Source organism: Pteronotus mesoamericanus, unplaced genomic scaffold (genome assembly GCF_021234165.1).
Source record: "Pteronotus mesoamericanus isolate MK-2021 breed Mesoamerican mustached bat unplaced genomic scaffold, CSHL_Meso_final contig_73, whole genome shotgun sequence".
Taxonomy (NCBI): Eukaryota; Metazoa; Chordata; class Mammalia; order Chiroptera; family Mormoopidae; genus Pteronotus; species Pteronotus mesoamericanus.
The window spans coordinates 484,428-622,628 of NW_026555245.1; the positions used below are offsets into that span (position 1 = coordinate 484,428).

The following is a 138,201-nucleotide window of genomic DNA, read 5'->3' on the forward strand; positions in this document are numbered from 1 at the left end:
TCAGTTCACAGCCTGGCAACTCAGTCCACTGAGCCACACCAGCCAGAGCTGAAACTTCTCCAACTTTTTTTCCATACCACTAATCTCTCCAAAAGTTCCTCTCAATAATCCTGATCCCTCCAGGAATATATGTGACCCCATAGTCTTCTTATTCTACATACTCCTCCCTTGGGGAGTGTGTAAAATATTCCCACCCATAGCTTCATCTTCTACTTTATGATGAAGGTCAACTTTATTTCTGTAGCTTAGACTTCCCAGAACCTCACATTTAAATTGATGACAGAGTACTCAAAATCAACATCTTAAAAACTGATCTCATTATGTTCTTTTTCCACCCCAATCATTATATTTTTTTCCAACCCAAACTTCCACTTTTTTCTAGTATTTCCTATCTCACTTAGTGTACCACCATCTGTTCAGTCACCCAAGTAGGAAATTGAGAGCTATCAAAGACACCTGCTTTTTCCTCACACTCCCATTAGTCCTATTTCAAAGCCTAACAATTCTCTTTGATATCCTTCCTAACTATCCTCTCCAGTTATATCCCCTCTTAATTCAGGTCCTTATTATCTCTTGCCTAAGTACATTTCATTTCCCTGAATACTATTTCTCTCTACTCTAATAATTATATTATCATCATTTTCAGCTATCAAGTACTTATTCTTGATCAGTCATTTACTAAATAATTTATCTTTTTAAATTATCTCATTTAATCTTCATAAACATCCTATAGGGTAGGAGCTATCTTTATTCACATTTTACAGATGAGGAAACTGAGGCATAGAGAGATCAGGTAACTGACCCAACAATAACCAGGATTGGACCCCAAATTCATCACTCTCTATAAGTGATCTTTCTAAAACAAATCTGATCATGTCACCCTTCCGATTTAAAGCCTCCAAAGGCTCCCTATCAGCCACGAGATGAATCCCAAGTTACCTAACACAACATCCACCTCATCTCCGAGTCTTTTCCTCCCACAGTTGTTGGGAGGGTGCTATGAAAATAAAAATTCTGGTCAGTGTAACAGGTGATCATTATTGCTACCAATTGGACATTTACCTGTACTTAGAGCTGTTTCGGTATATGACCCATAGAATAGTGTAAGAAACTCGTTTGTCCCTGAGCATATTTTAGGGATAAGGAGATCAAAAATTCTTAAGCTGTTCCTAATCATAAAGATATAATACATATATATTTTTTAAAGTATGTGATCAGAGGTACTCATGAAGCCCAAATGTGGACTTTGAAGTCAACCATACCTGGGTTTGAGGTCCCACTGTGTTAGTTCTATGACTCAAGGCAAGTTACTTGTCTTCTCTGAATCTCAGTATTTTTACCTTTAAAATGGGCATCATAACAACATCCTCTCAGACAACCATGGACTTGTTAGCAGGATTTAAATGAGTCGATGCACATAAAGTTCATAGACTGGTGACTGGCCAGAGTTTATGCCCAAATACATGATAGTTGGCAGCATTATATCCCCATCTATAGAGCCTGTTCTGCCCTTAGCCACACAGGATCTATGTGGCCCTTTGCCTACTAGGAAGCACCCACCATAGGGATGACTAGACCTTTCATCAGATCACATCTCCACTGAGGAGTTCAATGCTGAAACATGATTGTTCCTGGAAAGAGGGGCTCTTCGAAGCATGCAAACCCACAGACGCTGCATCCTTCTGCTTGCGGCCCAGGGGACTTTGTTTACCATTTCAGTTGTCCTGGTCCTTATTTTAAAACTCACTAACAGTTTTCCATTAAGCTAAAGTGAAACTAAATACCTCACCAGCTTGCAGTTTCCTGTTTCTAAAAGGGTAAAAGCTCTTAGTCCCAAAGGAGCGATAATTCACCAACAAATCTTCCTCTAACTACACAGACTGCATTTCAAATTCCCGAGCCAAGTGCAGTGCCTAAAGCACACAGAAGGTACAGAAGTATAGTTGAAATAGATCTCTAAATTTTGAAACACTTGACGAAGGGCAACAGACAACATCATACACTATTTTGGAAGTGCCAACTGATGCAAACTTTTTATAGGGTTATTTGAATACCTACCAAACTTCTAAATGTAGATACCCCTCAACTCAATAATTCTACCTTCTTTTTTCTACCTAATTTTTTCTATGGAAATAATTATACACATGCATAGGATGTATGGACATAATTGCAATTACAAATAAAAACATTATTTGTAATGTTTTTAAATGTAAAGACTCAAATATTCATTGATATAACTCTAGTTAAATAAATTATGGCATAGAATGGGATATTATGCATATTATTAAAAGGGTGACATAAGCTTGCATGTATTGTTATGGAAAGCTCTGTAAGGTGTATTATTAAATTTTTAAAAAAGTGACAGGCATAGATGACCCATCTGCTTACTTTAAAACTATGTGGGTATGCCTGACAGAATGGCTATCATCAATAAATCAACAAACAGCAAGTGCTGGTGAGGGTGTGGACAAAAAGGAACCCTTGTGCATTGTTGGTGGGAATGCAGATTGGTGCAGACACTGTGAAAAACAGTAAAGAGTTTCTTCAATTAATTATAAATGAAACTGCCTTATGACCCAGCAATTCCACTTCTGAGTATATATCCAAAAGAATCAAAAGCACTAATTTGAAAGAATATATGCATCCCTATGTCATTGCAGTGTTATTTTGATAGCCAAGCTATGGAAGCAGCCCAAATGCCTATCAATAGATGTGGAAAAGCTGTGGTACCTGTATACAATGGAATATTACTGACCCACTAAAAAGAACAAAGTTTTACTATGTGCAACAGCACGGGTGGACCTAGAGGTATTATGTTAAGTGAAATAAGTCAGTCAGAGAAAGACAAATGCCACATGATTTCGCTTACATGTGAAATCTAAAGAACAATGTAAGTGAACAAAAAACAGAAACAGACTTAGAGCTACAGAGAACAGACTGATGGTTGCCAGAGGGGTTGGGGTGGACGGTTGGCGGACTAGATAAAAAAGATGAAGGGATTGAGAAGTACATATTTGTAGTTACAAAATAGTCATGGGGATGTAAAGTACAGCACAGGAAATACAGTCAATAATACTGTAATAACTATGTATATTGGCAGTTTGGTACTGGAAATGTCGGGGGAACACTTTGTAAAGTACCTGATTGGCTAACCACTATGCTGTACATGTGAAACTAATACAAAATAATAATGAATATAAACTGTAATTTAAAAAATTAAAATAAAAAAGAATATGTGTATATGAATAACTTTGTACAGTATCAGATGGGCACCAGACTTACTGGGGGGATCACTTCATATATAAGTGTCTAATTACTGTGTTGTACACCTGAAACTAATATGATATTGTGTGTCAATTGTAATTAAAATTTTTAAAAATAAGTAAATTAAAAGAAAAATATGGGTGTATGTGTATTTGTATATACATACAAAATTTCTGGGAGAATATAAAAAATCTGTTGATTTTTGGACAGTGATTTGGTCCAAAAAATGTGATTGGGGAATTGTGGGGAAGGGGAACAATACTGTTCACTTTACACTCATTCTCATGGTTTTAATATTTTTAATGTGAATGCACATTACTTTTATAATTTGAAATGCTAGCTGAGAATTTAAAAAATAACAAAGTACATTTAAGGAGGCTTTTTTCACCTATTAATGTAATGTTAGCACAGTACTCAGAATGCAGAAAAAGGGAGTAGGAGACCAGGCTCATGCCTCCTTGTAAGCACAGGAGGGCAGAAGCCAATGGTACCTGGAACCTTTCCCAGATACAACTACAGAAGGCACGGCAGGGTAGGGTTTAAAAGCTGAAGCTCGAGTAAGCCTTGGTTGGATTCTTGACTCTGCCATGAGCTATATGTCAGACTTTGAGCAAGGTATTTATTCTCTAATCCTAATTCCCTCATCTATAAGGTAGAGAAAATACTAGTGCCCTCCTCAGTGTTGCTTTGAAGATAAAATAAAATAGTGCATGAAGTGGACCTAGCTCAAGGCCCAGCATTCAGTAAGCCCTCAAGTAACAGCGCCAGTGTAGACTGTGTGGTTGTCATTATTTTATTATTCTATCATTATCTGTTATGTATGGCAATTCAGTCTTGTTCTGAGGGTATTTATTGAATAGTTGAAAAGTGTGTGTTCCAAAATGGACTTTAGAACAAAGTCTGTGTTAAGAGACAAAGAAGGACACCACATAATGGTAAAGAGAGCAATCTAACAAGAGGATATAGCCCTTGTAAATATTTATGCACTCAACAGAGGAGCACCTTAATTTATAAAGCAAATCTTGATGAACATAAAGAGAGAGAATGACAGTAATACAATGAGGTTTTAATACCTCATTGACATCAATGGATAGATCTTCCAGACAGAAAATCAACAAGGAAAGAGTGGCCTTAAATGACACACTAGATCAGATGGATTTAATTGATATCTTCAAAGCATTTCATCCAAAAGCAGCAGAATATACATCCTATTTAAGTTCACATGGAAAATTTTCTACGATAGATCACAAGTTAGGCCACAAACCAAGTCTCAATAAATTTAAGAAGATTGAAATTATATCAAGCATCTTCTCTGACCACAATGGTATGAAACTAGAAATTAATCACAAGGAAAAAAACTGAAAACACACAAAGACATGAAAGCTAAATAACATCTTACTGAACAATGAATGAGTTAATAATGAGATCAAAAAAGAAATCAAAAGATACTTTGAAACAAATGAAAATGAGAACATGACAACCCAAAATCTATGGGATGCAGTGAAAGCAATCCTAAGAGGGAAATTCATTGTATTACAGGCCTACCATAAGAAACAAGAAAAATATCAAATAAACAATTTAACTTTACACTTAAAGGAACTAGAAAAAAAACACAAAGTGAGAAAAAAATCAGATAATAATAAAAATCAGAACATAAACAAACAAAATAGTTCTAAAAAAAATGCAAAAGATCAATGAAACCAAAGCTTGTTCTTTGAAAAGATAAAGAAGATTGACAAATCTTTAACTAGACTCATCAAGAAGATAAGAGAGAGACCCAAATAAATAAAAAATCAGAAATGAAAGAGGAGAAGTAACAACTGACACCAAGGAAATACAAAAAATTGTAAGAAAATATTAGGAACAAACTGGATAATCTGGAGAAAATGGATAAATTCCTAGAAACATACAATCTTCCAAAACTGAATCAGAAAGACTCAGAAAATCTGAAAAGACATATTACAACTAATAAAATTGAAACACTAAGCAAAATATTCCCAAGAAACAAATGTCCTAGACCAGATGGCTTCATAAGTAAATTTTACTAAACATTCAAAGAGGGACACCTACCCTTTTCAAACTATTTCAAAAATTCAAGAGGAGGGAAGACTCCCAAGCTCATTTTACAAGGCCAGCATTACCCTAATTCCAAAACCAGATAAAGACACTACAAAGAAAGAAAATTATAGGCCAATATCCCTAATAAACATAGACGCTAAAATCCTCAACAAAATATTAGCAAACCAAATCTAGCAATACATTAAAAAAGTCATACACCATGATCAAGTGGGACTTATTCTGGGGATGCAAGGTTGGTACAATATCAATAAATGTAATACATCACGTAAACAAAATGAAGAATAGTCCTGGCTAGTGTGGCTCAGTGGATTGAGTGCCTGCCTGTGAACCAAAGGGCCTCCAGTTTGATTCCCCATTGGGGTACATGGTACATGCCTGAGTTGCAAGCCAAGTGGGGGGCACACAAGAAGCAACTACACATTGATGTTTCTCTCACTCTGTTTCTCCTTCCCTTCCCCTCTCTCTAAAAGTAAAATTTTTTAAAAAAATTCTTTCTTTAAAAAAACAAAGAATATGATCAGTCATATGATCATGTCAATAGATGCAGAAAAAGCATCTGATAAAATCCATCACTGATTTACTATAAAAACTCTCAGCAAAGTGGTAGTAAAGGGAACATACCTCAATATAATAAAGGCCATATATATATGTGACAAACCCACAGCCAACATCATACTTGATGGGCAAAAACTAAAAGCTTTTCCCTTAAAATTGGCAACAAGACAGGTATGTCCACTTTCACCACTGTCATTCAACATAGTACTAGAAGTCCTAGCCACAGAAATCAAAGAAGAAGAAATAAAAGGCACCCAGCCCTGGCTTTGAGCACCGACCTGCAAACCAAAGGGTTGACAATTCAATTCCCAGTCAGGGCACATGCCTGCATTGCAGGCCAGGGCCCTGGTTGGGGGGTATGTGAGAGGCAACCACACACTGATGTTTCTCTCCCTCTCTTTCTCCCTCCCTCCCTTCCCCTCTGTCTAAAAATAAATAAATAAAATATTTTTTAAAAAAAGGCATCCAAATTGGAAAGGAAGAAGTAAAATTGTCATTATTTGCAAATGAAATGATAATATATAGAGAGAACCCCAAAGATTCCACCAAAACACTACTAGAACTGATCAATGATTTTTATAAATAGCAGGATACAAAATAAATATCTAGAAATCAGTTGCACTTTTATACAACAACAATAATGACTGTTACAAAAGGTAACTAAGAAAACAACCCTATTTACAAATGTATTAAAAAAAGTAAAATACCTAGGAATAAATTTAACCAACAATGTAAAAGATCAGTGCTCAGAAAATTGTAAGACACTGAAGAAAGAAATTAAAGAAGGTACAAATAAGTGGAAGATATGTTATGTTATGGATAGGAAGAATTAACGTCATTAAAATGTCCATACTACCCAAAGCAATCTATTGATTCAATGCAATTCCTATCAAGATATCAATGGCATTTCGCAGAACTAGAACAAACATTCCAAAAATTTATATGGAACCACAAAATACCCCAAATAGCCACAGCAATACTGAGAAAGAAAAACAAAGTTGGAGGAATCATGCTATCTAATATCAAACTATACTATCAGGCCATAGTAATCAAAACAGCATGGTACTGGCATAAAAAAACATATAGATCAATGGAACATAACAGAGAGTCCAGAAATAAACCCATGCCTTTATGGTCAATTAATATTTGACAAAGGAGGCAAAAACATACAATGGGGTAAAGATAGCCTATTCAATCAATGCTGTTGGGAAAATTGGACAGATATGTGCAAAACAATAAAACTAGCCCACCTTCTTACACCATACACAAAGATAAACTCAAAATGGATTAAAGACATAAATATTAGACTCAAAACCATAAAACTCCTGGGAGAAAACATAGGCAGTAAATTCCCAGACATTTCTGGTAGCAATATTTTTTTTTTCTGATACAACTCCTCAGGCAAGGGAAACAAAATAAAAATAAACAAATAAGACTATATCAAACCAAAAAAGTTTTTGCACAGCAAAGGAAATCATCAACGAAGTGAAAGGACAACCCACAGAATTGGAGAATATATTAGCCAATGATACATCTTATAAGAGATTAATATCAAAAATTCATAAAGAACTTATAAAACTCAACAGCAAAAACCAAACAATCCAATTAAAAAATGGGCAAAGAACGTGAATAGACACTTCTCCAAAGAGAACATACAGATGGCCAACAGACACATGAAAAGATGCTCAACATCACTGATCATCAGAAAAATGCAAATTAAAACCACAATGAGATATCACCTCACACCTGTCAGAATGGCCGTCATCAATAAATAAAAAAACTACATGTGTTGGTGAGGATGTGGAGAAAAGGGAACCAGGTTGGTGGGAATGCAGGCCGGTGCAGCTACTGTAGAAAGAAGTATGGAATAACCTCAAAAAATTAAAAAATGGAACTGCTTATGAAACCCATTCCATTTCTGGAAGCAATTCCATTTCTGGAAATATATCTGAAGAAACCCAAAACTCTGATTCAAAAGAATATATGATCCCTTTGTTCACTGCAGTGTTATTCACAATAGCCAAGATTTGGAATCAACCCAAATGCCCGTCAGTAGATGAGTGGATAAAAAAGCTATGGTACATTTACACAATGGAATAATACTCAGCAGTAAAAAAAAAAAAAAAAAAAAAAAAGGGAATCTTACCTTTTGCTACAGTATGGATGGACCTCAAGAGTATTATGATAAGTGAAATAGGTCAGTCAGAGGAAGCAAGTACTATATAATTCCAATTATATGTGGAATTTAGTGAACAAAATATGCTAACAAACAAATTAGATACAGATTCATACATATAGAGAACAGACAGACAGCTGACAGAGAGGAGGGGGATTAGGGGATAGGTGAAAAAAGTGAAGGGATTGAGCAAAGAAAAAAAACAACTAATAGACAGAGACAACAGTACAGTGATTACCAGAGGGAAAAGAGAGTAGGGAGGAGGTAGAAGAGGGTAAAGGAGATAAACAGTGATGGAAGGAGACTTGACTTGGGGTGTGAACACACAATACAATATATAGGAGGTGTATTATAGAACTGTACACCTGAAACCCATATAATTTTATTAATCAATGTCACCCCCCAATAAATTCATTAAAAAAATTTTTAAAAAGCACCCAGCCCTAGCCATTCTGGCTCAGTTGGTTGGAGCATTGTCTATTAAACCAGAAGATCATGGGTTCGATTCTGGTCAGGTAACATGCCTAGGTTGTAGGTTTGGTCCCCAGCTGGGGTGCTTAGGACAGGCAACTGATCAGTGTTTTTCTGTTACATTGATGTTTCTCTCCCTCCTTTCACTTCTCTCTAAAAATCAATATACATGTCCTTGACTGAATATTAAAAAATAAAACAAAACAATGTAAATTGGTTCTAAAATCAGCCCACGTAAAAACTAAAATGCACGTTTCTTATTGGCAGACAGTTGTCCAAGAGGTAATTCTGGGACCTGGTCTTTTTTCTGTCTGACTCTATTTAGCCCTAACTTCAAAAGCTACGATCCTGACCTGCACCAAGGTGAAAGATGGAGAGGGAGCATGGATGACTGCTTGTTGGAGATTTATATGGGCCAGGCCTGAAAGTTGTAGGCATCATTTTTTCTAACATGACGTTAGGAAGAATTCACTCATAGGACCACATCTCAGTGCAATGGAGGTTGGAAAATGTAGAACTATTGAGTGAGCTTAGCCACAAATAGCTTTGATGGCCCAAAGTGGGAAGACATCAGATGAGGGCGAAGTAATTCTTGGACAAATACTTATATATCCAGGAATACAGAAGCTATTAATCATTATTTCTACTATTAATTATATATCTTTATTAATTTTAATAAAGGTATTTCTGCGGACTCGAAAAGAAAAGAAGTGTTGTCCAGGTCACAAGAAGCCCTTATCAGAAAGAGGCCTGTAAATCTCAGGGTGTCACAGCACAGGGATAACAATAAAAATACTTTCCATTTATATAGCATCTTTCAGTTTACTAAACACTTTCAAGCATATCATCTTATTTGACTCTCATTCTAATCTTTTGTGGATTAATGTTGAATTTTGTCAAGTTTTTTTCTGAATCTATAGAGATGACATCATGATTTTTCTGTTAATGTGAAGAAGTACCTTGACTGGTTTTTTTAATGTTGAGCTAATTTTGCACTATTTGGATAAATCCCACTTGAACTAATTTTTTTTATATATTGTTGTAAGAGATTAGCTAATATTTTGTTGGATTTTTTACATCTATGTATGTGAGGAATATTGGCCTATCATTTTCTTTTCTTGTAATAGTTTTGATTTTGATTTTGATATAATAGCTTTTGAGTTTAGCATCATCAAATGGGTTAGGTCTTTTTTAGTTCTCCATTTTTCTGTAAGACTGTGTAAGATTGGTGTTATTTATTTCTTACATATTTGAAAGAATGAAACCATGTGGGCCTGGAGTTTCTTTGTGGGAAGGTTTCAATTCAATTTCTTTAAATATATATGGAGTCTTCATAATTCCCATTTATTCTTTTTAATATATTTTATTGATTATGCTACTACAGTTGTCCCAATTTTCCCTCCTTTGTCCCCCTCTGCCCAATATCGCACTTCACTCCAGTAATCCCTCCTTAGTTCATGTCCATGGGTCATGCACATAAATTGTTTGGATTCTCCATTTCCTATACTATTCTTGACATCCCCTTATCTATTTTGTACATACCAATTATGCTTCTTATTCCCTAAACCTTCTTCCCCATTCTCCCCTTTCCCCCTCCTAGCTGTTAACCCTCCAAATGATCTCCGTATCTATGATTCTGTCCCTGTTCTGGCTGTTTGCTTGGCCTGTTGTTTTAGATTCAGTTGTTGACAGTGGTGAATTTGTTGCCATTTTAATGTTCAAAGATCTGATCTTCTTCTTTTTCTAAAATAAGTCCCTTTAACATTTCCTGTAATAATGGCTTGATGATGATGAACTCCTTTAGCTTTACCTTGTCTGGGAAGCACTTTACCTGTCCTTCCATTCTAAACGATAGCTTTGCTAGATAGAGTAATCTTGGATGTAGGTCCTTGCTTTTCATGGCTTTGAAAATTTGCCAGCCCCTGTTGCCTGCAAGGTTTCTTTTGAGGAATCAGCTGATAGTCTTAAGGGAACTCCTCTGTAGATAACTCTCTGCTTTTCTCTTGCTGCTTTTCAGTCTCTCTCTTTACCTTTAACCTTTGGCATTTTAATTATGATGTGTCTTGGTGTGGTCTTCTGTGTGTCCAACTTGTGTGGGACTCTATGTGCTTCCTGGACTTCTATGTCTATTTCCTTCACCAAATTAGGGAAGTCTCCTTTCACTATTTTTTCAAAAAAATTTTTCAATTCCTTCCTCTTCCCATTCTTCTTCTGGCACCCCTATGATTTGGATGTTGGTACACTTAAAGTTGTCCCAGAGGCTTCTTATACTATCCTCATATTTTTGAATTCTTGTTTCTTCCTGCTATTCTGATTGAATGCTTTTTCCTTCATCGTGTTCCAAATTGTTGGTTTGATTCTTGGCTTTCTCCCCTTCATTGTTGGTTCCCTATAGATTTTTCTTTATTTAATTTAGTGTAGCCTTCATTTCTTCCTTTATGTTGTTGCTGTACTCAGTGAGTTCTTTGAGCATCCTGATCACCAATGTTTTGAACTCTGCAACTGATAGGTTAATTATCTCTGTTTTGTTTAGTTCTTTTTCTGATGTTTTGTCCTATTCTTTCATTTGGGCCATATTTCTTTGTCTCCTCACTTTGGCAGCCTCCCTATATTTGTTTCTGTGTATTAGGTAGAGCTGCTTTGACTTCTTGTCTTAATACCATGGTTTATAGTAGAAAAGGCACCTATAAATTATGTGGGGTGGAGCCTTAGGTAATCACGGGGGCGGTGGTAACCTGCTTCACAGCTTTGTGGCTCTGTGTGGGGCGTGGGTTCGAAGAGGGGACAGTGCCTCTGCCTCACTTCCGGAGGTTTTCCTGGCACTTGCCCCATTTCCAGTCCCTTCACCAACTTCCTGTATGCCACTGGCACCCTTCCAGCTGTTGCCCTGGTGCTGAATCCCAGAGTGGGTGGATTTGTATATGTTCTTAGTCCATGTGGGTGTTTTAAATGAACTCTCCTGAAAATCTGGCAGTTTCTTCCATCTCCCCTACTCCCATTGATTTTTATAGCCAGACGGTATTGGGATTTATCTTCCCAGTGCTGGAACCCTGGGCTGTGCAGTCTGGCTTGGGGCTGGGATCTCTGGCTTCCAAGGTATCCCTCCTGATTTTTATCTACTGTCTGTGAATGTGGGACCACCCATTCTGCCACCACTACTGCCTCTCCATGCCACACTGCATCTCTGTGCCTCTCCACCCATCTCCAGGTCTCCACCTCTGCTACCCACCTGGATGAACGTGGCTTCTTTAAATCCTTGATTGTTGGACTTCAATACAGATCATTTTTCTGATGGTTTTCATTGTTATTTGTTTTGAGAAATAATTGTAATTTTCTCTGTGGTTGCACAAGGAGGCGAAGCATGTCTACCTATGCCTCCATCTTGACCAGAAGACCCCATTTATTCTTTTGTCACAATGTAGATTGTGTTTTTTAAGAAATTTGTTCATTCTAAGTTTTTTAAATTTTTTTCCATGAAATTGTTAATATTATTCCCTTAATATCCTTTTTAATGTCTGGGGACCTGTAATGGTATCTTATTTTTCATCCCTAAAATGGCTGTTGTGCTTTCTTTCTTTTTTGTCTTGATAAACCCTGCAAGGTTTTATCAGTTTTATTAATCTTCTCAAAGAATGATCTTCTCGCTTTATTAATTTTCTCTATTGTTTTTCACATTGTTTCTATGAAACAATAAAATAAATGAGTAAATCAATAAAATAAATGGAGTTGATTAAATAAATCTTGCTTTTATTATTTTGAATTTAATTTGCTCATCTTTTTTTATTTTCTTAAGGTAGAAACTAAGAACATTGATTTTAAACATGTCTTCTTTTCTAAAATAGGCATTTAAAGTTATACATTTCCATTAAGCACAATGTTTGTAGTTCCTACAATTTGTAATGTTATATTTTCATTACCATTCAATTAAAAATGTTTTCTAATTTCCCTTGGGCTTTTTTGACATGTGTTATTTAGAAGTATGTACTTTAATTTCTAAATATTTGGGGATTTAAAGCATTGCTATTTACTTTTAATTTAATCCTATTTTGGTCAAACTATTCTTATTATGATGAAGTTCTTTCGGGGAGAGATGTTTGAATTGAGTCTGTCATATTTTAATCTTTTCAAATGTATCGAGACTCATTTTATGTCCTAGTATATGGTCTATTTTTATGACTATTCTGACGTTCTTGGGTGTAATTTTCATTCTACAGTTCTTGGGTGTAGAGTTCTATAAATGTTAAGTAGGTCAAGATGGTTAACAGATCTACTGTATCTTTCAACTACTAAAAAAAGGAGTGTTAAAGTCCCCAACCATCACTTACTTATTTTCTATTTCCCCCTTTTGTTCTGTCAGTTTTTGATTCAGATATTTTGAAGTTCTATTAATAGGTACATACACATTTGTGATTATGTTTCCTCTTGAATTGACTCTTTATCATTATAAAATGTTCTTATTTATCTTTGGGAATATTTCTTGTCATGAAGCCTACTTAGTTCTGATAATTCTATAACCACACAGCTTTCTTAAGCTTGCCATTTGCATGGTGTATTTTTTTCCACTTCTCCTTTCAACCTTTCTATGTTTTTACATCTAAACTCTATCTCCTATAGGCAGCATGTAGTTGAGTCTTGCTTTTTTTTCTTTCCTTGCCTGTTAAATTCTGCCTTTTAACTACAAGTATTGGTCTTTACTATGTTGCTCTGTTTTCTGCTTTTCCATGCACATTTGTTCCTCTGTTTATCTTCTGCCTTCTTTTGTGTTAACTGAAAATTTTTTTAGTATTTTATTTTATTTTATCTGTTGGCTTTCTAGCTGTGCCTTTAGTGCTTGCTCTAAGGATTACAATAAACTTACCATAAACTTACCTAAATTTACCATAAACTTACCTAAACTTACTGTAGTCTACCAAGAATAAATAAATATCATACAACTTTCTATTTCACAATGTAATAACCTTACAACATCTTAATTCCATTCACTACCACCACCTCACCCCTTGTCCTATTTTTGCTATGTATTTTATCTCTATGTAGAGGATAAGCCCCACCTTCCAAGGTATTATTTTTGCTTTAAGCAGTCATGTCTTTTAAGAAAAATAACAGAAGAAAAAAAGCTTGTCTTTTGTCTTTGGCCATATGTTTACCATTTCCAGTACTTTTTTGGTCCTTACTATAGAGCTTCCATCAGGTATTATTTTCCTTCAGTCTAAAGAACTTTCTTTAGTGCTTCTTATAATAAAGGTCTACTGATGAAAAAATTCAGCTTTAGTTTGTCTAAACATATATTTATTTGATCCTTTTTTTAGGGGTATTTTTGCTGGATATAAAATTCTGGGTTGACAATAATTTTTTTCAGTACCTTCAATATGCCATTCCATTGTCCTTGGACCTCTGTTGTTTATGGTGAGAAGTCAGCCATAATCGTATCATTATTCTCCTGCATGCAACGTGTCATTTTTCTCTAGCTATTTTCAAGGTTTTATTTTTATCTTTGGTTTTCAATATTTTGACTATGAGTGTCCTAGGTGTGGGGTTTTGTTTTGTTTTGTTTTTTTATTTCTCCTTCTTGGGGCTTACTGAGCTTCTGATAATACCGTATGTTTTCCATCAAATTTAGGAAATTTTTTATCATCACGTCTTCATATATTTTTCCCCCTTCTATCTTTCCTTCTGGGATTCCAACTAAATACATGTCCCAAATACATATATAACATATTCCTACAGGTCACTAAGGTTCTTTTTTGTTTTCTAATCTTGTTTCTCTCTGTTCTTCAGACCAGATAATTTCAATGGATCCACCTTCACATTTAGCTGTTAGGCCCATCCAATACACTTCTCATTTCTGATATATATTTTTTCATTGTTTCCATTTTTCTGCTTAGATTCCCCATCCATTAACTCAGTATTTATATCTGTAAATATATTTATAACAGCTGCTTTAAAGTCACTATCTGCTCGTTCTAACATCTGGGTTATCTCATTGGTGTCATCATACTCTCCTTTGGATCTATTTCCCTGAACCACAATTGTCCCAAGCAGAAAGTGAAGATAAACGTGTAACTCATGTTGGGTGTTTTCCTTCCTTCAGGAGTCACTGTTGGGAAGGAATATCTAAAACAGTTGTCTCATACATTGTGTCCAGGATTAGAGTTGTTTACAGTGGGATGTCAAGTTCAGTAGGATTGCTCTAGCATGGCCAGAATATAAGTCCCATATGTCAAGTTCTTTAAAAGTTATATATAAAGTGTGCTGCATTTTAAAATTCATTGCAGGAATGTGCTATTTTAAAAAAATACCCTAAAGTATTTTATCCTAAAGTAAAGTCTTATGTAAAAGGACAGAACCTTTTGTAATGTAAATATCAGCCCTGAAAGAATACACTGGGCTGGAAAAAATCTGAGGCCCTTCCCACACAATGTATTAAGAAGAGATTTATCAGAAATAGTGTAGAAATTACTTTGAAATAAAGCAGGTTATACCTTGAACTGAAGGAGCCAAGGAAAAAAATCACACCTCTCTCTAAGGAAAATTGCCTTGCTCACAGCTTCAGCTAAGAGAGCCATATGATCTTGTTCTTTCTGGATGCAGCCTAGCATAAACAGATGAGCTGGGATCAATCACATTTCTTCTCCAGGACTATGAACTAGGACTACAGAGAGTACTGGTGGTTGGATGGAGATATTGATGGAGATCCTTGTGAGTTACAGAGAGGCCAGAGTAGCCATGATAAGCTAGAAACACACTAAAGGATGTTTAGTAGAAATCATAGAAAACTTGGCTGGTTGGAAAATAAAAATAGGGAATGAAACATGCTTGCTAAGAGAAGTAGAGAGTCAATGAGAGATATGGAGAAAGTAATTGCCACTTATATCTGTTTCAGAAACCAGCCATTGGATTCTGGTTTGCATGGTGGGTTTATGCACTCCACTTATCTTATCTCATTCCAATTCCAATTCTAGACTATCTATGTATTTACAATACCCACCTATAACCCCTGACGTATAAATCTTCCCTCTTCATCCACCTCCTCTCTTTATTTGAGGTAACTTGAGTGAGCCTCTATTCTTTGCAGTGTAGACTGTTTATCTAATAGATATGTGTCTTAGAGTTTTCCAGGACCATAAAGGACAGAGGAAGTAGGAAAAACCTGGGCATTTTAGGCAGAAGGAACAAAATCATTAACAAAGATATAGAGGCTTGGAACCACGTGTCTGTCTAGGGATCTGCAGATTTTTTTACCCATTTGTTTTCCAACTTGTCCCAGACAAAGGTCTGTGGTTGAATATGTGACACATGGAAATAAAGAAATGAGAAAATGAATGTAAGGTAAAAATAAAAGTAGGAAAATAAGCTTAGCATCAGGAGTAGGGTCCTCACATAATTAAGAGAATAAGGCTACTTCGATAGGATAAAAGAAGCTTGAACTTCTCCTGAAGGCCTAGAAAAAGTCAATATTCAGAATATTGCAGTATGTATCTTTTATTATTCATTTATACATCAATGAATTCATTCAGTCATTATTCATTCATCCCCTATTTATTAAGCATTTACTATGTGCCAGATCCTAGGATAATAACTAAAGAAGAATCAAGGTTGAGTTGGTCCAACTCAAGGGTTCTCAACCTAGGAGGGAAGATAAGTGGAGTGCATAAACCCACCATACAAACCAGAATCCAATGATTCCATTAGTAGGACAAAGTGTTGTGAGACACAGAGCAAGGAAACCAACATTTGATCAATAACTGTGTCCTATGCTTACTTCTTCGATACACCTCTGTTTCAGCAGTTGGGAAGACTGAATACTTTCTACAAATTCCTAACCGACAGAAAACAATTTCATGTGGCCTGCTCACAGCTGGAGCCAGAGAATGAAAATTACTCTTCAGCATCAGCTTGCAGGCTGCAAAGCCGAGGGATAAGCACAAGAGATCTCTGCCTTTATTATTTGAGTACCTGGCATGTACTGAGTACTAACAGTGAGCTAGGCTCCACAGCAAACAGGGGAGGAGACCAAGTTCTGGCCTCAAATACTCACAGCTGTTTTGTAATCTGATAATTGTGCATGACAAACCTCAGACCGTAACTCTGAAAATAGCATGACTGTAATCATAACAAAATGGAACAGCCATTGGCAAAATTTGTTTTCTAGTTATCACTTCCATAAGGAATTCCATAACACTACTAGGGAAAGAGAACAGAAAACTCTCTCAACTTCCTGCCACCAAACCTCTGAATTATCATCATCTTGCATTCATCCATTCTTCCTTTCTCCTCCCCTGTTACAAAGTGTTCCACCTTCTGTCCATAATTGATCCGTTCTCACCTTCTCAGAGACTTGGCTCTACTCATTATTTTATCTGCCTCCTTCATCTTCAACTTCTTCTATCTATGTCAGGGTCCCTCCCCTTGGCATTTAACATTCAAGTTTTACTTTCATCTAAAAAAATCCTGTCTACATGGTCTTTACTGTCTTCTCAGCCCAACTCAGTCTGGCTTTTACATTTGAAATTGTTCTTTCCAAGGTCTCCAATGACTTATTAATTATTCTATGTCTAGTTCTTCTCTTCAGTGACCTCTTAGCAGCATGCAACGTGACTGACCACATACTCTATAAACACTATAAACTTATTGTAAACATGCTCTTTCTTAGGCTTCTAAGACACTATGTTTCCTTGCTGTCTTCTAACTTCTCTGCCTCCCTCTTTATTCTACATTTTAGACTCCTTCCTATTTTCAAACCTTCAATCATGGTGTTCCTCCTCCAAGTGTTCCTTAATTAAATCAGCGTTAGGACATCCTACCACATGCTTCCATAGTACCCCGTACTACTTCCCAACCACAGTCCATTATTCATTCAATAACAATTCACTGAGACCTCCTGATATGATGGCCATTGTGTTAGGAACAGAGAATACAGTTGGGAGCAAAAACATGCACAGGCCCCACTCTCAAGGAACTCCAGTTTAATAGGAGAGACATACAATAATTGAATAATTACACAAACAAATAATTACAGACTGTGATGCATGCTATCGAAGAAAGAATCAAGAGTAATGAGGCTATATAATAGAGGAAACTTAACACTATCTTCATTAACAAGGCAGGAGGCATTGGAGAGGATTGTAGGGATTGATGTTTGGACTGAAATCTTAGAAGCGAGTACCTGCATGAAGGAAGGTATGAAGAGTTCCAGAAAGAGAAGGAAGCACATTTAACTGAAGTACAGCAATAATAGGGGGAAAGTAGTACAAATTAAGGCTTAAAGACCCAAGTAGGCCTGAGCATATACAGGTACCTGAAGGGTTATCTGAAAATTTGGTCCCTATCCTAAGAGCAATGGAAAAATACTCAAGGGTTCCAAGTGGAGGATGATATAATCAGATTGAAAGTTTGAAAATATCACTTGATGCAGTGTAGAGAATGGATTGTAAGGGACAGGAATGAGTGAGGGAAATATCAGTTACAAGGCTTTTACAGCAAGTCTGTAGGTTGCGTTAGGGGGGTGGCAGTGAATATGAAAAAAATGGTTTAATTTGAGAGAGATTTAGGAGGTATAGGAGCAAGGGATTATATTTAGGACTTAGGGAAGGTGAGAGGTGTAAGGATAACACCAAAGAGAAGGTTCACAAGAGTGAGGATATCCTACTTTGGACATATAGAAACATATCAACTGCCCTTACATTCTGCTCATCCTCTCCTGTCCTTTCTTCTATGTATCCCAAGCCCAGTCACCAGACTCAAAATCTCTGAACTATCTAAGACTCTATTTTGGCCTTGTATCCAATCTTGCCCACTCACCCCTACCCTAGTCACCCTCATCAAAATCAGTATCACTATAATATTGCCTCAGAGGGGCCTCTGGAGAGACCACAAAATGATCCAAAAATGCAAGTCTTTTCTTTGGCTCTTATAGGCAAGTGATGTTAAATTCCAGATTTTCATATTTTTTATGGTAACCAACTGAGTTATAAAGGAGTACTAAAATTTGTTAGTCATGAACTAAAATTAGCTTTTAACTGGAGTTCACAGAAGACTTTAATTCAGTTCTCTACTAAGAAGTCTGGCTGCCAGGCAGTATTTGGCAATGTTGCAAAGCTCCTCCTGCACATTTACGCATGTAGCCAGTTAGAATTCTCGCAATTTTCAGGAAGAACACTTTGTTATTGGGGCATTACCAGTGAGGTTTTGAGCTGGTCATGGTTTATGGTGCCTGACATTCATTTTAATGACACATTATGATTCATGGAGCTTCATTATGATCAATTTAATATGCAATGAGTTATTTGATTAACCCTCTGGGGTAGAGGGATGCACCTCTCTGATCTTATTTCCTGCCACTTCTCCCCTCCCCTTTCCTTGCTGATCCAGAACACCAAGCTCCTATCCTACCTTACACTTGCTATGCCCTTTGTCTGTAATGCTTTTCCCCCAGATATCACATAGCTAACTCTTTCATTTCCTTCAGTCTTTCTCAAATGTCACCTGTGTGAGGCCTTCCCTGACCACTATATTTAAATCATATTCTTTTGATTCCCTGAACTTCCTGGCCTATTTCCCTGTTTTATTTTTTTCCCTGATACCTACTGCACCATTTGATAAACTATATATTTTACTTATTTGTTTATTGACAATTTACCTTCCACTAAAAGTCAAGCTCCAGCCCTGGCTGATGTGGCTCAGTGGATTGAGTGCCGGCCTGTGAACTAAAGTGTTGCTGGTTTGATTCCCAGTCAGGGCACATGCCTGGGTTGCAGGCCAGGTCCCCAGTAGGGGGCACTTGAGAGGCAACCATACACTGATGTTTCTCTCCCTCTCTTTCTCTCTTCCTTCCCCTCTCTCTAAAAATAAGTAAATAAAATCTTTAAAAAAAAAAAAGTCAAGCTCCATAAGTGCAGGTGTTTTTTATTCTTTTGTTTGTTGCTCTATTATTAATATCTAAAACAGTACCTGGCACATAGTAGGTGCTCAACAAATAATTGTTAAATGAGAATGGCTATTTATCATCAGAATTTTTGATCTCTTAATCTCCAACACCCAGCTTTTAAGCATGGGTACATGTGGTTCAAATTTGTATCATTCACAGCCCTATTACCAAAGCAGATATTAACATGAACCCAGAAAAACATACTTCTACTGTGACATTTCTTTGTTATCCTTTCCCACTTTTCTCCCTGTCCTTTCCTATCCTTCAAATACACTCAAAATTTCCAAATAGCTTGAGGCATTCAGAATTCATATTCAACTCACTTTCAGAAGTTAATATATTCTAGGCATTGTGTTAGGTCAGGGGAATCAACCATGAACAAGACAGACATAATCCTTGCCATCACAATTTACATTCTAGTGGGAATATCACCTGATCCTGCCTCCTGAAAGAGTACTTAATCCCTTGTAGGAGAATATGGTGGCAAACCTGAGACCTGATATATGAAGAGCAGCTAAAGGAGAGATTTGGGGCAGGGTGGCACGGAGCAGGTAGAAACAGAAGAGGTTGCATCAGGCATGCAGGCAGGCAGAGAACACAGCATTTTCAAAGGCCTAGCGGAGAGAGTGTGGATGTCATTCTCCAGGAAGTGAGGACAGTTCAGTGTGCTGTGGCTGTGGAATTTTCACAGAACAATGATGAGATCTGAAGTAGGGTGGGTAGCAAAGGCTAAACCTTGCAAGGCCTCACAGGCCATACCAAACAAGTTGGGCATTTGGTACTTTATCCTAAGCGCAGGAGGGAGCAACTGAAAGTCTGAGCAGTGGAACAACATGAACAGCACAGTTAAAACTCTTTTCTATCCCTTAACAATCCCAACCCTGATCTTTCCTCTCCATTGCAGACATCTAAGTAGTAGCTGCCTCCTTCCTGAAGCTTTTCTGCTGCTCCAAACCGTATGTCTCCCTCTTCAGCTCCAGAGAGCCCATTCTTCCTTATCTTTGTATGCCTGGGTTCTGTCTCCCCCCACTGGACTGATTTCCTAGATGACCAGGACAACTTCTCAAACCTCTCTATATTGTCCCACAATCAGCCCATCACTGACTCAGACTGGGCTTTACTGAGATTAGAGGATGATGAATACAGCCTAGCACAACCCAACATTTTCTTACACCCTGCACACCAATATTCACATTATGCTAAAACAACCTTTCCCTGTGGGAGGACAATGTGTGCAGGGCCAGGTGATCCAGGTTTCTCTGCTTCCTGTCTGCTGCCACCTCTCTCTCCACTCAGTGTAATTAGTCTCTAATGTCTCCCCTAATGGGCTGGAAATACTTGTCTCTAAGCTTGTTCAAACTGCAAATGCTAGAAAAGAAAAATTAATCTGTAGTGACGGAAAGCAGATCAGTGGTTACTTGGGGTTGGGGAATTCAGGAGAATGGACTGAGATGAGGCACAAGGGAACATTTTAGGGAAGAGGAAGTGTCTTATATCTTGATTGTAGTGGTAGTTCACAAATGTGCAAAAAATTTTTAAAGTTTTGTTTTGTTTTGTTTTAGAGAGAGGAGAAAGGAGGAAGAAAGAGAGGAAGAGAAACATCAAGGTGGGAGAGAAACATGGATCAGTTGCTTCTTGTACATACCCGACCAGGAACTGATCCCACCACCCAGGCATTTGCCCTGACTTGGAATCAAACCAGCGACTTTTCACTTTGCAGGACAATGACCAACTTACTGAGCCACAAAGGTCAAGGCCACAAATGTACAAATTTGTCAAACTTTGTCAACATGGACAACTAAAATGGTCCATTTCATTGTATGTAAACTGAATTTAAAACAAACTGTATGTAAGTTAAAAGTCAGTAGGCCTAAGCACAGTACACACATGAGCTTCTAAACGAAGTTCAACCTCACCATAAAACTAGGGCATAGGTATATGGGAAATGCAGCCTCCTTATAGTTGCAGAGATCTTAGAAGGGTCCACCTGCTATGGAAGACCAGGTTAAATAAGCAAAGGAACAAAGGCTAATATGGAGGAGACCAGACCGAAATATGTGAAGTCACAACCAGCATGGACATAGATTTGCTCTCCACACTTCAAACTACCTAGGCATGAGTAGGGGAAATTTAGAGTAAATAAATAGAAGTCCTGCCTCACAGAGCCAAAAACTGCATATTAGTCCCAGGGTATTAATTCATAAAAGGTTTAGAAAAAGTGATTCTTGAAGGACTAAGTGGCTTCACCACAGAGGGCTCCTCAAGAAGCTGGACATTACCTCACCTTCCAAGGTGAGAGGCTCAGGAGGAAAGCTCTCTGTGCTGAGTGGGTAAGGGCGGGGGGTGACTCTTGGGTTTCCTGTGAGAAGGGCTAGCATCTGGCCAGGTGGCAACAAGAACGCAATGTTAACATGGCTGAATGAGTCAGAGGAGAGGACCAGGTGCTCACAAGGAAGAGAGACATGAGGCTCCAGAAATATTTGGGGTGTTTGGGGTGTGCAGTGTGTGAGTGAGGGCAGGGATGGGAAAGGGATCTCTCTGCTCTCCCTCTTTACCTGACCTGTCTCTCCTCACAAGTCTCCAGGTACATAAAATTTAAATCATACTCTGGCACATAATCTGTCCTGTGTCTTCTGTACGGTTCTCTTGTATTCCCTCTGTGTCCACACTTAGCCCAGCACCAGTCACACAGAAAAGTGCTGATAAAGTAATTTCTTTGGGACAAGAATGTGAGGGCAATAGTTGTATATGTGGATCTATTAGTGGGAGTGGGGGTGGGGAGTTCAAGAGGATGGGCTGGTCAGGATGGGTCTGTAGAGCACGTGAAGTGAGTTAATGGAATGGTGAAGGAAGGACAAGTGAAAAAGAGGTAGGAAACAGTGGGTCAGGGGCAGTGTGGGAGAGATGGCTAGGATTAGTGGGAGAGATCAGGACAGTGTCAGAGGTCAGTGGGAACACAGGCCAGGAGTCACAAGGAGAGAGAAGGTTAGGGGTCAACAGGGAAAGGAAAATGAAGGATCAGTAGGAGAGGTACGATCAGTAGTCATTGGCGATGAAAGTCAGAGTTCGTCGTGAAAGGGCAGGTTGGAGGGTTACCTGCCTACGTGGCAGCTGTTTCTGGGGCATCTTCAAAGAAGCAGGAAGCACCTTAACACTTGGAGGGTCTACGAAACGCTTCTTCGTCTGAAAACAAGAAATTTGTCCGTCCCCGCGATCACGTACAGGAAACCCGGTCTCTCTTTCACTTCAATTCCCAGTTGCAGGGGTTCTCTGGGGACAACGGTCGTTGAGGGTCTCCAAGCCTTTGCTAGAGGGAGTTGGCTCCGCCCTGACGCGGTTACCCAGCAACCAACCGGCTTCCAGAGCGCAGGCGCTTCTGACGCCCCTCTCCAGCTCGAGGGGGAGGCGGGGCTGGGCGTGACGGGGACGCCTGGTTCCACTAAGTCCCGCCCCCTCAGGAACTACCCGGGGCCGCGCGTGTTTGTAAATCCGGCATGTGGGAGGGGCTGTGCGACCAGGTACCACCTCCTTATGAATAATGCACATTCAGGCGGTGTCCCGGACCCGGAAGTGGAGTTGCCGAGTCACCGCAGTGGCTGAGCTGCTGACAGGAGGCGGCGGCGGAGGAGGAGGCGAGGCCAGACCTGCGGCTCTTCCCTGCCACAGCAGCGTAGTGCTACACGAGCCCACGGAGCCACGCGGGCCTCAGCCCGCCAGCGAACCTCCCGCCCTACTCCCACCCGTCGATCTGCTCGGCCACCTGCCCGCCCGACTCGTCCGGGGCGGCCCAGTGTGCACCACCCACCCGGCTCCAGGGGCCGCCGCCCCGCGCGGTCCTGTTGGCGTCCCTGGCCGCGCCCGGCCCCGGGCCCGCTCGTTCACCGGCACCATGATGGAGGAGATCGACCGGTTCCAGGTGCCCACCGCGCACTCGGAGATGCAGCCGCTGGTGAGGGGGCGGGCGGCGGGCAGGCCAGGGCCGGGAGGGGACGCTGCCTGAGGGGGAGGGTGGGAGGGAGGGAATCAGGCCTTAGGGACTGCGCGAAGGGGGAGCCTTCGGATGAAGCATAGAGCGCCATGAAAACACATCGCTGGGGAGAGGGACCTGCAGGACTTGAAAGCCGTGGGAGAACCCGCGAGGTGACAGTAAAGCGGCCTGTAAGGGCGGAGGGCACGGTCTGGGGAGGTAGGCCGAGAGAACTACTGGGAGCAATCGAATGGAATCGAGCCGGGCACAATGGTGCACCAACGGAGGCCCAGAGCTGGAAAAGGAAGGGAACTGTCATGGGGCACCGCGGGCGGCAGGCCCAGTGGGCTGGCATGAGAGATGGGAAAGCGTTTAGTGCTGGAGGCCTGTGATGCTCAGGGCGGGGGAGGGGGTCGGAGAGCAGTCAGGCTAAGAGGGACTGGAATAGGCTTGCAGAGGAGGAGGGCCTGCCCGCCAGGTCGCTTGATCTGGATGGGAACGCTGGAGCATGGGCCGGTAGAGGCAGGGGGTCGGTGCAGGACCCGGGAATTCCCTTCTCCGGAGGAGAGCACGGGTAGTCTAAACTGGCGGTACGGGAGCCGGGGAGGAGAGATCGCAGCGCCGAGGGGGAGAATCAGACGCGTGGCTGAGAGAGCTCCCGAACCGACGGGAGAGGGGGCGGGGCTGCGCTAGAGCGCCAGTGCCCACCGTTTGGAAGAGTCCCCATCATTCTAGGCCTACGTGCTTGGATCCTTTGCTGGGCGCCTATCCTACCGCCTGTCCGCGGTCCGGTGTCAGGGAGGAATGATGTCATCTTTGCCGGCGCAGAGGGGATAGAAGGGGGAGGGCGACACGGCCGCACCAAAGCCAGGCCTAGGGCAGACCATGCCCACTGCCCACCGCCCCGAGGCGGGGAGGGGCGGGGCACCTGACTGGCTTGTCCGCCGCCAGGTGGAAGACACCAAGGCCTAGCCTGCCGTGGAGGGAAAGGGGGAGGGAGGGAGTGCCTGGGCTCTGTTCTCTGTTCGCTTTTCCTTCTCCTTTCCCCCTTGGAGCCTTAGAGGGAGCTGGAAGGAGACAGAGCAGGCCAGAAACCTAAAGGTTGGGTGCCCTATTCTTTGAGCTCTTCTGTAACCTAACATAGCTCTCCAAGCCTTGAAGATGTTGGGCTCCCTAAGCCTCTTCCCTGTGTTAGGCTTGAAAGTGAGTAACTGGCTCTACCATTGGGCCCCTAGGCCTGTGGCTTACAGATGTCTTGTGGCTTTTTGAGCAAGTAACCTACCCATTACAGCAGCCAAGACAGACCTTGGCAGGGAGCCATTATCTACTCTAAACCACACCTTTTGGGAGATGACAGAATCATTAGAGGCTACCCAACAGGAGATTAAAGGCATTTCCCCCTTTTTGTAATTACTTAGACAATTCCAGAAGTCAAAAGAGAAGCTTTATACAAGTGTACCATATTAAAATGGGGAGAAAGATGCTAGCCTTGTGGCCTCATTGGATTATTTGGAAGGCCAGGAAGTCTTGGTGAGAAGTCTTTCCCATAAACTTGAAGAACTTTGGGCTGGGTTAAGAGGACTTTCCTTTCTAGATTATTTTTTCAGCCAACCTGGTTTGTCAAATTAGATTGCCCTTCCAGTTCTAAGCATCTAATTAAGAACCAAAGGGAGGGTGGATGAAGGAGGAGGAACAGGAGGAGGTCCAAGTGAATCAGGAGAAGAAAACAATGAGTTTGTTCTTGCCTCCCATCTGAGATTCCTAAAAAGGGAGGCAATAACTGCCTAGGGAAAGGAGGAAAGGAATTGAGTCACTGGGCCCTCTCAGTTGTCCTTGGTGCCTCTGTCATTGCCTGAAGTTCTCAATGGTGGCTTGATTGAGCTGTGGCCCCAGAGGGCTCCTGAGCTGCTTCTGGTCTACATGGCTCTGGAGTAGAAATGCAAGGAGACATTTATCAGAAAGACTGTAATTGTCTTCAGACCTTTTTCTCGAAGGCTAAAGGAACTCTTCTCTGCTAGGGTCTGCTTTGTTGTGGTTGAGTGAGAATCTTATGGAAGTAGCAGTACAGTCATCCCCCATTTGAGGGTCATAGACATTGCCCTGCAGAGCATCTTTGTTTCCAGGTTGAAGCCTAGAGGATTTCCAAAACTCCTTAAATGCTCTGTGTATTATTGAGACCAGCAGAATCTTGTGTGTCGTTTTCCCAAGAATCTTCATTTGAGGGCATAAGGAGCCAAGACGACATACCACAAAAGAGAAAGGTAGAGTGGCTTTTTACGAGTATTTGGGTAGACCATAAAAATTAAGAGTCCCAGGCTTGAACTCAGCTGTGACCTATTTCATTACTTACCATTATTTACTGAGACTGCTAGGAAGTCCCTCCTCTTTGCTGGACTTGGTTTCCCCTTTTATGAAATGAAAACTCTCTCAAGTTTAAACAATAGCTCTTCATTCTCTCTTCCAAAGAATATCATAGGGACCTGATATCACTGATCCAGCAAATTCATTCACTTAATATCTATTGAGCATCTGCTCTGTTTCAGATACATACTAGATGCTGGGGATGCAGTTGTTAGCAACAGAGACGCAAACATGGCCCTGCCTTTCTGAAGCTCACAGTTCAACAGAAATTTATTGTTCATGCCCACTCTCTCAGTATGAGCCCCTCTGAGGGCAGAATGGGGGATCTCTCCATAAACCCTAAAAGAAATCAGGTGATGCTAGTGTCAGCATCATTTACCCTTTCTGGACTAAGATGTGTTCATACAGGCTCATCACATGCTCCATCATCAAATAACCTTCCCCCTCTCATAGTGATGGGAAGAATCCAGAGGCCATTCCTCACTTAGAAAAATAAACTCTAGGGGGAGAGCATCTTTATATTTTTATCATTTACATGAAAGAGAAACTCAAGCTTAGAAAGGAAGCCTAGAGGAGTAGCAGGAGCTGGAAAAGAAGGCACAGCTATTAGCAGATCTGGGTGTTTCCAAGGTGTTAATTTAAATATTAATTCTTAGCTTAGTGGAAGGAAGAGATTTCTCCCCTGTTGATGCTGCTGCTGTTGCAGCAGCCTTAAGGAGCCTTCTGTCTGGGGTGGGAGTTGGCCTGAGGGCGTGGCCTCCCTCCTTTTCCCCATCACTCTAATTATTTAATTGGCCTGGCTGCATCTCAGCAGCTGAACCAGGCTTGGGCTTATCCCTGAGAGCTCCCCCGGGTCTCTTCCTGTCTCCTTATAAGAGGAATGAGAGCTTCTCTTGGAGACCTCCTCCCTGTGCTCTACTTCTGCTGTATCTACTTCCTGGATAATCCTTAGTGTGTTCTAGCACAGATTTTCCCAGAGAAACCGCTAAGGATAGGCACATCTTCTATGTCAGTTCCGTGTCCAAGCCACACACCTCACTGATCTAGGGAATCACCCATCTGTCCAAGGCTCTCTGTTGAGCAATTGGGTTGAATTTGGGCTATGGTTTGTGGGAGCAGCAGTCGTAGGCTCTCTGGTCCTATTTTCAATCTGCTGGACTCGTTGGCTTTTAAGCACTTACTTGTGTCAGTCAAAGCCCTGCTTCCTCTACTTTCAAAGACCAAAGAGGAAAACAATGGCATATGGCACCAGGCAGGGTCTCTATACACTTGACAGAAATGTTGGTCTGACTTCCCTGAAACCCAGGCTGTTTGTTAACTCATTTGTTTACTTCATGAGCATATACTCAGTTCCAGGTACCTTAAGGAGAGAGACAAGTGAGATCTCTCCTGTGGTTGGCCAGGAGGAGGATGGGGTCAAGTGGCTACAGGAAGGTTTTAAATACATGTTAGGAATGAGTGGAGATTAGTGGAGGATGTTCCTGAGAAAGGGTGACACCTCCCTTGGGAGAAGATGCTTTGACCACCTGAGCTTGGAAAGTAGTTTCAGACTTCTCCTGCCTCCGGACACTCAGGGATGGGGATGGTCAGGACATTAATTTAGTGAGTGGGCCACACAGCATCTCCTGAATATGACAGAGAGAACATTGTGAAGATAGCAAGAGCCACTATGGAAAAATTGACCTCCATGTATTCTTTCGTCAGGGAGTCGCAAGTTGCCTCCTTGTCGTCTTATGACTTCAGTTTAATGGTGCATTCTCCTAGCGGGTCCACGTGGCTTATGGCCTAGTAATACTTCTCAGGTCCTGGGATAAGGCCCGCCCTTTTCCTCTTTTCCTATATTGCAAAGTGAGGATCAGATTTATTCAGGTCTCTCTGTCTCATCCCTTACTACTCATCGCCTAAAACAACAAATACTAAAAACCTATTTTCTGCTAGATGTTGTGCTGACTGACCTCCATAAAACAGGATTTTGCTCTAGGGATATGCCGTCAAGATGGATTAAGGTACCGCAGGATATTGAGCACTGCAAAAAGGAGGAACCGGGCCCATCAGGGCCAAAGGAAAATTGGAAGAGCTCCCATCAAGTGGTCGGGGAAGGCTTCACAGAGAAGTCATTGCTGAAACTAGCTTTTAGAAGAGGAGTAGAAGCTTGGCAGTCCAATAAGATAAGATGAAGGGCATGGAGGAAGAAACAAAAGGGCGAATTTGAATGATTGAAGTGTTTTTATTTTATTTTATTTTTTTAATTCTCATCCAAGGATATGTATCTTGATTTTTATAGAGAGGGGGGAAGGGAGAGAGAGAAACATGGACATGAGAGAGAAACATCCATTGGTTGCATCCTGAACATGCCCTGACTGGGGATCAAACCTGCAACCTAGGTATGTGCCCTGACCGAGAATTAAACCCACAGTCTTTTGGTGTATGGGATGATGCTCCAACCAAATGAGCCACCCGGTCAGGGCTGAAGGGTTTGTTTGTTTGTTTGTTTTGTTTTGTTTTGTTTGGATAGGGGAAGAGAGGGAGAGAAACATCAATGTGTGGTTGCATCTTGCACATCCTCTGCTGGGGACCTGGCTCACAACCCTGGCATGCGCCCCACACTGGGAATCAAATCGGCAACTTTTGATTATCAGGCTGGCACTCAATCCACTGAGCCACACTAGCTAGGGCGAGCTGAAGGGAATAACGTTATCAAATTTGAATGTAGTGGGTAAGAGATTAAAGAAAGTAACACAGAGGTCAGAAAACTAATATGGGGGTGGGTGCAATAGTAATCCAGAAAGAAATGATTTCAACCTCAAGCTGAAAGAGAGGAGGAGACATACATACAGATATTAATAAAATGGAATAGATAGGATGCAGGACTTGTTTGGAGGTGGGGTGGAGAGGTAGGGAGTTAAGGATGCATCCCAGTTTTCTGGCATAATATCTGGATGGCAAGAGCCACCATCACCACCCCCAGAAAACTCAGGGGCCTGTGTATCTCTTGGCTTCAGGGACTGCTTATATGGGAGAAAGCTGCTGTTTTCCTTTGCTGTGAAAAGGTGCATTCTTGGGGTTATGGGAAGCTCAGGGTCCTAGAAAACTTAAGAGCAGAGTGATACTGGCCCCACAGCCTCAAAAGGATACAGAGAAATGCTTGCTGATGGGCACTTTTTCCCTACAACCTGCTTTGATGAATGCAAGTGAATTAGGGACGGCAAGGAGCCGCAGTATTTTGGGTTTTTTTGTTTTGTTTTTCTGGCAGCACTTTGGTAAAGAAAAACAAAATGTTTGTTGGCCAAGAGTGTTTTATCTCATAGTTTGTGACCTCGCCTTTCACCATCATTCTGTTCAAACCTCTGGTTTTCTGACTGATTAGCTGAGCTGGACCCTTTCACTGATGTCTTCTAGGGTGGATGTGTGAACTACTGCTTCACTTACAAGAATCAGAATAGAAAAGAACACATATCTTCTTTCTCTGACACCAACCTGGAAAGCTGCATTTGGGGTAGAAGCAGCACCCAAGCTGCTATCTTCCAGGCAAGATGTTCCAAGGGAGCAGACTTCTGGGATGAGATTGTTCAGAGGTGATTTGGCTTCTTAAAGGCCCGAAGTGTAGCCTCTGGGAGCGTAGGCAGACACTCCCATGGTAGCTGGGAGTCAGGCTGAGTCATTTCCATCCTTGAGCTGCCTGCCGCCTGACTGACACAGGCCAGAGTGAACAAAAATGGATATCAGAGCCTTCTTTACTTGAACCTGATTAGCTTCGAGGGCCTTCTCCCCTCCTTGAAAGAGCAGATGGAGTCTTGTGTCTGGAAAGAGGACATGGAGCACTAAGCTACTTGGGCTTAGCTGCTTCATGCTGTCTAGCAAACCCTGGAAAACTGGGGCAGGGAGCCCCACAACGGGTGGGAAGGGGAGAGTAAGGCTAAGGGCAGATACCCAGAGGTGCTGGTTTAAGGAAACAAGTGCTTGACTCAGCAAGCTCTCAAGTCATTGTTCCCTATGAAGACCCTGGTGGGAATTCGGCCATCTGGGTGGGAGAAAGGAAGGAAGGAAGCAGGTGGAGCTGGGACCAGCTCTGGATCTGACTCTGCCCTGGAGTTCAGGAGTTGGCACATGACCCAGTGACCTCACCGTGGGGCAGCTGAGTGAACTCCGGGGCTTTAGGGAGGGACTCTGGAGTAGGGAAGTAGGCTAGGAAGGAGGCCCAGAAGGTCTGGCCTGGGGGAAGGATAGATGGAATATGTAGGAGTTCCCCCTAGACATTCTTAGGAGCCAGTTCAAGCAAATGTGTACTTGTATTTGTTGCTGTTGTTATTCAGAAATGTAAAATTGAGGATCAGATGGTGGTACTTTCTGAGGGTCAATTTTAAGTTTCTGTGGTGATAATGATGTATGAGAGTGTGTACACAAATAAGAAGGCAATAATGGCCATGAAGGGTGTCCTCTGAATGACCATTCTAGCTCTGAGAAGTATAAATATGATAAGGGGCCACAGCCAGGCAAAAATGAGTCCAGCTACTGTGGTTCCTGGTCTGATTCTATCTGTTTTCATCACCAGACTCTTGGCTGTCATAACCAGAGTCCACCCCATCTATCTATTTAGAACAATACCTGAAGGGGTACTTTAACTAAGATTTATTGAATTAACTACACCCAAACTGTGGAATGGGAACCATATATATTTTATTATGTAGTTAACTTAAGCATAATTATGTACAAGCTGTAAATTATTTATAGTTCCCATATTAATTTCCAATTTTATCCTTATAAAGGAATTGGTGAAGCCCTCAGCCAAGCATGGCTTAGACCAGCATTTCCTATAGTATATCCTTAGGAATATTGGTCCTTTGTGATACTTTATGGGGAAAAAAAGTATCTATAGACAAATTCCTTTGGGAAGCACTACACACTGTCCCATCACAATGTTTATTTGCACTTTAAAGGCTCCAAGAAGTTCTGCAGTAAAGAAACTTTTCCAGTTTTTTTAAAATCAGTGTTTCCCAAGACTATGTAACCATGGAAACTTTTTTCTTGTTATATCTATTAACATCTTGCAGAACCAATATGTTTCATGAAATACTCTTTGGGAAACTCTGGCTTAGAAATTAATGTCTCTTCTGATTCAGGCTAGATTTATCTTCTTCTCAGTTCTTTTGCGCTTCTTTTATAACCCACACCATTTCCCCCCCATGCTAGTCTCTAATGGGATGTTGCTGTTTTGCATCAGGATCTGAATTTATTGCCATCAGCAGGAAGATTTTAGTGAACTTTGGTCAGGTGCAGAAGCAAATACTAAGTGCCTAGTTTTTCTCAAGATATTGTTAAGGAGGGTTTATTTCCCTTCTACTAAAGGATAATGTGGCAAAATCAGCCTTTTTACCATTAAATTTTTTTTTTGTCAGCTTCATTGAGATGTAATTCACATACTGTGCACTTTACCCATTTAGTACTTTACTTTTAATTCTTGTGTGGCTGCCTCATACCTCACTACTGTTTCGCCTTTTTATCTTGGGCTATGCTCTGCCCTTTTGTGTTCTGCTAAGCAGAAAAAATATAAAGATTATAGTCCAAATCCCTCATCAGGAAGAATCCTATCTCAATTGGATTTAAACTGAAAAACTGATTCCCTGATTAGGGTTCCTCAGTACTTCCTCTGCAGTACCATTAAATGTCCCCTCTGACCACAGCAGCTCAAGAGGCATTCCTGCATATTCATGTTATAAAATGTGGCCTACTTTATGGACAACATAAAGCATGGATGATAAGCAGATTTTACCCCTTCTGCCAATGCCTATTGATCAATGTAGCTGCCTGCTTGTTCCGTGAGAAAGAATGACATTGTTGGTTTTCCATGTCTGCAATGGTCTTCAGCAGGGGAAACGTCAGCTCTAGTACTTTGCTTGCCACCCTGACAGCCCTGAATCATTATAGTTATTCTAGGTAAAGAATACAGGAAAAGAAGACTCTGAAGATGTTAGCTAACTCAGCAATCTGCTTCACTGGAGGGCTACGCTCTTATGATACTGCTCTTTAAGAAGTGAATGGAGAAAAATAATCTTCTCTACTCTGATCTTCAGCATGGGTTTTTGAAGTATTGACTTGTTATAAAGTTAATAATCCTTTGTAAATAGGCCAGGCGAAAGGGAGTACCCTTGACTCTGCTGAGCAGATAAGAGGGAGAAAGAGGCAGATTCAAAAGAAATCTCATAAATATTACATAAGTGGTTAGCCAAACTTAAAGTGAAAATATAAGCCCTGATCAAAAGAGCAAGAAAGAGAAGGCTAATAGAGGAGTCCCTTAAGCCAGTAGTGACTGAAGAGGAAAGGCCCTACTGTGGGGTATACAGCCTTAGCACTCTTGCCCCAATGCCCACCCAAAACCCCACCCCCAGGCTAAACAGCCCCTGTTTTTTCCTCCACCATTTCTCCAGAGACTGGTTTCCAAAGCCCCAATCACCCTGACTGCTCTAGGGGATACTTTTGAATTTCTCACGTGTGGAACTAGACACAGACTGCTCCATGTGATCTGATCAGCCCAGATTACTGAGCGGCTGCCACTCCATTATATTGGTATTGTACTTCTAGTACTGTCAGTTGAGGTTCATGATCATATTTAATAGCTGTACCTACTGTTATATTGAATTCAGGATATATCTGAAATAGGATAGCCTTTAGCAATGTAAAATCAAGGCAAGAACCTGGAAGGACATCCTAGGCTAGGCTGGCTGCTAACATAGGTAAGGGTCCACTGAGGTTAGTGAAGTGGTGAATTCATACCTATCGAAACTATACTACATGTGTGTATTTTCATGCTTTTTATTTATTATTTTTTATGGTTTATGCTATTATAGTTGTCCCAATTATTTTCCCCTCTTGCCCCTCCTCCACCCAGCCCACCCCTCTCTCCCACAGTAAATCCCCTGTCCATTGTCCATGTCCATGAGTCATTCATACATGTTCTTTGGCTAACCCCTTCCCCTTCCTTCCACCATTCCCCCCTCTCCTTTTTCCCCTCCTACAGCTTTCAGTCTGTTCCTTGTTTCCACGTCTCTGGTTCTATTTTTCTTGTTAGTTTATTATGGCCTCACTTATAACTGTATTTTGACTCTTATTCTCAAAGTGGTAGCTGGCTGAATTCAGCAATGAAATTTAAATAAGAAGCTAAGTGAGGCTGTGTGATTGGGTAACCTAGGGTAGACCTTCAAAGAGAGCTAGAGTTTATGTGGACAGAAAACTCAATGTAAGTCTATTGTATGACATAGCCACCAGAAAAGCTAATGTGCTATTGGGCTGTGTTAATGAAAGTATGGAGTTCAGGTTCTAGAAGGTGATAGCCTTACTCTGTGCTGGTCAGGGCTATCTGAAGTCCTGCATTCTATGCTGATATCATCATTCAAGAGAGGGAGTGACTGGAATGATGAGAAGAATCAAAACCATATCATGTGAGAACAGTTGGAAAAACTGAGACTGTTCTAGTTTAGTAATAAAACAGTCTCAGGGAAAGCATTTTATGGTTTTCAAATGCCTAAAAAGGACTCGAGTTAAGAAAGTAAATATGGTTAGACCTCATATTACTTGTGGCTGCACAGCGAGGAACAAGGGCCATTGGATGGGAGTGTGAACATGCTTTTACCTCTGGACTCCATTGCCTCCTGTTCCTTATAATAGCAGTTCTTAAACTGAGCCAGAGTCCAGGACACCTAGAAGATATGTTGCTCTTTGTAAAGTGCCACGCTTTCTAAAGTAGGAGCTAAGAACAACATTTTAGAAATAAACATGGTTTATTATGTATGTGCAATATAAACATGTCAAAATATCCACTGTGGAACTTGGTATGAGCAGCGCTTCCCTAGTTTTCTGTCAATATGTGTTTGCTAATCTTTTCTGTCTTTCAAAGCCTGTCACAAAAGTGACACTTCTTGCATCCTTTCTTTTCTTCAGTAAGGAATGAACCCTCCATTCTACCTCACTGGTGTCCCCAATACATTGTCTTTGTATGAAGTTTCTGGGTGAAATTTTCTTATTCTTATCTTAAATTCCTTTTTAAGGTAGATGAAAGATGTTTTTAGAATACCTGGACCACCTAGTGAAGAAGGTTTGGAAAAATCATTTTTGCCAATTTTATAGATATGTAAGCAGCATCCCAGAAAGGTAAATAGGCTTGGCCATTACCCAGTTGGAGATTGCCATGGCCTAGGCCAGAACCCAGGTATTCTGACTCCCAGGCTCATGATATTTCCTTCAATTTGGGGCCAATTAAGTTCTTCTGCATAAACTTAAATTTCTCCACTGGCTTTTTTTTTTTTTAAATGAGTTCCGTTCTTTTTGTTGTTGTTGTTTGTTTGATTTTTAAAAGATTTTATCTGTTTACTTTTGGAGAGAGAGGGCAAGGGAGGGAGAAAGAGTAGGAGAGAAATATCAATGTGTGAGAGATACAGGGACTGGTTGCTTCTCACACGCCCCCAACTGAAGACCTGGCCTGCAGCCCAGGCATGTGCACTGACTGGGATTCGAATTAGTGACCTTTCTGTTTGCAGGCTGGTGCTCAGTCCACTGAGCCACACCAGTCAGGGCTCCACTGGCTTTTAATGCATCTACACTAGCCTTTTTTCTCTCCCAGCTGGCCATACTTTCTGTCATTCATGCCAGCTTTCTAATAGGTCCAGCCAGGCCCTTCACCTCTTCTCATCAATTGGCATCCTGATGCCTCCTCTCCTCTTAAGAATTCTCTCCCCTCTCCTTCTCTTCCTATTCTACTTCTACCCATTCTTTGGAGGTCCATATAAACTTCCCTTCTCCAGGAAGCCTTCCCTGACTATTCTAGTGAGCTCTCAACCAATTCCCAAAGCCTCTATAGCCTCTAGTACATAACTTGATATATATGATATCCTGACTTGGGTTGTCCACTTTGATGTGTTATGAGTCTCACCATCCCAGTTCCTCTCTTTAACTCCTTGGCAGAAAGCTTTTGCACCTAGAGCTTATAGTCTGGCAAAGAAGAGACTTGCTCTTGTGAAACAGAACTATAGAAGAAAACAACCATTTCCTTTAAGGATCAGTGAGAGTGGATAGGAGGTTGGGAGGTTATCCTAAGGAGGGGAACAGTAGAGACCCAAAGGGGCATGAATGGGGAAAAATTAGTGAGTGAAGTAGAAAGGACATGTGGGCAATTGTGGGAGATTCAGGGAGATACATGGATTGGGGCACTCATTCATTATTTAAAAATAATGAATTTGGAACATCTGCTATATGCAAGACTGTGTATCAGACACAAGGAATAATATCATGAATAAAGCAAACATGGCCCCTGTCTTAATGAGCTGGCAATCCAGTGAGAGAGATAGATATGGAACAAATAAAGTGCACAAACAAAATTACAAACTACAACGAGTGATAGAAAAGACAAGAACAAAGTAGTGTGAGAGAAAATAATACACTAGATTGGTGATGTCAGGTAAGGCTCCAATGAGGAAGAGATGTTTGAGCTCAGACCACAAGATGAGGAACCCTGAATGCTCTGACAAGGAGTGACTTGCTCCTTTCTCCCTTGTGGGGTGCGGTCTCCCAGCTGAGTTGGTAGTCTGAATCCCTTATAAATTGGCCTTTCTTTCTTTGCATGTTTAAAGGACTGAGGGACATAGGAAAACATAGGAGGGGGATCCAGTCCCTTTCTCATTAGTAGCACAGCCAATGAGATGACAGTGCTACCAGCTTTGTTGTGAGGCTGGAGAAAGTATTAACTGAGTTGTGATGTATAACATTTAGTGAGCTCTGCTGATGAGGAGCTCCTACCTGTCCTCCAACATTGTGTGACTTGAACACATCCTCTTGGAGTAGGAAAAAAAAAATCTCTAGCTCTTAGAGGGAAAGAAGAGTGCCAGTCTGGATGTCCTATTATTTAGGTGTCAAGCATGGGGTTCACATTCTCTTTACTACAAAACCCAAATGCTACAAGTAGTTCTGTTCAGGGACAAGCCTGCCTTTGGTGGGAAAGCCAGGGGCCACACTGGCATGCAGACTGTAGCAGCTGGTGAAAATGGTTTCCACTGGGCCTCCTGCAGATCCTGAATGTGTTCCCAGAGGATTTCAGCTTCTAGAAAGTCCTCTCTGCTCTAAGCTGGCCTGCTAATTCCATCCCTGGCTGAGAGTCAATCATAAGCTCAGAGAAAGGCCAAGTGGGGATAATGACATAGGGAGGTAATAGCGAGTAGTGGTTTGGGGCAGAGCGGGGAGAATTATGTAGAGTTAGAGAGAGAGACCAAATAGGGGGTTGATGTTCAAGGTAGCAAACATTGGCAAAGGAAACCAATCGGGAACCAAGGTCTGGCATCTCTCAGCCTCCCTATCAACTTCCCAATGGAACCTCATGCTTCAGCTCCTTCATTCAGCCAGGAGCTGAACTATAGGACTGAGGAAATCTCTGAGAACTCCCATGAGAGGAATTGGTTTGAGTATCCTTGAGGGGGTGTGGAGATCAGGGTGAACTAGCAAGGGGCATGGGCCTCAGCACAGGTGCTGTGCACAGTGGTTGTAGGAAGGTGGCTGGATACATTCTAGCTCTACCACTTTTGTTAGGACCTCAGCTAGGTTCCTAACCTCTTTCAGGCTATTCGTAAAATAAATAAGATCATGTAAGTGAAAATGAACTGTGAATTACTGTATCATTTCTGATCTAAGTGTTGATGGTGATTAAGGGGATAGTGATTTACATTTTTTGTCACTATTTCTCAATGGAGCTTTTGTGGGGAGAGGGTAAGAGGATGGTTTATTCTTCTCATCACCAAATAAGAAGAATCTTTGGCCTATTTGACAGGACCGTGATGAGGCTGGACTGGAGATGGAAGTGCTCAGTGCTCACATTGATTCCCAGAGGGGGTTCCATTGAGTGGGCCTGGACTGGAGGAGCCCTGTCCCTGCCCCTCCCTGCCATGGCTGTTGCAGAGTCTTGTTGGAGTGGGGTCTTCTTGGAATGCTCCACTTCTTGCTAGTGGAGGATGTCATTTTGCTGTTTCAGTCCCAAAGGCCAACTCTCAGGGCTCAAGAAACATTCGACAAAGTCTGCATTGCTACTATTGCTACTACTTTCCCTACAGAAGAGTAGACTAGAGAAGGAGGCAGTTTCCAGTCTGCAGATCTTCAAAGTTTTAAAACAGCTTTTCATGGGAAATTTCTAATGTATACAAATGTAGAGAAAAGGTGGAATGAACCTCCTAGTACTCACGATCCAACTTAAACAATTATCAACCCAGGGCTAATCTTGTTTCACCTATACCCACCTACTAGATTACTGTGAATAATTACTTCATCTATAGGCCACCTTCTGTGAATTGTTAATTAGATCTCAGGGTTTGATCAGATTCAGATTTAACTTTTTTTCTGAAGAATACTTCTGAGTATTTCTGTGTACTTCCTGTTGCATCATATCAAGAGGCACAAGGACATATGGTTGTCCTAGTTTTTGTTATGTTCAGATTGATTAGTGGTGTAGTTAGCCTGATATCTTCATCACAAAGGTTCACACCTGGCTTTTTGCATAATGTTTTTAGCAGCTATTGATAGTCATTGCCTCAGTCCATTATTTCATCAGGAGTTCCCTTCACATTTAGACAGAAAAGAACTGTCAATTCTCTGCCTTCATCCCCTCACAGGTATCACAGATATCCCTGGCCTTTTCTCCTTACATCTACTTTTTCTATCACTTCCCTTATCTTATACCATCATTTCCTTCCTTAAAACCAAAGATGGCCCTAGGAAATTTTCAATATCCATCCTGCTTCACTGTGGACCTATGTTTCTAAGTGGAGGGTCCTTATTTCGAGTCTATTGTCACTGAGACACCACAATCCTACCCCCACCCCGACACCACCACCAGCATGAAACTCCTGGGTCTGCTCTATAAATCCTACTAGGGCCACACTTGACCATGCTGGGGAATAGTGGCAGCTCTAGTTTTTTCTTCCAGTAGGAGGGAGTGTAGTAGGGGCTGGGTTTATTTTACCTTCCCAGAGATTTCTGAGCAGTCTTTTTCTATGCTGAAGAGGGTCTTTCTCACTTGTTTCCTGAGCTTCCTGCCAGAGCCTGAGACCTGGCAGGTAGCCAAGCCTGGTTTCCTGTTTAGCTGGACTGTGGTCTGGGAGAGGTTGGAGGAGGTCCTTTTCTCCTTACAGCCAAGTTAAAAAACCTATGAGGACTAGAAAACAGCCATCACCTTCTGGTACTTTGGCATGCCTGTGCTCCCAGAATCTCCACTCCTAATTTCTCTCCTCACATAGGAGAAACTGCAAAGACTATGCACTTGTGAGTGTGCATATATGCACCATGGGTACTGTGAACCAGCTAACCAGGAAGGCACATGGAGGTTGAGTGCTGCTTCCTGAAAACCTGAACCCACCTCTGGGTCCTGTCTGTGTCTGCCCACAGGCATGCTGCATCTCCACCACCGCAGCTTAATAGCTGTTAGTCCCTTAGTTATTATGTTCAATGCATTGGAGCATCCGAAGGAGCAGGACGTCTGAGAGGCAGGGCTAACTAGGGACTGGTGCATTACGAGTTGTAGAGTGACAGCCCATCACCCAGTACAGGATTTCTGATCAGAGTCTCACAGCCCTGGATACCTCACTTACATTCCCCCCATGTGTCTAGTTCTTTGGTTAATGAGGATGCAGAGGGACTCATTCTGTTTTGGGAAGAGACCTGCTGTAGATTACTTCTTTGCTCCCCTGTCTTAGATGGCCACAATAGGAATCATGTGAAGCCTTCTCCTTTTCCTTCCTATGAAAAGAGATAACAGAGAAAAGTGTTGCCAAGTAGCAAGGATACCCAGTGCAGCCTCTTACATCTCACCATCTTCTCCCTTGCTCTTACTCTAAAGACTCTAATCCTTAACATGACCTGCAAGGCCTTTTATGGTCCAGCTCCTGCCTGCCTCTCCAACTCATCTCATACCACCTTAATCCCCATCACTGCATCCAACCTTACTGGCTTTTCCTCCATTTCTCTGATGTCCCAGGTTTCCTTCTGCTGTAGGGTCTTTGCACATGTTGTTCCTTCTGTCTGGAATGCTTCCCCTGTACCTTCTACCTTTCCTTCAGTTGACTCTTAATCATCCTTCAAGTATTAGCTTAGCTATAATTTCATCACAGAGGGCTTCCCTTAAAATCTAGACTTGGTCAGTGGCCTTCTTCCTATTGCACTTTTTATATTTATAATTTTACATATGAATATGTTTGTATGATAATTCTATTCACATGGGTACTTCTAAAGGCCAAGTTTCATGAAGACAGAAACCATATCTATTTTTACTTGCTATTAGGTCTCCTATGCCTTGTAAGGTGCCTTACACATAATAAACATTCACTAGACATCTGTTGAATAGGTAAATGAATGAACTGAATAAATTCAATCTCTTGTCTCCTTTACTTGGTAACTCCATGTTATATCTGACTATCATATTCAACCATATACCTTACAGATATATGCCCTGCTGTTTATGAGCACATACTGTGTATTTGCCAGCAGACACATATTTAATTTTTCAACAATATGAAGGTATACCCTTATTCTACAGAGAAGGCAAGTGGCACCCAAGGTCGTACAGTTAGCTAATAAAGTGATAAAGCCCAGTTTCAAACCCAGCTATATGGAGTCTAAGCTCATGTTCTTAACCATAACACTGCACTGCCCCCTTTTGGCAGCTTGGAGAGTTGTCACTGGGAGCCTTCTGCCACTGGGCCCTGGTTAATTTCAACCCTAAATCATACTTTTTGGAATGTTAAGTGTCAAGAAGCCATGATTCAGTTCCAGTTCTCCTGGGAGAGACTGTGGAAGGACACCAGGAAGGGAATTCAACTGGGACTTCCCAATGTCCCAAGGTGCATGTATCTCAGGGTTTGCCTCCCTTTTCCATGGTCCCTTTGTAGCCTTCAGGACTTAATGTCCTTTTTTATTTTTATTTTTTAAATTTATTTTTAGAGAGATGGGAAAGGGAGGGAGAAAGAGAGGGAGAGAAACATTGATGTGTGAGATAAACATCAATTGGTTGCCTCTCTCATACCCACAATTGGGGACCTGGCCCACAACCCAGGCATGTGCCCTAACCAGGAATCGAACGAGCAACCTTTTGGTCTGCAGAGCAGCACTCAGTCCACCAAGCCACACCAGCCAGGGTGAAATGTCCTGTTTTAAGGACCAGAAGTGTCAGTTGTTGAAATGGCTTGATCACCTGTGTCCTGGATAGTAAGAATGGCCTGATTAAGATCCTAAGAAAAATCATTCAGAGTAGGAGAGTGTGTGTCTTTGTGACTTAGCCACTAAAGATAAAGCTCTGGAAATTGGCCTCAGTGCTTTCCTGGGAAACTCAGGCTCAGTAAGAGGGCAATATCTCTTGCTGTTGATTTAAAAAGCTCAAGTTAATCAGTATACCAAGCTCCTTTCGGTGGCCAGAGAAATTGGGACTGATGAATACTTTAGACTCAACAGAAACAAAATAAATGAGGAGAGAGCAACATAAAACCAAAAAACAGCTACCATTTTGTTATATGTGTCAGGTATGCTGCAAAGCATTTTACGTACATTTCATTTAATTCTAACACTGGCCCTGCAACGTAGGTAATGTTACACCCATGGAAAGGCAAGGAATACTAACAAAGGTAACCTGCTAAAGGTCAGATAACCAACTGGCCTTTAGAACTAATCCAGGTCTTTCTGACTTGAAATTCCGAGTAACCTCTGCTCCTCCCAGTTTTTGAGAAATATGCATTTTCACAGCCTCTCTGGAAAGAAAACAGGCAAGATAATGTATGCATGCCCATTGACCCCTTCAGCAATTCCACTTCTAAGAATTTATTAATGTAAAGAAATAGACAAGTGTATAAAGGCTTTTTAAAAAGATTTTATTTGCTTAATTTTAGAGAGAGGGGAAGGGAGGGAGAAAGAGAGGGAGAGAAACATCAGTGTGTGCTTGCCTCTCGTGTGCACCCTACTGGGGACCTGGCTCACAACCAAGGCATGTGCCCTGACTGGATATTGAACCAGCGACCCTTTAGTTCACAGGTCAGAGCTCAGTCCACTGAGCTACACCAGCCAGGGCTATAAAGAGTTTTTTATAAGATATAATAATTATCAACAAATACAATATTACAGTATTATAACATTATAATAGTTGCAACATTATGATTATGAGGGATAAAAAGCAAATGACATAAATCTCCATCAGTGGAGACTGATTAAATAAATCATAGTACATCCATTCCACAGCATACATATAGGAAGCCTTCTAAAAGGAAGAGGTGAGATCCCATATGGATTGACAAGAAAAGATATTCAAGATATATATTTCTTTATTGTGGTAAAATGCATGTAACATAAAAGTTACCATTTTCATTATATTTTGAATATGGATGATCTGATTCATCTATGCTTAAATTTGCATATATGAATACACATTTTAAAGTCTGAGGAGATATAATAAACATAATCGTTTTGACTTACAGGAGCACTTTCATGTTCTTTAATGTATTTGAATTTGTTTACATCAAAGTATTTGAATTTGTTATGACAAACCAATGTTATGTTTTTTTCTCATCATTTTTTTTTCCACTTTAGGAAACAAATGGTCAAAAATCATGCTCTTTCTACTGTATTATGCCTGCCCAGGAAATACAGCTTTTGCCTCATAATTCCCATATTTTTCAAACAGGTATGCACACTGACAAATCAGTGAGATGAATGGACTATGGAAATGCTGCCAGATACTTGTACACTGCTGGTCTGGCCAATCTTATTCCTGCTGGGCCCTGCCAGTTTTGACTGTCCACATAGGACTCAGTTCCACTCACTTTCTTCTCAAGTTCTGCACAACCTTGTAGCTTTTGGGAGGCAGAACATTTCTTAGGAAATAGAAAGCCATACACTTTGTTCAGATACATTCTTGCCTCTTATTTCCTGTTTAAAGATCTCCTGCAGTCTCACCTTCACCATAAAAGAGAAGCATGGGGACAAAATTATTCTCACATTCCCCAAGGTAAAGCCATGATCACTGATGCATCAACAGTCTGAGTGATTCTCTTTGGCTCTGGCTTCCCTCCCATTAATGTTGCCGCTCATTGTGTTGTGGTTTTCAGTATGGCCTTTTAATGTGGTAAAGTAGGAAAGGGGTCAGGAAACTTGGAACCAAGCCCTGGCTAGGTGACTTCAGAGGAGCTGCTCTGCTTTACAGAGTGTCTGTCAGCTTTTTACTCTGTAAAATTGTAATAAATAATAAATGCTGGATTTTTAGGGCAGTGAAAATACTCTCTATGATACCATAGTGATGGAAACATGTCATTTTACAATTGTCCAAACCCACAGAATGTACAACAAACACAAAGGCTGAACCATAATGTAAACTGTGGATTTTGGGTGATTATGATGTATCACTAGGTTCACCAGTTGTAACAAATGTACCACATTGGTGTGGAATATTAATAACAGGTAAGGCTGGCTATGCATATGTGGGTTCAGGGAGTATTGTAGAAAATCTCTGTACCTTCCCTTCAATTTTGCTGTGAACCTAAGACTGTTCTTGTATGTTTTTCATACAAAAGATTGTTCTTGTAAGTTTTTCATACAAAACTTCGTATGAAAAAAAGTTTTAATTAAAAAATTGCTATTTCTCTCTCTCTCAGGATTGCAGAGATTAAATTAGATAATAATAAGGAAAACACTTTGAAAGCATAGGTTATGATACAAAGATCTATTTTTTTCTGAACTTAACTTTTTATGATTTGCATCATAAACTCTTAAATCAAGAAGCATGTCTCTAAATCTGTTTTCTATGATGTAGCAACTTAATAGGGAATTAGGAAAGATACTGAAGAGTCGGGAAAGCTCACTTCATTCTTAAAACCAACCTGAGGAAAGGGGAGGGGAAAGGGGAGGGGAAAGGAGAATCAGGGGAAGCTGAGGGAAGGGTATACAAGGACTCTCTGCACTGTCCTTATAACTCTTCTCTGAATATAAAATTATCTCAAAATAAAAAGTTTCTATTTTAACTACTTCTGTATTGTTTTAATTTATTCCATCAAACATGTATTACTTTTATAAGTTAAAGAAACCAATAAATATTTTTAAAATTGTTAATACCAGAGATAGAAATTGGAAGTCATCTGCATTTAGGGTTGAAAGCTGGAGCAAAGAAAACAAAGGTTTTAGAAAGATAAGCAATTGAAAAAGCAGCCTGATTGGCAAATCGGAGCCATGTTACTAAAACTATCCAATGTCAGATTGAGGAGTTTTTAAGTGGTGGGAGCAATTGAAGGGTCTCGAGCAAGGGATACTGTAATCAGCAGTGTTTAATTCCCAGAAGAGTAATATAAGAATAATGCACAGGATGAGTTGAAGGAAGAAGAGGCAAGTTGGGGAGATGAACGGGCTACTACTGCAGTGGTCCTGAAGTCCTGGAATAAGTTGGTGCGGACATGAAGATGCTGGCAGAGAGTATGTAAAAAAAATTAATTAAATTAAATTATAAACATATGAACGTTAGATAATTTGAAAAAAGTACTACCGTATGATCATGATTAGTTTACCAGTAGGATAAAAGGGAAAGAGTTGGGTCAAAATGTCCCCCTAGGCAGGTCAAAAGGAGACAGGAGCCAACTTGAAAGGGCTTCAAGAGGCCAAAGCTGTAACAATTTGAGCGACAAAATAATGATAGTATTGGATTATAACCCCCCCAAAGAATAAATATACATTAATCCATACTGATATAATTAAGTGATTGAATAAATAAATAAACTGGGAGGAAGGGGCAAATTATTTTTTAGGACTGTAAGTTTTATATATTAAAAAGTTACCAATTAAAATTTATTCAAGAGTTTTATTTGTAGAAAGAATGAGACAAATTTAAAAATACCTTTAGAACATCATAGTTCTGATGTTCTAAACATCAGTACTGATTGCTGCTGGCAAGATCCACTGATTGCTAAAACTTGTGGGTAAAACTTTAAGGAAAAACAAGATTGCATAGCCTATAAGAATCTCAAACAAAATATGTATTAATTACTACAGTTGTTTTGGCATGTGTGCACAAATTCTTTGATACTCCTCCTTCTAGGAAATGGAACTTAATTCCCTTCCCAATGATTACGGCCTAGACTTAGTAACTTGTTTCTGACTAATGGAATGTGATCAGAGCAAGAGAAAAATAGTAACTCTACAGTGAAGAAACCTGGCAATTACTACCCTAAGTGATTAAAGTTAACATCACCAATAATAAGTCATATACCCCCTGATATGCTGTGATGCAATAAACACATCATCTATATGGTATTCTTCCCCAAAATCCATAACCTCAATCTAATCATGAGAAAACATTGGGCAAATCCAAATTGGAAGAATATTCTAGAATATGTCTGCCCTATACTCTTCAAAAGTCAAGGTCATGAAAGTCAAGAAAAGAAACTAAGGAGACTATGGAGACATGTTGATGAAATGCAGTATGGATCCTGGAACAGAAAAAGGGATATTAATAGAAAAACTGGAGAAATATTCATACACCCCATAGTTTAGAGGATGGTGTAGATCTGAGCAATGTAAGATGCTAAGATTAGGGGAAGTTGAATGAAGGGTATACAAGGAGTCTCGGCACTATCCTTGTAACTATTCTGTAAATATAAAATTATTCCAAAATAAAAATATTAAAAATGACCCTCAATTTTTTTAAGTTAACTGGGGAAATGGTTGTGCCATGAATAAGATAAAGGTAGTTTAAAGGAACAAGTAGGTCAGAGAGGGGTATGACATCATGGAAGTAGTAGGCAGTTGGCAATGTGGGTCTGGAGCTGAAGAGAAAGGTCAGAGCTAGATATACAGATTTGGGAGTAAAACCCAAAAAGATATTACTTGAAATAATAAGTTTATTTATTTCAATAAATAATAATACAATAAATAATAATAACAATAATACAATAAATACCATTATATTGTATTTCCACATGCAAGAAGAGAGCATGTGAAAGAAGTCAGTGACTACACTAAGGAAAGGACCTATGTTTAGAGTATGACTGGAGAATGGTCAAAGCAGATAGATATAGGACGTTTTCAAAAAAGCCCAGGGCCGTCTGTGTCGCCTGCTGAAGCCAGCCGTTCTGTGTGGGGCTCTGGCAGCCCTGGCCTGGCCAGCACCATGTGTGCATCCTGCGACAACTGGCACTGTGCTCAGTCCATGTAGGAGTTCTTAGCCAAAGACATTGATGGGCACATGGACAAGTACCAGAGCTTTGTGTGCTTCATCATCAACACAGTCTTACAATGAGGCAAAACAGACATAAACTACATTCAACTAGCCTGATATGCTGAGTGTGGTTTATGGATCTTGACTTTCCCTTGCAACCAGGTTGGGAGCCAGGGACTAATGTTGAAATGAAAGAGTTCACTGCTGGCTATAATGTCAAATTCAATATGTACAGCAAGATCTGTGTGAACGGGGATGATACCCATTCACTGTGGAAGTGGACAAAAGTCCAGTCCAAGAGAAGGGACATCCTGGGAAATGCCATCAAATGGAAGGAACTTCACCAAGTTCCTCATTGACAAGAATGATTGGCATGGTGAAGCACTATGGTCACATGGAAGAGCCCCTGATCATTGAGAAGTACCTGCCCTGTTACTTCTAGCTCTACAAGTGTGTATTCCCCATCCAAACCCACCACCTGTGCCCCCCAGAGCCTTCCACCTGGCACCCATGACAGTCTGTCGAAAAACCAGCCTGCTGGTGGGCCAGACCTGAGAACCCCATGTGCTGTCATGTGGTAATAAAGCATACAAATTGGCCACACACAAAAAAAAAGCCAAAGGAAAATAGAATTTTTAGAAAGATCTGGTCAGCATTGTCCAATGATACTGGAAGGTGATGGAAGATCACCTGAGAAAAGACTACTGGATTTTAAATAGGAGCTCAGTGCTGATCTCAAAGAGAACAGTATTAGTAGAGTATGTATGGAGAGATTGGGTGGTAGGCATAGGAATCAAATGATGAGGACTCAGGGAAAGCAGGCTTGCTCAAGCCAAGCAAATGGACTTGTGTGGGTGCCAAGGGGAAGGAGCACCTGGAGGAGAGTGGGACATTCCTGGGCAAAGAGGCAGAAAGTGCTGGGGCCCAAAGTTCAAGAAGTAGAGAGAACCTTGACCAAAAGAAAGACTCTGCCATTTCCTGCTGCAGGACTCAGGCTGAAACCTAGAAGCTCTGGATCAAGGATTGCTTTTTGTTTTCCATGAGCTAGGAAGCCATTCTGTTTCCCATGTCCTAGCTTATCCCACTGTGGCCTAGAAAGTTATGCGAGACAGGAAATGAAGTAAGCTGAACTTAATTCATTCTCTCTTCAACTTTTATCTGAGATGGAGAATAATTTGTGTATTAAAATTAGGCATTAAACAGCATTACAGAATGATTTCTATGGGGTGTGTGTATGTATAATAAAAGCTACCCCTTACTGATTACTTACCATGTGTAAGGGATGGTAGTAAGTACTCTATATGTATACATTATCCCATTTAATCCTCACAACAACACTATGAGATGAGTATTGTTATTTTCCCCATGTTAAAGATGAAACACAGACCCATACAGATGAGAAATTTGATCAACATCACACAGATAAGTAAATAGCAGAGTTAGGACTTACTCTAAAACTCACTTTTAACCACTGCTCTATACTGCCTCTTACACTCATGTGCATGTGTGTGTGCACATGGACACATAGGGAAGTAGGTTGTGTGCCAGGAGGTTAACATGGGATATAACTCTGGGTGATATGACTAAGGGTGTTTTTTTTAATCTTCTTTTGTCCTGATCTGGTATGGTAACTACATATTCCTCTTGAATTAAGAAAGAAATCAATATTTTAGCATTTTATTTTATTTATATAAGTTTTAAGTTCGGTCCTCTTTGCCAAAATTCTGTAATATCCATGACTGGAACAAAGCAGGTACATTCTGTTCAACTGCAGACAAAGGAGACTCTACCTTCTCTGCAGCAGTACAGCCTCTGCAGTGACAGGACAGAGAATCTGGCACGTGTGTCTGTGCGTGTGTGTGAGTGAGCACGAGTGCAACGGCTGCAGAGGAGAGGGGAGGAGCTCTCCGAGGATGTGCCAGATGGAGAACTCTCTCCCTCGCCTACAGCCACCTTGTCCCTGAGCCAGGCCCATTTAGTCCTGAGCATCCAGAGGTACTTGAGGTATTTTTCACACATACCAAGATCCTCAACTTTACCCTTTGTTGTAAATATGGCCAGGGAGCCAGGCTGTTGGCATGAAGCCCAGGCTACTGCCATAAAGAGTGATTGGAATTATTCTGGAGCTACTTCAGGTCAGGCAGGACATGGTCCAAACAGGCAGTTGGTATTTAGGATGGGCAGAGAGGAGCCAGCAGCATTTAAGTTTGGCATTAACCTACAGGCAGGGCTCTCATCCAAAGCTGCCCAGGTCTTCAGGTGGAGGCAGCTCAGGACCCTGGATAGCTCCTACAGAAGGTCTGAGTCCCTGCCAGGTCTGAAAAGCCTAGGTGGCTAAGTCCTTAAGGCCCTTGCTTATTTAATTTTAAACAGCCTTCCTGTACATGTCTCTAGCTGTGAGAGGGGCTGCCGTCTTCTCTTTCGAAGAAAAGCCCTGTGTATCCAAGAACTCCCCCTTATCCCCTTTAACTCGTGCCCTACCTTCTCCCATAAACACCTAGGTAGACTGAGCTCTCTGCTGAGGCCACCATCGCTCTGAAGATGAAATAAGCTTTCAAGACAACCATGTCAACTTCTAAGGTGTCCTTAACCAGGGCCTGACACCCTGATACCTCAGAGCTGTAGGAGTCTAGGGGGAGGGTAAGAGTAGTAGAACAAGGGAATATGAAATGGGCCTTTGTCTCCAATACCCCTGCACTGCCCTCTTCAATCTGAGAATGAGGAGTAAGGGGCAGGGGAAATTCTGAACAAGTTTTAAGGCCTGAAGCTGCAGCTTTGTATCACTGTACCTTTAGCCTGGCAGTGGGAATACATTTGATTTAAAGACACCACTTTTAGGGAAGAGCACTGATATAAGGTAGAAGGTCACAGATGCAGCAAGAAGCAAAAATGAAACTAGTGAGTGGAGCTTCACAGCCTGCTACCTGTACCCTAGCCATGCACGTGGCCCCTAGACAGAGGAGAGTTAAATTACCACTGTAGAGGGGTTTTCTTCCCAACTCCCCCAAATTATCTAGAGGAGGACTGTGTATGAGGAGTCTGGAAGAGCAGAAGAATCATAATCATCTACTAGGGATCTGATTTTGTAGTTGAAATTTCCTCCTCTACCTCCAGACTTCTTCCATGGCTAAATGAATCGAAGCAAGTAAATGAAATTACTGTGCTCTCACTTTGATTGCCTGAGCTAGTGAGTGAGGGAGAAGGTAAGTCTGCCTAAATTGAAGATAAGTAAAAATACTCTGGATCCCATCTCTGCCAAGCAGCCCTGCTCTGGGCCTTGTGCAAAGCTCTCCTCCATTGCTTTCTTCACCTCTTATAGGCTCCTGGGTCCCTTACTGATGGCAATCTCTGAGCCCAAAGGCCATTTGACATGCTTTATATAAAAGAACTTCCTGCCCTGGGTGGTGTGGCTCAGTGAATTGAGTGCAGGCCTGCAAACCAAAGGGTCCCTAGTTCAATTTCCCAGTTAAGGGCACATGCCCGGTTTGCAGACTGTGTCCCCAGTGGGGGGCGGCACATGAGAGGCAACCACACATTGATGTTTCTTTCCCTCTCTTTCTTCCTCCTTTCCCCTCTCTAAAAATAAATAAATAAAAATCTTTTAAAGAAACGTCCTGATCAAAGAAATAGGTGATAAGGCCATATTGACACCACCAGAGAACAGCTGCAGGTTCCCTTTCTTAGCCAGCCAGTCATAGTGGGATAGGAAAGGGCAGGGAGGAGAAAAGAATGTCTGGTGTTTCCTACGCCATGAATGGACCTGTCAGAAGTGGGGCTGGAAGGACTAGGGCTGCCCCCACCCGTGGTACTCTTGGAGATGAGAGCATTAACAATGTAGTAACTAATTTATTGATGGAAAGATGCTCAGAGGATCTGGATCCAGACTGTCTTTCAGTCCGCCCCCGCTCTTGCCTCTAGAAATAATGTATTTTAGCATCCAGGTGAGGCCCTTACTGTGGGATTAAGCACAGGCTTCTGACACACAAGGAAGCCCGGAGGAGAAATAAGAACTGATGAGGACTCTGCCAGATCCCAAGAGAGTTGTGTGTGTTGGTTTTTGTTAAAGTAGAACAGGTCTAACCTCATCCAAAACTTGCTTTTGGCCTGTTCTCTAAGGAGCAAAGGTGCCCACCCCCCATGTTTGCCTTCCTTACAGTGGATGCTCTGCAGTCATGCTATATTTAGAAGCCGTGATTATGTGACCACAACCCTTACTAAATTGAATACAATCCTGAGCATTCAGAAGAAAAAAACAGTGCAGGACTCAGGGGAGGGAGCAGCTGGCTAGAAAGAAGGGCCCATGAATTCTAATCCCAGGACTGCCATCTGGCATTGACCTGGGACAACTCATTTACTTTCTGCTCTGGGGGCTTTCTAGAATCTCAGGGCCTGAATAAAAACAGACCTGTGAGCTCAGAGAGTGAAACAACCTGTCTAGACTGTCAAAGTCAGTGCGCTCACAGGCAAAACTGGAATCCACCAGCCCTACTCTCTAGCCAGAGGTTTTGTTTACTGTTCAGGGAGGTTTCTTGTGTTTTCCTTTGCTGTCTCCTTGCCCTTTTGTCTGAACTCCCAAGAGCTCCCTTGCCTTGGGCACTGCACTGCCTGGTAAACACAGTTGCAAGCCCCACATTATCAAAAAACTCTTTGAACAGACAAAGGATCAGAGCAGCCCCACCTCCCTCCAAAGAGTTTCCTGTTGGTTTGGATTCCAAGCTGGCTGCCCACTCCTCTAATACTCAACAATAAGAGTTGGGCCTTATTCATATAAAGGCCCATGTAGGAGTCTAAATCTGATCCACAAGCAAAATCAGAGTCTGACCCTTGAGTCACAGAGAAAGCCCTGTCTGCTTAGCTGGTGGTCAGTCCCCACAAAAAGCTGACCTGGGGTTGAGCTGATGCTTTAACCATGGACCTAAAGTAGGATTTTAACTAGGCCAAACCTTCAACAAAGTAAGTGAGAAAAGGTTTTGGGGACTTCTACTTTGGCTGTTCTCCAAAATAACTTCCTGGAAGGTAATCTTTTAGCCCCTGGCCAGAGGCTTACATAGATGAAGTGGCACTACAAGAAGTACACAATGCAACATCTGTCTGGGACACCATTAGATAAGCCCTGGCACAGCCTGGCAGACCACTGGCCTTTTGCCACCTCTCTGTTACAGAAATATCTTTGCTGTGGCTTCAAAGCAAGTAGAAGGAAATCTATTATCACGCTATGGCCCTTCATTCTCTGTGTTAGGCACTGGGAGGACACATTGGAGAAAGGCATGGTCCCCGCCTTTATGAACATTTATTAAACAAATAAATTATACAAATAATCATTTAAGTAAAATTTAGTAAGTGCATGAAAGAAATGTATAGGAGGGAGGGACTGTGAGAGTATATTATAGAGGGGCCTAATCTAGCCTGATATTGATGAAGAGCTTCTTTTAAGGGGTGACGTGTCAGCCAAGGCCTGAAGGACAAGTAAGATCTAGACTTGAGGTGTTCAACCAGAAGCAAAGAAGACTGGTGATGCAAAGTTTTGGGGCGGGGCAGAGAGTGTAGGAGACAATGTTGGGGAAATGGAAAGGACTGTGAGTGATTGTTTCTTTACCGCCATTCTTAATTCAGTGTGAATGACTCCTTTCAAAAAAAGGGGTAGCTGAGACCCACCAAAAGTGCCACGACTTGCCCCTGGGGGAAGCTGGTGCTTGTTCCATCTCCATAGCACACAGGACTCTCACAGGAATGCTCAAGAGAGACACTTCTAGCCCCAGCCTCGGGTTCACACAAATAGAGTTGGTCCTTACCTGGGAGCATAGCTCAGAGGAGGAAGGAGGGAGGAGGCAAGAAAGACCGGGCACTTATTTTTCCTACAAATCCTCTCTGTATGTTTTTCCATTGCTTCGAACTGTTTATTAATACATGACAGAAGCCATTTCCCTATTTAGATGGTTCCACTGGGAATTCCACACCATCAACCCCCTCCTGAGGTAGATAAAAAACGTCGGCTTTCAAGATTTTATACTTGGATTTCAGAAACTAAATTACATTACTACGTCCGGTGAGACGGCGCCGTTGCCTGTTCCTATCTGCATGCTCCAGGCACTGTGAGGCCGATAACATCAGCCTGTGGAAGCAGCTCGATCCAGACAATTTGCAGCTGGCTGGAGCCTGACAGTAGTGGGGGAGGGGGAATGGCAAAATTCTCTCAGAATCCAGAGTAGCCCAGGGTTGACTGTAGCCTGGAATCCAGGATTTTCAGGTTCTTTCCATAGACCATTAGTTCTCTCCTGTCTGTGGAGAGAGAACTTGTTTTAGTCATACCTAGATGTAACAAGGAGTTGAAAATTACTCTCCTGAACCTTGGAATAAGATAAAATCACTGAGGATCTAATGCTCAGGTTTTCATTGAAGTGAAAGATAGAAGGGAGTGGGGCATGGGTGAGAGAGTGGAAATCATCATATGAACAAGGCAGGTTCCTACTGCCTATGAAATTAGGTGTCCATATAAAAGTCAAAATATGCCTGGAAATGGTTATTCTGTGCTTCTTTGAAGCCCAGATGTGAGGCCTTATAACTAACCTTCACTGCTAAAAGGTTGTGAAGAGAAAGCATTGTTCCCCGGCCAGGAAGCAGGAACTTTTGAAGTTTCCTTTCTAATTGTGACCAAGCTTTAACACAACAAAACGATCATCCTTTCACGAAAAAAAAAAAAAAATTCAGCCTATTTCAGATCCATCAAATAGCATAAAATATTCAACTCTGGTAGCATTTTTAGACCTATTTTTGAAAATAGTCAACAGTCTTTCCATCCCCAAAATATGATTTTTTTTCAAAGAGCACTAGGTCCCAAGATCAAGGTTTTGGGAGAAGTCAGTCTAACCTCATTGAGGTTGCCAGTCCTCTGTCCTAACGCAAGCCTGGATTTCCTTATACCTCAGTGTCCTCACCACTCACGCATAGCTTCTAGTGTTTGGATGCAGGAGACAAAAGAACTAGGATCAACTCCAACTCTAACTACATAGTTCTTAACTTTCCTCACAGCGGATGCATGCAGTTACTGACTCTATTACTATACTTATACTAGGGAAGGGGTAATAATGAAGTCAAGTGATTCTTTAGTTTTACTCTGTTTTTACAGAAAAATATTACTGATGGTTTTTAAAGTGAGAAATCATGATCATCACATAATCGATAGGACTTGGAGTATAGGTACCCAGGTTGAGCCTCTGCTGGATGTTCATAGTTGGTGAAATAACTATTCAGGTTTCTAGAAAAATCTCAGTACAGCCTGCTCTACTCTGTCCTGGATTTCCAAGCTGCTCCTCTTAGGTCTGTGCAGGCCTCCTGCCCCAAGAACTAGAAAACCATGGTCTTTGCTCTTTTTTGCCACTGCCTAGGGTGGATGATTCAAGGCTAAGTCAGGGACCTGTGGTACAGCCTGAATTTGGAGCACCTACTCACCTCTCTGCTTACTGTTACTTCAAAGTTGGTCAAGCCCTGGTCACCCTCCCTTGCCTTCATCCCATCCTTGCCCACACTTCTTTTTTTTAAATTACTGTTGTTTTATTTTTAATAAATTTTATTGATCATGCTATTATAGTTGTCCCAGTTATTACTCCTTTGCCCTCCTCTGCCCAGTACCACCTTTCCCTCCAATAATCTCCCCCTTAGTTCATGTCCATGGGTCATGCATATACGTTCTTCGGCTTCTCTATTTCTTATACTATTCTTGACATCCCCCTGTCTATTTTGTACCAGTTATGCTTCTTATTCCCTAAACCTTCTTCCCCATTCTCCTCCTTCCCCCTCCCAGCTGATAACCCTCCAAATGATCTCCATGTCTATGATTCTGTTCCTATTTTGATTGGTTGCTTGGTTTGTTTTTTTTAGATTCAGTTGTTGATGCTTGTGAATTTGTTGTCATTTTAATGATCATAGTTTTGATCTTCTTTTTATTAAATAAGTCCCTTTAACATTTCATGTAACAATGGTGATGGTTAACTCCTTTAGCTTTACCTTGTCAGGGAAGCACTTTATCTGCCCTTCCATTCTAAACGATAGCTTTGTTGTATAGAGTAATCTTGGATGTAGGTCCTTGCTTTTCATGACTTTGAAAACTTCTTGCCAGCCCCTTCTTGCCTGCAAGGTTTCTTTTGAGGAATCAGCTGATAGTCTTAAGAGAACTCCTCTGTAGGGAACTCTCTGCTTTTCTCTTGCTGCTTTTCAGATTCTCACTTTACCTTTAACCTTTGGCATTTTAATTATGATGTGTCTTGGTGTGGTCCTCTTTGTGTATAACTTGTTTGGGACTCTCTGTGCTTCCTGGACTTGTATGTCTATTTCCTTCACCAAATTAGGGAAGTCTCCTTTCATTATTTTTCAAAAAAGTTTTCAATTTCTTGCTCTTCCTCTTCTCCTTCTGGTATCCCTATGATTCAGATGTTGGTACCTTTGGAGATGTCCCAGAGGCTTCTTCTACTATCCTCGTTTTTTTGTTTTTTTTTTTTTAATTCTTGTTTCTTTTTTTTTTTTTAAAGAAACAGTTGACCTTATTTTATTTAATTTAAGATTTATTTACTTACATTTAGAGAGATGGAAGGGAAGGAGAAAGGCAGGGAGGGAAACATTGATGTGTGGGAGATATATCAACCAGTTGCCTCTGGCACGCCCCCAATGAGGCACTTGGCCTGCAACCCAGGCAGGTACCCTGCCTGGGAATCAAACCAGCAACCCTTTGGTTCTCAGGTCAGCACTCAATCCACTGAGCCACACCAACCAGGGCTGAATTCTTGTTTATTCTTGCTATTCTGGTTGAATGCTTATTTCTTCCTTATGTTCCAAACCGTTGATTTGAATTTAGGCTTCCTTCCCTTCACTCTTGGTTCCCTGTAGGTTTTTCTTTATTTCACTTAGTGTAAACTTCACTTCTTTATGTTGTTGCCATACTCAGTGAGTTCTTTGAGATTCGTGATAACCAGTGTTTTGAACTCTGCAACTGATAGCTTGGTTATCTCTGTTTTGTTTAGTTCTTTTTCTGATGTTTTGTCCTGTTCTTTCATTTGGGCCATATTTCTTTGTCTCCTCAATTTGGCAGCCTTCCTATGTTTGTTTCTGTGTATTAGGTAGAGCTGCTTTGACTTCCTATCTTAGTAGTGTGGCGTATAGTAGAAAAAGCCCCTGTAAATTATGTGGGGCAGGGTCTTAGGTAATCACCAGGGTGGAGCAACATGCTTCACCACTTTGTGGCTCAGTATTGGGGGAGGGCTCAGAAAGGGGACAGTGCTGCTACCTGGCTTCTGGAGGTTAGTCTGGCATTTGCCCTGTTTCCAGTTATTTCACCCACTTCCTGTATGCAACTGGCACCCTTCCAGCTGTTTCCCTGGTGCTGAACCCCAGTGTGAGTGGGTTTGCATATGTTCTAAGACTTTGTGGTCCCTTTAAGCGAAGTCTTCTGGCAGTTTCTTCCGCTACCCCAACCCCCACTGATTTTTACAGCCAGAAGTTATGGAGATTTATCTTCCAGACGCTGGAACCCTGGGCTGTATCATCTGGCCTGGGACTGGGATCACTTGCTCCCAAGGTATCCCTCCTGATTTTTATCCATCACACATGAATGTGGGACCACCAAATCTGCTGCTACCACCTCTCTGTGTCACAATGCATCTCCACTCACACGACTCTGCTAGTCTCCATGTTTTCTCCCCTCCTATCCATCTTGATGAATGTGGCTTCTTTAAATCCTTGGTTGTCAAACTTCCATACAGTTCAATTTTCTGACAGTCCTGGGTGGTTATTTCTTTTGAGGCTTAGTTGTAGTTCTCCCTGTGGTTGCACAAGAGGCAATGCATGTCTACCTACACTGCCATCTTGACCAGAAGTCCACCCACACTTCTTAATAAACAGTAGACCTGCCATAATCTCTGGACCATGCCTGGACTTCTCTAATGGATGGCTTCTCTTTGTGGGGAGTCTCAGGCCTCACACCCATAATTGTTTGGAACAAAATAAAGTATTGCTGAAATATCAGGAAAACAGAGAACAAACATTATGTCCTGAGTTCTCTTAGTTGATGTTCAAACAACTTGTCCTTCTCTGCTGGCCCTTTCTCCTACCCTCAACCTTCCTCTAGTCTCTAGAGCATCATATAAGTGCTCTTCCAGGATTCTGGTTCTCATTCCTTCTTCTCTTACATTATTCTTCTAAAAAACTTGTCCTTCCCAGACAATTATGACACCAGCCTCTCCTTGGTCCCCTGCCTGTCTGACCACAGCTGTCAGTCTTCTGCTACCCCTTCACTATTGGTGTTCACCAAGTTATTTCCTCTGATGCTTCATATCTATAGACAGACACGTACTCCTGTACAAAACAAAATAATTAGAACTTTTCCTTATTTCTCTTTCTCTGTCTTGTTTGGTAGCACCACAATTCATCCAGTCACGTGAGCCAGGAGGCAACGTGGGAGCCATCTTTGCCTAGATATTTTCCCTCAAACCCAAATCCAATCAGCCACTGAGCCCTGGCCAGTTTGACTTCAATGTGTTTTTCTTTTCCATCTCCTTTCTTCAACCCCACTGACTCTGCCATTTTTCAAGCTTTTATCACCTCTTGCAATGCCTCTTATCTGGTCTTCCTGCCTACAGTTTAATTATTCCTTCCCATTTTTCTCTCTACACTGTTCCCAGAGTGATCTGTTTATATAAGTCTGACAATGAGCTGAAAATCCTTCAAAAGCTTCCCATTATTTCCAATTAAAGTCCAAAGCCCTGAACATGACTTATAAAACCCTCCATGATATTAAGCCTTCCTCCCATTCTAGCCTCATCACCTGCCACTTTACCCCTTACTATGTAACATTCCAAAAGAGTTGAGCTATTTCCTTTGCCTGCTGTATAGTCATGCATATCTTCCTCCCTGCTTCTTTCTTTTCTTCTTTTTTTCCCTATTCCTTTCTTCTTCATCTGGTTAACTTGCACCTTCTATTCATCCTTCATGCCTAAGTTTTCTTTGAAGAAGTCTTCCCTAATTTCCCAGGGTAGGATCAATGTTTCTGCCCTATGTACCTACAACATTCTATACAAACCTCTGTTCCAGCATTTGGCATATAATTAAAATTTTCTGCCTATTCATTTGCCCTACTCACTGGTTTATTAGCTCTTCATGGGCAGAGATCATATTATCTTTGTATCCACACCACCCATTATAGTACCTAAAATATAAGTGCCCCTAAAATGTGGGACCAGAACTGAGTTTTGGTGGCTGAGACTTTTCATCTCCTTTTCTTGTACAGACCTCTGCTTTTCTCTCCTGGGCTCAGCATTCTTAGTTCCCTTTTTCTTGCTTGCAGCTTCCTGCCAGTATTGCGCGCGCGCTCTCTCTCTCTCTCTCTCTCTCTCTCTCTCTCTCTCTCTCTCTCTGCTTCTTGAGTTATTGACTACTTAAGTGGCTCCAATATTTCCTTCCTATGGAGACTCATTGAGCAGGAAGTTGGTGATCAGAAAGCACCCATGACATTTTCTAAAGAGGAGTTCCAAGTGTGTGCTGAGCACTGAAGACATAATTAGACTAGTACCAGCCTTCAAGTATCTGCTTTACAAGACAGCAGTCCCACAGCTGTGTAGCTCTGGCATGCTGTTAATCTCGTGACTTTATCTCATGTCTCTGAGGAGGGGCTGGGTTACAAGAAATGAGCAAATTATATTCAAATCCTAGTGCTACTACGTTCAAGGTGTGACTTTGAATATATTACTTTATACAATTTGGTTCTTCACTTTTAAAATGGAATAGTCACCCTACTTGGTCTTTTAGGAGATTGAATGAGATAATATAGATAAAGCTCCCAGTACCATAGTTGTATATATAGCAGGTATTCAAGCAATATTATCTAAGATGATTTGATGAATTCCAGAAGAACCACACCTGGGCTAAGTTGTTTTGAACAACTCCTTTCCTGGGCCCAGCCAGAACTCTCAGCAGAACTGCCTCATGAGCTCTGGGTGGTCCCCCCATTTCTTCCCCCACCAAACTATTTTTCTCTTTTCACACTAAGGGTATAACCAGGTTAAGGCTGGGGAAGAGAACTCTTTGAGGGGCTTGTCTGGAGACGATGTGGGTGTAGAAGAGTTGGCCAAGAGCCCTGCTATTTAAAGTGTGGTCCCTGTACTGAAGCACTGGTGTTTCCTGGGAGCTTGTATGAAATGCAAACACTCAGGCTCCATTCCAGACTTACTGAATTAAAATCTGCATTTAAACAATATCTACAGATGACCTGTATGCACATTAGTGTTTAAAAAGCACTATCCTAGAGATACATAGATAGGCTCAGCAGGTGTGGAGGGATGTGGGCTGTGCAGATGTGTCAGAGCTGCCTGGTCAAGGCAGCACAGGTGGGGTGGAGCTGGGGGTGGGGGGTGTTGTCAACAGCAAAGGAGGTGTTCCTCAGAGATGTGGGCTATGGGCAGCAGAGCTGTAGGGGAGTCTTTGGGTGAGTGTTGGTTGTTGGTTGTTTCAGGGACCCTTCCTATGGGTTCCTCAGGAATGAAGCTGTACTCTTGAGTTAGGCAATCAGTGTCACTGCACCAGCCAGGGAGTGACAGGTGAGCAGGGAAAAAGTCTCTCTATATCCCTGAGCCAGGGACCGCAGGACTATCTAGCTTAAAAGATGAGTATTATATACCTGGAGAAATGTATAACCAGCAACTGGCTAGCTCCATGACTGAAAACTTGCCTTGAGCTTGTGCTAGGCTAGGATCTCCCTTCCCCCTACTCTTCCACCACCAGCTGGCTACTCCTGTGCCTGTCTCTCTCTCTCTCTCTCTCTCTCTCTCTCTCTCTCTCACACACACACACACACACACACACACACACACACACACACACACACACTCTGACTTCTTGGTTAGCCCTTTCCAACCTCCTTTACTTTTCAACTGGGCCCTGAGTCTCCAGGGTCCCTTAGCATTGACCTCCCTGCTGAGCAAAGTAGGACTCATGGGAGCGACTGCTGGAGGCAGTGAGGATTTGTTTTGCCAGAGCATATATCCCTCTCTTAATCACTCTTAGGACTGAATCCCTGTTTGCCTTCTCAATAAAAATACTTCCCCAGCCACCCACCTAGAGCCTCTTAACTCCTCTCTGTGGGAGACTTGTTTGTGCATCTCAGTGGTAAAGGAAAGCCCCTGCTGTACTCAGCTGACCCCTGTGGCAAAGTAGGGGTTGTAGCAGCAGCAGCAACTAAAAGTAGTAAAAGTACAGCCTGAGCCCTAGAAAAGAGCCAGTCATTGCTTTAAAAACCTCTTGCCAAAGTACCCAGTTACCTAATACCCAGATGTCTTGTTTAACCAGGCTTTTGCCCAGGTCCGACCACCCTTCATGCCTTTCCGACTGTCACTCTCTTTTTCCTGCTTCAAAAGTGTGTGCGTGCCTATCTCCCCTCCTTAAACTGAAGTTTCCTTGAAAAGAATCAGGTCTTGATGTTTTTCTCTTCCCAACATACATTGTGCCCTGACCGTCCCTTGTTGGTGATCAATGAATATCAAGAGTTTTTTTAACCTGTGGTCAGCTTACTGATGTTTAATTATTGGCATAACAAACAGGAAAATAATAGGAGGCTGCTCTGGCTAGAGAGCTGAGCTTTAGAGCTGTCTTTGTGAGCAAAAAGTGGGGCTTGCAAGGCATAATGGAAGTTAGAAAGTTAGAACAGTCTGAAAATGAGAGGAAGGGCAGGAGCAGGAAATGCCACAGAAGAGAACCTGTCCAATGTCAGCCCTCCTAGTCCATGGTTCATTGCAGACAAGTAGCTCTTTATTCTTCCAAAGCCAAAAGAAAGGGATCAGAGATGACAGCTCTGTGAAAGCATCCCATAGACTGCCAGGCTATTACTTTGCTTTCTTGGAAAACCAGCAAGTCCAAAAGATTCATGAACCAGTGCAGGCCAGGCATAGTTATTTGAGTAAGTGAAATTACAAAATCCTCAAGTGAGATTTGAGGCCAAGATCTATATGAGGATCTGTAAGTCAGTCTGGCCAGACCAAACATCAGTGTCCACTGACATTTCTTCTTCTTCAGGTTTCTACCATGCTCAGAGCTGGAAACTAGTCTCAAGAACTCTCCAACCAAAAGACCTCTATTGATTTCTGGGCAGCCTCTCTCCTCAGTGTCCTATGCTCCTTTCTTACCTTAGGGAACTGGAATCCACATCCTCAAAAGAAATGGAAAGGTATTTTGGACCACACTCCCCAAAGCTCTGTTAGCCCTAAACACTTCTTTCCCTCCTCTAGGCCCTCCCTGAGGAGCACCCCAGGTAAAAGGAAACTCAACCCAGAATTCCCAGCCCCTCCAGCTCCCTTGATTGTATAATCATTCTCCCTCTCCTTTGAAAGGCCTCATCCCCAAAATCTGTGTTGTCTGACTCTGAATAAAAAAGAGGAGAAGGGACTTACTTCTTCTCCGCTACTCACTCTCATACCATTTTCTCCTACCTCAGGCCCTGCCAACCAATCTATTTTTTCCATTTTTTTTATTGTGGTAAAATATACACAGCATTAAGTTTACCATTTTAACCATTGTTTATCTATTTTTAAAGAAGTTTACATCTTTATCCCTTTGTCTATTAAGTGAAAGGGTCTTTTCCTAAAGAGGTTGAAATGGGCGGACAAGGGTGAGCGCAGGATGTGGGGCTCCAAAACCTTTTAGGTCACACGATTGTATAGGCCAACACCTGTGTCTCTAGCTGGTTCAAGGTAAGACAGGAGCCTCTTCAACATCTGGCTCAGGGGATGAGCTTAAGGGCTGGAAGGAAGCGGCTAGACCAGGCCAGGCCCCCCAGAAGAACCAAGATCTCTCAATTTCTGGCTATGGCTCCTGCTGCCTGGGTCATTAGGTTTGTTCCCTGGGCCTTTATGCACAAGCTTTCCTTAAGCCACAGTTGTTACAGTGGGTAACCCTAAGTTGAAGTATTTGTCCTATATCCCAAACAAAGGCTTCTTAGTAATAGGGATTCCCTGTGAGTGGGAACATGAATGAACAGCAGAACATCAATCTAGAAAAACAGTCCTACCCATGAAAAAAGCAGAACAGGATTTTAAATCTTTTTAAAAATTCACTGGTACCTGATCTCCCCATTTCAAAAATGAATCCAGTTTTTTGCCATCTTAGTACTAGCTTTATATCTTTTATTATTCTTCTCTCTCTGTGTTTCTGAGTAGCTGTTTTTGAAAAATAAATAATGAGGAAGGGAGTAGGAACTGCCACTCCCAATGGGATCACTTCCACAACATTTTGGCTAATTCTCCCACCCTAAGTCTGAAAGCAAAGGAAACTCATTCTGTGACGTTTGCCTCCTGGCTCTGCAATTACAGTCACAGTTCCTATGGCTGACATGCTGGCACAGGCCAAGGACCAGCTGAAGCATGGCTGCCAGCTACCTTGGGAGTACTGATACTCCATTTAGAGCTCTTCCCAAGCCTCGGTGTAACAGTCTTCTCTCCTTTCATTTTTAATTGGTGGCCTCAAGTCAGGAGTATTTTGTTTGGCAAGTGATGCCCGGAGGAAACTATATTCTTTGAAAGAAGATTCCCCAGAGGGAACTAGGTAAATAAGGACTGGAGCAGAGCTCTCTTGGAAGATAACGGATAGATAGGATGACCTGAAATTCCCTGACACACAGTGAAAAATAAAATATTAAAAACCATCTATAGCTGTCAGTCATGACTTGAGGCATTGTAAATGGGAACAATTCTTTGGGAAAGCAGTTTGGCAATGTGTATCAAGAATCTTAAAAATGCTCATATTTTTGACTTAGTAATTCTACTTGATGTAGGAAATGATCCCAAATGCAAATATACATGGATTTCTGTAGAATATTATTTATTATAGTGAAATTTGCAGTGAATGTCCCAAATAACTGAATGTTTAAAAAGTTATTGTATATTGTTTCTATAGATATTACACAACCATTAAATTGATGGTTACAAAACTATGTATAAATAGAGTTGATTATTTTCTAATACTAATTTTTAAAAATACAAACTATCAGATACAGTGCATTTTTCTTTAAATGTTGTTCCATGTATGTGCATTAGTTGGTACTCTGGTTACAGGAACAAAATCCAACTCAAGCTAGTTTAAGCTACAAAGGAAACTGGACTATAAGGACATGAGGGTTTCTCATAGTGTCTAGGGTCAAGCATGTGTGCAAGTCTTGGAAGAGTGGGATAAGTTCTAGAACCAGAGCCTAAAACCTAAGGAACACTCTCTATCTCTTGTGTTTGCTTCTTTTTGAACATCAGCTCTATTTTATTCTCATCTTCAAGCCCAATGGCTTTCTCTGCTACCTAATTCACAGTCTTGTGCATTATATCTCCCCTTATTCCTACTTCCCAATTCCAGGGAGACTCTGATTGGCTCCATCTGGTCCAACCAGGATTAGGACCACATAGAACCAACATGGTGCCTGGAGGCCCACCTCTGTGACCATGAGGAGTAGCACTAACTCTAGAGAGGGAAAACTCCAGAGTGTTGCTACATTAGTACACACACAAGACATAAATACATTAGAACATGAACAGAGGTTGTCTCAAGGTTGTCACCCTCTTCCATTTGGGTTTTCTCAATAACAGCCACAACAAAGACACTAAAGCTTGGTGGGGCTTGTTTTTAGTAGTGGAATCTCTCCTAAGAACTATTTAAGGGTACAGAAAATCCTCAGCTACTCATAGGGCCCATTTGAGTTCTCAAACTCTAGCCCAAGCATAATAATCTTCTTCACTTCTTTTTGGCAAACTTTGTCCCAAATGCTCTGCAAAAATATGTCGTGCATAAAGAAAGAGTGCTTTCCTCCTCTGCATTCTGCTATCAGCACCCAGTCCAAAACTGGAAAGAATGGACACTCAGTGTTTAGACTTTATTGAATTGAGTCTTCTTTTAGAGAAAAACCTAGAAAGATTGAGGCAATGTAGATTGATGAAAGAGGCCTGCCTGAGCTAGACAGGATCTGCTGCCCCCTCTCCTAAGTTCAGGCTTCACAGATTTTTCCTCCAGCTTTTCAATTCTTCTTCCCCTCTTTGTAAGGGCCACTAACAACATTTGGAGAGACTGTCTCCTTTATGTTTCCATGACTCTCCTCCAGGTCTTCCCCAAAGGCCTTAGCCCTGTGAAAAGCATTTGTCCTTTCCTATAGGTGGGATCCCTAAAAGTCTTAATATGTCCCAAAGGGATACAAGTCTTGGCCAATTGCCTGGCACTGCAAGCAGCTCCGGGAGAAATCCTGGAGAAGGGGCTGTAGGGAAATAAAAGTGGAAGCTGCCTAACAAATGGACTCAGGAAATAGGACTCAGGACTTTTGGTCATACCATAGAGTAAGAGCTGTTATTGTCCTAATGATTCTCATGTTGAGATGTGGAGTCAGAGACAGATGGGAATGCCTTAGAGGATGAATGAATGGCCATCTACAGAAAATAGAGAGGTCTAACCAAAGCCTTGATTGCTACTGTATATTTTTGGACAGGAGATTAAGTTTCTGCCCAGCCATGGACATTGAACATAAAGGCATTGTATATCCCTCTAAAATATGATGTCTAAACATGCTTCTCCCCATCCACTGCTAAAAGATATTTTGGAAGAGTGGCATAACTCTGAACAGAGGGACCACAGCCCCAGGTAGTTTTTGAGTTGACCTCTAGACGAATTGTGACAGAAACAGAGTTGATCTTTGATACTGTCTCATGCTGCACTCACCTGTCAGAGAGTGGTCTGAGCTCCAGGTCTTCCCTGCTTTCCTGTTTCCTTATCAGCACTGTCTTCCTGGCCCTTTCCTGCTCTGGGTCTGTCCTGCTCCTTGCTTTTGCCCAGGGGAACAGAACAGGGGATAGACAGGACTCTATTCTAGAAGTAGCCTTTCAGCATTTCACAGCTCTGAACTGCCTCTGCCAACTCCCCTCTTAAAACTAGAGGAAAGCGTATGTGTGTTCATCAAAGAAAGGTTAGATGTTTGTAGAAGCACTGTGTGTCTTCATACTTCATTCTAAATCCACTTGAATTTTAATAATCAGAGAACTGGTGCTTGGAGGCTAGGACACAGGTAGCCTTTCTTGTGGGAAAACATTCTAATTGAATCATGTCTCTACCCTGAATCATCCATGCTCAGTCCACAAGACAAAGGCAGAATTGTTCAGCACCACGGAGAGCGCCTTTTTCCTGGCGTTGAGATCAAGGGTGGGTGAAAGATGAGAATTTGTAGCTGGGAGTCCAGCCAGTCTGATCTCCTTCCACTCCTGGCCAGCTACCAGGTATCCCTCTTTTCCCCTCCCTGTCTCATTCAACCCCTTTCTTTACCTAGCTTTTAGGAATGAATTCCCTGAACTTTCTGTTCATCTTTCTGCCTCCACGCTATCTGCATACCCCACCCATATTTACCTCCTTTGCATTTTGGTAAGGAGCCTCCATTCTCTGGCCCAAGGTTCTCGTTCCACCTCCTCTTGACTCCTTGAAGACCATTTCTCATCAAACGTCATTTCTACCCGGTCCTTCCCCTCAGTGGTGTTCCCTAGCTCCAAAAAAAATCCTACAACTCCAAAGCCTCCTCTGGCTGTTATTCAATCTCATTTCTTCACTTCTGAGCCTGGCTCCTTGAAAGAATAGACAGTGTTCCATTTCTACTTCCTTATCTCCTATTTCTTCCTAAATCCCCTGTAATCTAGGCTCTGCTCCTACCCTTCAATTAAAACTGAGCTTGCTGAAGTCACCTACGCCTTCTTTATTTCTAAATATTGTCTTTATCTTATTGATCCATCTGTTTGACACTGCTGACTTCTTCTACTTTGACACTACTTAAATGGTTTTCTAGATCTTTTCCTATATTTCATCTTTTTCTTTTTACTCAGTCTCCTTCTTCCATTCATTCCCAAAAGTTGGATATGCCCCAGGGCCCCACTCTTGGTTCTTGACTTTTATCACTCTCTTCAGTCTCTCTGAGATGACTAACTATCCTCTGTGGCTTCCATCATCACCAGCCCATACATCTTTCCTGAGATCCCAAACTTCAAATGCTACTAATTAATGATATCAAGAAGGTGTCCAAAGGACACTTTAAAACACAAAATGTCTCAAATTGAACTCATCTGGCTTTTCCTGGTAGTGTAGCTGTGCCTTCTCCTTCATTGTCTATCTTACTAAGTAGTGCCCCTTTCCCAATTACTCCAGGCAGAAAATTAGGAATGCCTGGACTCCGACTCCTACATTTTATCCCTAAAGCTTTTCAATTCTGCTCTTTTTAACATCCTCCTTTCTGTCCTTGTATATTCTGCTTCTGTTTAGTGCCATCTTCTGCTGACACTGTTGCAATAGTTTCCTAATTATCCTTACCTCCAGTCTAATTCACCTGCCACCCATCTTCTACATGGTTATCAAAGGGTCCTTCTACACCTCAAATCTGATCATGTTACTCTCCTGCTTAAGGCTTCATTTATTCCCCATTATTTTCTGAGTAAAGAACAAAATCAAGGCCCATCTTCCTCCACCATCTGAGCCCTCCTGACCCCAGGACTTTATCTCCTGCAACTTTTCATCATACCTTTTAGGTTTCAACCATAACAAAATACTGGCTTATCCTTGAATATGCAATGTTCGTTTTATGCTTTTGAGTCTTTGCAGATTTTTCCTGAATGTCCTTTCTCTTCCTCTTAAGCCAACTGCTGAACTAATGTTTTGAAATCTTTTAAGACGGCTTCCTCTGTGAAGTTTTCTCTGATCACCTTCCCTTCATCACTTTCCCGTCTACTTTTCTATGGCTCTTGTTACCTTTATTAATAATTATTGTAAACTCCTTAAGGATGGGCCTATTTTCTATTTTTCTTTATGAGCCCCAGGCTTGCCATTGTTAATAAGTGAGGGGAAATTGAAGCATGTGGAGTAAGGAGAGAAAGAAGTCAGGATGTCCCATTGGCCAGGCCCTCCTCACCCTGTCCCTGGTGAGACAAGGTGGAAAGAACACCTTTTCACATATACCCCCCCACACACATAAGCCAAGCCCCAACCTGTGTGGTCCCACGGCTGCAGCTATGGGCCAGTCACTCGCAGGACACACTGTCCATGATTGTGTGGGCCTCATGGAACCTGTACTAGTAATAACTTCATAGCCAACACATATATAGTGCTCAGTATGTACTATACTAAGTACTATTCTAAGTGCTTGCATTTATTAACTCATTTTAGCCTCACAAGAACCTTTGATGTAGATATTAGTATTAGTCCCATTTTAAAGATAAGGAAACCACAGCCAAGGTCACACAGCTAGTAAATGGAGGAGCTGAGATTTATAAAAAGAATGAGTTGATAAGTTGATAATTGTTGAAGCTGGTGATGGTTACCCAGGATCTCACTATATTGTTTTCTCTATTTTTGTGTAAATTTCATAATTTCTATAATAAAACATTTTTAAAGACTAGATTGGATTAAGTCAATGGATTTTAACCTTTTTTTTAAAGTGACAGAATCCTTTCTCCGACCAAAAATCTTACGGAAAGGCTGATATGGAAATGAAATAAAAGTAGATCTATTCTGGTTTAAAAGAAGTCGGATTCCCTCTTATGCTCCCTTCATGTACTCAGCCCCTCCCAAGCCACAGGGTTCAGGGGACACAGTTCAGTGAAAATCAGTGGACTGGGCTAAGTTTAAGGATTCTTCTGGCACTTTTGCTTTCCTCTCGTTATGTTGGCTCTGCACTGGCCATTGGCCTATATATCCTGTCCCAGAAACAGTAAGACAGGGCTATTAATCATTCCTGTAGCCGGTGGAAAATTTAAAGGGTTGTAGAAACATGGGTTGCTATTAGAGATGAATTTCAATGTCTGTCTCTGCTGAGTGTTTATTAATAATCTTGCTAATCCCCACTCTAGTTCCCGGATCTAACTCCTATCAGATGTCCTTGGGGGGCATTTTAAATTCTCCCTGATTTCTTGGAGCCAGATGCTTCCTTCTGCCTGGATTCCTCTCTGATACTTATATTCATGAATATTTCACATTTAAGCTCCCTGATTACATTTCCATGTGATGATCATTGTGCATTGGCTGCGTTTCTCAGGAAAGACATACAGGAAGTCCACAGTAAAGGCTTTAGTTTTCAGGCACAGTGCCAGAGATCTTTGTTCTTGCCATTGAGATGGCCTTTTATCATGGACAGTGACGGGGAGATGCTGAATGGTGGGCTTTGCATGTGACCTCTCAGTATAGGGCTTTGCACCCTGGCTCATTACCCAAAGGGACTGGCAGTTTCACTCAGGGATCAAATGACACCAGGTCCTTCCCAGTGACTTTAAGGACCACATGTGGGTCCCTGTGACCAGAGTTGCTCAACAGCTTCCCAGCCCCCAGTCAGGCCCGTCCTTCCTGTATCTCCCTCCAATGTTACCATTGCTGCCAAGTACCTCCAGCCTGAGAGAAGAAACTGATGAACTCATCTGTACGGAGGGGGAAAAAGTTAGCCCCAAATGCCTGAGGGCTTATGTTTTAAAAGTCAGCTCAGGGAAAGGACAACGAGGCTTAGAACTCTCATGAGATAGATGGGGTGGAGGGTTATGGGGGAGATGCATGATTGGAAGGCGATGGATTTAGAAGTCACTAGTGTAAACATGTTAATCTAAACTTTAGGAGATATCAGGATTCCCCAAAGAGAGAGAGTAGGGCTGAGGTCAGGACACTGCAAAGGAAACTAAGGGCTGTGGAATGAGGCAGAAATGAGTGTAACAAAAGCCAGTGAAGGAAACCATTTCCAAATGGATGTGGTATGTGACTGAGGAAATTAGAAATGTGCCAGTGCTTCCCTGGTAGGGTCCCACAGTTACCTTTCTGGGCTTTACCCTTTGGAAACCCCCCTCAGGCTGCTTTGGAAGTGAGCCTTCCCTGTGGCCTAAGGGGAAATCCAGAACCCAGCTGTCAGGTCTGCATGTCTCCTACAGGTAGCACCTGTGAGGCTGTTTTGGCTCCAGAGAGCCATGTGAGGGCTACCAGAGGCCTGCTTCTCCAAGGCTGCAAAGGAAAGGTGCTGTCAGTAAGGAGTCTCCCAAGGAGGAGCTGAGCCAAAGAGGCAAAGGATGAAGGACTGGAAAGCTTTGCAGCATGGGAAGTTACCACTGCAGCACCCGACCCTTTCTGAGCAGAGACTCCTGCCCTGTTTGCCTTAACCACAGCTGAGGGTTAGGGGTCAGAGCAGAGGACAGAAGCCCAGGTTCTGCCCTCAGGAACTTGCAAACAACTGTGGCAACACAGCCCACCTAGGGCCTTGCACTCTGGGTGGCCTGAAGGAACACAAATAAGGTCAGGATTTCCCTCCCAAACATTCTAGACTTTTTTCCTTTCCCCTTAGTGACAAGCATGTTTTCATTTCTACTGCCTCGTTCTAAAGGGAACAAAAGCCACCCTAATTATTACATATCCTTCCCTTGCCAAGTCACCAGCAGCCATTCAGATCTCTGGGCCTGACTCTCTGGGATCAGTCCTGGAGCATTCTACCTGCCTATCTGTCTGCTCTCTGCATCCCCGGAGGCAAAACAGGAACAGCCTTGGATCCACCCTGCTGTCTTCAGACTCTGTGGTCCCAGGCAGACATCTTGGATGGATGGCAGCACTCATATCAATGGGTCATCAGTTTCTCATAGAGAATGTGAATGACTCCAGCGCCTTCCAACTGACTGAGGCAGGGTGTGTGAGGGCCCTGGATCTTATAGCAGAAGTTTGTGGTATTTTGAAGGGACTAGTGAAGCTAGATTAATGACCAAGCAGCACAGGACTTACTGGCCACCAGCTGATTTGTCAATATTTGTCTTCTCACCTACCATAACCAGCCAACCTTTCAAGCTTTACAAAAGACACTGTTTAGAACTCATCTGTGAAATGAAGTCCTCATGAGAACTCTTTTTTTGTTCAGTAGCTGCAGTTTGAAGTATGGCCTGGCTTGGCCATTCAGTTCCCTAGATCCTGTGATGGGACCTGTCCAGTGCTAGGGGAAAGAGGGAGAGGCCTGTCTTACGGAGCACCTACTCTGACCTTAATGCAGGCTTAAATTCACAGGAACCTAGAAAGACCTTTCCAAACAAATGCACAGGAAGGGCCCAGAGGAGCAGGGAACTTGTATGGGAGGTTGGAGAAGTCGGTCCTGTGGGTTTATAGAATTGCAGTGGGCTTTCTGGGGGAGGCTGGATTACACAGGACTTTGAAGACAGACACCAGGTGAGTGTAAGTGAGGCCAAGATCCGTGGCTTTCTACCTAGTTCAGGGTCTTTCTCTCAAGGTAGATGGATCTGCCTCTCCCTCCATGAATCTCCTGCCTGCTGCCAGGGGCAAATGCCCTCAGAGGCTCAGGGTACATGTGGGAAGGCCAGCTTCAGGGCTGAGAGCAGCCCCCTGTGTTCACTTCCTTACAACTCGCTGTATCTCTGCTATTTCCCTGACAGGACCCAGCTGCCGCCTCCATCTCAGACGGAGACTGTGATGCCCGGGAGGGTGAGTCAGTAGCCATGAATTACAAACCATCCCCGCTCCAAGTAAAGCTGGGTGAGTGGGTCTGGTGGGTAAGAGAGATATGGGGAGTGGACAAGGTGCTCTGGGCTGGGTCTGCAATGAGGTGCCACAAATAAACCAACTCAGGCTAAAGAATTCCAAGACTCAAGCCAACAAGTCATTGGCACTGCCAGGTACCTTATCTTCTGCAAAGCAAAGAAGGAAGTTACAGTTCTCTGCAGGACCCAAAACTCTAGGAGGCATCTCTGAGGCCAAGATGGCTCCAGTTATTCCAGGGGAGAGTGTCAGGGATAAAAGCATGGAACCCCAGAGAGAGGGTTGGAAGTCCCATTAAATGCTGAACCAGGCTGGAAAGAAGCTACCTTAGAGGTGGGGTGTCAGCTGCTCTGTCTGAGGGGTAGAAAGGTATGAGGATTCCAAAGCCTAGAAGCTGAGCCCCTCTCCTCATTCCTTCCTTAGATCATCTGGATATCTCAGGGACTGATAGGCTCCTGTTTGGGGGAACTTTTCCTTAGTTATTTTTTTTAATTGTTTGTTTTTAGTAAACTCAAATATTTCCCCCCTTTCCAGGGTCACCTTTCCCTTGGGGTTTTCCTCACGCCCACTCTGAAGTCAGTTTATGCTACAGCCTTCTCTTTGAAAACACTTGGCTCCCAGCCACTGCCCACAGCTTCTGCAGCTGCTGTTCTCACCTCACCCTAGGCCGAACACTGCCCCTCCCTCTTCAGGGACTAGAGTTTTGCTCATCCAAGGCTGCTTCATATAGCAGACTTTTACTAAAGATTTGGTTTTGTGAAATTACAACACAGTACTTCCAGAAAAGATTTTACAATTAAATACAAATCATTGCTATCCTTCAAAACTTCTCCGTTGTCCCTTTCTCCTCAGGTTCTAGCTGCCCACCAATGGTGGACCCCTCAGCAGGGCCCTTACCCATCTGTTCTAAAACCTTCTGCCACTGCAGCTGCCAGGACTCCTTTTCACAGGGTTTCTTTTATTCATTCATTCATTTATTCATTTATATATTTATTCTTACCTTGCTTCTTTCTTTGCAGACCCTATCTAGGGAAGCCCTCAGGCTGTTTTTCTAAACAAGAGTGCAGTTCTCAGTGGAATTTGTTCATCTTCCAAAGACACCAAACTCACACTGCAGCAAGTTTTACATGTTATTGTTTAACATATAGGTATTTTAATAAGTATAACTTCTTTTGCTCTTCCCCATTGCATTCTCCTTCCAAGATAATTATTCCAAGCTTTTTAAAAGTTTTTTTAAGTTTTATTTTGTATTTTAACATAAATTGTATCATACTGTACACATTATCTGAAACTGTTTTTGTTTTTCATTCAGTGTCGTGAAGTCCCTTCCAATGTCAGTAGGTAGAGAATGATTTCATTCTTTTAAATGGTTGCATAGGAGAGCATAGTTCAGTTTTGCCAGTGTATTGTTTGCATTTGCCACTTTCAAACAATTCCAACATGCTTGTAAGATACCCTTTTCCCCCCTTTCTATCAGATTACCACCAAAGCTCATTAAAAATCACAACCTTGTCCCAATTGCACTAAGGGGAAAAAAATCACCACCAGGAATTTTAAGGCAAATTGCACCCCCTAGAGGCTTGAAGTGGTAATGGTAGCTGCTGCCTGCTGAAAAGAGGCAGGGGGGAAAACTGAAGGAGTCAAACGAGCAGTAGCAAAGCAAAGAGGGTCAGTGACTGGGAGATGAGAGAATAAAAGACATGGCAGTCAAGGGAAACTCCAGAGTCACAGTAGCTTGAAATGCCCAACCATCCTTCCTCTCCAGGGCTTGTTGTATTTTATGAGAGCTTCCCCTTGCATTCCTCTTCCCCCAATAGTCCCTTACCCTACATGTGAGCTTTACCTAAGATAAGTAGGAAAGTGTAGACAGACCTCCTCCAGAGCCCAGGCAGCTACTGGTAACTATGCCGCACACCAGACAGTAGGTCACCAGGTGGCCAGGCCCATGAATCTGGTAGGTACTGGAGCCTCGGAGAACTGAGGCTGGCCGAGGAGTCAGGAGCATAGCCAGAGGGGCTCCCACAGCCTCTGGCCCCTTGCCCTGCCAGCCCCATCCTGCCCCTCCCACTCTACAACCTGTGGTGGCTCCTTTTCCTTCCACATTAATCCCAAACTCCTCTATCTGGCCTTTAAGGTCATGCCCTGCGTTTGTAATCTAAATGAGTCCCCAGCTCCTTAGCACAGGACCTGGGATTGGTAACATATATGTTGTTAATAAATAAATGACTGAATAAATGTATCCTACTTTTTCAGCTTATCCTCCCTCCATCTCTACTCCTCCATCCCATCCAGATCCACACTTACAATGCTCACTTCTAAATGCATTTTTTTGTATACACTATCCCACCTTCTTAGAATGCCCTGTTCTCTCCACCTCTCAAGGTGTCACCTGTACAAAGGCCTGGCTACCCCATCCTTCTGCCTCTATCCTTTCTCCAGCATCAAACACACACTAATGGCTCCATATGGGAGTACAGCCCCTGGAAGACAGGGGTCAGCCTCCTTCTGTCGTCCCTCACTATCTGTCTCGGGTGTGCAGGGCCAAGGACTGTCTCCACCAAACAGCAGGGCCTGGAATTGGGATCCCTGCCACAGTTCCTAGAGAAGCAAAGGGTTTACAAATAGAGGCTCAGCCTAGGATGCCCCAGCAGTAAGGTAGGGTGGCCCTGGGGGCAGGACACAGCTTCCTTCCCTTGTTTCCCTGCAGAGAAGCAACGGGAGCTGGCCCGGAAGGGCTCCCTGAAGAATGGCAGTATGGGTAGCCCTGTCATTCAGCAACCCAAGAAGAACAATGTCATGGCCCGGACAAGGTAGAGGCCCCACCCCACCCCACCTGGCCCCTGCCAACCAGCATGTATCTCTGCTGGTCCTGAGCCTTCCCCTCGTTCCTCCTTCCTCAGGCCTAGCCTCAGATCCTCTCTGGAAGGAGAGAATCTCAACAGAATCCAAGGGGGTGGAGGGAGGGAGGTGGTAGGGCAGGGCCCAACCCAGCCCCTTGCCAGGCTTATGCGATTCAGTTGCCAATCCAATCCCCCAAATTCTCCACCCAGGCTGGTCGTTCCCAATAAAGGCTATTCTTCGCTTGACCAGAGCCCAGATGAGAAGCCACTGGTAGCCCTTGACACTGACAGGTGTGTACAGGGATGTTGGGGCAGCTGGGCAAGCCACAGGGACCTGTATGAACATGCAAATGGACTATACAGGCCACAACTGTTATATTGTCAGAATTGGGATGTTCTTTGGACAGCCAGGAGTTCTCCCAGGGAATAGAATTTTTTACTTGGAAATGGATAAGAGCAGAGAAAGGAAAAGGGGACTGGCACAGCCTGCCACTGTCCTGGGACAATTGATCCAATGGCTGCCCTGAGAATGGGCCCCAATCCGATGCCTACTGCCCTGTCCCCTGCAAGGGAACAGCCTCACCGCTGGGAACACACTTGGCTGACCTGGACTTTGGGAAAACCCAACAAGCCAGTGTAGTTTGAGCCTAGATAAAAAGGGGGAGGGTCGGGGGGAAAGGAATAGCACTTCTATTCAGGAGGTTAAGGGTGACAATTTATTTAGAAAGGTGAGACCAGGGAACCTGTCTTAAAACTGAATGTGCACAGCAAGGACAGTTTTTACTGAGATTGTGCTGTTTATTTGGAAGTGTGAGAGAGGGGTGGGTTATTGACTGATGGAGGTGGGGTGCAGGGAGTTTTCTATTTTATTTCCGGGAATCACTTCCCCTTTGTCTTTTTTCCTCCATGGCTAGCGATGATGACTTTGACATGTCCAGATATTCCTCCTCTGGCTACTCCTCTGCTGAGGTGAGGCCCCACCTTAGACACAGCCCTCCTCCTAGGAGAAGGGATGCGACCAATGCCAAATCGCACCCGAGGGGACCTATGGGCAAAGCTAGGCAGAGCCCCCGTGGGAGCAGAGCCTTACGAGGGGGCGGGGTGGGGGGGTGGCGGCCACAGATGGCAGAGTCTGAAAAAAGGTGAGGTGGCCAGACCCTGCCCTCAAGTTAGTGGATCCCGGGGTTAGGGGTGGGACTTCAGCCCAAGATTAAAACAGGGCCTTAAATAGAATGCAGTGTGAAAAACAGGGGACACCTGAAGAAGATGGGCTTGAAATAGAGGCAGGACCTGAAGTGGGAAGTTGCCCTTAGAATGGGGTGGGGTGTGTCATGGGGCAGAGCCTCACAAGGAAGGGCCTGTAAAGAAAGCGAGGCCAGAACTGAATTAGTGTTGAATCCAGGAGTTTCAGAGAAACCTGGGGTGGGATGGCTCTGGGACTTGAAGGCCTGGGGATGCCGCCATGCTGTGCTTGGTGCCTCTGGATCGCCCTGAGCCTGACCTCCCTCCTCTTTGTCTACAGCAGATCAACCAAGATTTGAACATCCAGCTGCTGAAGGATGGCTACCGGTTAGATGAGATCCCTGATGACGAGGACCTGGACCTCATTCCCCCCAAGTCTGTGAACCCCACCTGCATGTGCTGCCAGGCCACGTCCTCCACTGCCTGTCACATTCAGTAGCGGGTGGGGCTGCCGCAGCCAATGGAGCTGGGCCACCGCGGGCCAGGTTAGACAGGGCAGGGGCCAACCCCTCCCCAGCTCCTCTGCCTGCCCCCCGGCCCCGCGTCCCCTACAGCCACCAACCTCGTAAAAGTCATTGCTTCCTCCTATGGTAGGACGTGTACCTCTGTGTGTTCATGGAGCCGGAGAAACCAAAACCGGGTCTCTCTCCACCCCAGGGGCTGAGGAGGGGAAGGGGCTGTTTGTTCAGTTACTTGGGGGACTTTGCCCAGCACCTTGTCCACCTCCTCAAAGCTGCAGTCCAGTAGGGGAGTGGGGGACGAGACAGCAGGGAGACCGACAGTAATGAGTGGGGGGAGAGATCAAAGCCAGGGGCCTGGCCCCACCCCAGTGAAGCCATGAATCCTCCAGCCCAATAAGGAAAAGGGCTTTGAGGGAGAAAGGCCCAGGGCAGTGGGGCAGGGCCCAGTACCTTAGAGCCCCCTCCAGCACCCCCTGCCAGCCCATGTACCTATTTGTGTTTCTCCCTTCATCTCCAGATGGGAAGCCTGACAAAGTTGCCCAGTGGAATATTGTCCCCCATGTCTTGGATCACTGCCTTCTTCCTCCATTTTGCCCTATTCACCCCTTCCTCCCTTGTTCTCTTAGTTGAAGGTAAAGTGGATCTTAGAGACAGGCCAGAATTTAGGATGGTTGGGATGATATGATCTGTTCTCATCTGCCCCTAAACAATTCATCTCTCTGCCAGCACAGCCTCCCCCGCGCACACGTGCGCGCGCACGCACACACTCAACTCCGATTTATTGGTCTCTGTCCCAGGCTAGAGGCAGGAGGTAAGGCTGACCTCGAATGCCCCATTCCCATCTCACTCCAGCCTAAGATTTCAGATCCTTCTTCCCAGTAAGAATTTTCAAGGAAGCAAGCTTAGGAGGATACTGTGGCTGCACGTGTATGGCAGGGAGAGCTCGGCAGAATGTGTGTGTGCCTGAAGCTGTCAGGGTGTGTGTCTGTGTCTCTGTGTTGGGCCTATCATTCTAGATGTCTGTTTCTGTCACACATGGTGAGGAAGTGACTCTGTGGTCTGTTAACAGTGTGAGAGGCTGCTCAGCAGTGCAGTGGATTGTGAGCCCTGGACTAGGGGTCAGAAGCCGGGGTTCTAGTTCTAGCTCTGGCACTGTCCCTGTGGTCTTCAGCAAGCCGCTTGTGTTCCCTGGGCTGCAACTATAAAATGAGCAGCATCTGAAATTATTAAGGTTGTGAAGGAATTTTTCATAGGCATTTCTGTGGAGGTGTAGAGGGGGAGGGTCTCTGTGTCTTTGAGTACACCCAGGGGGCTTCCTAAGTTGTATGTCTGTGTGAAAAGGAGTGGGGGATGGTCTATGGGACCTGTATGTGTCTGAATGCATGCAGATCTATTTGGGAATATGCGCGTGTGTCTATGAATGTGTATGTGGATATATGTTGCGTATGTGGGTGTATAGTATATATGTGGGTATATATCGTGTGTGTAGCTATATGAGGTGTCTATGAGTCAGAATGTGTGCATTACTGCTTCTGCTGCCATTGCTGGGGTAGGGAAGATGCCAGAAAAGCTGATGATGAAAGTCAAGAGGGAGGAGGTGATCAAGGCACTCTCCTGGGACTGGGCAATATAGACCTGCCACCATAGGAAGAAAAATGAAAGCACAGTTAGCCTAAGATTGCTCAGGTCTATGCCCCACAAACCCCATATCCCAAGGCCAGGGTACATACCCACCATTCTTCAATGCCGTCATCCCACAGCCCATTCCCTGGATGCCATTCCTGGGAGATGGGAGCCGGAAGGGAGAGAGGGCAGTGAGAGGAGAGAGTAAAGCTGCTAGCTTAGGAAGGGTAGCAGCTCTCCCTGCACCATACCCCGGGGCTACCAGCTTCAAAGTGCTGAGGTGCAGCTCTCCACCCTCAATTCCTCCAACCCACCCCCACCTCCTCTAGTACAGGGCCTTGGTTAGATGAAGAGAAAATGCCAAAGGGAGGCAAGGACAGAGACGGTACCTGCGGGGCCCACAAGGCCCATACCAGCCCCCATCTATGCCCACCTCTCCCCCTGTGGTCAGACCCCTACACCCTGTCATCTGGACCCCAGAGCCAAGCCTACTACTATCACCACCACCCTGGGCTCCTTGACTCACCCTTCGAGAACATGGGTACCTCCTCTTTTCCAGACAGGGCTGCCACCAGGGCTCATTTAGACTGCTACTTTTGCTGCTGATTTCCTGTGTGACTGTGGCCCTCTGGCCCTGAGGAATCAGGGAGAAGCTCCCTTTCCACAGGACATACCTAGTTCCCTGGCAGGCAAGGGCTTCCGAATGAGGCAGTGTACAAGTGGTAGGGAGAGGTAGGAAGCTGGCAGCCAGCACTTTCTGGGTCCAGGAAGTGTGTGGTTCCCTCCTTCCCTGTCTTGGAGGATGAAGGGGAGGAATTGAGGCCTTAGCTTGCCCCCTGCCACCCTTCCCCCTTGTAGATACTGCCTTAACACTCCCTCTACCCTCAGCTCTGGCTGCCACCCAGCCAGGTTTCTCCGCGCTCACTAATTTATTTCCAGGAAGGTGTGTGGAAGACATGAGCCGTGTATAATATTTTTTTTAACATTTCCATTGCAGTATTGACCATCATCCTTGATTGTGTATCGTGTAACACAAATAATGATATTAAAAGCATCGAACAAGCCAGCCTCAGCTCCCTACCTGGGGTGTGGGCAAGGGGCACATGGGCTGGGAAGGGGAGAAAACTGACCCTCTGAATGCACATTTCACTCTACCTTCATTCATGGGTTTCCAGGCCAGGCCTGCCACTGACCTGCTGCGTGAGCCTGGTGAGTCACTTGACCCCTTGGAACCTCCCCGTCTCTTCATCAAAGTGAGAAGCTTGGCCTAGATCTCCAGGGTCCTCTGAACTCTTGGAAATTGGGCTCTGTTTAGGGGCTTGAGGGAGGAAGAAGCTGAAAGTAGGGAGAGAATTGGCCTCCTCGCCTCCCCAGGGCTGGGACTAAGCCACGTGATATCATAATGGGTAGTGCGCACCCTGGGGAGGGAAACAGGGTGGGGTAGGAGCAGGAAAGCTGTGGGAGAGGGAGGTTGAGAGGTCCTCCACAGGAGGGGGATCACAGCAGCTAGGGGCACCTGCTGGGCTAGAAGTGTGGGCTGTCTAGGAGAGGGGTTGGTCACTGATGGTTTGTAGGAGCACTTGGTAGGTAGAGCCTACCACGGCATTCCCTAAACCCCAATATGTTCCTCTTCTCCCGAAAGACCAAGACCCCCATCAGCACCTACAGTGACTCCTACAGGGCCCCCACCTCCATCAAGGAGGTCTATAAGGACCCAGCTCTGTGGGCCTGGGAAGCCAACAAGTTTGTGACCCCGGTAAGTAGAGGTTGGGGGCACAGGCCACTGTATATGGCCATGCATGGCCGGATGACCAGCAGTGAGTGGTTGTCATTATGTTTGTAATTATTTGTAGCTTTACAAATTGTAAAAATTTGTCATTTGTAATTATTTGTGGTTTTTATTCTTTTGCCTAGGTGTGAAATTTATAATGATATGTAAAATAGTACACGATCTTGCCTTCGTGGTGCCCTACTATACAAGTGTAGGAGATGGAAAGAGTTAGATAATAATCAAGAAATGAACAAGACATTTATAAATTATCAAAAGCGCTATAAAAGAAATAGGGTAATGGAAATGGAAAGTAACCGGAGAGAGCCACTTAAATAGAGAGGTCATAGAAGACCTAGATGTAAGACCTAGATGAGAGCTGTGTGAAGAGCTGAAAGAACAGGGTTCCAGGCAGAATGATCAGGAAGTGCAAAGGTACTAAGGCTGCCTGTGGGATATGCCAGAAAATGTCCAATAGGCATGTTTTTTATGCATGTGTATCACAGTCTCCTTGTATCTGTGTGTCTGTACTTGAAGACAGGTAGTCAAGCTTATCTGTGTGCCCCATCCAACAAACTTTATTGGGGATCTACATGTGCCAGGCACAATGTAAGTACAACAATGAAGGGCCGGACCCCGCCTTTCAGGAACTCTCAGCAAATAAGTGAACCAAATAGAGCTGCCCTGTGTGGAACATGCACCAGCAGAGGCATGGGCACTGGTATAAGAGCCAGGAAGGGGAGAGCATTTTCAGGATTTGAAGAGCAGGTCTACTAAGAGAGCCAGGGGGAGTGGCTTCCAGCAGAGGAAAGCCACAAGGAAGAGCAGCCTAAGGGCAGGGACCCACCACAAACTGAGAACTGCTGGAGCACAAGGAGAGGCTAGCCCTATGGTAAGAGAGGAACCTGCAGACCACAGAGGGGCCTCAGGCTGTGTTGAGCAACCAGGACACAATGCTCCAGCTTTTTGAATCTGTGAGTGACATGACTAGATTGTGAGTTATGCCACTCTGGCTACAGTGGCAGGAGATCAGAGGGGCTGGGGCTGAGGGCAGGAAGCCCAGTGAGATGGTTAAGGATGAGAGAGGAGGGTGCAGGTGAGAGACAAGGGGAGACTGTGGCAGTCCGAAAGAGAATTTGTTGGATAAAAGAGAATTTTTATTTTTTTTAATTTATTTTTCAATTACAGCTGACATATCCATCACTTTGATTGCAAGTTCTAATTATAGGCGAGAGTTTTAAAAATAATTTTTATAATTATAAAATAAATATATGTTCAATGCAGGAAATGGTGATAACTCAAAGAGACACAAAGGAAAAAGGCCTATAATCTAACTATCCAAAATAACCACTGTTAATTTATTATTACATTCCCTTTTAGGAAGCAAATATTTTTTATGAAAATGGTGTCATATTGTATACTAATATTTTTTAATCTTGTGGGTTTTTAAATATATAACCATATATCAGGTCATTTCCTTGTCTAAAATATTTTATAATTTTAATGACTTTATGTATTTTCTATTATGAATATACCAAAATATATTTAAGAAGTCATATATTATTGAAAGTTTAGAGTATTCATAAAATTTTGCTGCTATAATCATTTATATACATACACGTCAGCTTTGTATACATCAATTGTTCCCCAAGGATAAGTTACTAGGCATTAAATTGTTAGGAGAAAAGACATACACATTTTTTAAACTTTCAATATACACTTCAAATTGCTGTTAAAAGGTTTGTAATAATTTACATGCCCACCAGTAAAATATGATAGTGCCTGCCTGCTCTTCCACACTCAACAGAAGGAAATTTTAAGAAATACGTGAGCATATCTTGGTCACCATCAGGATATAAAGAAAAGGGAAGAGATTAGGATGATTCCTGGGCTTGGGGCTCTGGCACCTAGAGGAATGGTAGTGCTGCCAACTGAGATTTGGAATCACAGATCATAGAGAGACTTGGAATTCGCTTGGGACAAAAATAGTCAAGGACTTCCAGGAGAATATTTCTGGTGGGTAGTTGGTTATACTTAGCTTTGAAGCAAAGGAAAGAGGTTAGGGCTACAGATACAGATTTTTAAATCATCAATACACAGGTGGTATCTGAAGTCATAGGAATGAATGGGATTGCCAAGGAAGGGTAAGAAAATGGTCAATGACAGAACTTTGGAAAATATCAACTTTTAAGGGGTAGGTAAAGGAAGAAGAGACATAAAAGGAGACAGAATGTAACAGGAAGGTCAAAGAGATACCAGCAACATAGCATTGTTAGACAAAGTTCAGTATCAAATGTTGTCAACACAGAAAGGAATCTCTTGGATGTAACAACCCTTAGTAAACTGGCCAGACAGCTTCAGTGAGTAGAGATGAGTGAAAGCCAGATAGCAGTGAAATTAAGAATGAAGGAAAGTCTTCTGTTTCTGGCAGTGTTGTTGTCTAAAAACTCTGGAAGGCTCTCTACAAAACAACGAGGTCCTGCATAAAAATTAATTTTTATTTTGTTTTGGACTCTCATTAAAGTGAGTGGTAAGTATGTTTAGAAAACAGAATTGCCCTGAAGACAAATGCCAATATCAGCACTACAAGCAGGAGTTTAAGCCTTAAGCTATCCGAAAGATGGAGGAACTAAACCTGTAAATTCCAAACTGAACCAGAAAGTTCAGTCATCTCTGGCTTCCTGCCCCTCAATGCACACACATATTCAATGAATGTATAGCTTTTACGGTGAAAAATGTCTTCAACGTATGTTTCCAGGTACCCTTCAGAGTAAGGCCAATCAAGTCCAAGCTCACAAATAAGAGATATAAGAAAACAAACCACTATGCAACCGTCAGCAGAAACAACAGACTTAAACCTCCAAAGACTTCAGATACTGGAATTAACAGTTAAAGAATATAAAATAATTATGAATTTTTCTAAATAAAATGTGAAATTATCAAAATGAGCAAATAACAAGAAATTATATATTTAAGATACCAGACAAATGTAAAAAAGAACTGAATAGGAATTTTAAAAATGAAAATTATATGTGTTAAAACCAGATATTCATATTGGGATAGTGAATGGGTTAAAGAACAGATTAGACACAGCTTAAAAGTATCAGTGAGATGAAAGAGAGAAAGGTTTCCAGAATGCAGCACAGAAAGAAAAGAGATAGAAAATATGAAAGAAACGTAAGCAATATGAAAGACAGAAGGAGAAGATCCATACACATTTATTTGGAGTCCCAAAAGAAAATGGCAGAAAGAGTAGACATTATCTGAAGAAGAAAAAACTCTGAATTTTCCAGAACTAATGAAAGAAATGAATCCACAGTTACAGGATAAATAGAATGAATTCTACACTTAGGTACCTCACAGTGAAACTGCACAACACCAGCTCAAGAGATGACCTCAAAAACAGACAGAAAAATTGTTTTCCAAGTGTCCTCCCGTCAAGAACAGAAGAAAGATAAACACATTTACAGGCAAACAAAAACTAAAATGTTTACTACCATCACTATAATAAAGAAAATTCTAAAGGGCATACTTAGGAAGAAAAATTATCACAAAAAAGGATGCAAGAAGGTCTGAGATGCAAGAAGAAATGGTAACATAAGAAATTGGCAAATGAGATAAATTTAAACAAACCTCTACAGATAATAATTATAATGATTTTTTTTTGCAAAATTTATATAAAAAACCGAAGTATTGGAAAACAATATCATGTAAGATGCAAGGATAGGAAAGAAATTAAAAACTCATTCGCAGATTATATAGCTGTGTATATAGAATCTACAAATTATTGGAGTAAAAATTTAGAAAGTTGGATTAATATGAAGTCAATCACAATCACATCTTTACATCAACAAATATTTCTGAAGCATAATTTAAAATATACATATTCTAGCAACAAAAATAAAAGTAGAAATTAATCTAACTGCATGCAAACTATGAATAATATTATAAAACTTTGAATACTTTAAAAAATACTTAAACGGAGAAATATTACATGCTTGTAGATAGGAAAAGTCACTAAAATAAAGATTCAGTGCAATTCTGATTAAAATCTCAAGACTTTTTTCAAGATTTTGACAAGCTGTTTCTAGAATTTATGGAGAAGATCAGAGGCTAAAGAAATAGTTAAAACACACCTGAAGAAGAAGGGGACTTGCCCAACCAGATATTAATATTTATTGCCAAGCTATATAAATGCATAAAGCATACTATTACTGAATGGATAGTCAAGTTTATTACTGAAATAAAATAGATCAGCATGCATATATGGAAACAATATCCAACAGAGTTGATTAAAAGTAAAGCTATGGGAAAAGATATATCAGGCTTGGGGTGGCATTACAAATCTGTGGAAGAAGATAGATACCCAATGGGATAATTGGTTATCCATATACATAAAAATAAAAATGACCCCTAACTCGCACCAAACCCCAAAAGCAATACCTGACAGATAAAAGACTTAAATAAGGAAAGTAAAACTGTATAGCTTTCAGAAGAAAATATAAGACAGTGTCTCCATTATCTTAGAGTGTGGATGTATTTCTTAAATCACAAAAGCACTACATAAGAGATTAATAAATTCAACTATGTTAAAATTAAGAACTTCTGCTCATCAAAAGATTCCACAGACAAAATGAAGACACAAGCAACAAAGTGAGAGAATGTATTTGCAACATGTGACTGACAAAGAATTAGTATATAGAATATATAAAGAACTGCAATTCTCTGGGTTAAATTTAAATACATGTATTGACTCCCTCCTGAAACCCTCAATGACTATAGTAAATGGATATTTAAGTCATAAACTCACAAGAAAAATGAGAAAGAAAAGACATGGCAACAAAATTTCGGAAACTGGGAAGTATGATAGATAAGTAGTAACTGACAGCAAACCTGAGAAAGCTGAAAGCCAGCAGTGGGAAACACAAGACATAACTCAACGTTAAAGTACAGAATTTTCACAAGCCTCAGGAGTTATAATAAATACTTGGCTTCTCTGGAACTGAAGATGGAAGAGGACCAAGGCTAAAATAAGGATGGTTTGGAAACTCTTTAAGAAGCAGTTCATAGGGTGACTAACCCACCCCATCTCTGTAAAAGTCAGAAGGCTTATTTTTTTGTGAGGATCTCACAACTGGGGATACCAGGCCCAATTGGGGCAAGGTACCATATTGAAAACAGGTGAACCTCTGTATGTTGAATGTTAAAACCTTCGGCAGCATCCTTGTCCACTAGTTCTCAGAACACTGGCAGCTAGGTCACTACCTTCAGGCCAAAAATTGAAAGAAAGAGTCCCTTCTGAAGGATCTGATCAGCCCAAGAAGAACGACCTACCAATACTAACAGAATGGGCAAAAGATAGTCTAGCCAGATCATCCTACAATGATGTTCATGATTAACAAAGTCCACCCTCAGCTCAGAGCCCCCAATAAGCTTTTTGAATCTCCTACTCATAAACATGAACAGACAATCAAAAATCAGACATCTGAGGAAGGTTTGAAGAGAAAAATCGATCTCTGTGAGTTCTTCTAAATGACTGTCTTTGTGTGCGTCTATGTCTGAGTGTGTATGTATAGATACACATTTGTAAGTGTGTCTATACACACTGTGTCCTCCCGTCAAGAACAGAAGAAAGATAAACCCGTGAGTGTGCTTGGGTACACAGATCTATGTGTATGTGTGGACATGTGAGTGTGTGTAAAGCTCAGAGGGTGACAAGTCATGGGACTCCTCCACCCATATGGAGTATGACTGGGCAGGATCTGCCCACAAAACAAAACCTCGACTGGTGCAGAAGATCCAAAAAGCCCTTTAGCTGAGGGGTTTTGAGGGTGGTAGGAGCACTAGGGGAAGCAAGGACTCATCCCTGGCCAAAGGAACCCTCTCCTCTTTAGATCATAAGGGAGCAATGTGGGTGGCAGTGTCATCATCCCAGCACCTTGCTGCCCGCTGTGAGGAAGTCCTTTCTGGTGTCTGACTTTGCTGGCTGTCCTGCCCCTGTGACCCAGCTGCCTTTTCATACCAGCAGCCTACAGAGACCTACGGGCCCACAACTAACTTGGCATTCTGCCTTCAGCTAAGGACAAAGGAGCCCCAAAGGGAGATCTTGATCTGAAATTCCACAGATCTAGCCCAACAAGGAATGATGGGGTAAGATGAAGTGAACTCCAAGAAGCAGAGGGGCCCACGGCCTGAACCAAGGTCAAGGTAGGATGAGGACCAAGACAAAGAGAGTGTGAGGGTCAAGGGTATCAAGATCAAAACCACTGCAGAAGCAGAGGACCCTCAGGTCCCATTCTCCTTCAAGGTGTCAGATTTCAAGAGAGCCCTCCCTGTCCAAAACACCTATACAAGGTAGCCAGCTCTCCCAGGCAGCTAGCCTTTCCTGGAGCTTAGGGTTATACCAGGGAGCTGTTGCTCTGTTGGGGGTGATCCAGCAGGCCCTGCACCAGGCAGTGTACAGTCTGGAAGAGAGAGAACAGGAGCTCCCAACTCTGCCTTTAAAGACTCCCAATCAATAGAAGATCAAAAATGAAAACATCAGAAAAGGCCTGGTTCTAAGCCCTAGTCCCTAGCCTTGGATGGAATGAAAGAAGCAAAGTATAATTCAAATAAAAGAACTATGCAGAGAGGACCAAGGCTGGCATGGGGATCCCTCTGGCATAGGGAGGGTACCAGGACACCCATCTAGGCTGACCTTCTCAATAGGGGCTGGATCTAGGTCCACTAGGACCCCGAGGCTGGAGTCTCTGTACACCTAGCCATTTCCTTCCCTCTTCCCTTGCACAGGGCCTGACTCAGACCATGCGGCGCCATGTGGATCCTGAAGCCCTGCAGAAGATGGTCAAATGTGCTGTACAGGACTATAGCTATAAGAGTTCCATACCAGGCCACCCCTACTTGCCTGAGAAATACTGGCTCTCTCAAGAGGAAGGTAGGGCCTCACCCCTCACCAACTCTGATGTCATTCAGTGACCCCAACAATGATTCTCCACCTCAATCTAACTTGGATCCTGACCTCCACCCTGATCATATATCAGTCTTATCTCCACCCGTGACCTAGGCTTCTTCTCCAACCATCCCTACTCCAGCTTGACTCCCAAACCACCTGATCTGACAGTTGACCCTGGAGGAGATTCAAGCCCTGTCTTTTGGGAGCTCCTTGTTTGATGCATTTGTCTTCTTCCAAAGAACTGGAAGAGGCCTGAATCTTATTCTTGGAGAGATGGAGCATTAACCTCCTCCAGACAAACCCAGGTGCTATATCCTCCCATCTTCTTAATGACCCTTTCAATCAAGTTCCCCAACTCTCCTGCATCGTTCTGCCCCACCACACCTCTTCCCCTCCGCCCACCTGGAAGCCTTTCCCAATATCTTCCTGCCTATAAATTCTCTCTTCCTCCTCCCCTTCAAACCAAGATTCTCAGAAACAACCTATGCTCCCTGTTTCTATCTACTTCCTCACTCCTTACACTTTATGAGAAATTATCCTTCTCATTTGATTAGGTGTTAATGGTCTTTCACTCTGTATATTCCAAAAGAGCAGAGAATCTTATTCACAGCTATGCCCCCTCCCTCTAGAACAGCACAAGACTTCATAAGTATTTGTTGAATGAATTGATGATAACTTTTCATCCAGTTGAAATTGGGGATCTGCATCGTCTACATTCAAACATTAAAACTGCTCTTGTGTGGTTCTAACCACCACAACCACGAGACTTCAATCTTTACCTTATGAGACCTAGCCTATGCATTTCACTCTCTGACCACTCTCTACTTCTTGAAACTCCTTCGTTCCCCAGCTTCTCCGATGCCTCAATTTCCTGGGTGTCTTGTCCACTCACTCTGGAAACATGAGGGTTCCTCAGGGTACTAATCTGAGCCTTCTTCTCTCCTTACTCCTCTCCTGAGACCATTTTATCTAACCGTGTCTTTAATTACAACTCCAAGTCTTTATTTCTAGCCTTGACCTCTCATCAGAATTCCATTCTCCATCTGCCTATGTTCATCTTTACCTGAATGTCCCAAACACCCCAAACTCAGTATGTGCAACTCACCAACCCAGAACTCCAAATCCCAATACCCTGCCCCATACACACACCTGCTCTTCCTCTTGGGTTCCTAGACCTCCATTCCTGATGTCTCTCACATGTGTTCTTTCAAATTGCTAGGAGAGTAGATCATAGAGGGCCTTGTTGGACAGATTTAGGTGATTGGGTGGATGGGACTTTGGAAGGTTTTAAGTAAGAAAATATCTTGGTTAGATTTTCATCTGTGAAAAAGTGCCAAAACTTCTGTGTAGAGTTTGGATTGTAAAATTCAAGGATGAGGTAGGGAGACCAGTAGGCTAATAAAATAATAGTTTTCTAAGTGTTTTACATATGTTCATTCATTTCAATCTCACAACAACCCTATGAAGTAGATAGTACTATTATCCCATTTTAAAACTAAGGGAACAGATATAGTGAAATTAACTCAGTCAAGGTCACACCAATTAATATCTGCAGAGTCAAAATCTGAAGCCAAGCACTCTGTCAACAGAGTCCATTCTATTTATCAAGACATTATATTGTCTCCTTGTTAAGGCACTGCATAGATACAGAGAAGATCATAGGACACTGGAAGAGGAGATGGATTCATGTGATTTTAAGGAGGCAGAATAAGCAAACTTTGGAGACTGGATGTGGAAGATGAGAGATAGGGAGGAACTGGGAGGAGGGCCAGTTTTCAGGTTGGCTCTATTAGAGGGCGGTACTGGGATGAAAAGCAATCAGCTCGAAGGATCCAGACCCCACTCAGAAGCAAATCTTAAGTTAAAAAATGGGCTGCACCTCACTAAGAGAAGTATGGGCCGGATTGGGCTTTCACTGGCCTAGGGGAAATCAGTGGGTTTTGGCCTGGGGATCAGAGGAGAAAACATTTTGGGGGTCTCAGATCCTGGGATGGAGTAAGGAATAACACTGTCTTATGTCTCCGCTCCTATAATCAAGCAGACAAATGCAACCCAAACTACTTGTGTAGTGACCGGTATAACACATGGAGAATGGGACCTTGCCACTGCACTGGCTGGAACAAGTATGCCACATGCCTTCCCCAGCTACCTAAGGTATCTACTATGCCCGGCACAGATGGGGCCTTGGACACACACACTCACATCCCCCTCCCAAAGCACGGTGGATGATATTTCACCATTAATTACTCATCCCTTTCCCATCAACAATGGCCCAGGGCTCTTTCCCATCTGTGAAATTAGGGTTTGTATTTTCCAGGAGACAAAGGAACCCAGGAGGGGAGCTATGCTAAATCCCTGGGTCCCAATCTCTGGGGACCGGGTCCACCATGTCCCAATCTCTGGCCAGGTTCTTTGGGGACATGGCTAGTGTACACTCCTTAATGTGCTACCTTCCTGAAGCTTGCCATTTAGCTCCTTCCCACATGTCTGGCCAAAGAATCAGTAATAGGCTGAGTCTACCTGCTCCACTCTCCCCTCCTTTGTGATGTAAGCAAGGATGAAAGGAGGGAGAATAGGCCTTAACTGCACTCATAAGCAGTGCAGATAAATATAGAAGTATCTCCCAAAGAGAAAGGAAGGAGTCCAGCAGCAGCCCCAGGACTAAGGGAAGAGGGAGGTAAGAGGCTCTGAGACCAGAGCAGGGGTTCTCAACTGTAGAATGATGGCTGTCCTCAGGTTGACTGAACCTTTTTGAATCAGAACTTCCCCAAGAATCCCCCAGGAATCACTAGTTCCCCCAGGTGATTCTGATGGGCAGGCAATATTGAAAACACTTGTTAGAGACACACACACACAAAAAAAAAACAAAAAAAAAAACACAACCCTTTTTTAAGAAGAGAGAGAAACACGGAGACATAGCTAGACAGTCAGCTAGACAAAAAGGGGTAAAATCAAAAGAAAACGCTGAGGCAGTGTTGTCAGAGGCTCAGGTCCCCACTCAGTCCAACTAGTTTCATTCCCTCCTCCCGCCCCTCCCCAAGCAGGCGGAGTAAACGCGTTGCCCAGAGACAGCTCTAAACACTTAGAGCCTGGGAGAGGCAGGAGCACATGGGCGGGATGAGGCAAGGCTTGGAACTGGTCTGCGGGTTCTGGGAGGGAGAACCCCCGAAAGAGTGTCCTTCTGGGTCAGAGATTGAGGTAGCCTGTGTGCCATTTCCAGGAGGCTGGAATGGAGACAGTAGCTCGAGGAATGCCCTTGGAGTACCCTCCTAAGCCGGAGCGACTCAATGCCTATGGTAACGGATGGCGAGGTGGTGGAAGGGAATGGGTAGTGGGAAGAAAGAGAGTGGGATGGGGACCTGTGGGATGAGGTGGAAGCCGAGGGCCCTGAAGAGGGTTTAACCCTGTCTCTATCTGTCCCTGTTTTTGTCTCCATCCCTCCCTCTCACCCCGTCTCTTCCCATTCTTTTGACTGTCTGGGTCTCCCGGTCTGGGGACTTGCGGGCCCAGAGCGCAAGGTGGTGGTGAACATGCTGAACTCTCTGTCACGGAACCAGACACTGCCGCAGATCACGCCCCGATGCGGGTGCATAGATCCGCAGCCGGGCCGCCTGCCCTTCCAGGGTTATGAAAGTGCTTGCTCCGGCCGCCACTACTGTCTGCGCGGGATGGACTACTGCGCCACCGGGGCGCCCTACAATGAACGCCACCTTCGGCCTTTGTGCCCAGTGCAACCGACTGTAAGGTTCGCAGGGCCCCGTCCTGCTCAGCCGGGCCCCATCCCCAAACAAGCCGGATCCCCAGAGTCCAGCCGTACCCTGGCTTCAAGCGCTCCATCCTGCACCATTTCTAGCCTTGACCTGCCTCTACACCAGGTCCCACCCCACCTCCATCCCGCTAGGCTCCCTTACTGGGTCCTGCCCTATCCCGCCCTCCGGCTCCATGGCCTGAACGGACCGTTGAAGCAGGAGAACCTGCACGAAGATCCCCCCCAAGTTTCCGATCCTGTCTCTGCGGAACTGTGCTCAAGGCTCCCGTATCTGTTCTGGAGGCCCCGCCGAAAGATTTTGTTAAGAAATCCCGCTCACCAGTCACATTCCCTTCCACGCCCGCCGACCCCACTCCCTACCTGGACACTCGGCCCTGGTGTTCTCAGAATTGTCCTTTATTCCTGACCCTCGGGTCACCGTCAGTAATGGGCAGGGTTATTGCCCAGTGCTAAGTGTGCAAGGAAATGGTGACTGGATTACCAGAACGGCCCTGGCCTCCTTGGAGCCTTGCACCACTTCTGGAGGTATTCAGCCTCGCTTGTTATTGCTGAGAAAACTGAGGCCCAAGCGCTCAGTTGCAGCCGACTGTAGCGCAGCCTTCTCTCTGCACCCGGCGGCAGACAAGGCGGGCTGAACCTGGGAAAACAAAAATGTCCACGTCAGTCACAACAGCTGTGCAGGGGTTGTTCCTGAACCCTGTCCCTAACCCCAAGGTGGTACCCTCCGCCCCTGATTCCTTGTGCGAGACTGGATCCTATCCCTTGCAAGAGTAGGGGGAAGAGAAAGTGCCTGAGCCTCAGAAATGTCACCCCGTCAATAGTGTAGAGTAATTGCTATCCCATGGCGAGGACCCGGGAACTCCCAGGTTCTCAACGACCCTCCCCAGAGTCCAGCGTGTACCACAGCCCGGTGTGGGCGCGGAAGTGAGGCCTTACGGGGAGGGGGACTTTCAGGTGTCTTTGCCAGAGGCGATGTTTCCATGGTTTCTTGAAGGGCCAGTAGGCCTGAGGGGAGAACCTCTGAGTCGTAGGACTGACTCCTGCAGCGTCGCTCGGAGTCCTGGTCTGGTCTTGTGGGGTAGGGGAAAATCAAAAAGCCCGATCCCTCCCTGCCCACCGCTTCCTCCTCCAGGAGTGTATCACCCTACGAGCACCGGCCCGGAATGCAATGTGCTGTTATAAGTCCCCTGCCGTCATACTACCCATGTCCTAACCTTAGGTAAGTCTGGCACACACCCGCAAAAGAACATGCACAGTGGAGGCTGTTTCCTTGACGCAGCGGGAACCCGGGGAATATTTGGGGTGGAAACTGTCCGCTGCGATGCACCGACAGGAAGATACCACCAGAGGGCGCTAGTGCCATGGGGGAGAGAAAACTGGCAAGGAACTGGAGGACCCCAAGAGTGCGGGGAGGCCTGCATTGAGCAGTTACAGGTTGGCAATGGGACTTAGAGTCGAGACATCAGCTCGTTAGGTTCAGGCCTTGAAGTAGACAGTAAGAAGTCAATGTTAGGGAGCGGGTATTTGAAATAAAAAATTTGACAGTAGAACCTGTGGTCAGTGTTGGACCAGTATTAGGGGTAAAATGTTGGGAGAAGGTTAGCATTGAAAATTGGAATCAGATGGATGAGGGTCCAAAAGGGCTAGCCCATCTCTCTTCACAGGTGGGACATAAGTCACTTTAAGAAGACTGGTGGCCCCCAGAGAAACAACTATGTTGTCCACCCTGAGTTTGTGTCGGAGACCTTCCCTGACTACCACTGCTGGTAGAGCTGGGACCAGACCAAGGAGGTCCCTAACCCTGAGCAATAAATAAACTTTTCACCCTATAGGCGGCTGCCTCCTGTGTGCTCACCCAGCAAGATATAGCAGTGAGGAAACATTCACTCAGGCCTCTGTCAAGCCCCCTAAACTGAGGTGCAGATTTTCAAAGTCAACCTGTCCTGAGCCCTTCCCACTCCCATCATCTCAGTACTTCCCTTCGGTGCCCCTGAGTGCTCTCCTGACACACAACATATCCCCCTGGTGTGCTCCTCTTCTCCACCCCAGAGCCCAAACTAATAGGTCCACCTAGCCATGCAGGGAGAGCCATCCACCTAACATTTCTCCAATATCTCCTAAATTTAGATAGTCTTATCTAGAGTCTTAGTGGACCCAGAATCCTCCATTCTGCAGTCAGAGCCCTATCCCTATACCCATAGCTCTTGATCTCTACTCCCAGAGTCTCTATCACAGCTCCCAAAAGCCTATGTTCAGAAACCTCACTGCCCTCCCCCACCCAAGCCAAGGGGTCTAAAACAATTTTTGGAGGGTTTCATGACCAAGAAATTTCAAATTACAAAACAAAGCCCTGCTTCTATGTCCCTCAGGGAGCAAGGGGTGGAGTGTTCTGGAATCTCTGGGCACCTCACTTCTTCCCCGGGCAGGGGTTTGGCGGGGAACGCCCACTTCCTCGAAGCACAGGAATCTCCAATGGTGGTCACTAGTGGGTGTGGGCAAAATACCCAGGAGAAGTCAGTCTTCTAGGTCCCTAACCTTGACTGCCGCTGGTTTGGACTGATGGGAACCTCACTTCTGGTGAAACCAAGATACCTCCTTGGGGTCCTTGATTGGATCCGCTCTGTACTGAGCCGCTGAAATTCTCCCAGCTTTCCATCACCCTTTTGCCACATGGGAAACTTTTTATCATATGGAAGAGCTAGTGAGGAGAGCGTTATACCAAGAGGGGCTCCACTTGTCCAAATCTGGACGAGAAGGAATCCCAAGGGCCAGCCCTGACCCTTTACCCTGCAGCTCACTCCATCTCACATACATCCCAAATTTAGCCTGGAGGTGCAAAAACTCCAACCTTGTACAGCTGTTCCTTGCTCCAAAACTACATTTCCCAGCAGGCCTGGAGGAGAGCCCCGCCCGCAGGCAGGTAAGCAACACCCCAGCGTGGGCGGGCCTCCAGTCAGGGGTGGAGCCGGGAGGCATCGGGCTAGTGGCTGGCCTGAGATGCCCAGAGTTTAGCAAACAGCAGTCGGAGGAAGGCGGAGGCAAAGGGGAGGAACCTCAAGTCCGCGTGACAATGTGGGAGGTGCCAGGGGCGGGTCTGAACGCCCAGGCGCCGGGCGAGAGCAAAAGACCTGGGCATGGCCGGACAGCCAGGGGGCGGGGCCTAAGCTGTCCCCTTACTGGCCGCGCTCAGCGCCGCGCCGCTGCAGCTCAACTCCAGCTAGAGTGAAAATCTGCGGGAGCCTACCTTCGCCGCCACTTCTGGGGTCACTGCCGTGGGTGAGCCCAGGAGGAGAACCTTGTGGGGGGAGGGTGTTCTGAGGGAGCATAGATGCTAAACTTTCGCTGCAACCGCTGAGTGGGTGGGGAGAGCCTGGACACCTGAGTGGCCGTGGTTTCCATTGGGAGACAGGCCTCTTGACCTCAGTCTGTCCCTTTGGATTTTGTAGCTGTTGGGCGGGGCGCTGGGGGTGGGTGTGGAGTATTCCAGGCTGTAAGCGCAGTCACTCGATTCCCCCGGATCCCGCCGCTGAGCAGGAAAATGGGCTGGATCGAGTTGCCTTTGACATTTCCACACATTCCCCTGGGAACTGTGCTCGGCAAAGCACACAGCTTAGAATGGCCTACCCTCAATTGGGCCTGTCCGGGTCCCCGCCTTCATACCCGACTAGGGGCTGGCAGCAGAGGATGAGGTTGAGTGTCAAGTGGGGAGAAGTTTGGCTAGGGCAGACCCCACTGGCCTGCATTATTAGCTTGTGGCTGGTCTGACGGCGGAGACGGCAGATTACAGGAGTCTGTAGCGCCACCGTTAACACCGGAACCACTGTTCTTCCCACACAGCCAGGGTACGAGATGCTGTTAAAATTGTCCCTTTCCCACCCTCAAGAATCCTTTCTGGAACAAGCAACAGCGCCAGCCCTTGAGGAAACAGGCTCTACCATGCCCACACCCACTTAATGGAAGCCTGTCCCGGTCTCTTGACCATAAAACTCCTTTCCTCTGCTTCATTCACACAGCCGGTCAGACTGTTATCTCCCACCTCCTAAAACTTAGGCTATTGGAGGGCTAAGTTGACTTTTTGGATTCAGACAACCTGGCTACTTGGTGACCTCAAACAATTTCCTTTTTCTGATCGGGCCACTCTTTTCTCATCTGTACAGTAGACACTGTAGCTATGCCTCCTTTTCAGCATTATTTTTAAGGGGGATGTTGTGGCATTTGGGAGACCAGCCTGGGGCCTGCATGGAGTGAGTGCTCAGGCCTGTGGGCTACTGTCCTTTATCAAAGAACCCTGGAATCCTAGAAAGTTAAGATTCTCAGAAATTAAGTGTTGGGAAAGGCTTCTGAGGTCCCCTTGGCTTCACCGTGCTACCAGGGGTCATGAGATGGCCTAATATGAAAGTTTTGAGAATAGGGGATGGGTGGTCCTATTCAGATATGGACCTTTTCTCCTTATCCCCTTAGTACCCAGAATGGGGCTTTGGTTGTCTTGAATGAATGAATACAAGTGTATCGCAACTCTGGCATGTGGCACAGAACACCTTCTTTGGGTTCTGTTTAGCTTGAGGGCATCAGTTAATAAAGCTACTGCCTGCATTCCCCATGAGAACTTTTCTAAACTGTACCTACAGGAAGAAGAGTCCATATTAGGGTGGAACATTTGAAAGCTAAGCTATGTGGGCTGAGAGGAAGGAAATAAGAGGCTGTTCCAGACCAGCCAGAACTGACCAGCTTAGGGAATGGGGGGCAGAGAGCTTAGAGAATGAGACCCTGAGGTAACAACTTGGGGAGTGGGCAGTGTGGAGAGCTGTATATTGACATCTGGGATCAAAATTCTGACCTGCACCCTGCATTCTTAAACAGTCTCTTCATGGGAAAGGCGGGGGAGGTGAAGGTCCTGGACAGTTCTGGCATCTACCAGGAAATCGTGGGGGACTTAGAAACAGACACTGTATCTGGGAGAAGACTAATTACTGTTTGCTGGTCTCCCTCTCTCCTTCTCTGTAGCTGGTGCAGCTGCCTGGTTGGCGGTATGTATATCTGTGTTTGCACCTGGCTAGGGCTATTTCTTTGTTGGACTCTGCCCTGAGGGCTAAATCAGGAAGGATCAGTGGCCTTGAGCAGCAGATTGCAACACATACTTTCCCCAAATCTATGTTTCCCTGCAGGCATATTCGGATGTTGAGCATACAGCATGTGGGGGTGTGTGTGTGTGTGTGTGTGTATGTGGGGGGTGGGTGGTCTGATCCCTGGAGAGCTGATAGGTTGGGGAGAGATGTTGGCCCAAGGTGGATGCTTGAAATCTCCTAAAGCAGGTGGCCTGAAGGATTTAGGTTGGTGAAGAAATGAGCTTGAGTGGTTATAGGCCTGGCTAGAAATGGAATCAGAAAAGCAGATGAGACCACATCATGCCTTGAGCCTCAACTGCAAAGCTTACACTTCTGAACTTCTTCATGGGGGTCATGAGAAGCTCTCTAAGTTAGGAAGAGATGTGGTCTGATAACTTCTTTAGAAGGATCACTATGGTTGCTATAAGCAGAAGACATTGGGGGAAGGAAGGTGGGCACAGGGGGGTCTCTAGGGGAAGTGTTGAATTAATATAAGGGAGAAAAGACAGTGTCCAAAACTACGGCAAGGGCAGCAGGACAGTGGGTGATTGGCAGAGACAAAACCAGGTGGTAGCTGGCCCACAGATGTGGTTTTGGGAACAGAGAAGGAAGGTGGGTAGGGAGATGGACTTGATGAACAATGGCTGAAAACAGGATGGAATTTGAGGACAAAGACAGGGAGTGAGTAGCCACCATGGCGCCTGAGCCAGGCTCCTGACCCCAGTCCTAATATCTGAACCCAGCCCTGCCTCCTTCCAAACCAAGCCCTAGGGCTGATCTAATTTCCAGATGTAATCTGGTTTCTGTTTAAATTCCATGCCTTCCCTGCTCCTCCTTCCTCTCCCCTCCCCTTCTGGGGTCAAGGAAAGTCATCCTGCTACCCTGTTAAAGGTCTCAAGGAGCTGCCTGAATCATACCCCACCCCCACCATGGCCACACCTCTGGGACACCAGGTCCTCTCCAGGTCCTTTGCCTTCTCTTCAGCTTGAACTGTCCCCATGTCTGATCCCAGGAAGTCTAACATTCTGCAATCTGAACAGCTCCCTGACCTTGTCTGGGATTGTATCTTCCCCACAAAAGTGGGGAGCATGCCATCTGCCCCTTCCCATTCAGAGTCCTAATTTTGGCAAGTATCGGGGCCCTTGAGAAAGGGTAAGACACAGATTGTCCCAGTAATTCTCATCTTTGCCATTTCTCAAGCCCTTAATTCCCAAAATACACCTCCCCAAAGTACACACCTATTCTTTCTTGCTGTAGCAAATGGAAATACTATGGAATGAGAAGGTCAGTTCCACCTCTCTCTTCGCCTTCCAGACTTTGGCAGACGAAATTCAGATGGACTTTGTCAGGTGGCCCCACTACTCGTTCTTTGCATAACTGAGGGGTGATGCCCCAAAATCCTCCAGAGAAGAGCAAGGCCTATCCCCGCCGACGCCCTGGGCACGACACAGGCCCTGAGAGACCCGAAGCTGTCTCAGCCACAGCCATGTACACCTTCCTGCCTGACAACTTCTCGCCTGTCAAGCCCAAACCATCAAAAGAACTGAAGCCGCTGCTGGGCTCAGGGGTGCTGGGACTGCTGCTGGTGTTGGCCGCAGTGGTGGCCTGGTGTTACTACAGCGCCTCTCTACGCAAGGCGGAACGTCTGCGTGCGGAACTGCTGGACCTCAACCTTGGCGGCTTCTCTATCCGCAACCAGAAAGGCGAGCAGGTCTTCCGCCTGGCCTTCCGCTCAGGTGCGCTGGACCTTGACTCCTGCAGCCGCGATGGTGCCCTGCTGGGCTGCTCTCGAACCGCGGATGGGCGTCCACTACACTTCTTCATCCAGACTGTGCGACCCAAAGACACAGTCATGTGCTACCGCGTGCGTTGGGAGGAGGCAGCGCCGGGGCGTGCAGTGGAGCATGCCATGTTCCTGGGAGACGAGAGGGCACATTGGTATGGCGGTGCTGAGATGAGGACCCAGCATTGGCCCATCAGGCTGGAAGGCCAGCAGGAGCCGCAGCCCTTTGTCACCAGCGACGTCTACTCCTCCGACTCAGCTTTTGGGGGCATCCTGGAGCGCTACTGGCTGTCATCACGCGCAGCTGCCATCAAGGTCAATGACTCAGTGCCCTTCCACCTGGGTTGGAACAGCACAGAGCGCTCACTGAGGCTGCAGGCACGTTATAATGACACACCCTACAAGCCACCAGCTGGTCTCCCCGCCGCCCCGGAGCTCAGCTACCGTGTGTGCGTTGGCTCAGATGTCACCTCCATCCACAAGTACATGGTACGGCGCTATTTCAACAAGCCATCAAGGGTGCCAGCACCTGAGACCTTCCGGGACCCCATCTGGTCCACGTGGGTGCTGTACGGGCGTGCAGTGGACCAGGACAAGGTGCAGCATTTTGCCCAGCAGATCCGCCAGCACCGCTTCAACAGCAGCCACCTGGAAATCGACGACATGTACACACCTGCTTATGGTGACTTCGACTTTGACGAGGTCAAGTTCCCCAATGCTAGTGACATGTTCCGCAACTTGCGCGACGCTGGATTTAAAGTCACGCTCTGGGTGCACCCATTCGTCAACTACAATTCATCATCCTTTGGGGAGGGTGTGGAGCGAGAGCTGTTCGTGCGTGAACCCACGGGCCGGCTGCCCGCACTGGTGCGCTGGTGGAATGGCATCGGCGCCGTACTGGACTTCACGCGGCCTGAAGCCCGCGACTGGTTCCAGGGGCATCTGCGGCGGCTGCGCTCACGCTACGAGGTGGCCTCCTTCAAGTTCGACGCGGGTGAGGTCAGCTATTTGCCACGGGACTTTAGCACCTACAGGTCGCTGCCAGACCCCAACATATGGAGCCGGCGCTACACTGAGATGGCGCTTCCCTTCTTCTCACTGGCTGAGGTCCGCGTGGGCTACCAGTCGCAGAATATCTCATGCTTCTTCCGCCTGGTGGACCGTGACTCGGTGTGGGGCTACGATCTGGGACTGCGCTCACTCATCCCCGCCGTGCTCACTGTCAGCATGCTTGGCTACCCGTTCATCCTGCCGGATATGGTGGGTGGCAATGTGGTGCCTGAGCGCACAGCGGGTGGTGGCAATGTGCCGGAGCGCGAGCTCTACGTGCGCTGGCTGGAGGTGGCTGCTTTCATGCCTGCTATGCAGTTCTCAGTCCCACCCTGGCAATATGACGCTGAAGTGGTGGCCATCGCGCACAAGTTCGCCGCACTTAGGGCCTCGCTTGTGGCACCGCTGTTGCTTGAGCTGGCGGGTGAGGTCACCGACACTGGGGACCCAATTGTGCGCCCGCTTTGGTGGATTGCGCCAGGCGATGAGACAGCGCACCGCATCGACTCGCAGTTCCTTATCGGAGACACACTGCTGGTGGCACCAGTATTGGAGCCTGGCAAGCAGGAACGTGATGTCTACCTGCCGGCAGGCAAGTGGCGCAGTTATAAGGGTGAGCTTTTTGACAAAACGCCAGTGCTGCTCACCGATTATCCTGTCGACCTGGACGAGGTAGCCTACTTCATTTGGGCATCCTGACCCAGCCCAGGACCAGGGAACCCCACAGTTCTAACCCAAGTCTTTTATGAAGGCCTTTTACCCTCCATCACAACCACACCTGTATCCCCAGGAAGTCCCTACCTCTGTACTACCCACTATGTGGGTGCTGACATAAATGTGCTCCACCCAGCTCCTGTAGGGCCAGAGGAGGGGGCAGTGAAGCAACCTCCCACTCCTATGCACAATCCTAACAGCCCCCTTCCCTACACACTCATTCCATCTGCAGAAACCTTTCCCCTGTGGTGAGGGTGAGTGAGCTCAGAGGAAAAAGAGTCAGTTCCTGTTACGCATGGTTCGGTTTTAAAAGCACAAACAAACAAACAAATACACCTCACTCTTTATCCTGGACTGAATGGCCATCTCGTCCTTCTGAAGTGGGCACTTGATCCTCTTTAAGGTCCCAATATAGCCCCCGGCCACACTTTGAAGAAGGTGGAGTTGAAAGCCAGACCCTGAGTTCCCAGCATTGGCCTGAACTATGACTGACCTGCTCCCACTTGAGCTGGCAAGACGGGACAGGGGTACTTGGCCAACTGACAAGGAAACAGAAGGTCCCCTCCCAGAAGTCAGGGGACTTGGTTCAGCATAGTACCATCATCATTGTCCCTCAGTTGTGAAGAAGCTCCTAATGCTAAACTAACCCATCTGTGTACACATAAGCACTCAGCCCCCTGAGCCAGGGCCGCCACCTGATGGGCAAAGACTTGCAAAAACATGCAGGTTAGACTTGGTGCCTTGATGCCTGAACTGTGTGTGTGTATGCGTGTGCGTATGTGTGTGTCACACAAGAACGTGTGTGTGTGTGTATGTGTGTGAGAGAGAGAGAGAGAGAGAGCGAGAGTCAGAGAGACAGAGAGGGAGGCATCATGTGTCCCTGGAAGTGCAAAGTGAACACAATACCCCTCAGACTAGATAAGCCTGGAGGGAAAAGGCAGGGAGCAAATTTGAGGCTTTGATTGTTGACTTGTCCCTGGGGTTTTGGTAGGAAATAAATAGTCCTTCAAGATTCCCCAGCTGCCTCAGTCCCTGCACACGTGGCAGGGTTGTGGCCTGAAAGGAAGAGAGATTCTTATTCTGGTGGTGGTGTGCTTTAGCACACAAACTACCCGTGTACATCTCCACATGCAAATACACATACAGGGTAAGGTCTTTCATCTCAGCTATGTTCCCCTTCTATGAACAATCTCAGCCAGGGCAAGTTTTTTTTCTGACTTTGCAGTTGAATCTGGAGAAGTGTCTTGCCAGAGCAAAGAGGTCAGAAACATAGCAGGGCTCAGCCTTCTACAGCTTGGACAGCAGAACCAGTTCCTCAGCCCCTAGAGAATGCATCCCTTTGCCCACCCCTCTACCCCCTCTATTTTCTCAGTGTAATGAATGTCTAATGAAAGTTTAAAGGTACTCACAGGTGCCCATTTCCAGTGCTGATTCTACCAGTCATCAATAAGCTTTGTGACCTTGAGCGAGCTGTTTAACTTCCCTGAGCCTCAGTTTCCTCTTATACAAAATGATGATAATAATGCCTACCTCCCAGGCTGTTGTGGGAATTATAAGTATGGATGTATGTAAAGTGCCTGGCACAAGTAGGTGCTTAATAAAAGGTTGCTATCATAATACATACTATTTCTTGTTTTCTTGCTTAAAAACAAGGATTTTTCTAGGCTTCAGCTGCCAGTCTCACTGGCTTCCTATGGGCCTGCATGTGACATCCTCTTTCCCAACCTCTGCATATAGCACCCACTGAAGTCTAAGTTTGTAATCAAATGGATGCTGTGATCCAGGAGAAAGGCAAGAGAAGAGATATCTGAAGGTGGGATGTTGGGAGACAAGATTCCAGGGTGCCCAGGAGATTGGAAGTAAGTGGAATTAGCTTCCCTCTCCATTTTGTCAAGAACGTATATCAAATTATATTCAACGATAGCCTCCCTGGGCCCTGGTGCCCAGCCATGTGCTAAGGAGCGACTATAGACTCAGACTGGGTCCTGGAAAGTTCTCAAACTGTCTGGAGCATGACTATGGCTTGAATGGCCCTCCAGCTTTCTATGCAACCCGAAGCCAGTTTACCCAACCGCCCAAGCCTTGGTTTCTTCATCTTTAAAATGGAATGTCTAGGATTCATTAAGATGTGTCTGTAAAGCACTTATGCAAAAATTGGCAAAGAGTAAATGCTCAGTGAATGGTAGCTCCTATCAACTCTTATTAAAAAAACAAAAACAAAAACAAAGAAAAGTGCTACCTAGAACCTGTCCTGTCCAACCTGGTAGCCACTAGCCACATGTAGATTCTCAAATTTAATTTTAAAATTAATTGAAAGTAAACAGTCTACGGCCATACCTCCCTGAATGCGCCCGATCTCGTCTGAAAGTAAACAAAATTAAAAACCCAGTTCTTTGAACATACTAGCCATATGTCCAGTGTTCGAAAGCCATGTGTGACTAGTGGCTCACATATTGGACAGTTAGATTATAGAACATTTCCATAGTTGCAGAAAGTTCTAAGAGAAAGTCCAGAACCAGTGTGTGCTGAGATGACATAGGGAGGGATAAAGTAATCTGGAAGGGAGGAGGAAGAGTACCCTTTAGAAGGGCACTGAGGGCAGGCAGCAGCACAGCCTAATGGGGGAGGGGCACACTATGCCCTCAGAACATTCCCTGTGTATGGGGGCAGGGCCAAAGGGAAGAGTGTCCTTGTCTGGCCAAATTCTAGTAAACTGGCCTTTGGTTTGTGATCTGCTTTCTAGTCTGGCCTCTGCCATCAGCCTGGTTATTCACAAAACCACAGATGACCAAACTGTGCAATGAGAGGAAGCACTGAGAGAGGAGGGCATTGGCCTGAAGTCATACAGGAGATTAGTAACCAGCATTGACTGGAACCTGGTGTTCTCGTATTCTAGTGCCTAGAATATCCCATCTAGCATTCACCCACCTACCAACAGCATGGCTCTGCCCTGGCCTGTATTCCCCCAAGGATGGGGAACCAGCTGAAATGTGTGTCTCTGAAGCTACCACACAGTAAACCTGATTCTAGACCAAAAAGTATTTTCCCATCCTTCACTGACACCAAAAAAAAGAGAGGTTCAAGTAGTTGAGGTGGGGATAGGAGCTGGAATGGCGGGAACTGTGAGAAAGAGCCGAGTCTTGGAAACAAGAGGAGGGGAGGGAACTAGGCTGGAAGCTACCTCTACCTCTAGTTCCCAGGATGCCCCCTCTAGCCTTGTCCAATCCCCCATCCCTGCCAACATGTCTTGTGCATTCCAAATTTATCTCTTTCTCTCTGAACATCTGGATTGGGGTGGGGGCTGCCTCTCCACCATGGAGATTTCAGGAGCTTTGTAATGGCCAGAATTCCTCATTGGGCCTGGGCTAGTTCGGAGGAATGTTAATATGAAAGAATGGGAACCTCCTTCTCCAGAGGTAATGGGGAGGGACTGAATGGCCACTGCAGGAAATCTAGGACTGGGGCCTAATGTCCTCATTTTGTGACCCTGTGCACCCTGAGCATCTGCCTCAGCTTCCCGTCCAGTTCCACATGAATCAGCTGAACCCTGGCCAAGCCCTTTCTCTAAGGCCAAGCTGTGAATTTTCTGGAAGGGTCTTTGCCCCTGTTTCCCTAGATTTGGGTAAAGTATCCCTCAGCTCGGCTGGCTCCAGAGCAAGTGTTCTCCTGTTGGCTCCCCCCACTGAGCTATTTGGTCGCTTCTCCCCATCTCAGGCCCAAGGCTGGTGTTGACCCCTCCATCTCCTGCTTTAGGTCACTACTCCATGTCAGACCTTATCGATTCTAGTCTGGAACTGTTTCTGCTTTTTGATGTTTTCATCCAATCCACATAGCATCCAAAGAAATCTGTTTTTTTATTGTTGTTCAGTTACAGTTCTTCCATTCCTCACCCCATTACTCTCCCTTGCCCTGCCCACCCCCCACCTCCCACATTTAATCCTCCCCCCTATTGTCCTTATCCATGGGTCCTTTATACTTGTTCTTTGACTTGACCCTTCCCCTTCTTTCTCCTATACCCCCCTCCCCTCTCCCCTCTGTTGACTGTCAGCAAGGAAATCTTTTTGAAATTTAATTATTTCATTTAGGAAAAAAAATCAAACTGGCGTTCAAGGCCTCTAAGATCTGAATCCTCCTCCCACGTCTGTTTCTGTTTTGTGTGCACATATACATTTTGAAAAACATTAGAAGAAATACTACCTTCTGGTCTGGGAATAGCTGCACAGCCCATCGCGGCAAGGGGCAGCCTGCCTAGACCCAAGCTTGAAGAAAACCACAGTGGCAACTGGGTGATTTCCTTGACATTGTCTGACTCCATGGGACTTCTGCTGACACCCTCCCCTCTCTGGCACAGCCCAGCCCCCAAGGAACAACCTGGTTTTTATCTTAAGGCTAGTCATTTACTTCATTATGCCCAAGAATCTTTCCAGAAGCTTGAGCAGAGGGGAGAATTTTTTTTTTTCCCAATGTACTTCACTATTTTAATAGAATATAGGGGAAAACAGGCTGACTTCCTCTGTTTTTTAAATTGAGCTATGATTGACATAGCACTGTATTAATTTCAGGTATAAAACATAATGATTCAATATTTGTGTATGTTACATTACCACAATAAGTCCAATTAACATTTGTCACCATTCATAGTTACAAAAAAACATTTTTTCTTGTAATGAGAACATTCAAGCTACTTTCAGATATGCAACACAGTACTAACTATAGCCTCTATGCTGTACATTACATCCCTATGTCTTATTTTATAACTGGAAGTTTGGACCTTTTAACCCCCTTTACCCATTAAGGGAGGGGAGAATTATTGGCATTTTGTGGCAAGCCCTGAGTTTGGCTGGGGGGTGAAGTTGGGGGAGAAATGAAAAGGAAGAGGAGGAGGCCCTGTCTCTGGGAGTTCCCAGTCTGAAGAACAGGAAGAGGTTGTGCCTCTGTATTTTGTATCTTTGTGCTGTTTTTATCTCACTAGCCACCTTTCCCCTCCTCAGAGAGCCCAGCTGGGAACTTCCTACTACACAATCCTGAGCAGGAGGAGTGGGAGGGGAAGGGAAGCGAAGGTGGGGCAGGTTGGGAGAAGGGGAGAACAGGTCTCTCTGGGCACCTAGGGCATAGTGTCAAGGTGGCAACAACCTTGCTGGTGTGGCCCGCCTCTGCAAAAGGCAGGTTGGGCCACAGGCTAGATCCATAGAGGAATCAGCATCTACTTCCCAAACACAGAGAACGCAGCTGGGGTCCCATACCCATACAAGCATTTCAACTGAAATGCTACCATTAAAACTACCATTATATTAGTGGCGGGGGAGGGGAGGTTATGAGGTGATTGAGAAAAAAAGAAAAAGGACTCATGGACATGGACAACAGGGTAGTGACTCTAGGGGTGGGGGGTATAAGGGGAATAAATGGTAATGGAAAAAATATAGTAAAGATTATATATATTTTTTTAAAAAAAACAACTACCATTAGGCCCTGGCTAGGTAGCTCAGTTGGTTAGGGTGTCATCCCGTTACTTCAGGGTTGTGGGTTTGCTCTCTGGTCAGGGCACATAAAAGAAGCAACAAATGACTGCATAAATAAGTGGAACAACAAATTGATATCTCTTTCATTATTCCCTTCCTCTCTCTAAAATCAATCAATCAATCAGTAAAATTCCTTATAATTAAAAACTACCATTACAACTTTATTCATTTGAGTCTTCAATTCAGGAAAGAAGCCTGCTATTGGGGGGTAAGGTATTACTTTTGGGAATCAAGAGGGCATTTGGTTTTCCAGAGCCTCTGTTAAATTTCCCTAAGAGGGGGCAACTTAAGACCACCCTGGTGGGGCTTTTTCATCCTGGGGTGGTGGAGGTGGCAGTGAAAAGAACAGGTAGAATTCCAGGAGGAGACTCTTTGGGTGAGGGTGGAGGAATGGGATGGTATTAATAGCACGGGTGGTTATTAGGGAAAGCTTCCAGAAGAAGATGCTCTGGAGCTTGGAAGGCCTCAAATGAAGGAAAAATTGTGGCCTCAGCCCCACAGTTCTTGACCAAGCCCAGAGGGCTAGAAACAAAGTAGTGATGATGACAATGCCTACTCCACTGCCACATCCCAATTTTGGTCTCCCTCTCTCCCACCCTTACCCACCCCCTATAGCATGCCCCAGTCCCACCCTGCTGTCAATTCTTCCTGTAAATCAAGCAACTAAGTATAATTTATGATCGACGCCCTCTCCAAAGTACCTGTTTTAATGGAAAACTCTGTGAAGCCCAGAGGAATGACCCCTATACAAGATATTCTGCATACAAGAAAACTGTACAAGATATCCTGAAGCAGTCTTTCCTCTGGCACCCAATCTCAAAGAGTCCCACATATAGGCAACAGCCAAAGCCATCTGCCTCCTTAAGCCTCAGGTTTCCCAACTATAAAAACGAGCAGCAAAATAGGGTCATTTTCCAGGGCCCTTCCAACTCTGACATAAGAGGTCGTAGCATTTTGAGATTCCACAGCCTCCCATGCTGAGAGCATAGGGCTGGCCAGCCCTTGTTAGGAGGCAGCTTGTCTGTGGTTTGGCACCACTGCCCAGCAGGCATTCATTAAATCAATGGGATGTGGTCCCTGCTGGCCTAGAAAGAGAACATTAAGCTCCAAAAACTTCCTGCAGCAGGCCTCCTTCTGAGTGCTGCTCAGAGGGGTGAGGAACAAAAACCATTCAGGCCCCTGGCAGTGCTCCAAGATCCTGTTCACTAGTACTTTTGCCCTGTCTGCACGGAGAACCAGTGACTGAAAACATCTGGAAGCCTGCTTAAGATCTGGACCACTTCTCTCTCCTTCCTCTAGGGGTGGCAGTTCTTGACCCTGGTAATCTGGGTTGACCTTTACCAATGACCCTTCCCAACCAATATTCTGCACTTCATTGGGCAACAATCCTCTAATAAAATCCACATGAATCCAGCTGCTAACAGCTCCTGGAAGGACTATAGGATCTAACACCTGCCCTGAATTCCTTGAGCCCTAGTAGCAAGGGAAGAGAGGGCTGAGACCCAACTCTTGCGCCTCTGAGTCTTACAGTTGAGTTGTAGAGAAAGGGAGTAGGTGGGGAGAGAGAAAAACCAATGATGAAGGATTGCTAAAGGTGGAGAAGGCAGCTGCAGGCAAGGAGCGCACACGTGTGGTGACAGGGCTGTCGGGTGGCACAGCAGAGCCTCTCGGGACTTGGTGTGCCTCTTGCCAGTAACCTCAATCATGCTGACAAGGCCCATGCTGACTCCGGGAGGCAGGACTGAGCCAAGAGGTTGGAGTACATGTGTCACTAGCCTGGTGGCCCAAGGTGGCCTATACCTCTTCTCCCTCCTGTGATCTGGGTTGTCCCAAAGTTCTTCGGGGCTTTAATTATCTTAGAAAAAATTTACTGAGCACTTACCAACATGTTCCTACTGCTGGGAGATACACATGAGCAAGCAGACCAGACCCCATTCCTGTGCTCCAGTTCCACTCACTTGCATATTCTGACTACAGGTAGAAAAGGCTCAGTGGGGCTGGGGTGAGAATGCTTGGAGTTACAGAGGCAGGAGAGCTCCCTGGCAGTGTTGGGTCCCATTTATTCTGACTCCCTCCCTTAGCTTCTTTGGGGTAGAGAGCTTGGACACAAGATTCCCTCTGGCTAAGGTCAGAGTTCTGATTGATTCACTTCAGTGTTCTCCCACCAAGAGCGAGAGTCCAAGAAATAAATATAACAGGTTAAAAGGACAGATAAGCTGCTTGACGTTTATTAAGTACAAGGATGTACTTCTTTTTTTTTTTTATTTTTAAACTCCTACTTTGCCTGCCTTTCCACCCAAGTAAGATTACTGCTTGCTTTGCTCTGAGAGTCCTCAGCTGCTTTTACTAACTTATGTGCTCTTTTCCATGATGAGCCAAAGACCAGCACAATCTTCCTCAGAGCTGAAGGTGGGTTCATCTCAGAAAGCCCTCAGGGATCCTGAGGAGAATGACTCTGTTTCAGTTAGCTTGGGCCACTGTGGAACAGAGAAACTGGTGTCCTTCTTGGAGCGCTGCCTTCATTTCCTTGAATTCAGCCAACTGGCAGGCCTCGTCCAGCCCCAGCCAGCGGTAAGCTTGGTGCTCATGGGAGAGGCGGATCTCCACATCGCAGTCCTTCACCTCTGCCAGCCAGTAGATGACTGTTTTGGGCTTCTTCCTGGCCACATAATTGAGCTCCTTTCTGAACCCCTCAATGATGGTTAGCTGGCTTGCTTTGAGACCTGCTTCCTCTTGAGTCTCTCGCAGGGCTGTTTCCAATTCATTTTCTCCTGCTTCCACATGGCCTGGTTAGGAGAAAAGAGAAAGAGAGTAGGAAATAATCTTCAGAAAAGCTGAATTTTCCAGGTTAAATGATTTAAAAGTGGGATCTTTGGTGACTTTTATGGCTGTTGCTAGGCTAAAGGGAGCCTACAGATTGGCACCCTAACTCTTAGGAGTGGGGTACAGGACAGTTAGGGTCTGGCTCTGCAGTGTCTGGGAAACCCCTCCTCCCCACCCCATCCTCTCTCCAGAGAGTAAAACAGACCATGTGTTTGGCAAGTCTGGTCTAGAATACTGCTCCTTTGATGGTGAGAGAGATGGTCTCCCTTAGATCTGTGCTTTCTTAGTCTTTGGAGCTCTCCCCATCCCATAATCTCAGGGAGAACTTTCTCTTGGAGACCCTAAAGTGGCTTGCCCAAGAGGCAGTCCCTTTTTGGCAAATGGGAGCTGGCTGAAGAGGGAGCACTTTGCCTACAATCCACAGTGAGGAGTTAACACTGTCTGCATTTGGTCTCTAAAGTCCCAAGGCCAATAGACAAGCTCAAAACCATGCACTGCGGCACCAGCAGCTGTTTCCAAGTAGCTATCAAGGCTTTTCCAAATTGTTTTCATCTTTATAACTGAGCAAGACCAGATTCTAGTTTCATAGGGAAAGTCCTGATGGGAACTTAGACTAAGGACAAGCTGAGAAACAGTTCTAAGAAAATTTGTTGGCAAGACCCAAACCCAAGCAGACAGCTGCCAAGAAACTGTTGTAGGAGAACTTGAAGCTCTGCAGACTGGGAACAGCCCTCAGCTCTGCCTCTAGGCCCTCCCTGCAAATTCTCAGTTTGCCCAGAGGAGCCAAGAAGAATGGGGAGGGGTCTGGCAGCCTCTGTCAACACATGGCTCCAGCAAGTTGCTGGGGGCCTCCTGGTTCAGGAGCTCATGCGGAGCAGGAATTCTTAGCTATTCCCTTCTTGGTTTGGACATCGGGCTAAATGCTAGCCATCTTCCTTCCTAGGGGTCCTCACAGTACTGCTCTAAGTCAGCTGCTTCTGCACAGCTCTGACAGAAAGCCACCAGCAGTTTGTACTTAAAACACCGTTCTAGTTCAAGACTTCTGGAGAATTTTCTCTGTATGGCATCTCATATCGAGCCATGTACACAAGGAGAGGTAGGTAATTGCATCCAGGGATGAAGGTGAGGGGGATCCTGATTGGTGACAGAAATGACTCTGATCCAGAATGTCTTACCTTCCCTCAGAAGTGTGTGGGAGTCTCTAAGCACATCTTCCCAATATCAGCTATTCAGCATTCTGCCCATCAGTGTTAACAGTGTAACTTCTCCCTCCAGGTCCGAGCAGGAAAAAATTGGGAGAGGCCCTTTGAAATCTTTCAGTGTAACTTAGGTGATCAGGAGACAAGTGTGACTATTCCTATTCATAGTATTTGTGACACTTTTGTCCCTTTTTTTAACCTTGTTTTTCCCTAGTGAAACTCAAATGTGAAAGTTTTATTTCCTGTTCCCATTTCCTTGTTTTCCTCTAGCCCTGGATCCTTGCTCACCTACACCTCCCACCCTACTCCCTGACCCTGCTCTCTCCCATCTGGGAGTTGTTCACTCTGAGCTCCTCACCTGTAGCCCGGTAATGACTTGACCCCAAGGACGTTGATGCCCAGCCTAGTGCCTTTCCTCCTTCCCAGCCATTCATCACAGAGGCTGGTGCTGTGGTGAATGATACACACACAAAAAACCCCCAGGTGCTGCTTCTGTCCTAGGATTCAGTCAGAGTTCTATTTCCAGCTCTGCTCTGGCCTAGCACAAAGACCTTGTATGTAGCAAGCATCAGGGGTTTCTACCCTAAGCTTACCCTCTCCTGCTGCACAGTCGCTGGGAAGCATGACTTGTAGGGGCCCTGGCAGGGTGGATTTCTGAGTAATATCTGGTACTTCCCCAAGAGCCAGTCCCTCTGGCTCCTCATACCTTTAGGAGGGGTCCAGTGATGAATGCCATCTGATGCCTGCAGCAGTAGAAACTCAATTGCAGTGTTGTCCACCTTGGGTACAGGGCATCTTCGGAAGATGATCAAGCCACATGCTTTCAGGGCCATGGTCTGTTTGAGGACTAAAGAAGATGGGAAACACTGGTAAGTTACACAAAGCATGAAGATCCACTCTGGTGGCTGGCGGGGGGTGGGAGGGTGGCCCTCTGCTGCTAGGGATCAGCACAAGACCAGCTAACAGTGACCTCCTCACCTACAGAAAAAGGCAGCATGCCAACAGCCATTGGGGGAAAAGCAGGAATCAGGGACAGGCCTTTGTAACTGCAAGACCCTGGCCCCACCCTGTTAGTGTGGCTCTATCTCAGCTCCTCCAGGTCTCCCTGCCAAAACACACGGCTGATGTGTGTGTTAGGCCTTTATCTAAGTCTCTGGAGCAAAGAGATCTCAACAATGTGGTATCTAATGGCTCAGAGACAGTCACTTAGGAAAGGTAGCTTGGTGTACACTTTTTTGTTATTGATTTTTTGAGGCTTTTATCCATGTTTTGGAATTTTCAACTCATGTGGTTCAAAATTCAAAGTTCAAAAGGGCACACATAGTAGTAAGTCTCCTTCCCACTCCATCAGAGGCAAACTAGCATAGTGGTCAAGAGTGAACCTGGAGTCTGGGTCCAATTTCTGGCTCTGTTACTTATTCACTGTGTAATTACCTCATAAGCCTCGGTTTCCTCATCTATAAGACAGGATAATAATAGTTCTACCTCAAAGGGTTGCTGTGAGGATTACATGACTTAACTTTCATAAAGTGCTTTAGAAAAGTGCTTGGTATGTAAGTAAATTTCAATATGCATAAAAGAAATGTCTAGAAAGATACACATCATTAATAGTATTTTCTGGACGATGAGATTATACGGAGACTTTCATCTTCTGTTCCACTTATTTCTGTATTGTTTGGAGACTTACAGAGAACATTTACTAATTTTATAATCAGCCATATAATAAAGACTAAACTTTTTTAGTCTTTTCCATTTCATGTAGTCTTTCTTCCACTTCACAAAAATATATCAACAACAACAACAAAAGAGGAAGAAAGAAGAGTAGACAAATCTGCAGAAGTGAAAAAAAATTTATCATTTGAAGGGGGACATGTAATCAAGGTAACAAAAATATGGAAAATGTTTCATGTAAGGTCTTACTAAAAGAAATATTTGTGTCATTTGTTCATTCAATAAATATTTATTGAGAAACTACTATGTACAAAGCACTGTTCTAGGCCTTTGCCCTAATGCAGTTTATAGTCTAGTGTAAGAGGCAGGCTTTAATCAAGTAATAAAGTAAATTAAAAAATAATTGCCAATAAGGTATGTGCTACAAAGGAAAAATGTATGATGGGCAACTTGACTTTGTCTAAGGGATCAAGGAAGGGTTCTTGGAAGAAGGGAGGTTTCAGCAGAGAACAAATGAGTAAAAGGTAAGTTGGCAAAGGGACAGAGAAGAGAGGCATGCTCCAGGTGGAAGGAACAGCATGGGATGGCAGAACTGAAAGAAAGCAAAGTGTCTCAAATGCAGCGAAGCCTGGGAGAGTGGTCCATGTAGGAAAAGGCCTGCATCAGCAGGGCCTCATCTGCAAGATTCCAGGGCCAAAGAAAGAGCTGGTATTCACACAGCAGAACTAATTGTAGAGAGGGTGGCTGGGGAAGGAGCTGATAGCCTCTACGGACCCCGATGGTGCTAAATCAAGATGAGCTTGCATCACCCTGACCCATATGGATCAGTTGGTTGGACGTTTTCCCCTAAAGGGAAAGGTCACTGATTCTATTCCTGGTCAGGGCACATGCCTGGGTTGTGGGTTTGGTCCGTGGTTGCAGTTGGGCCTGTATAAAAGGCAACCGAATGATGTTTCTCTCTCACATCAATGTTTCTCTCCCTCTCTTTCTCTTCCCTCCCCTTCTCTCTAAAAAAATAAATAAATAAAATATTTTTTTTTTTAAAAAAAAGCTTGCATCTATTAAGGTAACTTGTTCCAGGGCAATTCTCAGGATTGCTGACAGATGATAACGTTACTCTGAGGAATAACGGTTCCTAACCAGAAAACCAAACACATCCAACACTGTGACCTTTCCAAACTTTTCTAAACCTGTAATGAGAATTTTTAAGGATTAGAAATAATCTCAAAAGGGGTTTCTGAAATGGCCTATGCTATCATGTATTGTTGGAGAGTGTAAATTAGCATATCCCTATAAGAGGGCAATTTGGCTATGAATATCAAAACATACTATATTCTCTTTCCCTGGCCAGGTTGCTCAGTTGGTTGGAGCATCATCTTGATATGCAAGGTTGTGGATTTGATCTCCCATAAGGGCACATATAAGAATCAACCAATGAATGCTTCTCTCCTCTCCCTTTCTCTCTCTCTCCCTCAAATCAATAAATTAAAAAAAAAAAAAATTCAAAATAGCCCTGGCCAGAGTAGCTCAGTTTGTAGAGCTTTGTCCTCACACGCCAAGGTTGTGGGTTTGATTCCCGGTCAGGACACAAAAAATAATCAACCAATGAATGTATAAATAAGTGGAACAACAAAAATCAATCTGTCTCTCTCTCCCCCGTCTTCTCTCTCTCCAAAATCAATAAAAAAATTTACAAAATCATAGCATATGCCTTAGATTCAGTAATTCCATTTCTAGGTACTCTGATCTACACAAACACAGGGTCTGGCAGAAGTAAGGCCTGCTTGAGTGTGGTTGGTAGGGTAATAATATGAGTGTGATAATTTATAGTTTTAATGTGAACATTTCACCTAAAATGTCATACGGTGTGCTTCAGTGTGATACTGTTTTGTTACAGAATTACATACTTATGATTTTGTAATAAAAAAGAGGTGTTATTTGTGCTGGACTCTGTATGTATTAAGATGCACACACACGGACGTTCATTACAGCTGTTTGTGATATCAAAAAAAAAAAGGCAAAACAAATATCCATTGATATGGGAATAATTAAAGTACAGTGTGTCTATATGATAGGAAAATTATGAGCATGCTCTATCTTTTCCAGAGCACACCCATGCCTTTCCTTCTTTCGTCCCCTCGAGGCTTGTATCACTTTCTACCTCTTTCTCCTAAATTCCAAGGGCCTGCTACTACCTCTGTAACTTTCTAAATAAACTGTCCCTTACAGTTTGAAAGAAAAGGAAAATTATGGAGCCATAAAAAAATGAGGTAGAGCCAAATATGCTGCTTGTAAAAAGATTTTCAGACACACTAAGAAAAAAATGTGTGGTTTAGAATAGTACGTATAATGTGATAGTGAGTTTAAAAATTCGTATTTAAACTGGTAGCAGGCTTTATTAAACACTGTGTTTTGTTTCCCTGGTCTCCCTATTTATGCTGAGAACTTTCCCCATTCTGGAAGCCAGAAATGAAGGTTTCATATTACTGATTCCAGGTATAGTCAGAACCAGGTGTCTGACCCTATTTCCCCGTCCCTTGTAGGCCCCATCAAGAGCTCAGAAAGTATTAGCAAGTTGTAAGCATAGGGCACCTTACCCCTGCCTCAGGTGGATCCCACAGAATAAATGTTAGAACCCCTAGATTAGCTTTGGAATCCAAGACTACACGGCACAGTGCCCTTGCCTAGGACAGGAAGTTCCAGAGCATTCTTCCACACCACTGCCATCACCAGCATAGTATGGGGGAAACAAAAATGGGGGAGCCAAGAAAGAAAGCCTGAGCCAAGAAAGCCTGAGGTGGCCATAAGGAGCCAAAGTGGAGAGGAGAGCGGGTCAACATTTTCCTATGGGGAGGGGACCTTAGTGGAATGAAGGGTATACCCTAGCAAAAATGTATCTTCAGTTGATATCATTATTGCAGGAGTAACAACATCTAAGAACCAGACTGACAGTTCATCTCAATGAGACCAGAAGACCTAGGATCAAGAGGTAGGATTAAAGGTTCTCTCTCTACCTATGTTCTTGACCCATGGACAGGACAAATCTAGAAAGGCAGAGCTATTTGTCTTTTCAATGCTTGGCTTGAGCTAGCGGTTTCCTAGAATTGCTCCTTCCTTCTCCATACACATAACCTCCTGCTCATCCTTTCAGAAGTTCAGATGTCATCCCTTCTGTTCTGAAGACTTCTGGCTTCTAATCACCCCATCTTCCAGGCCTTTCACCTGGCTTGAAAAAATTTTTATTATAGGGTTTGATGGGAGAAGCCAAATACTATGAGCAACAGAAAATCAAGGCTTTAGTATAGGAATTAGACCTTGTGCAATTTTGAAAGTTGAGGGAGAAATCCATGCAACTCTGTTGCCTCTGCATCTGGGGCTGGGCCTGAGGTCTCTAGAGATCAGCAAGGCCAGCAGTTGGGAAGGAAACCTGTCCATGGAGGAGAGCAGGGAAAACTGGAACCTGTGAGAACAAATCAGGACCCACAAGGACAACTGGAACTCATGAGGACCAACTGAAACTTGTAATTTCCTTTCATTGTCTGCAAGCTCATTGACGTAGGTGACTTGTAGAAGCTGGAGCTCTTGGCCACAGAATTGAATGTACACCTGGCCCAGGACTCAAAGTCACTGAAGGGGAAGATTCAGTGGAGTTGGGGAGCTACAGGCCACGGTGCTGTCATACATCAACAATGTGAGCCAGCAGATCAGTATCAAAAGGTATGCACTGCCACCATGTCTCGTATCCCGCTCTGTCGTTCCCAGTGTAATGGCAGCTACTTCACTTCAGCTTTCCAAATCTTGAATACAGGAAGGGAATCCTGGGAAACCTTAGCTAAGTGGACACAGTACAAAACCACCACAAGCATGCATACCTACTATGGTAAATCTCTGTAGCTCTGGCAGGGAAGAACCAAACCATGAGCTCTGTCTCCTTGGGATTCAGCACAGCAGCCCTCAACAGATGTTCATTGACTCAACAAAACTCTCTCCCCACCCCTCACTCGAACAAATGCTCAGGGTATGTTCTGGGAATTTGGGAAATAGCCCAGTGTTTTTCTAAAGAGTGTCGTTTACATAAAAGTCAATGGAGCTATTGTTGGAGGTTTTCTGTTTTTTTGGGAGCACACAGAGCTGAAACTGTCCTGGGATTTGAAAGTATCTCTCTCTGTCTCTGTCTCTGTCTCTCTGTCTCTCTGTCTCTCTGTCTGTCTGTCTGTCTGTCTCTCTCTCTCTCTCTCTCTCATGCACGCACGCACGCGCGCGACTCCAAATGATTTCAAACCTCAGGAGGTTAAAGAACACAGCATACAACATGCAAATATGCCTGCAGCCAGGATCACGGAGGTGAGAATGCCAGGTTGACAGCAAATAATTCACACTTCAGGAAAGTGGCAAAGTGCCTTAGGTGGTTAAAAAAACCTAAACAACAACAACAAAGACCCTCAATGTCATCAGGTTTCAGAACCTAAGGAAAAGTGCTCTTAGCTTCCTCTATATATACACAACTCCTCCACAGCCTAGAAGGTTCAGGATTTAGGTGCCAAAAAATAATTCACAGATAAATGGTTATACTGATGTGTTGTGTTTAGGTATTTTCATCAAATTAATCAGAGTGCTATTACAAGCATAGCTCAATCTCAAAGCCTTTAAATATATGTTTAGATACAGAAGGAGCTCTCCAAATCCTCCCCCAACTTGTATTTCATAGTTTGAAATCCCTTTAGCAGAAATGTTTCATGCCACCATCTTATCAATTAAGCATCTACACTGTGCCAGCTACACTGCACTGTGCCCGGTTCTTTACATGTATTTTTTTTTTCTCCTTAAATCCTCACCAAAGGATATGTTTATTGATTTTAGAGGAAGAGGAAAGGAGAGAAAAAAACATGATTATGAGAGAGAAATATGGATTGGTTCCCTCCCACACGTCCCCCAACCAGGGATCAAACCACAACATAGGTATGTGCCCTGACTGGAGGTCAAACCCACATTTTCATGTACTAGATGATGCTCCAATGAACTTAGCCACCAGCCAGGACTACATGTATCTTTTTTAATGCTCCAGAAAACTCTTCCTGATAAACATTATTATTTTCATTTTATGATGAGGGAACTGAGATTCAAAAAGTTTAAAATAATTGCCCAAAGGCATAATTGATCTGTGAACAGTGGGATTTGAATCTAAGTAAGCCTAGCTCCAATGCTTATATTCTTTTCCCTTATACAGTCCTTACCATGAAAGAGCAGGGCTTGGGGCACAAATGGACCCGAGAGAGGACACGTAAATGATTTATAAAATTACTTCCAGCCCCAAATTTCCCAGTCTTTGATCAATACCGATAGGGAGAATTTTAAAGATGTCTGGCTAGAATCCTTTCCACAGGTTTTAGTTGGAGGGGTGTGTAGATGAAGGGCCTGGTGGCCAGACAACCTTGAAGGAGTAAAGTATAACCTGAGTCTCCTAAACTTTGCCTCTCTGATAAGGGTTTCTATGCCTCCTCTGTTTTTTCCTGGGAAGTAGGAACCTAAAACCACACCCTGTGGGTTCCCAAGTACTGAGTGTTGGAAACACCCTTGGTGCTAGCCTTGGACAAGCACACAAGTACCTAACTTAAGGCGCTGGTGTCCAGAAAACTTGACCAGGCCATCCCTCTGTGAGGAGGACCAACTATGCTGGCCCATAAGCAACTCTGTGATCACTCAGCTTTCCCTTACTTCCCACCACATAATGGCCTTTTCTCTAATTCTCTAATTTCCTCCTTCCCTTTCAAAGGAGTGGACAGAAATGAGCCATCCGTCCACGAATAAAGCTCTCTCTTGTAACGACAGCAAAAAAAGAGAAAAAGAAAGCAAGAAAGAACAAAGCCCCCACCTGCCATGACTAAATTGAGACAAAGAAAATGTTCCTTCAACTGCACCTTCTCCTGGACATCTGCCACTTTCTTTTCTCAGAGAGACCAAGCTGCTGAGTCATCTTGCTATCTTTGCTATTTGGCTGAGGGAGGAAACAGATTTCACCTGCAATGAAATGAAATTGGCATCTAGGATGAGGCCAAAGTCAGACAAGGTTGGGATAAAAATCATACCTAGTTGAAGGGAATCTGTTAAGTGGCTTATTAGTGCCATCTGCTGTACAATTCTGGAAAGCAAGCATGGGGAATTCTAATCTTAGAACCTGAAAGAATTCATTTCATCATCTTACATCTGTTGAGTGTGTCCCATGCCACGTGCAGTGCGACAGGATCAAAGAGTTGATACAAAGCCGTGTACTACAAAGCCCTGCTTTCTAGAGGTTCACAGCTAGTGAAAGTGGAAAATACTTAGACGAGTTACCAGTGTATTTTGTGCATCACAGGGGTATGTGTAAGATGGAAAGATAGCAAAGAAAAAGAAGTGATTATCTTTAGGTCAAAGGGATATGGCAAATGGATTTTGATGGGTGGTTAGAAGTTGACCAGAAAAATAAAGGTGGAGGTAAGGAGCACTCTAAGCAAAAGGACAAGTGTGGGCAAAGCCCCTCAAGCACAAAATGATATTCCACTGCTAAACAGCTTAGTTTTTATTCTGCAGGAAATGAGGAGCCTTTGACAGCATTGAGGGCTACATGGTCAGAATGACATTTTACAAAAACATTTCTGGAAGAAAGGAAGGTAGAAATGAATTAGAAGGGAAGGCTGAGGCAAGGAGACCATCAATTACAAGCCTGTTGCTAACAGTCCAGATGACAAATGATAGAGTTAAATTAAGGCAGAGGCAGTGAGAAAGAAGGGATGAATTTGAGGGTTACCTCAAAGAGAAAATCAACACTATTTGATGTTTCCTTGCGGGGGAGGGAGAGAGAAAGGTGTTGAGTTTGGGTAATTAGGTAGAAAAGTACCTAGAGTAGGGAGTAGAAAGGAAGCTAATGATTTCTGTTTGGGACAAGTTGAACTAAAGTGTTATAGACTAACCACAGGGTAAATTGACATATGGGTCTAGAGTTCAGTGATCCTCTGATCCTACCTCGTCATTTCCCAAGGTGGAAATTTTCATTACAGAAAAATTCTCTCTCATAGTAGGTACCTCTGCAGCCCGTCCCACTCCATCTGGGTAAGTCTGCCTGTGCATCTGGTATTCCAAGCATTTTCAACCTCTTACAGTCAGAAACAGCATGGCTGGCTTTGCAGTGAGAAAGATCTAGCTCCTTAATTTAACAGTTGTGTTACTTTGAGGAAAATACTTAACTTCTCTAAGCCTCATTTTCCTCATTTGTAAGCGAGGATGCCTACTTTTCATAGTTGTTGTAGAGTTTTATATAATGGATTTTGATGGGTGGTTGGAAGTTGACCAGAAAAATACATAAGGTCTGACATATCAGAAGTACTGAATATATGTGTCACTCTTTTCCCTGAATCATAAAAGGTCATCGGAAAGCTTCTTTATGTTGTTTTAATGGCACATTCTTAGCTTTTACTGATAGTTGAATCAAGAAATGGCTTTTCATATTTTCTGCAAAACTGCTGGCAAATACACCATTCATCACACCATGTATATTCCTTATGTAAAAGGTCTCACCAGCCCTGGTTGGTGTGGCTCAGTGGACTGAGCACCAGTCTGCAACCCAAAGGGTCCCCAGTTCAACTCCCAGTCAGAGCACATGCCTGGGTTGCTGGCCATGTCTCCAATGAGGGCACCTGAGAGGCAACCACATACTGATGTTTCTCTCCCTCTTTTTCCTTCCCTTCCCCTCTCTCTAAAAATAAACAAAATCTTTAAAAAAAAAAAAAAGTCTCACAAGATAAATTTCTTCTAATATAGGCACTAGAAAGAAATTTCACTTTCAAGTGGATTGTTTCCTTAATTATGTTATTTCTTTACCTGACAAGTTTTGAGCTAAATTGGGTACTCAATTACAGTAAGTCTACTGGCCCATTGGCTAGTATATTTGTTTTTATTATTAAGTTAATAGCTACCATTTTTTGAGGAGTTACTACTTGCCAGGCATCGTGCCAAGTGCTTCACCTTCATTATTTCAATTAATCTTCACAACAACCCTCTGAGGTATGAGTGCCATTTTTCAGAAGAGGAAAAAAGGAAACGATGGTCCAGAGATGTGTTTGGGCAGTAAAACAAAATCAGGGCTGCCTGACTCCCAACATCATCGCCCTTAACCTCAACTCTGCATTAGCAGTCTACATTTGGCTATTTGTTTGCATTCAGTTTACTTTACTTGTATATCTTAAATAGAGTAACAAATACATTGGGCCCAAACCAGGCCAGAAGAAATACTAAAGGAAGTGATGTTTTAGGTAACAGTTCCTTTAGTCTTCGTTCTGGCCTGGTGAGACTCTCGTACGGCTTTCTTTCCTTCTGCTATCATTGCCATTCAATAAATGAATGTTTTCCATTCAATAAATGAAGCAATTAGAAAATATAAAAGCTCTTTTGGAAAGTAAGCAGGGATTTAAGTTTGAAAACAAGGTAAAAACTGAGGCCCAGGGAGAGGAAGATAGGATGGGCTCGGGCCGCTAAACCTGGGAACTCTGGGATCCCGGCCACCCATCCCATCACCACTCGCAAGGAGGAAAGCAAGGCTCAACGGTCACTGAACTCTCCCTTCTCTCGGTGCACACAGAAAACTGAGGCCCTGAGGTCCTGCGAGCAGCTGGGGCTTGGTGGAGGGCGCAACAATCTTTGACCCTGCAGCAACGTGAGATTAGTCCACTGAATTGCCTGAGCCTTAGTTGCTTCGCGGAATATTGAACCCAGAGCGCCCACTCTAAGAATACTCACCCACAGCGGTGGGAGGCAGGAGACTCCGGTACGGGGCCGGAAATACGTCGACCAATCCGGAGAGCGCGATTGAGCATTGGGAGACCAATAGTATGAAGCAGAAGGATCCTCCACTCGCCTCGAAGGCGCCTTTTTCTCGCTTAAAACGTCGCGAGATCTTCACTCAACCGTAACGATTGGTTGGAAGACGGAACTTGAGAGTTACGCCCATTGTTTTCTCGGATCTCTGATTGGTCTTCTAGAGGAGAAGGCGGCCAACTTCAAGGAGTTCCCTGGATGCCCATTGGGGGACAACGCAGGACTGCCAGCGCGCGGGCGTCCGCGCGGGCGTTCGAACGGGCACTCTGAGGCGTTACCATGGGGATCCGGCTTGGCCGCCGCCACTAGCCTGTGAGTTCAGGGGACACGTCGGAGGCCAGCCTGGGGTTTCTCTCCTGTCATTTTCTGCCCTTAGATAGGGCTGACCGTGGAGAAATTTGGAAGCCTCCGAGGTGAGAAAGGGCTGGTGAGAACCTGGACGGGGTAGGCCTGCTCCGGAGCCTTGGCCCCTGCCCCGCGGGAGAGGCACGTTGCGCTGGGCGCCCGCCGAGCGGGTGAAGAGGCGGGCGGTTGTCAGTTGGTTTCTGGTTGCCACAGCGCTCAGCTTTCCTATCCTTAGTCCCCACATTTCTGCCTTTTCTTCAGCGATTGCCTTGGACGCCACATCTATGAAGCCTTTTCTGAGTCTCGATGACCTCCTCCCTTTGAACCCATAACCCTATCTGGAACCTCTTTCTCTTAGAGCGCCTGTATTCCTTGGGTGGTTTGTGTCCTAACGCAAACCTCATTCTCCTCCCTTCTCCAATGTAATTTTGTGGTCTTTGAGGCAAAGCAAGCATTTTTCACAATGTTTTACACAGACATACCTCGTAGATATTGCAGATTGGTTCCAGACCACCGTACTAGGAATGTCGCAATAAAGTGAGCAATAACCATTTTGCTGGTGGAGGGTCTTGCTCAACAAAGTGAAGCAATAAAACGAGGTACCCCTGTAGTAAATGTTCAGGAAACGAGTTTAATTTAATTCACCACAGATAGAGAATTCCCCTCTATGCCATGTTCTATTTCCCTCTCCCATACAGAGATTATTTTTTATTTTTATAGGCGTAGGGGATGGAAACCCTGATCTCATACACAAAAGGATTTGAAAGTTCAAGGCTGGCCTTCCCACTCTGTGAAAGGGAAAATTTGCTACAACTCTCTCTGTATTGTGGCCTTTAGCCTTGATCTCCCAATGCTTTATTAGATTCCCTCCCTATTAGTCTTTGCTTAAAACAAATAATTTTGTTGTTGCTATATGCCAAGAGAGTTTGTCTCACTTTCTTAGTGACCCACAGCTATTGTCTTTCAGAAAATGCTTTAAATCATTTTCTCCTTTGTATTTGTGCTTGTAGTCTCTCTACTTCAGTGATACAACAGCTGCTCTCTTTGCTGTCATTCATCAAGTGTCCATGATAGAATTGCATTATCAAGATGGTTTCATTGTTAACTCCTAAGACAGTATATACCTAATTTGCTTGTTGATGATTTTTATATTAAGATCATAGCTCAGTGAAGACTTTAATAAAGAGAATGAAAAAGTCAGGTATAGCAGCTGTGTGTTTGTTACCTTCTTATAAATGTTTGAACACTACCACACTGCAGATCTGTGACATGTAATGGAAACCAGACTGGAGATTCAGGTTTGGTCATTGCTGGCTTTGAAAGTCATTTAGTCCTTTTATTTATTTATTTTATCCTCACCAATGAAATTTTTTCATTGCTTTTAGAAAGAGAGAAAGAGAGAGATCGATTGGTTGCCTCCCGTAGGCTCCCTGACTGGGGATCATACATGCCTGGACCAGGGATCGAACCCTCAACCTAGGTATGTGCCATGATTGGAACCAAACCCCGCAGCCTTTTGGTGTATGGGACAACGCTCTAGCCAGCTGAGCTTCATCAGCCAGGGCAAGCCTTTAACCCTTTTAAACCTTACTTTTTCCACCTGAAAAATCAAAGGGTTGAATTAGATTAGAATTCCTGTAGCTCTACTATCAAGTTAATCAAGCAGTTGATGTTAGGTAGACATCACTTAGTCTTCCAAAGACCATACAGATGGAGGTAATAGTTACCATTTATTGAGCATTTACCCTGTGCCAAGCACTATATCAAAGGCTTTATATAAATATTACATTTTTCTTAGCATAGTACACTTGGGCTTCCTGTTCTTTGGGGATTTTTATGGAGGCTTCATAATATAGGCGTGATCAATTACTCCATTTCCACCCCATCTATTCTCTCTGGAGCATGGGAGGTGGGGCTGAAAATTCCAAGCTTCTAATTATGGCTCATTCTTTCTGGTACCAGCCCCCATCCAGGAGCCCACTCAGAGTGAGCTTAGAAAAAAAAAAAATGCTGCTGGTACTTTATCACTTAAGAAAATTTACAAGGGTTTTAGGAAGCCTGAGTCAGGAACCAGGGGCAGAGACCAGTGGATATTTTTTATTATCTCACACAATTTTATTGTTCTGTGCTTACTTATCAGACACTGAATTTAGGAGTTTATTTACATCCCAATTAATTCTCACAGTAGCAAGCATCTTTTCCAATTTATTATTATTTTTTGTGCCCCTTTAACTTCAGTAGTTTCCTGAATGATCATCTGCCTTCTATTTTGACCACCCTCCATAATCCATTCCCCACATACCTGGCAAAGTGATCTTTAAAGATCATGTTCTTTCCCCACTTAAAATCGTCCAATGACTTCCTGTTTCACTTTATCCAGATGCTGTGACATAGCCTAATAGATCCTACCTAATCTGGCCCCTGTCTTCTAGTCCTCATATCATACTACTCTCCCTCTCACTATGCTAAAGTCAAATTGGTCTCTTGTTTGCTTTATCATGGCATTCTCATTTACACCTCAGGGCCTCTGTGCTCATCTGGAATGCTTTTCCTTCTGATCTTTACATGAATGACTCCATACTATTTCAAATTAAACCTCAAATGTATGCATTGAGATGAGATTTTTCTTTCTTTTTTAAAATAATTTCTTTTTTATTGTATTTTTTTCCATTACCATTTCTCGCCCCTATACCGTCTTCCACTTCCACCCACCCCCTAACCCCTATAATCACTACACTGAATGAGATATTTCTGATCATCCAATGTGAAGTAGACCCTTCACCCGGCTTTATTATTTTTAAATTCTTTTAGTTTATTTTATTGATTATGTTGTCCCAATTTTTCCCCCTTTGCTTTCCTCTGCATGGTACTCCCCTTCCCTCCAACAATTCCCCCCCTTAGTTCATGGGTCATGCATATAAGTTCTTTGGCTTCTCCATTTCCTACACTTCTTAACATCCCCCTGTCTATTTTGTACTTACCGGTTATGCTTCTTAATCCCTGCAACTTTTCCTCCATTCTCCCCTTTTCCCCTCCCAACTGATAACCCTCCAAATAATCTCCATATCTATGATTCTGTTCCTGTTCTGGCTGTTTGCTTTTTTATTGGTTTTTTTTTTTTTTTTTTAAGGTTTTATTTATTTTTAGAGAGAGAGGAAGGGAGGGAGAAAGACAGGAAGAGAAACATTAATGTGTGGTTACCTCTTGCATGCCCCCTACTGGGAGCCTGGGCCACCCAGGCATATGCCCTGACAGAATCGAACTGGTGACCTTTCAGTTCACAGGCTGGCACTCCGTCCACTGAGCCTCACCAGCAAGGGCTTAGTTTGTTTTTTTAGATTCAGTTGTTGATAGTTATGAATTTGTTGCCACTTTATTGTTCATAGGTTTGATCATCTTTTTCTTAAATAAGTCCCTTTAACATTTCATGTATTAAGGGCTTGGTGATGATGAACTCCTTTAGCTTTACCTTGTCTGGGAAGCACTTCGTGTGCCCTTCCATTCTAAATGATAGTTTGACTGGATAGAGTAATCTAGGTTGTAGGTCCTTGCTTTTTATCACTTTGAATACTTCTTGCCAGTCCCTTCTTGCCTGCAAAGTTTCTTTTGAGAAATCAGCTGACAGTCTTATGGGAACTGCTTTGTAGGTAACTCTCTCCTTTTCCCTTGCTGCTTTTAAGATTCCCTCTTTATCTTTAACCTTTGGCATTTTAATTACTATGTGTCTTGATGTGGTCTTTTTTGGGTCTGACTTGCTTGGGACTCTCCTTTCTGGACTTGTATGTCTGTTTCCTTCACCAAATTAGGAAAGTTTTCTTTCATTATTTTTTCAAATAAGTTTTCAATTTCTTGCTCTTCCTTTTCTCCTCCTGGCACCCCTTTGATTCAGATGTTGGTATGTTTGGAGATGTCCCAGAGGCTTCTTATACTATCCTCGTTTTTTTTGAATTCTTGTCTCTTCTTGCTGTTCTGGTTGAATGCTTATTTCTTCCTTATGTTCCAAATCATCGATTTGAATCCTGGCTTCCTCCCCTTCACCGTTGGCTCCCTGTAGAGTTTTCTTTATTTCACTTAGTATAACCTTCATTTCTTCCTTTATGTTGCTGTCACACTCAGTGAGTTCTTTGAGCTTCCTGATCACCAGTGTTTTGAACTCTGCATCTGAAAGATTGGTTATCTCTGTTTCAATGAGTTCTTTTTCTGCGGTTTTGTTCTTTTCTTTCATTTGGGCCATATTTCTTTGTCTCCTCAATTTGGCAGCTTCCCTGTGTTTGTTTCTGTGTATTAGGTAGAGCTGCCTTGACTTCTCGTCTTAGTATTGTGGCCTATTGTAGAAAAAGCACCTGTAAATTGTGTTGGTTGGAGCCTTGGGTAATCACCAGGGCGGGGGCAACCTGCTTCACTGCTTTGTGGCTCTGTGTGGGGGAGGGTTTGGAGAGGGGACAGTGCCGCTGCCTGGCTTCTGGAGGTATGCCTGGCACTTGCCCCTTTTCCCGTCATTTCACTCACTCTCTGTACATGACTGCTGCCCTTCTAGTTGTTTCCCTTTTGCTGAATCCCAGAGTGGGTGGGTTTGTGTACATTCTGAGACCATGTGGGGCCCTTTAAGTGGAGTCTCCTGAAAATCTGGCCAAATCTTCCACTGCCCCAATCCGCACTGGTTTTTACAGCCAGAGGTTATGGGGATTTATCTTCCTGGCACTGGCACCCTGGGCTGTGTAGTCTGGCCTGGAGCTGGGATTGCTGGCTCCCAAAGTATCCCTCCTGATTTTTATCTACCCCACGTGCATGTGGGACCACCCTCTCTGCTGCCCCCACTGCCTCCCTGCACCACACCACATCTCCACACCTCTTGGCATCTGTGCCTCTCCTACCCATCTAGCTGAATGTGGCCTCTTCAAATATCCTCAGTTGTCAGGCTTCCATACAGTTAGATTTTCTGACAGTTCTGGGTGTTACTTGTTGTGAGGTTTAGCTGTAATTCTCTCTGTGGTTGCGTAAGGCAGGAAAACATGTCTGCCTATGCCTCCATCTTGACTAGAAGTGCTAATTTTTTTTTAAATTTATTGATCTTAGAGAGAGAGGAAAGGGGAGAGAAAGAGAAACATTTGTTATTCCACTTAGTTATTGATTCGTTGGTTGATTCTTATATGTGCTGTGACCTGAGGCTGAGTCTGCAATCTTGGCATATCGGAAAAATGCTCTCATCAGCTAAGCTACCCCGCCAGGGCACCCTGCTTTACTTTTTTATAGCACTTATTACTATCTGAAGTTATCTTTCTTATTTATTATATCCTCCCACTAGAATAAGAGCAAGTTGAGTTACTTTATCTGTTTTGTTCACTGTTGTATCTATAATGTCTAGAAGAGAATCTGGCTCATAATAGGCTCTCAAAAACCATTTCTTGAATGACTAGATGAAAAATTCTTGTTGGTACTGTGACCATAGCTTTGCCTATAACAGTTCATTTGAATAATACAAACTTGTTTCATTTTGTTGCCCAGGGGCAGTGAGTCAGGGCACCACCAACTCGGTTATATTTTCCTGAGCAATCAAATTACCCTGATACAAAAGTTCCTACCACCTGTGACTACAAATGGTATCAAATGTTTTTTGTATAGTTCTTAAAATAATGTAGGGATATTTATTCACTTACTTATTAAATAAATATTAAATGTTTATTATTTCCAGACATTTTTTTTAGGTACTGGAAGTGAAAAGATTAATAAGACACATTCCTTCACCACAAGGTGATCATATTCTAGTAGAGGAAATAAGATATACTCATAAATAATTATTATAGAATGTAACTGCAATGATAGATATGAAAAAAGTATGATATGAACATAGAAGGGACATCCAACCACATTTGGGAAGATCAGAAACGATTTCATTTGTGTTTTACTCCATAGATAAGTAGACAAGTAAAGTGAAGTTGGTGAGAGTGGGAGGAGACCATTTAAGAGTACAATGTAAATAAATGCATAGAGAAATAAAACCTAAGACGTTGACTAAACTGGAGAGAAAGGGGCTAGACTTTGGAAAGCTTTGTAGGACATGCTAAGGATTTTGTCCTTTAGATAGGTGACAGGATGCCACTGAAAGGTTTTAAATAAGAGAGCATCATGGTCATAACTGTTTTTTCAAAAGCATGCTTTGGCTCTGTAGTGCAGAGGATGGTTTAGAGGGGGCAAAACTGGAGTCAGGCAGAGCAGTTAGTAGACATGTAATGATCAAGGTAAAAGATACTGGGGCTGAACCATCAAGGCTTTGGTGGTAGGAATGAGGATAATAGAAGGGAAATATGCTAAATATTTAGAAGGTTAAATTGAGTGAACTTGATTATATTTGGGATTAAAGGGAGAGTTAGAAGTCTAGGATGCTTCCCAGTTTAGCTCTGAGTGACTGAATGGATGGTATTGTCACTTACCCAACTCTACTCCCCAAGGAACAGAAAAGTGGAAGGACAGATTTTGTGGGGAGGTAATGAGTTTGGTTATTGATAAACAGTTCAAATGTTCCATCATGGGGGCATTTTGATAGTGATTGCTGCCTAGACATCCCTAACATTGTCAATTTTCTAAAGTCATGCTGGAATTCTGAAAGTGCCCACTTAATAATATTGCACAGTATCCAGGCCAGAAAGACTCTAGTTGAGGTTTTACCAGCAATGAGGAACTATGTCTATAATAATTGCCACCTATCATAAAAAGTTTTAGAAGATTAATCAAGTAGCACAATTAATTACATGTTAATTACTTATTAATAATTCCAGTGAATGGAATTACTGTTTTCATTGTTCTTTGCTTTCTCAGCATCACTCCTTTAGGTGTCATTTTGGCAACAGTCCCCAAAAGCATGTAACCCTGAATAAAAGTATATGTATCATCTAAGTAATTTATAAAAACCGATTGTCTTAGCTATTTTTCCAACTAAACATGAGATACATTTCCTAGTCAGGTAGCTCACTTGGTTAGTTCATTGCCCCATATGCCTATCCCTGGCCAGGGCACATAGAAGAATTAACCAGTGAATGCATATATAAGTGGAGGAACAAATAGATGTTTCTCTCTCTCTCTCTCTCTCTCTGAAAATCAATTAAATCCACAAGGTATATTTTGTTGAAAATATTTATGACGGCAAAATGGCAAAAATCTGCAAATGATAACTTCTGCAATTTGGATTAGACCACAATTTTTAAAAATGAATCACTGAATTTAAATCCAACATTGGTTACCACCTGTTACTAGGAATTTAAAAAAATTAAACTTTATATTTAGAGAGAGTAATACTAGCACTATTTTAAGAAAACTGGGTTCAACAATTTTGTTAGGTTTATTTTTAGGTGATTGCTTCCATGCTTTTCACCAAACTCAGAAACTTAACTTCATAATGGGGCTCTTGAAAAGAATTGCAGTAATTGCAAGCATTAGCTACTTAACTGCAAACAAACTTGAAACTTGTTTCTAGTTACAAAGAGAAACAATCTCAAAAACTACTTTTATGTGTAACTCACAATTGGTATCCCAAAATCCACATCTAGCCTTAATTCCATTAAGTGTGATATATTGTCACTCTGTTGCAGCTGTTATTTTAAGCAGTTGTCTAGTATCACTTGTGTTCTGTTGAGATCAGTAGTCTATAGATAGAATAATCCCTAGAGTTTGAAATAACTAAATCCCTTGTTGGGGGAAAAATATATATACTGTATTATTCACCCTTTAATCTCCCACTGATAATCCTGAATTTCTTGTGTTCTTAATTAGGGACCTTATGCTTAATATGGGGTAAAGAAACATTTTAATGAAAATTGAGAATGTTAGGTTTGTATTGTATCCATTTTTAATGGTAGAGTGAGCCCAAGGACTTTGTTAGTAATCCCTTAAAAAGTGATCATTATTAGTGGTCGCCTAGGGCTAGGTGGATTGGGGGTTTAATATGGGGGTTTAGTTGGGGGAACATACTAAAAGGCACTGAATTCACTTTAAATGGGTGAATTGTATGGTATGTGAATTACTATCTTAATAAAGCCATTCTATGTATTTGAAAAAGTGGTCATTGTCACAGTTTAGGGGAACTCAGATGAAGCAATATTTCTTGGCAGTCAGAAGTTATTTTAGTCCTTGTATTTTTATACTACTTATATAATAATAATTCAAGCAAATAATATCCTCTAATGTCAGCTGACCTTCCTATGTAGTCCTTTATTATCAGGAACTGCATATTCATTTAAAACATATAATTAGGTTGTCCCTCCCCTCTCCCCACCTGCACCTTTTTCCTTAGGTGTGTCTTTTTGCTTTGTTTCTCCTAAGCAACGAGGACCCTTCTTTTGTCTCTGTAACTTGTTTCCTGAGCCCACGCAGCCTAGCTGGCTCACTTCTTTCATGGCTCACTTCTACCTCTGTGAATTTCTAAATAAATTTTCACTTGTATTTGAAATAAATAAATAAGTAAAGATAAAAATATAATTGAGTAAGTAGAGAGTAGAAACAGTAAGATGTTTGAAAAGGCCACTGAGGTTTAGTCCACTTAAGCCATGTTATCTTAGACAAGTCAATCATTCATAGTCTCAGTTACCACATAAAATGAGGGTATTAGACCTGATCATTGTTCTCAAACTCAGATGCCCATAGGACCATCCAATTAATGTAAGTAAATAAAGCTGATTAATATACAGGAGTCAGGAGTAGAGGATCATGGGCTATAGAATAGTATATGATCTAAAAAGAGCAGGTGCAACTCAGTTTAGGTCTGTTACCATTTTATTGTAGGCCCAGTATGACTGTATCTTTTAATTTCTCTTAAAAGATTTTATTTATTTATTTTTAGAGGAGAAAGGGAGAAAGAGAGGGAGAAAAACATTAATATGCAAGAGAAACATTGGTGGGTTGCCTCTTACACACCATTAACTGGGGACCTGGCCTGCAACCCAGGCTCATGCCCTGACCAGGAGTCAAACTGGCATCGATGTGGTTTTTGGGACGATGCTGAACCCACTGAGCCACATGAGTCAGGGCTATATCTTTTAATTTTTAAGAAAAGCAGAAACTGGATATTTTTCATTGCTTCTAATTTTTAAATATTGTAACTAATTCTTAAAAAATGTAAACACTATGCAAGTTAAACTGCCAGATATAAAGGAATCCTTCATGGGCCAAATGTTACAGAGTAGATCAACTGTAGAATTCATGATCTCTACTGACCTGGCTAGTGGGATTCTTTTTTTTTTTTCCCCCCCTTTATCTTATACAAATATAATGTGGTACTTACCAAAGAATATGTGTGAAACATATATGTTATACAGCATGAGGCAAAATAAATAAATACCCAAGACCTAGCACATAATCTCCCTATGTTCTCCTGTTCCCCATTTTCCCTGCCCTCCCCTCAGAGGTAACCGTTATCCCACATTTTGTGTTTGATGCCTGGTTAATATTCAGTATATTGGATTTGCTTGCTTTTGAGCCTTATCAAAAGGTGCATCATTTTCTGGGGGTTTTCTCATGATGTTTCTGAGATTTGATAAATTGTTTAGGGTAGTTAATTTGTTCTGTTATCATTATTGTATAACATTCCATTATCCGAATATGCCAAATTTATTTATCTATTCTCCAGCCAATGGACATTCAGGTTATTTCAGTTTTTGGCTCTTGTGAACAGTGCTGCTATGAAAATTTTTCATGTGCCTCCTGAAGCACATGTGCAAAATTTTTCTCAGGTTGAGTTGCTTGGTTGTATAATACTCAATTTCATAAGATAATGCCAAACTGTTTTTAGGTGTTATTGTTTAGCCCCATGATCTTTTACTCTGAAAGTTCTCCATAACACTCTGCCTTCTCTGATTTAGTGTATTTTCTTCTTCCACACCTTTTCCCCCTTGGTGAAGATAACCTTCTGCTTCATTGTCCCTTTATTTTCTTTTTCTAGAGAACTATATATTCTCTGCCATTTAAGATCTTTCTCTCAAACCTAATAGAATCATATTTAGAAGTAGATATTATCCTTTTAATTTCATAAATATAACTTGTTGAAAGTGCCTTTTAAAAAGCTTTTCCATGCAGAAATGTTTATTTAAAAATTCAATATTCCTTTAGAGAACTTTTTAAGTTGTATTTATCAGGTTCTATTTAGGATTAGTTGCATGTAAGTTCTACTTACTGTTTGGCTGTATTTTTTAATTACCTCCCAAATGACCTGGTTATTTATGGCATTTGTGAAGTTTTCATTATTTCAGGAGTTGCTCAGGATAAATAATTTAAAATTTCCTTATTGTTTTGAGAGAGTTTTTTAAAACTTTGGAACATGAATTATTTCTGTAATAATTTTGAATATTTTTTAAAAAACCATGAACACGCAAATGTTTTCAGCTACTGTAAAAGTTACCTAAAACCACATTTTACTTTCCTTTTCTCTGTATTCTTTATAATAAAATAAGTACACCTTTACAAAGAATTATTTAATTAACCATTATAAAAATAACAAAGATTATCTGGTACTAAGATATCCACATACAAATGAGTAAGGCTTTCTTAAAAACAGGTTTCTTTTATTTAAAATAGGTAAGGATAGGGTTTCTAAGCATCTTAATAAAATGAAATAGGCTTTGGTTTATGCATTATTAGGTTTCTGTTGAGTCACTTTTAAAAAAGGACGGTTATCACTCTCGCTTACAGCATGTTAAGCTATTGAGATTTTTATTCTCAGTTTGAAGAGTCTAAAAAAGTATTCAACATGTGCATTGTGACAACTATTAACCATGGCCCAGATTTCTATAGAAAATTTCCATACCTTTTCTTAATTTCTTACATGGTTAATTTTATTTTTGATAATTATAGAAATGAATATTTTAGGGGAAGAATTTTCCTTTTTGGATGCTAATAACATGTAAAATCTGATATTACAAGGTTTTTGGAGTGATAAAAATGTTCTAAAATGTGGTGATGGTTGCATGACTGAATTCAACTAAAAACTGTTGAATTATATATTTTAAACAGGTGAGTTTTCTGGTATGTGAATTATATCTTAAGAAAGTTGTTAAAACTTAATGATGTCCTAGAGGAATTTACTGACCTTTCAACCCCCATTTCCTCTTTGATAATTGAAGTATTTGGGATGTCACATGAATTTGCAAAACTAAAAATAACTTGGATACTTTAGAACTTGGACCATTTTTCCTCAGTTTTTCTGATCAGGAAAGAATATATAGACTTTAGATTTCAGTTTTATACTTTTTTATAGCAATCAAATGCTTTTATTAGAAATATTGAATAATCTAGACAATTATAAAAGTAGGCAATAGTAGATTCTGATATTTTCTTCAGGTTTTTTTGAAATTATAATATCTGCTCCTGGATTCATGTTAGTTACTGAATTGTCTCCCCCTAAAAGTAGAAGACAAAACTCTTAACAAAACATTCTATCTACCCATGGGATTGCTTCAAACATTTTTTAAAATATGGAATAAGTTTTCCAGGTTATTGACTCTACATATACTTGTTTCACTAACTCCTTTTTTTTTTCAAGTTGTCATAAAAACATTTAGACTGATTTAAGAAATTTCTTTATTAGTAGGTGTTATTTCGGTTAATGGAAAAAAAAAAGGAAAAATAGTAGGGTCATATTAACTGGTTTCCAATGGCCTAAGAAAGAAAGTCACAATCAAGTGGATATTCTACAAAGTAGAAAAATCTCTTTGGTTTCTATATATTGTATAGATTTAAAATAACAATGACACTACATGATTTTACTTTATGAGAAATTCTAGAAAATACAACTCATCTATAGTGACAGAAAGTAGATCAGTGATTACCTAGGGCAAAGGGCAGAGGAGAGGATTTACTGCCAAGGGGTATTAGGAACTTTTAGAGGTGATTGATGGGATTGTCTTGCTTTTATTTTGATTGATGTGGTTACATTGGTAAACATTTTTCAAGAGTCAACAGACCTGTACGCTTAAAATGGGTCTCGTTTATTATATATAAATTATACCTCAGTAAAGCTGATTAAAAGAAAATCATTCAGACTGCACATACACAGGACAAATTTGTGTCAAGTGTTGGTCTTATATGGTAATCAGGCACATATGTCAATTATGTGTTACAATGAAGGAAGGAAAAGTACTTGTACAATTGTCATTAATGAAAGAGTTTTAAGTTAATAGAAGCTTACACATAGTGATACTATTCATTAGTATATTTTGTAAGTATAATACATCTACTTCAGTATCTCTCATCCCTTACCTTATGATTCTGTTATATATTCAGCTTTTTATCATTCAAATATGGCATGTCCTCAAATAATGTTTTGTTATGTCATTGATGAGCTACCAGAGAGACTTAACTCTTGTTTTTATTAATTAACCTACAGTAAAATTGGTTTTGTTTTATGTTGTTTCGCTTAGTTACAACATCTGTAAATGACGTTAAGTGAGGACTTACTGTAATAGAAACTATCACAATAGTGTTAAAAATCATTTATGTGGCACACACATTTGTTTCTAATGAGTCAACACTCCTACATGTTAGGCACAGTGATCCAGTGCCGAATAAGAGAACATGGTCCCATCCTTATGGAGTACTTCATAATTTTCAAATTTGTTTTGCATAAATATCTTACTGTATCCTTTGAGGGAGGAAAATGAAATTTAGAGAAACTAAGTGACTTTTGCCCAAGGTTACACAACTAAATGACTTGCAGAGTTATCTGATTCTAAATTCAGTTTCAGGGAGTTTTGGTGGGTAGAGTTACTTAGTTTAGGTAGATAAATTGAGAGTTTGAGGGAGCATGTTCAATAGTTGGATCTTTTCCACATCCTGGAATGTGAATAAACTTCCTTAATTGTGTATAAAGTTTCATATGTTCTCCTTCCAGTTATTTTCTTGGCCACCAGGATAAGAAAATTTGAATTTCTGCCAATTGGATTTCTTCCAAGACTATTTCTGATTGTTACCCCAACAGCTGAGACCTAACAGTCTCTGGGTTTGTCAGAAAGAACTCTGCATACTTGTGGCATTCACTGTGAGTGGACCTTACATGTAAAAACCTGCCCATCTGTCTCCCATTGGATTTTGCTGATTTGCAGGGCACTTTCCTGGTGGTGGCAGCTGTGAGATTCCATGTTGCCACAGAGATCTGCAGGAGGCAGCCAGTCTTCTGAGTCGGGTAGATAGCAGGCCTGTTAGTGGGGCTGGCCATTGGTTGTTTTTGCAGCTACTTCTAAAAGAGCAGCATGGAATAGTGAAAAGCACATGGAAGTAGCTATGAGAAGACCTAAGTTCTAATCTTAGAAATGTGTTTCTTGAGAGATGTGTTATCTTGAGCAACTCACTGCTTCATTTTGATCTTTCGCCTCCTAAGCAAAATGGGGGCAGGGTGTGTGTGTGTGTGTGTGTGTGTGTGTGTGTGTGTGTGTATGTATGTATGTGTGTGTGATATGTGCATTATGGATAAGTCTCAAATCATTATACTAGCTGAAAAAAGCCAGATACAAAAGAGAATATATGGTATAATTCTATTTATATTAAACTTTTAGAAAGTGCAAACAAATATAATGACAGAAAGCAGATTGATAGTTGCCTAGGTCCAGGGGCAGCAGGAAGGATGGATGTAAAGAGGCATGAGGAATCTTTTGAGGGTGATATTCTATGTTTTAATTGTGGCAGCAGTTTTACAGGTATACATTGCTGTCAAAACTCATGCAATTGTACAATATCGTGCACACACATCCAAAACAGGGGGATTCAGAGCTTAATAAGAAAGAACATTGAAATAGGTTTGGATTATTTACCATGAGTATGAGAGGGGAAAAAGGCAGCACAGATATGTGCTCGTAGGTTATATATTTGCCCTCTTTGCTCTTGGTTACCCAGTAAAGTTGGACCTAAGAGAGTAGAAATGCTCAAATAAACCAAGTCAACAATCATCAACCTTGCCATCTAACTCTTCTTCCTTTACCCATTTGTCATTTTTATATGAATCTTTATGAACTAGTAGTGACAGAAGACATTTGAGATCAAATTTCTTTAAATATTTGAAATGTTTAATTTATTACAAATTTTGGCCCTATATTCCATTTGTCTGATTATCTTGCTTCTTAGTGATTATTACGTCCTATCATCTTTATATTGAGGAACTCCATTTACATCCTTATAGTCACTGTGTGACAAAAGTGTCATTGGTAAATTCTTCAAATTTAAGAAGGGGCACAAGGAATAAAATGAAAATGACACCCTCCTGCCCCCAGATTCTCATTCTATATTTTATTAATGGTTGTAAGTGCCTCAAAGTTTTCCTTTTTTTTTTTTTAATCCTCACCTGAGGACATTTTTTTTTTTTTTTTTTTTTATTGCTTTTAGAGAGGAGGGGAGAGACACATTGGTGTGAGAGAGAAACATCCATCAGCTGCCTCCCATACATGCTGGGACTGGGGATCCATTCACGCCCAGCCCACGGCTTCTACACACCCCAACTGGGGATTGTATGCCCTCCTGCGCTGGACCAGGAAACAAACCCACAACCTAGGTATGTGCCCTGACCAGAATCGAACCTGCAGCGATTCAGTTATGGGACAACGTGCCAACCAACTGAGCCACACTGTCCAGGGCCAAAGTCCTTCTTAATAAGTTCTTCCTGAAGCCATGGCTAATTGTTTGGAGTTGACACTGAAGTTGAAAATTGACCTAGAGAAAAACTATTCAATAACTGAAATATAAAAGGAGTAGTGACCTTTCTGTATTGATTAGCTACTTATGGCTTTAAAGAGCTGTTCCTGATCTACAAAGGGAAGAGAAGGGCCAGTGTTGTGCTCGTTCTTTTTCTCTCTCCCTAATGCCCACACCCTCTTTGCTTTCTTTGTCCTTCCTTGCTGGGAATGTATAACCTTTAGCTGGATGTGGGACAATGGGTGGCTCCTTGTAGTTTCTTAGAGGAAAGCCAATTTTAGGTTTTGGCTAGGAAATGTACAAGATGAAGGTGTCAAAGACTTAAAACAATTAATTGGAATACATGAAATATATTAAAAACCCATGAATTAATAATGCATTTGAATCCTCCCATCAAAAATCCCCCTAAAAGAACTTACTGCATTCCATCAGAAATAACTAGGGCACTACTATTCTGAAAATGGAAATTAAAAGGAAAGAATACCTTTATGTCTGCCTGCATGTATAAACTCTATTTTTGGATAACCAAATAGCCTTAGTTTTGACAGAAAATTTTTTACAGAAAAATTCCACAAAGAATGATAGATTCAGAAAATCACCATTTTGCAACCTCTAATAAAATAATTGAGGCAGGTAGCTGTCATCAGTGGATAAAAGTAGTGAATTGGCTGGTTGATTAAAAAACTTTACAATGAAGGAACCAGGCTGCAATATGCAGACATTTGTATGTATTTTGATGTGATGTATTATGAAGGACATGGTAACACCTATGAAGTATTTTTTACCAGAAATGTAGAACATGATTTTAATATAGGGTTGCCATATTAAGCTAAAACAAAACAAGACAGACACCTAGTTAAATTTGAATTTCCAATTAATAGTGAGTGGGTTTTTGTGTTTTTTTTAGTGTAAGTATATTCCATACTTGGAACAGATTTGATTTCTACAGCAAGTCAATTAAATAGAAAGGGGGAAAAAAAAAAAGGATCAGGTACTGCCCTATTTAAAAAAAAAAAAAAATTTAAGAGACATAACAATTAAATGTGTACCTTGTCTGGATTTGGATTTGAACAAAAGGATTTTTTTTTTTTTTTGTAAAAAGATATTTTTAAAATCTATATTTCAAGGTTGATATTTTTAAAAAAATTTTTTAAGTCATTTTTGAGTTAATTGGGGTAATTAGATTATGGACTGAGTATAAGATACCAAAGAATTGTTTTTCATTTGACTAGGTATAATAATGGCATTGTGGTTATATGAGAAAATATCCTTTCAAAAATGAATTTAAGGCCCTGGCTGGTGTAGCTCAGTGGATTGAACACCAGCCTGCAATCCAAAGGGTTGCCAGTTTGGTTCCCAGTTAGGGCGCATGCCTGGGTTGCAGGTCACGTCCCTGGTAGGGGGTGTGCAGGAGGCAACCACACATTGATGTTTCTCTCTTTTTCTCCCTCACTTCCCCTCTCTCTAAAAATAAACAAATAAAATCTTTTAAAAAATGGATTTAAGGCCAGCATTTTTTTATTATCCTAATTCCAAAAGCAGATAAAGGCACTATAAAGAAAGAAAATTCTGAGCTAATATCCCTAATGAACTAAATATCCCTAATGAACTAATATCCCAGATGCTAAAATTCTCAACAAAATATTAGCAAACTGAATACAGAAATGCATCAAAAACATTGTATACCACGATCAAGTGGGATTTATTCTGGGAATGCAAAGTTGGTACAACATTCGCAAATCAATAAATGTGATTCACCACATAAACTGAATGAAGGATGAAAACCATGTGATCATATCAATAAGTGCAGAAAAAGCATTTGATAAAATCCAGCACCCATTTCTGATAAAAACTCAGCAAATGGAAATAGAGGGAACATACTTATTATACATAATAAAGGCCATATATGACGAACTAACTGCCAACATCATACTCAATGGGTAAAAACTCCAAGCATTCACCTTAAGATTGGGAATAAGACAGGGATGTCTGCTTTCGCCTCTCTTATTCAACATAGCACTGGAAGTTGTAGCCACAGCAATCAGACAAAAAAGAAATAAAAGGCATCCAGATTGGAAAGGAAGAAGTAAAACTGTCTTTATTTGCAGATGACATGATACTGTATATAGAGAACCCCAAATATTCCAAGAAACTACTAGAATTGACAAATGAATTCAGCAAAGTAACAGGATACAAAATTAATATCCAGAAATCAGCTACATTTTTATGTACCAGTAATGAACTAACAGAAATAGAAGTTAAGATAACAGTCCCATGAACAATTCCTTCAAAAACAATAAAATCCTAGGAATAAACCTAACCAGGATGTAAAAGACCTGTACTTGGAAAATTGTAAGACACTGAAGAAAGAAATTAAAGATGATACAAATAAGTGGAAGCACAGACTGTGTTCATGGATAGGAAGAATTAACATCATTAAAATGTCCATAGTACCCAAAGCAATCTATAGATTCAATGCAAGTCCTATCAAGATTCCAATGACATATTTCACAGAGCTAGAACAAATATTTCAAAAATGTATATGGAACCACAAAAGGCCCCTCATAGCAACAGTGATCCTGTGGAAGAAGAACAAAGTTGGAGGAATCACGAATCCTAGTGTCAAACTATACCCTAAGATCATAGTAATCAAAAGAGCATGATATGGAATTAAAACAGGCACATAGATCAATGGAACAGAATAGAGAGCCCAGAAATAAACCCACACTTCTATAGTCAATTACTATTTGACAGAAGAAGCAAGCACATACAATGGGCTAAAGATAGTTTATTCAATAAATAGTGTTGGGAAAACTGGACAGATATGTGCAGAAAAATGAAACTAGACCACCTTCTTACACCACACACAAGAATAAGTTCAAAATGGGTCAAATACTTAAATGTTTAGAACCGAAACCATAAAAATCCTAGAAGAAAACATAGGCAGCAAAATCTCAGACATTGCTCATAGAAATTTTTTATTGGCTATATCTCCCCAGGCAAGGGAAACAAAAGAAAAAATGAACAAATGGGACTTTATTGAACTAAGTTTTTGCACAGCAAAGGAAATCATCAAGAAAATAAAAAGGCAACCCACAGAATGGGAGAACATATTCAGTGATATATCTGATAAGGGGTTAATATCCAAAACTTAAAAAGTACTTATAAAACTCAACACCTGCCTGGCTGGTGTGGCTTAGTGGATTGAGCACCAGCCTTTGAACCATAAGGTCACTGGTTCAGTTCCTGGTCAAGGGCAAATGCCTGGGTTGTGGACCAGGTTCCTTGTTGGGGATGTGCAAGAGTCAACCAATTGATGTATCTTGGTGTATCTCTCACACATCAGTGTTTCTCTCCCTCTCTTTCTTCCTCCCTTCCCTTCTCTCTATAAATAAATAAATTAAGTAAATAAATAAACAAAATCATTAAAAAAAAAACCCAGTTAAAAAAGTGGGCAAAGGACCTAAATAGACACTTCTCCAAAGAGAACATACAGATGGCTAATAAACATGAAAAGATGATCAAGGTCACTAATCAGAGAAATGCAAATTAAAACCTCAATGAGATACCATCTCACACCTGTCAGAATGGCTATCATCAATAAATCAACAAACATGCTGATGAGGATGTGGAGAAAGGGGAACCCTGTACGCTGTTGGTGGGAATGCTGATTGGTGCAGCCGCTGTGGAAAGCAGTATGGAGATACCTCGAAAAATTAAAAATGAATCTGCCTTTTGACCCAGCAATCCCACTTCTAGGAATATATCCGAAGGAACCCAAAATACTAATTCAAAAAAATATAAGCACCCCATGATCATTGCAGCATTATTTGCAATCACCAAGATATGGGAGCAGCCCAAGTGTTTCTCAATAGATGAGTGGATAAAACAACTATGGGGCATTTACACAATGGAATACTACTCAGCTGGAATAAAAGAAAATTTTGTCTTTTGCAACAGTATGGATGGACCTGAAAAACATTACAGTAAATGAAATAAGCCAAATCCACAAAGACAAATACCATATATATGGTTTCACTCATTTGTGGAATCTAATGAACAAACTGAACTAGCTAGGAAAATGGGGATAGATTCATAGATGGAGAGCAGATGACAGTGGGGCATGGGTTAGGGAGAGGAAGGACTGAGCAAAAAGGTAAAAGGACTCGTGGACGTGGGTAACAGTATGGTGATTGCTGGGGGTTGGTATAAGTGTACTAAATGGTGATGGAAAAAATACAATACAGATTAAATAAAAATAATAAAATGGAATCACTGTTAAAAAAATAATAAAGTACATTTTGAAACTGAAAAAAACAAAAATTATTTCTCATTTCTAAGAACAGTGAGAGAAATAGCAAAATGTCCTTCTATAGAGCTACCACACTTCTCCAGCACTACCACCTCTAATGGCAGAAGGTGAGATTACACTTCTCTAGAAAGATCCCTTTCAGTGTTTTAACTTCTGAGAGGCTGCAGAATCAGTTTTCAACCACTAGTCTGGGCATCCTTTCATTCTAAAGTCACCTCCAAGGACTGGGGGGCATGTGATGAACACTTTCCCAAATCTTGATATCAATAGAAACTAAAAGACTATTAATTCCATCCACCCATAATTTAAAAAATGAATTTAGAGATGAAATGATTTTGGGATTTATTTTGTAAGATATGGGAAGGGAATGAGAAAGAGGGAGAGAAATATTGCCATGAGAGAGAAACATCGGTTGGTTGCCTCTTGCACACACCCCAACCAAATTCTAGACTTTGCTATCTAATACAGTAATTTTATGTACTAGTTATTACTAAACACACTCTTTGGTGGTCTACTGACATGTTTTAAATTAAAATCTTACTTGACATGCTAAAATAGAAAAAAACCATGTGAATGTTTTGCTCTCTATTCACTTCTGTCTTCCTACAGAATAAGAATGTATTTGTTGGCAGTGGTAGTCTTAAGGGTCTATGTTTATTGAATGTCTGTAATGTGTTACCTCAGTGCTTTAGTGTTAGTTACTTTCTATCCACTGATAAAATTGATATGTCAATATTTTATTACTATAGCTAACCTATTTCTAAGAAGGATGAAGGGTCCCCCTACAATAAAACACATAGCTACAAAGAAAATATTGAATTAAAGTAAAAGTATGCATTTATAAGTAGGTGTGTGGAGAAGAGTCGTTATCTTGGTGAGCCTGCCTACAGAGATCTAAAGGAAAAATCCTGGTACAGATAAAATTAAGTTCATTTCAGTGATACTTTGGAAACTTGAATCCAAATATATTTAAATATATTTGTATAGAGAGAAAAATTTTAGTTTTACGTAGGTTTTTTTTTTCTCCCTACCCTGTACCCCTTCCCAAGAGAGACCTGTTGTTACTTGTAGATTATGACTGTCTGGGCAACTGCTATAATTTATAGTCTAGGTCAGTGGTCCCCAACCATTTTGGCACAAGGGACTGGTTTTGTGGAAGACAGTTTTTCCACGGACTGGGGTCGGGGGGGGTGGCTTTATAGACTACTACCAGATACAGCTTAATTGTCACTTGCCACTCACTGACAGGGTTTTGATATGAGTCTGCATGCAGTTGATTCATTATGGTCTCTGTGCAGCCAAACCTCTCTGCTAATGATAATCTGTATTTGCAGCCGCTCCCCAGCACTACCATCACCACCTCCGCTCCACCTCAGATCATCAGGCATTAGATTTTCATAAGGAGCGTGCAAACTAAATCCCTCGCATGTGCAGTTCACAATAGGGTCGTGCTCCTGTGAGAATCTAACGCCACAGCAGATCTGACAGGAGGCGGAGCTCAGGCGGTAATGCAAGTGGCTGGAAATATGGATCAAGCTTTACTTGCTCACCCCCTGCTCACCTCCTGCTGTGCGGCCTAGTTCCTAACTTGTCACAGACTGATATTGGTCCTTGGCCCAGGGTTTGGGGACCCCTGGTCTAGGTTATCCTGTTAACAGACCACCAGCCTTGGACTTGTTTGTCCTCCTTCCCAACTATCTAATCAGGCTTCTATGTGATCCTTTGCTCCTATCCTCTTCTAGCCACTGAAAAATAAGCCCAATGATAAAATTAATTTAAAGATTTTAAAGAGTAATTTACATCAAAATTATCAATCTATAATGACAGCCAGTAAAGAAACACTATCTCTACTTTAGGGGTTTACCCTGGTAGGGTTTTTAAATGGAATTCTGGTTTAACCAGATTAAATAGTTTATTTAAAGCACCTAAGCATAGTGCTTGCCATAAAATAGAACTCAGTAAATCTTAGTTTAATGAGATCATCATGGCTGTGGACTATTTGTTGAAATAATAGGATTAGCCTTGTTATATAAAACGTTTTATTGAACTACATGAAGTGTTCAGGGTGATGTTGGTAAAGACATTGTGTGTATTAGGCTTTTCTAAGTTGTAAGAATCCTAGTTGTCTTCTTTATTTTGGGCAATGGGACTTGTTAAGAATTAGAAAACTGAGAGAAAATGGCTCCATACCCACGTAAGCAGGCTTCGTGCTCTCCTAATTATTAGTTGCCTTGGGTAAAAAGTAGAAATGGTGGAACTTTTTGTCCTTTGTCCTAACTAAGCAGATTTTGTTCTGTCAACAAATATTTGTTGCACACCTATCTAGCACAATGCTAGGCTGAGTGGAGTCACATTGCTTTTCTGTTTAAGAATTGACATTACAGTATAAGGCAGAGCCATCTTACATCATCTTTGGAACAAGGCTGGCAATACATTTAAAAAAATAGTTGAGTGTGTAATAAATGCCCTATCACTTTTACCATCCAACACTATAGGAGTTTGGAGAAAGAAATCTCAATCTCCCAGGGGTAACTCATTTATTCAGCAAACATTATTTATGAGGGTGGGTTGTTTTTAATGGCTATAACAAAAAGCACATGAAAATGTCTATGTTAAATAAAAGAGTAAATTGCAATACAGTTATGAGTATAATTGAGGGTGGGAGGTGGGGGTGGGTGGGGCAGGGGAAAGTGGTGGCGGGAAAATGGAGACAAATGTATTTGAACAATAAAAAAAATTATGAGTACAGTGTTATATGCAATGTAAAAAAGAAATGCATTAATGAAAAGAGAGCTAAAAGGGAAAACACCAAAACAGTAACAAGAAGTTGTATGAGATCATTTGGGGAGGTTGGGAGGACAGGAGATAGATGAAATAATAAATATATCTTTTAAATAAGTAACATAGTCACAGTTTCAATATTTCTTTATTAAAAAGCTATTCTAGGTCCTGCTCTGGGTGATGGAGAT

The 138,201-nt window shown here is 42.9% G+C and overlaps 4 protein-coding genes and 1 pseudogene across 11 annotated transcripts; 4 read left to right on the top strand and 1 right to left on the bottom strand.

Annotated features, from left to right (window-relative positions):
* The first annotated feature begins 23,064 nt into the window (after window positions 1-23,064).
* Window positions 23,065-75,767, top strand: FAM219A (family with sequence similarity 219 member A). Of its 4 annotated transcripts, none has more exons than XM_054582901.1 (6): window positions 23,065-23,421; window positions 68,440-68,539; window positions 71,250-71,352; window positions 71,593-71,673; window positions 72,297-72,351; window positions 72,905-75,767. In XM_054582901.1, exons 1-6 carry the CDS (start codon window positions 23,362-23,364, stop codon window positions 73,061-73,063), a joined length of 558 nt encoding a protein of 185 aa, XP_054438876.1. In that variant the 5' UTR covers window positions 23,065-23,361; the 3' UTR covers window positions 73,064-75,767. The 4 variants fall into 4 exon arrangements, with proteins under 4 accessions (XP_054438876.1, XP_054438877.1, XP_054438878.1 ...); XM_054582902.1 differs by having other exon boundaries at window positions 72,908-75,767; XM_054582903.1 differs by having other exon boundaries at window positions 68,440-68,488.
* LOC129078201 (phospholipid hydroperoxide glutathione peroxidase-like) lies at window positions 44,915-45,489 on the top strand (annotated as a pseudogene).
* Window positions 75,768-76,329: 562 nt separating the features above from the next.
* SPMIP6 (sperm microtubule inner protein 6) lies at window positions 76,330-88,967 on the top strand. 4 transcript variants are annotated; one of them, XM_054583233.1, is made up of 7 exons: window positions 76,330-76,464; window positions 83,266-83,410; window positions 85,467-85,582; window positions 86,649-86,724; window positions 86,939-87,173; window positions 88,330-88,416; window positions 88,862-88,967. In XM_054583233.1, exons 1-7 carry the CDS (start codon window positions 76,330-76,332, stop codon window positions 88,965-88,967), a joined length of 900 nt encoding a protein of 299 aa, XP_054439208.1. The 4 variants fall into 4 exon arrangements, with proteins under 4 accessions (XP_054439208.1, XP_054439210.1, XP_054439211.1 ...); XM_054583235.1 differs by having other exon boundaries at window positions 85,470-85,582; XM_054583236.1 differs by lacking the exon at window positions 88,862-88,967 and having other exon boundaries at window positions 86,939-87,168; window positions 88,330-88,410.
* A 1,407-nt stretch (window positions 88,968-90,374) lies between these two features.
* MYORG (myogenesis regulating glycosidase (putative)) lies at window positions 90,375-97,440 on the top strand. 2 transcript variants are annotated; one of them, XM_054582907.1, is made up of 2 exons: window positions 90,375-90,473; window positions 93,560-97,440. In XM_054582907.1, the coding sequence occupies exon 2, from the start codon at window positions 93,690-93,692 to the stop codon at window positions 95,832-95,834; it is 2,145 nt and encodes a 714-aa protein (XP_054438882.1). In that variant the 5' UTR covers window positions 90,375-90,473; window positions 93,560-93,689; the 3' UTR covers window positions 95,835-97,440. The 2 variants fall into 2 exon arrangements, with proteins under 2 accessions (XP_054438882.1, XP_054438881.1); XM_054582906.1 differs by having other exon boundaries at window positions 93,617-97,440.
* Window positions 97,441-103,503: 6,063 nt separating this feature from the next.
* On the bottom strand, window positions 103,504-115,892 carry NUDT2 (nudix hydrolase 2). Its single transcript, XM_054583238.1, has 3 exons — window positions 115,834-115,892; window positions 106,097-106,237; window positions 103,504-104,154 (listed from the first exon to the last, which is right to left on the bottom strand). The coding sequence occupies exons 2-3, from the start codon at window positions 106,221-106,223 to the stop codon at window positions 103,829-103,831; spliced, it is 453 nt and encodes a 150-aa protein (XP_054439213.1). The 5' UTR covers window positions 106,224-106,237; window positions 115,834-115,892; the 3' UTR covers window positions 103,504-103,828.
* Between the last annotated feature and the right edge of the window lie 22,309 nt (window positions 115,893-138,201).

Excerpts from the sequence above, each read along its gene's own strand:
- NUDT2 (XM_054583238.1), bottom strand. The coding sequence starts at position 106,223 with ATGGCCCTGAAAGCATGTGGCTTGATCATCTTCCGAAGATGCCCTGTA. Across the intron at positions 104,155-106,096 it reads TCACTGGACCCCTCCTAAAG|GCCATGTGGAAGCAGGAGAA; the intron begins GTATGAGGAGCC and ends TCTCCTAACCAG.
- MYORG (XM_054582907.1), top strand. The coding sequence starts at position 93,690 with ATGCCCCAAAATCCTCCAGAGAAGAGCAAGGCCTATCCCCGCCGACGC.
- FAM219A (XM_054582901.1), top strand. The coding sequence starts at position 23,362 with ATGATGGAGGAGATCGACCGGTTCCAGGTGCCCACCGCGCACTCGGAG. Across the intron at positions 23,422-68,439 it reads ACTCGGAGATGCAGCCGCTG|GACCCAGCTGCCGCCTCCAT; the intron begins GTGAGGGGGCGG and ends TTTCCCTGACAG. Across the intron at positions 71,674-72,296 it reads GTAGCCCTTGACACTGACAG|CGATGATGACTTTGACATGT; the intron begins GTGTGTACAGGG and ends CTCCATGGCTAG.
- SPMIP6 (XM_054583233.1), top strand. The coding sequence starts at position 76,330 with ATGTTCCTCTTCTCCCGAAAGACCAAGACCCCCATCAGCACCTACAGT. Across the intron at positions 83,411-85,466 it reads CTGGCTCTCTCAAGAGGAAG|CAGACAAATGCAACCCAAAC; the intron begins GTAGGGCCTCAC and ends CCTATAATCAAG. Across the intron at positions 86,725-86,938 it reads GGAGCGACTCAATGCCTATG|AGCGCAAGGTGGTGGTGAAC; the intron begins GTAACGGATGGC and ends TTGCGGGCCCAG.